The 141,247-nt window shown below is 47.7% G+C and overlaps 9 protein-coding genes and 2 non-coding genes across 11 annotated transcripts in view; 4 read left to right on the forward strand and 7 right to left on the reverse strand.

Moving 5' to 3' along the window:
* Positions 1 to 6,646: 6,646 nt before the first annotated feature.
* fem1a (fem-1 homolog a) lies at positions 6,647 to 8,660 on the reverse strand. The gene has a single exon (XM_068749109.1). The coding sequence runs from the start codon at positions 8,658 to 8,660 to the stop codon at positions 6,807 to 6,809; it is 1,854 nt and encodes a 617-aa protein (XP_068605210.1). The 3' UTR covers positions 6,647 to 6,806.
* Positions 8,661 to 10,386: 1,726 nt separating this feature from the next.
* LOC137904918 (C2 calcium-dependent domain-containing protein 4C-like) lies at positions 10,387 to 11,760 on the reverse strand. The gene is made up of 2 exons (XM_068749136.1): positions 11,014 to 11,760; positions 10,387 to 10,926 (listed from the first exon to the last, which is right to left on the reverse strand). Exons 1-2 carry the CDS (start codon positions 11,758 to 11,760, stop codon positions 10,387 to 10,389), a joined length of 1,287 nt encoding a protein of 428 aa, XP_068605237.1.
* Positions 11,761 to 26,091: 14,331 nt separating this feature from the next.
* Positions 26,092 to 27,747, reverse strand: LOC137904721 (tigger transposable element-derived protein 1-like). The gene has a single exon (XM_068748922.1). The coding sequence runs from the start codon at positions 27,745 to 27,747 to the stop codon at positions 26,092 to 26,094; it is 1,656 nt and encodes a 551-aa protein (XP_068605023.1).
* A 501-nt stretch (positions 27,748 to 28,248) lies between these two features.
* LOC137904283 (phospholipid hydroperoxide glutathione peroxidase-like) lies at positions 28,249 to 30,677 on the forward strand. Its single transcript, XM_068748445.1, has 7 exons — positions 28,249 to 28,364; positions 29,089 to 29,183; positions 29,297 to 29,441; positions 29,610 to 29,761; positions 30,125 to 30,149; positions 30,237 to 30,296; positions 30,396 to 30,677. Exons 1-7 carry the CDS (start codon positions 28,299 to 28,301, stop codon positions 30,426 to 30,428), a joined length of 576 nt encoding a protein of 191 aa, XP_068604546.1. The 5' UTR covers positions 28,249 to 28,298; the 3' UTR covers positions 30,429 to 30,677.
* A 1,886-nt stretch (positions 30,678 to 32,563) lies between these two features.
* LOC137904722 (phosphatidylinositol 4-phosphate 5-kinase type-1 alpha-like) lies at positions 32,564 to 41,945 on the forward strand. The gene is made up of 18 exons (XM_068748924.1): positions 32,564 to 32,636; positions 33,828 to 33,856; positions 33,960 to 34,049; positions 34,150 to 34,280; positions 34,357 to 34,474; positions 35,424 to 35,576; positions 35,841 to 36,140; positions 36,237 to 36,445; positions 36,516 to 36,599; positions 36,871 to 36,919; positions 37,012 to 37,096; positions 37,180 to 37,335; positions 37,423 to 37,579; positions 37,659 to 37,715; positions 37,788 to 38,193; positions 38,613 to 38,687; positions 39,514 to 39,588; positions 41,889 to 41,945. The coding sequence occupies exons 1-18, from the start codon at positions 32,564 to 32,566 to the stop codon at positions 41,943 to 41,945; spliced, it is 2,304 nt and encodes a 767-aa protein (XP_068605025.1).
* Positions 41,946 to 46,074: 4,129 nt separating this feature from the next.
* Positions 46,075 to 60,482, reverse strand: LOC137904219 (ephrin type-A receptor 4-A-like). Its single transcript, XM_068748369.1, has 19 exons — positions 60,347 to 60,482; positions 59,828 to 59,895; positions 57,842 to 58,039; positions 57,621 to 57,731; positions 56,930 to 57,284; positions 52,153 to 52,308; positions 51,335 to 51,832; positions 50,300 to 50,424; positions 50,049 to 50,208; positions 49,855 to 49,966; positions 49,151 to 49,209; positions 48,819 to 48,932; positions 48,556 to 48,741; positions 48,421 to 48,482; positions 48,115 to 48,324; positions 47,855 to 48,031; positions 47,366 to 47,553; positions 47,066 to 47,221; positions 46,075 to 46,192 (listed from the first exon to the last, which is right to left on the reverse strand). The coding sequence occupies exons 1-19, from the start codon at positions 60,480 to 60,482 to the stop codon at positions 46,075 to 46,077; spliced, it is 3,189 nt and encodes a 1,062-aa protein (XP_068604470.1).
* A 6,134-nt stretch (positions 60,483 to 66,616) lies between these two features.
* On the forward strand, positions 66,617 to 68,101 carry ccl20l (C-C motif chemokine 20-like). The gene is made up of 4 exons (XM_068749233.1): positions 66,617 to 66,692; positions 66,787 to 66,907; positions 67,423 to 67,503; positions 67,614 to 68,101. Exons 1-4 carry the CDS (start codon positions 66,620 to 66,622, stop codon positions 67,744 to 67,746), a joined length of 408 nt encoding a protein of 135 aa, XP_068605334.1. The 5' UTR covers positions 66,617 to 66,619; the 3' UTR covers positions 67,747 to 68,101.
* A 2,870-nt stretch (positions 68,102 to 70,971) lies between these two features.
* LOC137904723 (C-C motif chemokine 4-like) lies at positions 70,972 to 71,958 on the reverse strand. The gene is made up of 3 exons (XM_068748925.1): positions 71,763 to 71,958; positions 71,520 to 71,634; positions 70,972 to 71,230 (listed from the first exon to the last, which is right to left on the reverse strand). The coding sequence occupies exons 1-3, from the start codon at positions 71,827 to 71,829 to the stop codon at positions 70,972 to 70,974; spliced, it is 441 nt and encodes a 146-aa protein (XP_068605026.1). The 5' UTR covers positions 71,830 to 71,958.
* Positions 71,959 to 93,370: 21,412 nt separating this feature from the next.
* epha4b (eph receptor A4b) overlaps positions 93,371 to 141,247 on the forward strand; it is a 52,164-nt gene continuing 4,287 nt past the window's right edge. Inside the window, 13 exon segments of the mRNA XM_068748357.1 lie at positions 93,371 to 93,427; positions 97,882 to 98,082; positions 98,929 to 99,036; positions 99,450 to 99,801; positions 117,772 to 117,927; positions 119,745 to 120,119; positions 120,882 to 120,985; positions 122,390 to 122,552; positions 123,565 to 123,673; positions 132,092 to 132,159; positions 133,218 to 133,343; positions 133,511 to 133,696; positions 139,707 to 139,768. Of these exon segments, the coding sequence (XP_068604458.1) occupies positions 93,380 to 93,427; positions 97,882 to 98,082; positions 98,929 to 99,036; positions 99,450 to 99,801; positions 117,772 to 117,927; positions 119,745 to 120,119; positions 120,882 to 120,985; positions 122,390 to 122,552; positions 123,565 to 123,673; positions 132,092 to 132,159; positions 133,218 to 133,343; positions 133,511 to 133,696; positions 139,707 to 139,768 (2,058 nt within the window). The 5' untranslated portion in view covers positions 93,371 to 93,379.
* trnan-guu (transfer RNA asparagine (anticodon GUU)) lies at positions 132,592 to 132,665 on the reverse strand. Its single transcript has one exon. It is a non-coding gene; the product is annotated as a tRNA-Asn (tRNA).
* trnat-cgu (transfer RNA threonine (anticodon CGU)) lies at positions 140,518 to 140,591 on the reverse strand. The gene has a single exon. It is a non-coding gene; the product is annotated as a tRNA-Thr (tRNA).

The raw sequence follows: 141,247 nt of genomic DNA on the forward strand, positions 1-141,247 counted from the left end.
TGAAAGCTTGTTAACGTTTGCCTGTTGGCACTTAGCACAAAGTGCAGCTTGACTTATGAGAACGGGGGGTAATGATAAAAGAACGTCTCTATTAAAATGCTATTTCATTAAATATTTCACTTTTTCACTGATTATAGAAGAAAACGTAGATTATAGCCGAGGTGCATCCTGTGGTGACCCTGAATATCTTCTGAATTCCAAGGCCAACTATCCAATAGTTGACTTGATTTGTATTTGTTCGCATAGAGATATGAAAGTATAAGCATCCTCAGTGGTCTGGATCACAGATCCAATTCTGCCGTTTGAACATTGGTCGCTTCTTTACTGTCGACTACAAAGCGGTTGGTGCGCTCTTTTTCCTCCGGCCTCTGATTAGGCAGTTTGCCCCCTTGCTTAGTCAGCCATGTTGTCAGTCAGGGATGTCACTGTCAAGCCGAGCCAATGGCTGCCCCCCCCCCTGCTTCCGTGACTGGATAATGAACTGTACACATTTAGCCATTTCCAGCTCAAAGAATCAGCAGGAATGCAGAAAGAGCCGCAAAGGCAACTTTGCAAAACTTCATGTGATGAAATTAAGGATGAGTTGAGAGGAGGGTTGGCCAGAGGACAGCGAGACGGCGGCGAGGGGGGGGGGGGGGGGGGGGGGGAGTGATGCCCTCTTTTGCACGAGGGAGGAGACGAAGTGTGGGGGGGGGGGGGGGGGGAGAAGAGGCCGGCAAAGATGTCTTCAGATATGGCAGCTGTGATGAAAAGAGAGGCGAACGACTGAAGACAAGATGAAGGGATGAAGAGAAGAGAGGTTGTGAAGGAGTGCGCATTATTCATACCTGCTGACACATCAGAATCTCTGATTCATCTGGAGAAGGACATCAGTCAAGTCACAACCTCTCTCACTCACACACACACACACACACACACACATACACGACTGTAAATGGTTGAGAACGGGGTAATGACTGCTCTTCCTCCCTACAGAGGAGCTCGGCGACAGACAGAGGCGAGTTTGGACAAGGACGGAACAGAGTTCCTCTCAGGTCAAGTGTTTCATTTCAGCATAATGTTAATAACCGTTCTATAACCTATAACCCTGCTCACCTACAGCTAATGAGGAAATCACAGTCACAATGAGACTAGCAGGTGGGGTTACTAGCTTGTCCAAAGCATGTCCGTTTATAATCGGGTCGGATCTCTTCCATGATTTTCATAGCGAGCTCTGCCATCCACATCATCGTTATCCATCATCTGCTTTTCAGCAGGAAGGAAGTTGTAGATGGAAGTTGTTTTGGTTTCAGGCATTCATGAGGGATACTTGATGATGCAAACAGCCATTATTTACGGAGGACCTGATCGTTAGGTGGTGGTGATTAATTGCAGCGCAATTCCAGTTCTAAAAAAATGCGACAGTTTGCTGTCGATCGCAGATATCAGGGCCGAAATCAATGCGGCGGAATGTTTCTAACTCGTTTATCATTCATATTATTCTACGCCATTCAATAAACTCGAGGGATGTAAAGCCCATCGTTCTGCTCCACACTTACAAGAGATACAAATCGTCACAGACGTAGAACAAAGGCAGAAATGCTTCCTATAATATGTCTAGAAATAAACATAGAACCGCATGGAACCGCACCATCCACACGTCTAACATGATCCCATCCAAAGTGAGCTAAGATTTACTGGCCTTCAGACAGACGCGAGACGTTTACGCTGCCATCGGACATCCTGGCTCCTCTGCTGCTCTTCCTCTTTCCTCAAATTGAATTGATTTGACATCAGCTTAAGTGATTTGAACCACATTTGCATGAATCAAAAAGATTTATATCGTTCGAATCATATAGGTCGTTCCGACCTGCCCTGCCCGGGTTCGTTTTGCATGCCGCACGCTTTGCTTTTAACAGCCCCCGGAATAAACGAGCGGAAAAGAAGAGCTGAAGCACTCGCTATTCAGAAGAGGTTTGAAAAGGTCAATTAACATCAATGCCTCGACAACAACGAAGACGCTGCCTGCTTGTCACACAGGTGGCCGCGCTCCCCAGCAGCAGCGCTTTGCATGCCTTGATGTCCTCGAGGAGATGATGGAGCTTTATGCGTGTGCACGACGTGCAACGCAAGGGAGGCGTTAGGGCAGGGCTGGATCTGGGAGCCAGGCTTCAATCGGGCCTTTGACACGGAACCGAAGCCGCTACTGGGAGCGCACGCCATCTGGCATGCACAAATGTCGATGGATCTTGGGCTTGGTGTCTGCTTGGAAACCACTGAGGTCTATGGCTGAACTCTGGAGCTCTATTTAAAGGAGCGCACGCCATCAGAGAGATGTCAGGAGAACAGAGCCTGGATGAATACCTGAGGGGCCGGAGCAGCTTTGATCCGAGACAGGAGGCGTTCTTCGGCTTAATGTCTTTTCCCTGTCAGTAAAACAACAACAACAACAACAATAATAATAAGTGGCCTTTGTTTTACTTCCAGTGAGGGAGTGGGGGGTGATTATTTTTCCAAAACCGTGAAGGGGAAAACAATCTGCGGATGAACTAAAGCGTACAAATTCATGATTAAAACAATTAGGCGAGTGGAAATGGTCGGGAACAATAACCAGCAAACGTACGGCACCCCAGGGGGGAAATCTCCCATCTGTGAGCGAGGCAGAACACCTCCCTCAGATTCGCCACAATGAGTGCGTTTTGTTTCTCCTCTTCTCCAGTTTACAGGAACAGGCATTTGGAGGAGCGCACACGATTAAACCACGAGCACGCAGGCAATAGCCCTCGGAAAACGTGTCAGTATGAATCGACGTATCATTAAACGGCACTCTGGGCTGCGTAACAACAGACCCCGCTGTGCACGATTCTAGAAAGCTGCAGACTGGCTGGCAGGAGCAGATCTATTGTCTTGAAAACAGTCGAGTACTGAATAAAACCATCCGCTTGGTCACGTGTCTTGCATATTAACTATAATGGCATATTAATATGAGTGGAATGGTGCAGATAAAAGCCCGAGAGCCCCTTCAAAGTGGCATTTATGGCCCAATCAGAATGGATTTTTACATCTTTAGTGGGACATTGCTGAATTAAATATCAGTCAAATGAGAGTCTTTTAAAAAAGCCCTTTGGGGGGGGGGGGCGTAAAGGACGCAGAGGAGCCTGCTGCCGTTTTTATCCATCATTGCCTGCGCTTTCTTTTCTTTCACTCTAAAAAAAACACGTTTTAACGTCGCACCTGGAGGGCGCGTTTGAGCGCAGTCGGAAAGATTTACTCTAAATAAGCGTGAATGAGGAACAAAGGCTCTGCCAGTCTGCCCCGGTCTCCGGTGAGGGGGGGGGGGGGGACGCAAACTCACAGCGCTGTTGCCAACCCGGCTGGTCGACACAGCTCCGAGGTTTGATTTCAGAACGTCTCAAGTGGCGCTGATGTGAAAGACGCAAGCGGAGCTGGACACTGAAATGTCATCCCGGCAAAAGGGGAGATTTCATTAGCCCCCCCGCCCCATAAGCCGGTCTGGGTGGGACGTGGGATGCTGCTTACCTCGGTGGGGAGTGCTCCGTCTGGGAGACTCATGTGGATCCGCGGCTGGAAGCGACGGGATGGATGTAATCCAGAGAAAGGTCCGCCTTCAGCGGGGATGCCTGCGCGCATCGCCGGCGCGCCTCCGCCGCCCTGCCTGTCGTTAACGCGGCGGGTCCGGCTGCTCCTCAGCCGCGTTGTCGGGAGAGCATCGCTGTTCGGGCCTCAGATACCGCGGGTTGATGTCATTGATACCCCCTTGCCTTCCTCCTTAATGCCCTCCTCTTTCTCTGTCCTCTCCTCTCCTCTCCTCTCCCTCCCCCTCGCTCTCCGCTCCCTCTCTCTCCCTCAAGCACACACACACACCAAAGGTGCCCCCCCCCAAAAAAAATGCACATGACGTGATGCAGGCATGATCTCCAATAGCAACCGAATCCCACATCCCCTCGTATTACCCCAATCACCTACCCGGCTGATTTTTCCACCGTGCATGGTCCCCAGGGGCTAGAATGAAGATAAGCACCTTGAGACCAATTATAACAAACCTAAATTATGATATAATAGATAATTTTACTGTTAATAAATATAGCATAATAACAATAATAATAGAGTCAGATGCTATAAATTAATCTTCTACGGTGACTTAAAAAGAAGACCCTGATTTAGCAGGGTGATTCACCTCTGAGGAGTCTAACACACGCCTTTGTTATTTAGGGCAGATCTGAAGGTGTTGGAGGACGGCGTGACGCTTCAGGGCTTTATGTAAGGAGGTCTTCGACCGGCGTCTTCGCTGGACTCTCATTAGATGCTCTTCTAACAGGCCCGGCGTCAGCAACTCTGCCGGCCCGGCGTTCTGCTCATTCCCTCTCACTGGCATGTTCATCCGTGGGAAGAGTCGTTCTCCACAGCTCATCCTCTCTTTCTTGCTCTCTGACACAAAGACTGCTGGACAGGGAAATTAACCGACTGCCACCACTTCTGATGGTAATTGGAAACTACAGTTCAAGAGTCTCTCACGTGGTCTTGGGAGGGGGGGGAAGCCTAACTCCGCTTGATTTTCTTTGTTACTAGTGACCTCTAGTGGAAACTTGTTTTTTGATGTTTTTCCTTGATTTTGGAAGCGTTAAAACAAAAAGGTAATGCCGTATAACAACATTTCACACTCAAAATAAGTTGCAATTGCCACAAAGATATATTTACATAATGGGGGGGGGGGGGGGGGGGTCTACTTCCAATTGATGGCCCCCCTTTCTCTCTTTGCTTGTCCCAACTTGCAGAACAGTGGCTGTCTTGAGCCTTAAAGAGTCATTGGCCAGGATTTCACTCCTACAGACACAATAAGGTCAGATATCAAGGAGCTCTTGATCCATATCGCGTTTTATAACACGGCTCCATGGCGTTTCAGCGATTTGGCGCCTCTATGCCAACATCATACCGAAATGTTTAAATAGTATTTAGGATACGCCTCGTCATTTTAATGAAGTGATCCATTTGTTTCCTGTCACAATAATAGCCTCTGTTGTCAGTCGGTCACCCTAATCCATTTTTAGAGTTGAAGCTAGGCAAAAGAGCCCTAAAATTAGCAGGGTAAGTGCCCCGTCTCTACCGCTGCCCCGCAGCAGTGACGTTAATTGCACCCTATTTATATTTTAAGAGTGCAGGACTGGGAAAGATCACGTTTCTGTTACGACCTCATGTGAGCAGAGCAGTGGGAAGCCCGAGTTTGGTGTAAAGATCTGAATTAAGTGGGCATTGATCCTCTTTTAATAATCTGACGATATAACATTGTGCTTTTCCAGATCATTTCGTGAAGCTGCTGCAGGGATCGCAAGGCTTTGCAAACGCTGTGACCGAGAGCCAATCAGAGGACAGAAGGAGAGTTAAATTTGACTCTTCTGATACAGTTTCAAAGATAATCCACATTTAGAGAAGACACAAACAGAAGAGTCAGATTATCCCAAACAGGCTCAGTTGTGACACTGAATTTTATTCAAGTATCACCAACACACTTTTATCCTCAAGTCATCATCAGTTAAACAAGTTAGATGAGAAAGAGAAAGGCTTTTATAGTCTGAACGCAAGCTGTCTGGTCTGGATTCAGAGCATCTTGGTGTGCCTCCAACTCGCCGGCGCTTTGCACAGACAGTCCAATAAAACATTTACGATGACGCAGTGTAAACAAAAGAAGGGCCATTAAAAGTAAGACTAATATGCAGGAATGGAGCATCTGTTCCAGTTCGGGGGGGGGGGGGGGGGGGGCTGCATCTATAGGGTCACAGGGAAAATGTACTCAGAAGCAGTGTCAACACTTTAGTCTCAGACTGTCTTTTCTGAAGAAACAAACAAGAGGTAACAAGAGCAAATTGTCCTGTTTCTGCCGTTGCTACGGCGACGTAGACACTCCTACACAATCCTAAAGCTCTAGTTTGAAACAGTTCATTCTCACGCAAGCAGAAACTTTGATAAAGCCGACAAGAGAGCCGTGTTCTGGGTCTATGAAGCAGCCACGGGTTAAAGTCGAGTCATTATCGTGTAAAATGTATCAATATCAAACTGCATAGGCTATAATTGGAGTACTGCATTTTGTTACCTTGTATTTGTACATGTGTAATGACAACAAAGTTGAACCGAACCCACTGGTCTTACTTCTCATAAAAGTCATTATGTCACAGTACCAGACGTCAACAAGTCATGTCTTACCTTCAGGTTATGACTTCAATACTCATGAATACAAAATACAAAAAGACAATTCAGTTTTTCATTTTGCAACCACTTTCCAGTCCTTAACGGAGCACAAATGACAATTGGCACGAAAATTCAACACCTTCCCGTATGAATGTGACACAGCAGACGCCCGGCGTGACGCTCCAGCGGACCGAACTCGAGCGGTTCCGACTGTTCAGACGTGTAATTCCTGAATGAATAAGCGAAACGCCTTCATGCGTGTTATCTGGCTCAATAATAATAATACTTAAACTCACTGTTTAAATTCGTACGGTCATCCACCACCAAACACACCTCAGCACATCACCCCATGGGTCTCAGTTATATTGGGGGGGGGGGGGGGGGTTCTACTGCTGTTCATCCGGCTATGAGCAGCAGTAGAACCCAACAATCATTTTAAAAGTTGAAGTTAACATAGTCATCCCAGTTAAAGGTTAAAGGCCGACGCCCAGAGGCTCGGTGGTTATTGCTGTGATTTGTAGGAGCAGAGCTGAAGATGAAGATGAAGGAGGCCGTGCTGAGGTACTGGGGGGCTGATGGGATTTGTAGTGCAGCGATGCCTCAGAAGGGGGGGGCAGAAGAAGTCAGTGCAGCTCAATGAAAGCCTCCATTTCCTCAGAGACGAGTCCCCTGTAGGGCAGTCTGTGCTTCTCAATGACCCGCGCCGCCAGGCACTGAAGGCTGACGTAGCTCAGGGGGTAGAAGGCCTGGTGCCCGCCGCTCCGCTCGTCCAACAGCTCGTAGGCCGTTTTCCTCGGAGCGTTTTTAGCATCGAAATGAGCGCCGGCCTTCATGAGCAGCACCATGATCTCCGGGGAGCCGTTGTTGGCGGCGACGTGCAGCGGCGTGTTGTTCTCACAGTCGCGTGAATCCACGTCGGCGCCGCACTCCAGCAGCGTCGCCGCCACCGCCGGGGAGGGGAAGCGGCCGACGGGGTAGCGGCCCACGGACGTCGTGTCCTTGTCTACGGCCATGTGGAGCGGGGTGAAGCCGCCGCGACCTCGGGGATTCAGCTTCAGCAGACGGTACACCGTGTGCTTCTTCTGATGCTCCTGCTCGGGGGTGCACTCCAGCTTCTCCAGGAGGAAGATGAGGTGCAGGATGATGGACAGGGCTTTGGTGAACTGCGGGGCCTCTGGCACGCTGTCCCGCTGCGCCACCGCTCGCTCCACCTCTCTCACGCTCTTCGCGAGTACCGTCATCAAATCGTGGAAGGCGACGCGCGTCGACAGGGTGCCCTTGGCCCGGTCCTGAAGGACGAAAGAGAAGAGCTCGGCGAAGGAGAGGAAACTGGAGGCCGTCATGGGACTGAGGGGGTCCAGGTTGCTCTGCTGCATTTCTAACGCGTATTTCCACAGGCTGATGCAGCGTTCAAAATTGCCCGAGTCGGCGTACACAGCCCCCCTGTAGCGGATGTAATAGGAAGTGTCCGGGTGGGACGGCCCCAGGATGCGCTCGCGAACCAACAAGGCCTGCATCCTCATTTCATCCGGGTCTGTGATCAGTCCTTCCAGCTCCTCCGACGTGTTCACCTCCTGTGCACAGCCGTAAGCCCGGACGGGGGGGCCAGGCGGAGGCTTGGCCAGGGACCCAGCTTTGGCCGCCGGCTGCCTCAGCTCCATCGCCCGTCTCCAGTACCTCATCGCCCCCAGCAGGTCCCGCTTTTTGTCCACAAAAGTCGCCCCGAGGAGTTCCAGCGCGTCAACCCGCTCCTCCCTGGAGTTGCGGGGCTGGTGGGCCAGGTACTCCACGATGTTGGTGTGGCCGGTCACACTCGCGGCCAGCAGCGGGGTCATCCCGTACCCGTCTCTCTCCATGAGCGCGTTGCACTTCAGCAGCATCTTCATGATGTCCAGGCTGCCCGACTCGGCGCAGTCGTGCAGGGCCGTGTTCCCTTTCACGCTCTTGCGGTTGACGTCGGCGCCGCGATCCAGCAGGAACTTGGCGATCTCCTTGTGGCCCTTGTAACAGGAGATCATGAGGCAGGTGTGGCCGTGGCGGTTCGCCACCTCCATGTCGGCTCGGTGCTCCACCAGGTAGCGGACGATCTCCAGGTGGCCGTCGAAGCAGGCGGCCCGGAGCGGCGTCGAGTTCGTGAGCGTCGCCTTGTTGACGGAGGCGCCGTGTCTGAGGAGCGTCTTCACCACGGGGAGGTGACCGGCCGCCGACGCAGCCCACAGCGGCGGAGCCCCCTCGATGGTCTCGCCGTCGAAGTTGACCGCCCCTCCGAGTTCGACATTCGCTTTACAGTGTTCCAGGAAGTAGTCCACCACCTCTAAATGCCCGTACCGGGAGGCTATGAGCAGAGCAGTGCCCCCCTCGATCCTATCCTCCGCTAAAGCCTCGAGTTCTAAGAGAGTTTTGTGGCTCAGCAACTTCTGGATAAGTTTCAGCTTACCATCTCTGGCCGCGTTGAAAACCGCCGCGGTTACGTCCATTTTACAGCCTCTGGTCTCCCGCGATTCGTGAAAAAAATCCTGTCGGGTCTGCTTTCAGGAACCACAGAACCGGAGTCTTTCAGTTTGGACTCTGATTCGAGCGAGCATCTCTCTGCCATTTTGAGGGCGCTGCCAAGATGGCGTTTGTTTTGTTTGACGGGCCTGTGGTTACGATTCCAGCGAGGCATTGTGGGTAATATAGTCTGTAATGTCTTCTATCACACGACGGGTCTCCCGTCTCACGCATGCGCCTTCAACCACTCCTGTTGTGGTGCATTCAAGGAACATTGAACGGTAGGAATTCACATACATTACATAGTCTTGATAGCATTTGCTTGCGAAGGCAATTTTCGCTGCGCGAAGACCGTATCAGCTGTGCGTAATTACGCAAGAGCGTACCTTGGAGGGAACGTTGCTGACAGCATACATGGGGGGAAAAAAGCCAAAAGATCCTCAAGGAGCTCAGGACGGGTGACGTGCCATTCCTCTAACCGACCACTAGAGGGGGTATAAGATCCACTCCTCAGTCGTGCGCTTTAATTCCCAGTGGGACCATCCCTGCGCGTCTGCGAGATGCGTCATCGTGGACCATACTGGTGCATCTTTAACTCCCTCAACACAAATGCATTTCCATTTATAAATCCAAATACTGAACATATAAATCAAGATATGACCCACAAATATATCCAGTGCAGGAAGCGGTGCGTGCATGCCAACATTTGATGTCAGGAGGTTATTAAGCCTTTCAAATTGAATGGCAGGAGGTTATTAAGCCTCCTGCCATTCAATTTGAAACTCACAGGGGGAGCACCTGAGTGCAAAGCATGCTTCAAAATTAAACAGGGAGTTGAGCTCCAGGCAGAGACAATATTGTGTGCAGAGATTCGAGATTAAAAGGCTTACAAATGACGCCCAGCCGGTGTGCGTCTCAGAGGACCCGGCCTCTGACTTGTTTCAGGGAGCTGTGGAGGGTTAGTAATATTTTCCTCTGGCTTGCTCTGGATCCTGAGGATTTATTATAAGACAAAGCCGCAAGGTGACGAAAGCCTCGGTGAGCGTTTAGTGCTTTTATTCATCGGTTCAAAGGCATAAAATTACACATGACAACAGTCTTATTAACGTTACAATTTAGCTCTAATTCTCAAATATATAAAGTCTTTCAAAGTACGCACATGAGGGGTTTAATATACCAGAACGTGCAAAAAAACAAACCTGCTTTAATACAAAAATACAACTTCAGATTAAACAAGACAGTCGTTGCATCACACCTGATTTGATACTGAGTCACATCACTCTGCTCACCGGAGAATGAAATACGCACTAGTACAGGAGAAGTACAGTAACGAGTACAACGGCTCCACTGTTCAGTCACTGAGGAGCAGCGCTGGTGCATATGTTTGACCTGCACTGCGCTCCGAGGGATGGGCTCATATTTCTACAAATCACATAACACACCGTGCAAAATACAGCAAACATGCTTGATCAGCATTCCTGTCGGGTATTGAACATATGACGTGTAGTGAAAAGGTAAAAGGTGAAATAAAAGGCGGCCCCATGGTGCTACGTGCTTTCAACTGGAGTCTTGACAGAACTTTATTTTTGGAACTTTAATTTTCTACGCGACATTGAAAACGTTTGACAAATGTCACAACATAAGCAACGTTCTTTTTTCATGTCCTCAATGTTTAAACTCCAACGCCTTTCGACGAGCGCCCCTGTTAAAGCGTTAAAGGTCTGCCAGCAGCTCGCTGAGCAGCACCACCCGCTCACCCAGAAGCACGTCTCTCCTCAGGCTGGTCCCTTTGTTCACCACCTTTATCTTCACGGCCAGACTCTTCACCTGCGCCGGGCTCAGCGCGTCGAAGAAGAAGTCCTCGTTGAACACGGGGTTCCTGCTGTTCTTGATGATGGTGCTCCTCTGTTTCTGCTGCTTGCCCGGGTTCAGGTAAAGCGACACGCAGCAGTTGATCCCCTTGACATCCGTCTGCCTGTCGTAGATGGCCTCGGCCGCGAGCACGCGCACCCGCAGCCGGGCCGCTTCCGGGTCGTAGTGCGTGCTCATCCTCAGCGTGCCCCCCTTGTGGAGGTTGACGGTGTGCTCGCGCTGCAGCAGGTCCGACGCCGCGCCCTTCGACCTGTGGGCCCGGAACGCGGGAGACGGGGGGCAGCGCGCGCGCCGCTGCACGTTGGGGCTGTTGTCCGCCGAGCTGCAGTCGTCGGTGGACAGAGAGCTGTGGCGCGCCAGGGAGCGCTTGGCACGGGACACCTGGTGGGGGGGGGGGAGAAAGCAAAGATGGCGAACACGCGCGAAAGGAGCCACTTGGCTCTTGACCCCCGCAGAAGCGGTCCTCACCTTGGCTTGTGTCCCCTGGGCGACGGAGCGCAGGAGGGAGGCGGAGCGGGACAGGAGGGGAGAGTTAAAGGGGGACGACTCCGCCGAGGAGCAGGTGTCGCTCTCGCCCCCGCTGAAGTAGCGGTAAGGGTTGGGGCCCGCCGGGGCCAGATGAGTTCCCGCTGGGGAGCGCCTCTGGGAGTTCGGGGAGGCGAGGGGGCTGCTGGGGTCGCTGTGGAACAGGCTCTCCTTGCGTCGGGTATGAGGCGACTCCATAAGGGTGGAGAAGCCGTAGGAGGTCTGAGCCTTGGGGACATACGGCAGAGACATTGCCGTTTGGGACTGGGGGTCTGCATTCGTGTTAACGCCGCTGCTGACCCCCTCCGAGGCGCACGGCTCATCGGCGCTCTCTATCTGTATGATGTGACGGTTGGCTGACTTCTGCAGATTGCGGGCGTCTCCCCCCAGGCGTGAAAAGAGACGGGGGCTGCATGGACTCTTGCTGCTCCGAGCTCTGGGGCTCTGGCTGCAGATGGCGTGGTCGGAGGAGGAGGGTCGCAGCGCGGAGCAGAACTGAGGGTCGAGGGGGGTGGACTCCTCGGGAGGACAGCAGATCAGTTTGGGGGGGATGAAGAAGTCAGGGATTTTGTCTGGAGTTAGGACATTGGCGTAGACGGAAACGGGAATGGCCTCTGCTGTGGTTTTTGAGGGCTTGGATTGTTTCCCGCTGCTCTCCACGGAGCTGCGGAGCTTCTCCAGCAGCCACATTCCCAAAGTTTAGCGTGTCTGGGAGCAGAGGAGGAGTCACACACACACACACACTCACACACACACACACACACACACACTCACACAACTAAAACCAACAGAAAGAGAGATGTGTGCTGAAGTTTATTATTGATTGATTATTGATAAGACATAAACCCCTGAACTGGGTCACCGGAGGAAAAGACTGGCCGAACCTCTCAGTTAACCAAGCAAAGAAAAAGGGGAATAAATACAAATAGTGAAGCTGCAGGTAAGAAAGAAACATTTCTGTCACAATTCAAACACTAAAATTACATCTAAATCCTTTCTAAACTGAAACTAAAAGTAAAATCGATGTGGAAAAATAACAATAAAACGTGTATATAATCCTCGTCAACAAATTAAACCATATTTTCTTCCAATCGGTGAAGACGCTGGAATGTTATACTCTCCAATAAAAATCTACGTAACTTTTCTCCCCCCTCACAATAAAAATAAAAACGATTTATAAAAGCAAACGAGCACAAACCTGTTGGCTGCAGAGCTCCTTGGCAGCGCGCTCGGTGCGTAAAAGGTATTTTCCCGTCAGCTGAGATTCTATTGCGATCCAAAACGCGCTCGCCAGCGGTTGTCGGTGGCTAAACGAGCTCCTCTGGCTTTATAGGACGGGGTCCGCGACTCCTTCCAATGGGGGGGTCGTGAAAGCGCCACATGATGGTCACCACCCAACTCTTCTGAAAGCGGCTCCGAGGCTCCAGCAGTGCTGCGTTTGTGTGGGCTTTCATCACGTCTCATTGATTTTTAAGAGAGAGCATCACGGGAATTTCATGCAGCGACCACGTGACACCTGTTCCCTCGTGTATTGTTGCCATATACCCCCCCCTCCCGGGATACAATAGCCTTACTTGGGCTTCCTGGCAGCAAACTGCGTGATGATGCGAGTCACATTGGAGCTGTGATCAAATCCATCATCTTTATTTATTTACCAGGGGGGGCAAACACAACTTTTTCTTTTTAATTGCAATGACAGAAAGTCACTCTGAATTGCCACCAGGCCTCTTAGGACTTTCATGTAATGCAATTTTCTCCCCTTTAAGTCTATAAATCATCACAGCTCGCATCCCGCCTGCCGCTAAATCCCTCATCTTGCTTCCAGCTATTTTTCGGATGGTTTCTTCCATCCCAGTGTTTGTCGGTAAATATTCTCATGCGATATGTTTCTCACGGAGCCCTCAGATCCACAGGCTCTCCTCCGCTTGCTGTACACCGAAACCCACTTTCTGGAACATCTTCCCCCGAAGACAAGAGGAGCAAATGAGGTGTTTAGACCCCCCCCCCCCCCAATGGAAACACTCTTTGCTATAGATGTACTTTGAGCCAGAATGTGCCGCACAAAGCTGAAATGTCCATTTATAGGGTAGTCTGTTTTGGGGATGCATTGATTCAATGTAAATCCCGAACAAAGTAAAAGCAACTTGATGAATTCTCTTTGTTTTTCCTATGTCGACCAGTTTGAGTCTGGAGGAAGCCAAAGAATGCATTCAACCCACAGCGTCTTCAGCTAGGTGTAAAACACGGAGGTGGATCTGTGGCGGTATGAGCAGCCATCCCGTAGGAGTCGTTTGGACCAGTCGGTGTTCTGCTGGCTTTTAAAAATGGCCAATGAATGTGAGACCGGTTTGCAGTCGCTGGAAACCATCCCGTTACCACCCCTCCTTCATCACGAGTATTTATTGTTTTGTCCGGCGTCGGTGGCTTCACTAAAATCTGCATGCATTGCTTAAAGGCCGGGGAAGAAATAAGTTCTTCGTAAGTCCAACTAGCACTGCATGAAAACAGTGTTTATTTTCACACACACACATTTCATTTTAATCAGCCCCTTGTTGTTGTTTGGCTCCAAACGCTGACATTCTGCTATATTTGCATGCTGATTTCTCCTTGCGGTTTGAGTCTGGTGTGCTCGGCTGGAGGCGCAGAAGATCTGCATGAAAGTGAACAATCTTTCCATCGACAACAACACACTTAGCAGAGCCCAGATGGGTCTCGGAGAAGCGCTCATTTTGCATTATCGTTCCCTTTCCTCTATTTCCATTTTGTTTCTCTTTGGGTGAATACGCCCCCCCCCCCCCCCCTCGCCGTTCTTTATCTTCGTCTGATCAGGATGACTCCAAAATCCAATTTTCATCCAAATAAGCGAGGAAGAGCTGGCTTCTTCCTCAGGAGATGCAGAGGACTCAAATGCCAATATCGATCAATTCTTTCTGTGGATTGGACAGGAAAATACACAAAACATAATCCATGGAAAGGTCATCTTTATAATTGTTGCAAAGAATAAAACAAAAATGGTTTCTGGACTTTGCGATTCGTGTCCACAGACCTACATTTTCAATATTCAAGCTGTGCTGCAGTTGCTGAACGTGAATCTTCTGTTTGCATTATTAGGTTTTGCCGCTGATGAAATGCAGACGTGTGAACCCAGACGGTAAATATGTGAGAGGACATTTAGCTGTAAGTGCTCAATTATGGATTAGTGATGAACCATTATATATCAGCGGCGTGAATCACGCTGGACTGGCCGTCCGTTTCAATTCAGCTGTTTCGCCATTCCATAGAAATGCTTCAGTCCCTGAACAAGCGATGCAAATTGGATGTTATGACAGTAACAGTCAGATAGCTCGGAATAGAGGGAAGGCGGCAAAAGAATCATCAGCAGACCCACAGAGCTGCAGCATTATCATGGACGTTAGAGTCTTTCAGCTAACTTGTCATGAAAAAAGCTACAAACAATGGCAATAAAAAGAATAGCAAATGAAACAACAAATAAAATGTGTCAAGGCTGAAGAAGAGATGCTGAGTCACCGTTAGCGTCGATTTGTCAGGATGTAAAAGTCACGTCTTGAAGAACTATAGCATGGATGACCTTCTGCCAGTCGCAGCCCAGTTCCACTTCCAGAGATGGATTTCTCCAACCCAACCTGAACCTAAACCCTTGTCCTCATGTGAAACGCCTAAGTTCAGGTTATCACCTCCTGTAGGGGAACCGGACCGAACCGCTGCTGCGATCAGAGCCCTGACAAAAGCCTCTCCATCCCCCCCTGGAGCCCGTACCGAAAACTTTTAAAGTGGGCTCTAATCTAAATGGAAAAAAAAGACACTTTCCTTTCGTAAATAGACTTTTGACACACATAAAACGAAAACACGTCTGTGCACACGCGGGATAATAAGCACATTATGTGAGTGTCAGATTTAATTGGAGCAGAACCGCCGTGCTTCCGTTCATAATGAGTCCTTCCACAGGATCCAGCTCTCCATTCCTTTGTCCAATTAAGCCTGACAGCCCCTCTGGTGGATGTCTGCGTCGACACGTGCAGCCCCCCCCCCCGCACGCCGCTTCATCTGACCACAAGCGGATCCTGCAACGGAACCGCTAAAAACGTGTCGGACCCGTGGAGAAACGTAGCAGTCGTTCCTCTCTGTGCTCCGACTGGTGTCGCTGCTCAAGTTCTGTAGAAGCAGCTCTGCAGCTACTGGACTGGTTCCCAGGAACGCTGGACTCGTGATCTGGAAACACGAGTCTAATTATCTTCTTCGAGAAGACGTGAGCGAGCGGGCGGCGGCGTAAACACAACAAAGATGGAGGCAGATGGCGAGGAGCTGAAGACAGGACGGAGATGGAGTGTGAACAAAGGGAAGGGAGGACCCGCACCATCTGTAAAACAGCGAGACAATAAGAGTCGAAGGAGTGAGTCATGGTCTTCAGTCCTCTGAAAGATCAGCCGTAGATCATTTCCTTTATTCTAATCTGAAGCTTTCCGATCTGGAAGGTAAAGGAAATAATGCGAGGCGATAAAGGTCAAACGCAGAGGTCAGACTCGCTAAAATACATTTTAATAATTTCCACATGGGGGGGGGGGGTCTTGCTGCGTGAATGTTCTGTCAGAAATAACGAAAAGGCCGTAATCGTTCATGACAGATCGAACAGAGAGAGGCGTATGAGCTTTTTCATATTCCACGGATCATTTTGTACATTTTCTAGTCACTTCCTTCACATTTTGCCGTGCGGGAAGGAGGAATGCATCCTCTACCATAGTAGGTGTGGTTGGACAGTAAAGCCCATATCTGCCCTGAGTTACTACACCCTCGCTGATTTCCCTCTTCTGCCACTCACTTATCTGATCACTTGTGACTGGTTGGCATTTTGCCAAGTATGTGGCAGTCAAATCTGTCAAAGCTGCATGCATGATGATGATGATGATGATGATGATGATGATGATGATGAGTCATTCAGCAATATGCTGGTGAAGAACGGCGTCAGCCAGAGAAAAGAAGGATGGCCAAATAAACACGGCAGCCTCGGCTAATGACCAAATCAACTAGAAAAGCAGAGAGACGTCTTATTATGGGATGAAACAAGAAGAATCAGCGGAGCGTGAAAAGCTTTGCAGAGCAATAATGTAGAACTAAAGCTGCGCTCGCTTGACAGACCCTCAGCCGGCCGTCTGGCTCTGATTGCACTCGACCTTACATGAATCATCACGCGGCCATCTTTGGCGACTTCAAGCCCACGCCGTGGCCCCTGCTGCCTTGTGGAGTCTTTCAATAATAAAGTTCTGTTTTTCTTGATCACGTTGAGCCACATGGCCGCATCTTATTTCGGTTTCTAACACTACCACAAGCCAAGCAACCTCCACGGGCGCCAGCTTCAGAAGGCCTGTCCATAAAGGACGAACTAACAGAGAGGGGTTTAATCTCAAAGAAGGGTCGGAGACATTCGGGTGGAAAGTACCGTGTATAAGCCTGTATCTGCTCACGCCTGACACCTCCACCTGTCAAGAGCTCCATCCCCCCCCCCCCCCCACCCCCCCACCAGGGCTCTTATAGAACGTCAACTGTGGACGTTTACACAAAGACATGTGGGTGTGGAATTGAGATGGATTGATTAAAACAGCTCTATGTCTGACATCGCTGAGGAAGCTGCTAAAACAATTATCCCTTCAATCAAGCTGTATTTATAGCCGGAAAGTATAAGTATGCCTCCTGAGTTGGTTATGCTTCACCGCCACAGGAAAAGGCTACTTATTCACACTTCCTCTGCAGCTGTCCTCCTTTCAGACCCACCTTCAGCCGAAGCGCAAGGAGCAGCCCTTCAAGTGAGTCACGATAAAAGGTGCGAGGGCAACAGAATTATCGTCTCGCTGTGATCGCCGTAGCGACGGTCCTTCTCCTGCGTGACCCAGGTAGAGAGCAGGTTTATATGATTTCATTCTCACACGCCTCCACAGGAAAATGCATCTAACATCAAAGTGAAAGCAGGAAACATCTGTTTACACTGTAAAACAAGTGTATTTTTTAAAGTGTAATCTCTATAATCACAAAGTCTACTTCTATAATTATATAGAGGCGGGGTGCACCCCGAATGTGTCGCCAGGGCGTCGCTGATCCAGATTTTTCCCACTTACTTATAATGGAGGAATAATTTATTTAGTAAAATATGCATTCAATTCACTCACCAAAAATCACAGTCATAATAAAGGGGTCCGATATGATTTATTGTGCAAAATGTCTTCTGGATCAGATCCAGCATGAGGTCAGGAAAAAATATTACATGTTAACCTTGAAAACTTCATTTAGGGATTCAAAAAACTGTTAAAAATACACACAAACTCTGATTCACGTTTATTTTTCATGGTTGGTGTGTAAAGAAACCAAGAACAAGTTAGGACCTTTTGATGATGATCCAGATCACCATGTGGACGGCATCAATCCAATTAGGAGGAGTCTGTGCTCTCTGAGGGCTGATATAGTTTTTGATGTGTTTTTAAATAACTACAGTTTACTAAATGATAGAAGGGATTTTTAATGTCCCCCATCATTTCTCTACATTCTGCCTCGTGGTGTGAAAGAGGAGTTTTAGGACGTCAACTTCACAAAGATATAAAAGTCCAGGTATGCACAGAGAAGGACCCCCGAGGCCCTCTGGCATTTATCAAGTTAATTTCTTTTGGGATCTCTTAAAAGGTCTTCAAAAAGGACAAAGAGGGTGAGTGTGGATGTGATTTACCCAGCTCGCCGTCTCCCAGCATTCCAATATGTCAGGAACGTCTCTGTGGAGGCGCTGGGCGCGTTGGACCCTCGCGTGATCTCATCATTCTGTTGATTTCGTTCTCGTCCTGAAAGGTCCTAAAATAAAGCAACAACAACAATCAGTCGATTTCCCACAGACAGACTTAATCGAATGGGCCTGTTTTTATTATGACCTATATTTCAATGATTTTGATTTGTTGTCACGACGTGCAACAGGAAATACTCCAGTGAAACAATTTTTGATTATTTTTTTTTACTTGCAGTGGTTGTTGTTAAATCCATGAAGGAGACGTGAACATAAGAGGAGCTCCATTTCAGCCTGTGGGAAGCAGGTCCTGGCTCATTAAAGATGTATTTCAGCACGTGTTTTAACGCTTGTATACACATGAGAGTCTTGTGCAGGTGAGGAGGAACCATTAAAGAGGAAAAGCATTTCAGTTGCCTGACAGAGAGAGAGAGAGAGAGAGAGAGACGGGAAACAGCGGGGGTGCGGACCGCTCGCCGGGAAAGTGGGATGGAAGAGGAAGAAGATAGAAGAAAAGACTGATGCAGAGGAGGAGATTAAAAAGAAGCACAAGGGGCAATTAGGATGGAGGGAGACAGAAAGGAGAAGCAGTGGTAAGTCTTCCAGCAGGTGGACATTGGCCTTCTATTCTCCTCTTTGTGATATTGTTGCTGCACTCAACCCATTTGGAGGAGTCAAGGTGCGGCGCTGTGACGCATCACAAGGCTCTATAGTCTGAAATGACTCAAATCCCAGCAAGCGCATTTCCAGCTGGGGGGGGGGGGCATCCTGCTCTTTGTTTATCTGGCGTGATTCATGTCCTTTTGAAAGCTGCTGAACTCGATCCGTTCAGACCACAAAGTCTTTGTTGGGCGGCTGCGTTCGCTTGTTCTCTCAAGGAAAAGATGCAGCTTCTTGCTCCTTGAAGTCAACTCAGCTGATCGCCGGCAGCTCGTTTCATCCGGGTGAGCCAATCAGAGGAGAGCCTCAGACCTGACCGTGTCTCCTTCTCTTCAGAAGGAAGCAATGAGTCAAAGCCGACTTGCCCAGGTCACCCCGGAAGAGAAAAAACATTGTGTATCGAAGCAAAAGCTGAAAACCTAATTCTAGATTTGATTCTTCATGTATTGCATTCATTGTTAATAAAAGGCCGCAGTGCAAGTAGAGCTCCTCCAGAGGTTCTCCATTTGTTAATCAATATTTATAATATATATATATATTTACAAATACAAATATAAGATTCAAGTAACACTTTGAGATTTGGTGAAATGGTTTTGTCAACTTAGATGAAAACATCGATTCCATTCTTCCTTCCTGCACATGAAAATCCTGCCAATGCTTTCTGATCGACATTTTTCATCTGGTTTCTTTCATCAATACAAATGTCGTGTCGCTAATTCTGTTTGGATGGCGTTGAATTCCTGCTGTTCTTTTTGCCACGTGAGTTGGAGGAGACTCCGCTGCACCTCCTGGCCTCGGGCAGCCAAAAGAAGAAGCCTCAACACTTTAGTCACGAGGATCCAACGCCTCCATCTGTCCTCCATGCAAAACCCTAAAAGGTGGAGCCACACATGTTTGATATCTAATCTTGATTTTAAATGACTTCTATCCATCAGTTGATAATGATCAGATTTTTTCATTGATCTTGTAATCGATCTGTGAAAGCCGACTATGAGCCTCTATACGTATTGAATAAAAAATAAAAAATAGGTAACTATGACAACACATTTGCACATAAGTGCATGTATTTTCCCCTGATTAATGTTAAATCTGCTCCCCCTGTATAAGATGCACTCAGCGTGATCCTCTGGATCATCATCACTGAAATAAATCTTCATCGCTTAGTTTTTTCTTCTTCCAGGACATTAGAGACAAAAAGGCATTTATTTAAATTCATCTGGACTTGTTCTAATGATATCTTAATTAAATTGCACTTTATTCGGACAGAGGTGGACACGAAGAAGAAATAGCTCTCGGATCTGTGGTAATTCTAAAAACAAATATTACACTCGGGTTGAAATAAAAGCATAAACGTAACCAGGCTTTTGTTGTGAGGCGAGATTGATTTCTGTGCCATCCAATAATAACCCCCTCCTCCACTGCGAATCATCTCGCTCCATCAGTGCTTTTAAAATCCCAACTTAAACCATGTTTGTCTGCCTTCCTGTCGATCAGCTGCTGAATCCCACGCCAGAATTGATCCTGCAGACACGAGAGCCGCTTTGAGATCCTCATCAAACTGTCGTCATGAAGGCAGGTGAGCTACTCTGCAACTCAGAATAAATCCTGAATGGACCTTTGTCAAAGTTATTAAAAAAGAGAGCAGTATGTGATGTCCAGAGTGAACGGCTGCTGAGGGCCAGGAATTCAACCTGCAACAAATTGACATCCCGGTAGATTTTTTCCTGGAGCATTTTCATTCCTGCATCTACCTGTGGTTTAAAGTGACTCATCGCCTGCTGCTCAGCACCACAGCTCCTTCGCTAAACCACATGCTACATGTTTAATGAGCCGTGCCCCCCCCCCCCCCAGACGCACCAGAGCACTTTGGGTTTCAGCTGAAAAAGTTCCCCCAACAGTTTTTTCTTTTTCTTTGTTCTAACTCGAGAGATGCTGTTTCTATTTTTTTAGTTTCTCTCTGCCGTGCTGCATAGATTTATTCTACCGGACAAAAATAAAGCAACACAACATCAAAAAAAAAATCTGCGAGAGCTTCTTTCCTTTCAACAATGACGCCTCAAATAGACAATAAATAGATTCATCTTCCTTTTTGGATCATCTTTCTTTACGACTGAAGCGTTTTATTCCAGTCTTCAGAGTTACATCAACCATCTTCTATCCAGAATGTTTATTATCAGAAGGGTGGATGTGATGGATGTGCACGTGGGAATGCTGCCGACGTGCACGTCAGCCGAACATGGAAGCTTTAAGTTCACTCAAGGAAGAATGAAGGATGAGGAGGAGCTGGACTATTGAGACGCAGTCATGGGAAACAGCCTGCAGAATCTGTTGCCTTGCCAACCAAGCCCCTCGGAGTGAGAGGGTTAAATGTAAAAGACTCTCTGCCAATGCAAATATAGGTTGCCATCTGTTTCCACTACACTCCTTTTGTTACACGTTCTGAAACACTCTCGATTTGGAGTGTGCATCCCGCGTATACACGATGCACGTGTTCTTATTTCCGTCACCGATGGGAAACACATGTGGAATTTCAAAATAATAAATTAAAGTAAAATAAAAGCGATCCTTATATGACAAGGAGAACTGATCAGCTTTCAATCCGACGTGGAATCCGATCCGCCACGCAGCGCTGTCGTCTCAAAATGAAATTAAAAAGGTCTCAAAAGGCAATTTCTTTTTTTAAACTTCTGAAGAGCTGAAGTTTTGCGCTCGTTTCTGTGTGTTGCCATTAATCTCCAGCGGAGACACGAAAACAGCTGAACTTGTTGCTTAGGAACGGAACAGATAACCCGAACTTTTTCTACACGCGCATCTGATCTTATCTCCCACGGTGCTCGGAGCTCAGCGTGTGTTTGTCGTGGGGGGGTTGGGGGATGGATGGGGGGGGGAGTCAGGTTGAGCAGAGGTTGTTTCTAGGCAACTGTTGTTTTTTTCTATACTTTCTTCTTGAATATGAAACATGGATAATAAGGTTTGGGGTTCTGTCATTATAGCCTGCATGCGCTTCTTTTTCCACCAGCGACATTTCTCATCGTTTGGATGGGGGGGGGGGGGGGGGTTCACCTGCGCGCTGCTGCGCCGCCTGATGAGAAAGCTAAATGAAGAGGATGAACAACAGAATTGCGGTCCACGGTTTAGACAAAGCCTTTGTGCTGCTTTCTCAGCTTCTGTCTCCTGTTGAATGTTTTGCGATCGTTGCACTTGTTCTATTCTTATTCACTCACATCCAGCTTCTCCATCCATCCAGGCGCCTGCAGCATCCAGAAAACGATGCTCAAATATTTGACCTAATGGCTGCTGGGCCTGCTGCCCGGCTCTGACTCAGACGAGGGCAGTTAATCAAATCACAGCCAGCGAGCTGCAGGTGCACGAACAACAGCAAACAAACTTCCCCTTTATTGGCTCTTGGACTGACATCAAGCCGCCCCCACGGTTGATGGGAAGTTTAAGGGCTGGGCAGCGGTTTGTCATTTCATTTTGTGACCTTATTATAGATATATATATTTAAATTGAAGGTGTATTTGTTAATACAACAGGTGCTGACGTGTCTCACCAGCCTCACAGGCCGGGCTTGATTTATTACGCCAAGTGGGATATATTTTGCATCCGTCTGTCTGTTAGCAACATAACTCGAAAGGTTATAGATGGATCTTGGTCACATTTACAGGAAATGTTGGGAATGGTTCCAGAAAAAGACGATTAAATTTTGATGGTGATCCAGAAAAGATCCTGGATTCTGGATCATTTTTTAAATGTTTCATTAACGTTTTATTGAATTCAGCTTGGAAATGTGTTCCTTAATATCTCGGTTGATTATTGATTGATGTGTATGGGATTTGACACAATCATGTATAGCGTTGGGACTTCTATCATACCACCAAATGTCATCCGGATCAGATCCAGATTGCGGATATTATCAAGATCTTTCAATGGATGGGGGTACACATGGTTTCAGCCAACTCTGCCAAAAAAAATTTAAACTATTTTGTAAAGTATATGCATTAAATTCACTCACCAAACATCACAGCCATAAATGGGACCGATATAAACTATCTTAGAATGAGGTCAAGAAAAATATTACATTTTAACATTCAAACCCATTTATGGATTCAACAATCAGTTAAAAATACACATTATCTCTGATTCACTTTTACGTTGGTTGGTGTATAAAGACACCAAGAACCATTTAGAACCTTTTGCTGATGATCCAGATCACCATGTGGACGGTGTGAATCCAATTAGGAGGGTAACAAGCTGCTCGGAGGAGGTCTGTGCTCGCTGAGTGCTTATTTTTCTTTCAACATATTCAAGAAGGGATCGTTTGTGCTCGGAGTTAGGTTGATTAAACAAGTTTATGTCAGCTGAGTGGGGAAAAAACAATCAGCAGTTGTACAGTTGTTTTCAGATACACACACTGATGACAGACAGAGCAGCGGTAATTACAGCATCTTCTCCTGCACACACATACCCCAAAAAACAAAAAAACAACACACACACACACACCTGAATAGGAGTTTTAATTGGCCATATGTGAGGTATTTAATCAGGTGCTTTGAACTGATGTTTCAGATGGAAACCTGTTTCACATTCTGTTTCGTGGAAATCTAATTAAAACTCTCTTCCTTAGAAGACGTGACCTCCACAGCATCTGAGCACGCTCACTGTGCACGCCAGTTTGTATGTTCATGTTAAAGGGCACGCAGACGACCCACTGCTTCCACTAACAGCGAGATCACAGGCAGCGTCCCTTTAATTATCCCGGGCAGCCTTGTGCTCCAGATTCAGTGAAGAGCAGGACAGCAAGTTAGTTTGGCCAAGTCACTGCACACAGACCTGATAATGGGGGGTCACGGCATCTGAGACTGTCGCTCCAGACCTGATAATGGGGTGTCACTATCGCCTCATTGTGCATCAGGATCTAAAAAGCTATATCGATAAGAAATGAAGCATAACTTCCTCTACAAATGCACATTTATCGAGATAAATGAGATGCCATGCTGAGACATCACATCGCCCTATTCGTTCTTTTTTTATGATAAAAATAAACAGAAAGAGGCCTGACACGAATCCAATCGGACAGAAATGCGACGCTTTCCGTGTGATGCACGGCAGAAGTTTCAGCTCCAGTACGGAATCTCTTCTTGTTGTGATCATGTTTGATGATTTCTGTTAAAATCCAAAGCAGCGTATGAAATACTGTCAGTATTTTACCTTCTCTAAACACGTACGCCGCCTTAAATTGAATCTTCAATGTACTAGTGATGCAAAAAATAAAACTACCAATAAAGAAACCATGAATCTTTCTTTTCAGCTGCTAATGGGCTCATTTCCATGTCAGACTACCAAGGTCTATTCTGAAGAGATGTCTCAGACAAGAAATGAAATTCATGCTTGGCCTAAATAAAGTGCAGTAAAAAGACAAAAAGGACTTTGATGGGAAGGACAAAAAGGCAGAGCACACAGATTGTTCTGATATAAAAAAGGATACATTCTTTAAATAAAAATACCAAACTTGGATCAAAAATGTCTGCACTCTGCAAAGCAGTAATGTTTTCAGTGTTGGGTGAGGGTCAGGTGTGGTAGAAGCAAAAATATAAAGCCGAAAGCAAGCAAACAAGTAAATCCAAGGAGGTGTGTGGAGGGAGAGCCCCGAAAATGCCATCAAAGCTGGCTTATCTATAACCCCCCCCCCCACCAGCTATTTAACATGTCCCTTGGTTAAATAGCTCCCTCTATAGGACTAACAGTTAAACTACAGTTAGACACCAAGACAATAAGACCTCCGAAATCTACGTTGCGCACAAAAAAGAAATCCCACCTAAATTGAAAATAACATAAAGACGTAAAGATTCATTCTGTGCTATTTTCCACTGTGAGTCAGTGAGTGACCGGTGACTGGCTGCTCCGGCTAATGATGAGATTCACATGTTTTTACGCAGCTAATAGACGCCATTGTAATCGGAGTTCCAGGACTCTCGCGGGACCACAGAACACACATCCTTTGCTTGTTGATTTTATCTGTTTTATTTTTTGATTTTTATCTCTTGTTTTTATGTTGTTTATTTTTATACTATTGTGCACTTTGAAATTTGCTTTCAAATGTAAAGTGCGTTTAAAATAAAATGTATTATTATGATGTTGCTCAAAGTTGTCCAAGGGACTGCTCAGGGAGTTTGTGTGTTTGCTCAGACGCATGAACAATTAGAGGGAACATTGCTCTCAATCATTTGTCTTCTTAGAAAATAGAAAGATGTTCAACTTGTAAATTTAAATCGAGAGACAAATTATAAATTGCTTAGTGTTAGTGTGGAAGTCTGTTCATATGAAGCAAGAAATGAAGCTGGGAAACAAAGGCTATAGTTTGGATCATGAAACATTTGATCAGAGGCCTAACAGAACCTGTTCTGGAGGGGGTTCCCACTGGGAAGAAAAAGAGATGTTAACAAAGCTTGCATCGATAAAACATACCCTTCGTTTGTCAAGAAAATATTGGACCTGCAGCACAGAGTAATAAAACAGATGCTGATTAGACGTGCTATTCCTGAGCGATGCTAATAGGAAACCATGGTAACGAAAAGGTCATGTTTGTGACGGAGAGAAGGAAATCGTATACAGCTGCTGCTGCCTGGATCTAGAGCGCTTCACTCCCCAGTCTATCTACCTAATCTCACTATCTCTATCTCTATCTCTATCAACCTAATTTCACTCTGTCTATAAGATGTCAATTGACATGTTTGCTTGTCCTCCAATAAACAGAGTAACCAGGTTTAAATTAAAAACTCAACATCATCAGTCGTAAATAAAAAAATGATTTAATATATTTGTAACGGTCAAATTAATCATGAAGGGATTAGTCCTTTTTAATAATACATGCCTGTGACATCACCATATCTCCGATGTTTTAAAATGACAGCAGCGAAAGGATAGCATGGTAACCGTGGCAACCATACACCTGGAAAGAGTGTAGGGAAAGGTCATGCAACGTCCTTTGTGAAGTTAGCCATATTTAAGACTTTTTATATGTATCTCCAACAAAGACTTTTATTGGAGGAAGGTCTCTGCTGTATTACGTATATATGGGTCGACTTTTCAGTATCGGCAATTCATTACAGGAAATGAATACAAGAATAAAGTGCATAGCATGGAGTTTTATTTTAAATTCGATATGGGCGCCATCATTCGCCACCGGCTCCTTAAGCCGCACCGAGTAACATTCTATCTAATAAATATATTCATTCATTCATTCATTCAGTATCAGCCATCGAGCCCGCATCGATGAACGTTGCACACAGTTCTTGATCGTCTTTGAAGACGCTTTGAGCATCCATTAACGCTCCAAACGCCGTAACCTGCCGCTAGCTGGGAAGGACGTCCGGCCAAAATATTACACAAAATAATCGATCTGCAAAGAAAACAAGAACAACATAGATCTAGTTCCCACACAGTCATGGAACATATACAAACAAATAGATTACAATATATGAAAAAAAAGGTGTTTTAAAATAGGGAGTTACATAAGTTTTTGGGGGAAAACATACAAGAAAATTCAAATGTAGGAAATACAAACTAAATACGCGCAAACATTATAGCCCGCCGGCTTCACTGGTGCTCGGCTGTGCGCCTTCATCGTCAGCTGGGGCTTTCTTCACAAACACTCTGATCTTCGCCTGGATCGTTTGTTTCTTTTTCTCCTCGTAAATCTCGCGATACGGGCGGAACGCGTCGAGCACCATCCGTTCGATCCTCAGGAAGCGCTCCACGTTCGGATCCATCGCTTCGAAATGGGCGAGGAGTTTATTGAGGTGCGATAATCCTTCCGACAAGCCCTGGCCGGTGAACGTCCGCTGCGCCTCCTCATCCTCCTCCTCCTCCTCCGCGACTCGTTCGATCTCCAGCTCGATCAGCTCCTCGTTCGAATACTCCCCGCATTCCGCGTCCAGCAGCTCCGCGACGTCTCTCGCGTCGCACTCCAAGGAAAGCTCCTCCGCCAGACGCACTATTTTCCCCCGCGTCGCGTCCAGTTCTCTCTCACTTTCCGCGCGAGCGTTCAGCGCGTAACGCTTGACGCAATTCGTCCACGCGCCGTTCACGCACCGTTCCGGCACGGCCTCCCACGCGGTGGCGACGTTCTTGATGGATTTGAGTATATTATACTGCATCCAGAAGTCCCGCAGCGACAGATGCGCGTCGACGTCCGTGGCCGCCAGGGCCTGGGCGAAGGTGACGCGGAGGTAATGCGCCTTGAACGCGGCGATGGAGCCTTGGATGAGCCGCGGTGCGTTCGGGGGCATGAACACCACTTTGACGTCGCGGTGGAGGTCGGTCAGGTTCGGGGGGTGTCCCGGCGCGTCATCCAGCAGCAGCAGGACCCTGAAGGGGACCCCCCGCCCCAGACAATACTCGCGCACCGGAGGAATAAAGCAATTCACGAACCAGTCTTCGAACAGTTCCTGCGTCATCCGCGCCCGGTGGTTGGAGCGGAAGTGGACCGGCAACGTGTGCTTGTTGACGTCCCGGAGCGCCCGCGGGGTTTCCGTGTGATAAATGACGAAGGGCTTCAGCTTGAATCCCGCGACGTTCCCGCCGAGCAGCACCGCCAGCCTGTCGCGGAACGCTTTGCGCCCCGGCGCGCTCTCCGCGTCGCCGTGGATGCAAGTGCGCGCCGGCATCCGCTTCCAGAACAAGCCCGTTTCGTGCGCGCTGAAGATCTGCTCCGCCAGGTAACCCTCCTCCGCGATCACGCCGTCCAGCTCGTCCACGAAGCTTCCGAGCCGGACGTTCTGCAGCCGGAACCTTCTCTCGAACCGCTTGAACCAGCCGGTGCTCGCCACGAACTCCCGGCCGTAGCTCCGCCCGGCGCGCTCCTTCAGCGTCTGGAAGAGGCTTCTGGCTTTCGCCTGCACCGTCAGGAGGCTCACCGGTGTCCGGTTCCGGATTTGCTCTTCTATCCAAGCGTGCAGCAGCTTCTCCATCTCGTGGATCGGCCCGGTGCGCTGCTTCGTGATCACCGTGGAGTGCATGGGCGCCGAACCTTCCACGGCGTCGCGGATCCGTTCTTTATCCTTGAGGATCGTGGACACCGTGGAGTGGGACAGCCTCATCTCGCGGGCGATCACGTTGACCTTCTGTCCCCCTTCGTGCCGCTTGATCACCACCATTTTGGTGTCCAGATCGATTGCCTTTCTTTTCTTCTTGGCAGGCTGATATGTAGAAAGAGACCATTTCCTTTTGGTCGACATCGTTGCTGCACGGCCCGCAGGAGCTGCGGCGGAAACGGTCGTAAACCGCTTTCCGGTATGTCGTAACACGACACACGCAGACCAGTGCGGTCGTAAAGTGGGACAGTCGTAAATCGCATAGGTCGTAACAAGTCTACGATTTTAAAACGAAGGTCTTCAAAATGCCTAATTATTTTATTTAAAAAAAACCCACCTAATTATTTGAAATATTGTATTTGAATGTAAGTTTTTTTTTGCTGTTTTTATATTTATATATCCCCATGACCTTTTCTTTTTTTATATACTTATTTTATCTGCGTTACTGTACTAACCTCATTGAGAGTTTGCATTTTAAAATGGTGAAAGAAAATAAAACTAAACTAATAATAATAACATAAAAATAATAAACGGAGGGGCTTCCTGTATTTAAAAGGAAGTGCTTCGCCGGACCAATATGTCTGACGGACCGTTGCGTGTTTATCGGTGGGCGGTACCGACAGGTCACGTGACATGACCCGCGGCATGATTACTATCAGTGGGCGGTACCAACAGGTCACGTGACATAATCCCCTATGTTGTACTGGAGACCGGCGCTGTTGTTCTGTTTTGTCGGCAGCAGAGGAGCAGTGAGGAGTATGGTGAGTTTATTTATCTATAACGCCGTTCCTTAAAGCCTGCTTATAAAATGTTTTGGATGCGTTGCCCTCTGCGTTCAACAACCTTCATGCAGTGTAACCGTCAAATGGGTCCGATGTTGATGCGGCTACCGAAGCTAGCTGTGTGTGTGTGTGTAACAATCTGAAGCTTGACGTTAGCATCTCGACCCCTCAAAACGTTCACGGACGGGATTGGAACACATTTCTGCTCTTTAGTGTGAGGATTAAACGTGGCGGGATCTGTATTATGGTGTGTTGGCTCGCTGCGATGTGGCGTTAGCCCTAGAAGAGATAAAGATGCTAATGAAGTTGGCGATAATGCGTGAAGATAATCCGCAAAAACGATGTGAAACAGCAAATCAAGAGACGATCGAGCTCATTTAATCTCTTTGTTTTTAAACTTGGGGCAACGTCGTCATTCGTCGAGCATTAATCTTACCACTTCCTGTTTTGGTTCTAAATTGCGCATTCACGATTCATATATTCATTTGCGTGCCTTGTATAGATGGGAGCCATTTGTAGGCATGAAATAAACACGATTAACTCCCTTTTCTCACACGTACGTATTTGTTGCTCAGGTTATTATTTTTGGCCTTGATTTGACCTTTGACCACACATCTTGCTGTCTTGGACTTCAGCAGCGACGAACCCTCGATTTACGCAATCACAGACTCTTACGCAATTTCCTTCGTACATCCCTACGCAGTGCGCTCAAGCGGCAGACTGGCAGAGCGCCAAATCAATATACGCGTTTTCTGCCAAGGACATCGATGGCGAGGAGGTGCTGCTAGAGAAATACAGGTAGGACTCGTGTTCAAGGCTACAGAACCAATGATTTGTATTTAATGATCAGACGTATAACTCGTATGTTTTCCCACGTGCCACCTCTTGTTTCTTCTGCTCTCCTGTACCAGAGGCTACGTGTGCATCATTGTGAACGTGGCCTCCAAATGAGGAAGGACCAAGGTAAACTACACTCAGCTAGAGAGCTTGCACGCCTCCTATGCTGAGAAGGGTTTACGCATCCTGGGCTTCCCATGCAACCAGTTTGGAGGACAGGTAACAAGAAGGAACTGATAGAAGCCGGGCTTCTGTTTCTCTATGACCTTTGAACCGGCTCCTGATTGTTCATCTTCTTTCACCACTTGAATCTTTATTAGCCAAGTTGCAAAACGTGTATTTCTTGGCGTGTTCTATCTTTATTTTAATTTTTTCTGCACAATGCAGGAGCCGGGTACTGAAGCGGAGATCAAAGAGTTTGCCAAAGGTTACAACGCCGAGTTCGACCTCTTCAGTAAAATTGAGGTGAATGGAGACGACGCTCACCCTCTGTGGAAGTGGATGAAGGCACAGCCCAAAGGCAAAGGGACCCTGGGAAAGTGAGTCCTCGCAGTGTCTCCTGTTCAGTCAATAGAAAAAGCTTTTAATAAACTGTATAAGAGCCTTTCATTGAACATGATAGATCTGTCAGTAATAGGTAGGTGGAGCCCAAACTACAAGAATAGGGACCGTGTTGGTTTAGTAAGCGCTGGGGTTCCGGCCCTTCCTGTTCACTATCGAGTAGCTTCATTAAACGGGAGCTGATTGTGTGCTGCAGTTCGGGTAGAAACAGGATTAGATTGAGCGTTAAAATGAAAAGTGGAGATGACGGTCGTTCCCTCAGTAAGCTGAACTGACTCCGCACCGCGAAGGACAGAATCCACCGGTGGAGCCTGACGGTGTTTCGTTTGTCTCCTTCACAGTAACATCAAATGGAACTTCACAAAGGTAATGTTCTAAAAGGTTTCTGAGGTGAAGTTCTGTTTTGATTTTCTCCCTGAACTGCTCTGATGTATTCTTCTGAATCCCTGACAGTTTCTAATTAACCGCGAGGGTCTTGTGGTGAAGAGATACGGCCCGAACGAAGATCCCTCTGTAAGCCGTGCTTTCGCTTCTTAATACGTCCGCTCCGCTCCGCTCCGCACGCTAAAACTCTCTCCTAACGCCTAACGGCTGCTTCCTTGATCTCCTCAGGCTGCGGAGAAGGATCTGCTGACGTACCTGTGATGGCGTTTGACCCCCCTGACCTCTCCCATGGTCTTCATTGCGTTGATGTGTGTGTGTGTGTGAGTCTGGACCAGTGATGACCTGTCTGTAAACCCAGCCGTGGGAAGGACAGATCTGATGATCCTCAGCGTGCAGCAAACCTCCAGAACCGCCAACACATCACGCATAAGAACATGCGAGAGGACGACCACAGCTCTCAACAGTCGTTTTGTTTATTCATGTGAAAGTATTAAATTCTAATGATCTCCACTTGCCCTGCCGTCTCTTTTGTCACAGTTGTCAACAGATTTCAGTTACATTTTGTGAATGAGTGGCTCACGGACCGACTAAGTTTTAACCTTCTCGGATAAATTTGGTTGCAAATTAAAATAAATGATCTAAAGGGTTTAATTTGAGTCAGTTTTAATCACATCATATTCCATTTTTTTACTACCTCAACCAGAACTTCCCAGTAGAAGATGTCTTTATCTGACTGAGGAGTTCTGAGCTGAAAGGATGAATAAAACACTTTGGTAAAGTTGTGAAACTACAGATTCAGTAGTTCCTCATGAAACAGCCAAATTCACAACATGACGTGCTAAAGATTTATTTCATGATTCTTTAATACAAGATCTTTATGAATGAGCATTTTTCTCATAAGATTTTGGGTACATTTCACATGTTGCTGTAGCTCTAACTTAACAGGATTTAATTAGGAAAACATTGATGTAACAGATTGTAAATGACTTGGATTTACTGCTACATTTAAGGTTCTATAAAAATGAGTTTTCAAGTCTTTAATCAGGACTGTGCGATAAAGAGATCATTTTGTTGAGAAAATGCTACACAATATACACATGTTTTTGCACTCTTGGATTAAAACTCACTTAAAGTTGTTTTTAACTCAAATTCTAGGTAAATATAATAAAAACCCAGCCCTGCAACATTTTATCAGTGACACTTATGTCCAGAAAGCTGAACTTTTTTCACGTTTAAAGCATTATTTGTTTGCCTTCAGTTTTGTTTAATGTCATGACTTGTTTAGAATGTTCAGAATATAAATTGAGATAAATATTATCAGGGATTAATACGAGGACGTCAACATCATTTTTTCCATTTGTCCAGAATATGTTTTTGTATTTTGGAAAAGAAGATATGACGTTGTGCCTTTCAACATGTTTTTATTTCCCCCCAAAACGTTTTGTAGTTTCCATTGAAAGTTATTTCAATGAATAAATCTTAATTCTTTATTTAGCCCCCCCCCCCCCTCTGCTCTATACCAGTGGTCCCCAACCTTTTTTCTGCCACGGACCGGTTTCATGCCGTGAAATTCTTTCGCGGACGGGGGGGGCGTATAATTAAATTTAAAAAGAGGAATATAATCTTACCAATAAACTTTTATATTATGCACTTGCACACACAATATCTACTCACCATAAATTGTGGTCCTTCATGGTTTTTTGTTTCATAAATTCCAGGGTTCTGGTCTCAATGTGTCGAAGCAGGTTTGAACCCTTCATTGCTCGTTAACGGAGCGAATCAGCTGTTAATACCCGAGTTTTAAGTCTTAGTCCTGGTTTCTCTTCTTGGAGGTCCTCACCTCCTCTTCTTCCTCCTCTTCTTCCTCCTCAGTAGGACTTTTTTCCTCGGCAAAGAAGCTCTCCAAAGACTTTTGTTTCTCTTTATTAATTTTCGCGAGTTCACAGCTGTTTTTTTTAGCAACGTATCAAGAGGCGATTGTTACGTTGGAGAAAATCCGGTCGTTTTTCAAAATAAAACACCTTTTAGACGCTAATAATCGATACAACGGAAATTGTATACATTAGATGTTCTTTCTTTGCGGCCCGGTAACAAATGCCTCACGGACCGGTACCGGGCCGCGGCCCGGTGGTTGGGGACCCCTGCTCTATACGACCGCTGTGGCGTTCAGGTTACTCTTGAGCGGTAACATGATGCCGTAGCGGCGCGCGCAAATTCTGACGCACGAGGGACGCGCAGCATCTCTGCGTCTGAGCGCGTCTCCGCGTCCGCGTCCGACCACATCCATGGAGTCTGCAGATGGAGCGTTCAGCGGCGAAGCGGGTGAGACAGCAAGACCGTTTGGAATCGCGTAAAAACTGAATCTTGTTCTCTCCGACGATCCGTCAGAGACCGAGATGGACTGGAGGACAGTGGACACCGAGGATGAAGCGGCCGGACGCTGTCTCCAGCTTGACCTGGGGGACACCGGTGGGTAATCAATCATTCATCCATAGATTGAGTCATGATCATTTCAACCTCAGCTGCGCGCAGGGGGGCGAAGTTAGGGACGTTAAGTGCGCAGCGTCCTTCCCGTCATCATGCGTAATCTATAAAACCAGATTGAACAGGCGAAATCTGAAAATGGAGAATTGTGATTGGAGGAAGAACGAGCGGGTTGCCATGAGCGACGAACTGATTGGTTCGATAACTGTCAAAGATCGGAGCCGCCGCTGGTTCCGATCTGCAGCTGGAACAACATCAAGACGCGCACGAGGGACGCGGAGTCCGCGCAGACCCGGCGGGTTCGGGTTCGGGTTCGGGTTCAGACCGTCTGCAGGGTCTCTACCCGGAGGATTTACTGCGGCTCACTTCCTCTAAATCTGAAGAGTGCTTTACATAATCCATCATAACCCATAATCTGTCTCTGTATCAATTCCAAACATGGCTGTGTGTGCGCGCGCGCGCGCGCGTGTGTGTGTGTGTGTGCTGTCGCTATCGACACACGTGTTACATGTTGCATTGTACATGTATGAGTACATGTATTTAATTTTGGCGCCATCATCGGGTCAAAATGTGAACCTGTGCAACACTTTATGAGTCAGCATCAACTTTATATTCTCTATTTGCTTGTTAAATAGCAAATGTTAGCATGCTGATATACGCTAAACTAAATTGTGAACACGTGGAACGTTTTGGATCTAGTATTAGTTTGTAGCCTCTAAACTAGTCCCGCATGGATTAGATTACAGGACTACGCTACCCTTCTGTCCTGATCCCTCGTCGTTTTTAATACACAGACAGACCAGTGGCGTCCTTCATGTTAGGGGAGAAAAAAAGAAAAAGCTCCCTAATCCTCGCCTGTGATTGGTTGGTGATGAGATCTAGGGCTATCAACCAATGGCAGCACTCAGATTAGGAAGGAAGCCAATCCAATAGAGTCTTTACGTTCTTGGTGCAGATCTCTCCGCTCCAGGATTAGAAGTCAGGGCCTGAAGAGAATGTCAGGGTTGGGGTTGGAGCCTGAGATTACACTGTAGACACTGAACTGTTCTGCTGGTGAGTTTACCCTCAACCCTGTCCATTGGTCGTAACGTTTTTTTTTTCCAGGTGGGACTCCAGATTAAATAACGTACCGACTTGGACTCTTCTCAAATGTGTTTTCTTATCTTCTCTCCGCAGATTCAACCAAGAAGGCTCAGATAACAGAGGTGAGAGGCCGTTCCCTCCCCGACTGTCACCGGCCTTGGCTTGCTGCACGCTTTCCTTCCGTATAACCTCTGACGGGATGACGTTCTAATGTCCTCCTATCAGATGCCGTCCCCGTTCTGCGCGGGTCCCGCTCATGAGAGGAAAATCGGCCACAGGAGAGTCGCCGCCTCCGGAGAGACGACCTACAAGAAGGTGATTTCCTCCACGTCTGTTGGACTTTGCCTTTGTGTCTTAGTGTCCTCACCACCTGTCCCCCCCCCCCCCCCACGCCTGCCCTGGTCTCCACCTGCAGACCACCTCCTCTGCCTTGCAAGGGGCCATCCAGCTCGGTATCGGCTACACCGTCGGCAACCTGAGCTCCAAGGCCGAGAGGGACGTGCTGATGCAGGATTTCTACGTTGTGGAAAGCATCTTCTTCCCCAGGTGTGTTCGCATGGACGTCTCTTGTTGCTGTTCTGTTTTTCCAACTCTTTCTGCGCGTCCATCGCGTCCCCTGCAGCGAAGGCAGCAACCTCACCCCGGCCCACCACTACCCGGACTTCAGGTTTAAGACCTACGCCCCCGTGGCCTTCCGCTACTTCAGAGAGCTGTTTGGGATCCGACCAGACGACTACCTGGTTAGAGGTTTATTTACTTTTAATGTGATGCTGTGGGTGCGTTTTGATTTGTATATTTCCGCCAGTTTGTGTGACCAGACAAGAGCAATTGATCTGTAAATACAAACAGTTGCATGTGTAACCATTGAAGAGTCCAGCATGATCACACACACGTGAAAAAAGACACACACGCATGCAGCAACAATGTTCTCAGATGCTTAATCTCACTTTCTACCGGTGCCAGAAGGAGATTAGCAGAATAAAGCTTTCTTTTTTTAAACTCTAGCGCTGCAGCAGACACTCAGGGGCCGGTTGGTGTTTGTGTCTCAGGTGGATTTATGGGATTAATTAGTTAGGCTAATTAAATTAAAGCAAACAGCCCCCCCTCCCCTGCTTTTAGGAACAAATCTATTAGAACAGACTCCATTATTTAGAAAGCCTTAAAGCATCTTTGTTAGCACCGATGCTACTGCGGGGTTTAATGCTGAGCTGCGTGCAGATTAATAATAACGCGGTATATTCAGCACAACCGGGCGGAGTAAAAATAACACATCGAACTGATTGCAGGTACCGGATCCCAAATGTCAGAATGCACAATTTAATCTCCTCAAGATGTGTAATTATTCCCGCCCACACGCTTCCCTCTTTGCACTTAGCAGGGAATATACGTTTGCACTTTAAGATGAAGTTTCCTTTTAGCTGCTCATTAGCGATGCGTGTGTGTGTGTGTGTGTGGGTGTGTGTTTGTGTGTGTGTGTGTGTGAGTGGGCCGATGCATTAGTCTTCTGCCTGCTCGTTTGAAAGCTCTATTGAATCCAACACAGCCGGGCCACCTGCAGCAACCGGGAAGCGTTACATTTAGTATGGATGCTCCTATGATGCTGCACTCATTGAGTGGGGGGGGGGGATCATCCTTTAAATCAGACTCCGAGACAGAAAGAATAAGTTTAAGTCATCATCTTCTTTCTAGTATTCCTTGTGCAACGAGCCGCTGATCGAGCTGACCAATCCCGGCGCGAGCGGCTCCATCTTCTACGTGACCCGAGACGACGAGTTCATCATCAAGACTGTTCTGCACAAAGAGGCCGAGTTCCTGCAGAAGCTCCTCCCTGGATACTACATGGTGAGTAGAATCAGAGAGCTCAAAGCGTGCGGCGACACTTAGAGAGGAATCTTGATCTTCTTAGCGTACTACCCTGGCGCCGCCCCCCCCACCCCCCCGGGCCGAACAGAGGTCACGCCTCACCCACGCCTGGGTTAGTCCCATTAACAGGTTAAGCATGTGGAACGCTCACGCTGCTCGGAAGGTGCGTGGCTGCGGCGTGCCGATGCTTAACACGCGAGTCTCATCAGCGACTAATGCGCCGGGTTTCTTCATCCCATCCAGAACTTGAACCAGAACCCGCGGACGTTGCTGCCGAAGTTTTTCGGACTCTACTGCGTCCAGTGCGGGGGCAAGAACATCAGGGTCGTGGTGATGAACAACATCTTGCCCCGCTCGGTCAGCATGCACCTCAAGTTTGACCTGAAGGGCTCTACGTACAAGAGGCGCGCGTCCAAGAAGGAACGGGAGAAGGCCAAGCCCACCTTTAAAGACCTGGACTTTCTGACCGACGTCCCGGAAGGCCTCGCCCTGGACCAGGACACCTACTGCGCTCTGGTCAAAACGCTGCAGAGAGACTGTCTGGTGAGGAAGAGGGGAGCATTTTTACAAAAGAGCAAACAAATCTAACACACCTTAAAAAGCTTTAAATTATTTAGAACTGCATTTGCATCACACCAGGTTCTGGAAAGCTTTAAGATTATGGACTACAGTTTGCTGCTGGGGGTCCACAACAAGAGCCAAGCAGAGCGGGAGCGTCAGTCCCAGGGCTCGCCAGCAGGGGGTGCGGACGAGAAGAGGCGCGCCGCTCAGAGAGCCTTGTATTCCACCGCTATGGAGTCCATACAAGGAGGGTCCACGTGTGGGGGGACGCTGGACCACCGCGACACGTAGGCTACGTTCTGTAGGGGGGGTTCAGTCATCACGTTGCCATGGTAACCGTATCCCGTCTGTCTGCAGGATGGGAGGCATTCCAGCCGTGGGCGTAAAAGGAGAGCGCCTCCTACTGTTCATTGGAATCATCGACATCCTGCAGTCCTACAGGTAAATCCTACAGGTCACCTGCTGCTGTCATTGATCCGGAATTTCAGGAAACGATGTCTGTCAATATCTAGAAACACGTTAAAGATGGAAGTCCTTTAATGCAACACGAGCTTTGTCGAATAAAAAAGTCAGGAATTAATCAATCAATAAATCGATCCATTTTAGTAGCCATCAGGACTGCGTTTTAGGTTGGACTGTAGCTACTGGGTCAGGTCTTGGTTGCCAAGTAACCACTGAACGGGTGTAACTAAATACTTGTCCCGTCGGACAGGCTGATCAAGAAGCTGGAGCACTCTTGGAAGTCCCTCGTCCATGACGGGGTGAGTATCGCTCCCGTAGCTGCGAGGCAACAGCAAGACAAAGCTCACAACATTCTACTGCTATGTGTCTCCCCCCCCCCCCCCCTGCATAGGACACCGTGTCAGTCCACAGACCCGGGTTCTACGCTGACAGGTTCTACAAATTCTGCTGCACCACCGTCTTCAAGAAGAGCTGCTGTGAGTTTGTGCAGAAGCTTTGTCCTCGCTTCAGTGCCGACATGTCGGCGGGACATTAACTTGTAAACTGCCCCCCCCCCCAGCGCTGAGATCGTCTCCTTCCAAGAGAGGCCGAGGGGCTTTTTCCTTGTCCAAGTCCAGCGCGGGAACCGGCTCCACGGGGAGGCGTCCCTCCAGGAGCGACGAGAGGCAGGAGACCCTGAGAGGAGGTGGGGGCTCCCTCCTGCTGGAGGAGAACGGTAAACTCCTCACGCCAACCAATCAGCTTCATGTTCATTCATTTAATGTTTCTTTCGCTCATTTTGGTCTTGATTCATGCGTTTCAGCGAGGGAGCCTCCCTGCACCCCTCCCTCCTTTGAAGACGCCACCACGGCGTCCATCGCCACCACGCTGTCCTCCAATAACTCCTCGCCCTCCACCCCCTTCGATACGCCGGAGCACCCACGCTACCGGAGACAAATGCATTCCCCCGGTTTGGTCAGGTGAGCGTAAGGCCTCCATGGCGATATTCCGTGCCCCGCCCCCGCCCCCCCACTGATGTCGCATCCCGTGAATTTCCAGGTCGCAGAGAGTCCAGGGGGAAAGGCAGGACACCATAACGGTGGAGGTGGAGCTCAGGTACTTCCTGTCTCCGGACCAGGATGACATCATGCGTTTGCGTAACTGTGCGTTTTATCTCCCATCATGCAGCACAATTCCGACGACCACGGAGCTCACGCAGCTGACAGAAAGCACCTCCCCCAGCCGGTTGTCACCTGACCCTCAGCCCGGCATCCTCACCGCCACCAGTCCATCATCAGGACAGTCCCTCAGCACCCTCCCTCCGTCCGTTACGTCTCCCTCCTCCGCCTCACCCCTCGCCCTCGCCCCCACTCTTTTATCTCCGAGCCCACAATCCCCGGTGCTTCCTTCACCCTCGGCGTTTTCTCCCATCTGCCCCGCATCTCCTGCCGTCTCCTCTCGCCCTCTCCCGGTGGCACCTCCCTCCCGCCGGCCTCCGAGCCCCCAGGCGCCTCACGCGTCCTGCAATCAGCTGTCCGTGTCCAGCAGCCACAACTCGCTGGACGGAGAGGCGGCGGTGTCGGACATCTACTTCGTAAGTCTCCATCGGCAACGTGAGAGCCGCGCGCTCTTGTCGTCGCTCTTCTCCCACAGAGTAAAGATGTATTTTCTCTCCTGCCCCCCCCCCCCCCCAAACCGACCCTACTGGGTCTCCTGCAGTGGCCCAGTCAGGACAGCGTGATAGAGTTATGATGGTGAGGGGGGGGGGGGGCTGTGCAGCATGCACCCTGGGGCTGCTCTCGCTGTCTGAATGCTTCTCTCCACAGCGCCAGGCTGCCCGGCAGCCACAGTTCATGCTCTTGCAAACATCGGCAGGTCGTCTGTGTCGTCCTGCATGACGTCTCCTCTCAGCCCACGCCCCCCCCCCCCCTCCTCCATTTAACGCTCTTCCATTTCCCTGTGCTGGCCTTTGATGCATCTGCCTGTTCATCCTCCCGCGTTCGCCTCGGCCAGTACGCCGATGGGCGCTATTGGGTGTACTCTCCGGTTCTTGGTCGTCGTAAGCTAAACGCGAGCTCAAGTTGCAGCGTAAGTTGACCGGAGTAGTTCCAGTAGACGAGCGCCGCTGCTTATGGAGCTTCAGAAGTAATAAAACATAAAGTCAGAGTCATGACTTCTTCAGCGTTAAAGTCTGCACACACACACACACACACACAACAAAACGTTGCATGTTTGTAACCGCAGCTTCTGAAGGGCCATCGTGTGGCGCACACGGCTTCATGTTAGATGTCGAAGCAGACGTAAACGCTGCGTTCACAGCTGACCGTAGCTCGAGGTGTGTTGGTGCTTTAGTGTAGTGCTCAGGTAGCACGTAGCTAACGGGCTAGAAACCCACTCCTTATTACGTCTGCTCTTCAGTGCCTGAAAAGGAGGCTTTGAATATTAAATAGCAAGGACAGAAAAAAATGTTAGAGGGAAACACTTCAAAACACAGTCAGATATCATTTTCTGATGTGACCAGGCCTCTTCTGGATTTGGCAGGAAATCATGGTTAACCCTTTATTGCCAAACGTATCATATTTGAAAAAGCTGATGGACACAAGCCAACATATATATATATATATATGTAATATACATATATATATATATATATATATGTATATTACAAATTTGACATAAGGTTTCATTAATACCTTATTTTCCAAAAATTGAGCGTTCTATTACTTCATGGTGCGGGCTTTAAAGGGTTCAATTCTTAAAAGCCACCTCTAAGTTTTTGGAACCGCTGCTAAAACAGGGATTCGGAATCTTTAAACTCATCCGTGCAGAATGTCATCCCTAATTTACTGCATCTCTTCCCACCTCCCCCCCCCCCCCTCTCCTGCCCTCTAACGGCCGAATGTGGTACCTGCAGATCCAGGAGGAGCAGAGCTGGGTGACCTCTCCTCTGTACGGCTCCAGAAGGGCCTCGGACGCAGAGAGCGAGACGGTGAGCAAACCCTCCACTCGTGATCAATCAGTGATGGACGGGAGCATTTCTCTTTGTGCTGCTCCTCCTGTTGGAGTTTCTCCTGCTCATCCCTCCTCCTCTGCCTGTCTTCCAGTGAGTCGCGGTGGACCGGAGGCCGTCTCCATGCATTCATAATAAAGCCCCCGTGAGAATTATCGCTGGTAGCTTCACCCCGCTATAGCGACTAAAGACCTACAACTCTGAAAATGTTATGCAAAAAGCATGAAAATGCTTCAGTTCTTTGGAGATCCGACTGACTTCACACAGAAAGGAGCTTAAATCACAACAAGCTGAAGGATGTTGCCGCCGTGTGATTTCAGTCCTGCTGTTTTAAGCCAACTGAGGCGATGCAATATGAACACACACCTCGTTGGGGTCTCTTTCCTTGACTCGTGCTGCCTGAGTTTATTCATGCATTTATTTCCCACTAAAGGCACGCTAAAGCTGTGTGGCGTTTTATTTTTAGCACTTTATCAGCATCCAAATTATATAATTCGCCTGTTGCTTGAAAACACAAACAAACTTTCATCTGATGGACGGTCAAATTGGAAAAATTCATTTTCATATTCTGGGCAACATTTAAAAAGATAAACAATATTAACCTGCAGAGATGCAAAGAAGAAAAACTATGTAAAAACAAAGACGATAAACTGTGCACGTGTGTTCAAACACATGTATGTCAGTCTGTCTGCATGTGTTTGCATGCACATTGATGTGTGATAGGAAGATCTTTATCTCTGGCCCGTTTGCCAATTAAAGCCAGAAGCAAAGATTCCCTGTTGCTTTTGTTGAAGCCGTGAAAGTGTGAACCAGCTACAAGCATGCCGGCTGTGTAAGACAAGAAACGACAACACTGGATCAATCTTAAATGAACAAAGAGACAACGTGAGCTCAGGTTGAATCGCCTCATCTTGTACACCGTTCAGTCAGACGGACACGAAGGCCCTTCTTTGTACCAGGAGGACACTTCCTGTGTTGATAAAGAGCTTATCACTGCGAGTCTGCTAAAGCTAACCTGCCTGTTTGCAGGCAACAGTGTTTGTAGCTGATCACTGTGTAAAAGGAAATAAAGATTATATTGTGTAATATTGTATATTTTTAATATGCACTCTTAAAACAACCCCTCTAAAAACGTTATTTGCCTAATTTGACTACTAGATGGCGCCAGAATGCCTGAAAGTACAGTTTTGTTCTACAGTATAAATACAAAGTGTTACTGCGTTGTGAAACAAATATCGACACACACCCCAGTATGAGAGATGTCTATAGGCCTAATTCATTTCAATATATTGCAGATGAATCGTAAAATTTAGGCTCATACTTTGCGCTAACGCTGACTTTTTTACACCGATATAATTTCTTGTCTGCCGAGGCGTCATTGCTGAAAACGACACTAATGTAGACATTTAGCTACCATCTAAAGATCTTTCCTGCCCGTCTGCAGAAACAAAAACTCTCTCTGCATGAACAGAAAGAAAAGGTGTAGCCGTGACAGAAAGCAGAGAGAAGTCGCCACAATGAGACACGGCAGAGAGATCAGGGTGTGTTCGCTATACTGCATTGCTGTGTGTGTGTGTGTGTGTGTGTGTGAGAGAGAGTTATCTGCAGGCCAGAGTTGTGAATGTCACTCAGGGTGACAAGTCAGCCATGTCGGGGCCATGATGGAATGTGTGATGGACAAGGATCATCAGCTGCCTTCTCAATTGTCCTGGAATGAAATTGTCCCTTTCTCTTGGTTCCTCCCATATTTCTTTTGCCTTTCTCCTGCCCCCCCCCTCTCCCTCTCTCGCTTTCTCTCTCTCTTACACACACACACCTAATCCCCTTGCTCTTTATTGTGCCTCCTCAATCCGTTCCACCTGACATTCAGCAACAAGACGGTGGATTGATTAAGGAAAGGAATAGTTAAAGGACGATGACACTCTCATGTCACAGCAATGAGACACAATGTTCAAGTAGTTTGCAGATTCTACACAGGCGGCAAGTCTTCATGAGCAACGTCTCGCTAACAATGCAGCTAGCAAGCAAGACAAGTCAAATAGACAACTGGGTAGAACATTGAAATTCTCTAGTGGTAATAAAAATGTTTTTCAAGGGGGCCAAGATGGGCCCAGAGCCCCTCATAGTCTAGAACCGCCACTGGCAGATGGGGCGAAATGGGCCCAAAACAAATGGGATTGTTCTACAGCGGCTGAAATCTGTGATAACAACAGTGTGTTTGTGAGTGTGTGGAAGGTGAAGCCTCACCGACCCAGAATGCTTTGCTCCTCTGTCTTCAGACACTGTGGAAGTTCTCCGTTGGTCTCCTGCAGATCTTTAACTGTCAGCCCCTCTAGCACGGCAGAAATAAAGAACAATCTACCGAACATGAACAGAGCGTTGGTTGTTCTTCACAGCAGAAGCTTATCCCCCCCCCCCCCTTCTCTGAACCGAGAGAACGAGCGAGAAGAAAGCCCCGGTAGTCTCTCGGCTGTGTTGTCAGTGTCTTAGTATTTATCGACGGCCGGACGAAGAAAACAAAGACATTGATTTCTAATCCTAATCCCCTTCTACTGCTTTTCTCCTATTGATCATCCCATCCATCCTTAATGAGATGAAGGGACAGACGGATGGAGGGCTGGTGAAGGACAAAACTTTCCCTGCCGGTGTCCCTCTCTCTCTCTCTCTATCATTTTCATGAAGGTGATTGCTTTTGATCCCCGGTGACTTTGTGGAGGTTTTTTGTCAATCCCGGATGCCGGCAGATGTTTGCCTAAATATTGATACTGGATGACACGGATGAACGGATACAAACAGAGGGATCGGATCGGGTATCAGTCCAAACACAACGGTCCACTTTCTGCCTGTCTCTCGGTCACTCTCAACTGTGAGGTGGCTTTTTTTTTTGAAACAGCAAAAAATATGTTTCAGAGTGAAACGGTTGTCATGCAAAACGGCGCCCGAGTGCTTCCTCATCACAATGTGTTTCCCTGGTGACACACCTCCAGTTCACTCTCAGCTCTGATTTAGTGCCTTTCAGCAAGTTGTTTTGGTTCTTTGACCCACAACTGTTAAATCGCACTCGCATCATTTCTTCCAACCGCTGCAGACAGCTCCCATAAAGCGTTTAAAAGGAGCAGACAGAAAACTTTGAAACCCAAAAAATCAATTTGTCGATTTTTTTTTTACCAAAATCTGACAGGCAGCAGTTTAGGATTTGGGGGTTTGACTTCATTTTATGGGTCCTGGTGAATATATTCTCATTCTGCTAATCACAGTGAGTGGTCCGATCCAAAACGAACCCGAGCTGGGAGGTCAGGTAGCCGTGCTGGGCGGTCAGGTAGCCACGCCCTGCATTCCTCGGAGAGACTTTAAACTCTTGGACTTAGTTTGGGGTCAGCCACAAATGCAAACAAGAAGAAACGCCGCCCAGATTGTTCGCCCAGAACTTTTCTTGGGGAACTTTGGAGTAAATCGGACACATAAGATGATGCAGATGCAAAAAAAGCCCCCCCCATGGAGAAGTTTCTCGATAATCATGTGATAACGTCTGCAGCAGAAGTCATTAATAGCGGGCTAATGTGTGTCAGATGGTACCTGTCCAGCAGCGGCAGCTGGGGAGAGACATCCAGGACACGACTGACTGGACAGCATAATGAGCGGGACATGGCCTGCCAGCGTGGACAGCTGCTTCTCTAGCGGCACTCCATAGAGACGGGACAATTGTCTTTACAGTTCCCCGTTCTCTTTGTCTCTTCGGCAGCATCCAACTACACTCACACACACACACACACACACACACAGCTTCATCAGGGTTACCGTGGGAATGCCTGTGGCACTATGTCAGTCATTGAGGTGATGTCTTTAATCTTGAAACAAGTCCAGACTTTGTGTTTTGTGTCTCTGGGTTAGTGCGCCGTGTAGAGTCCAATCTCACAGCCATTACTTCACGGCTGACCGCGCTGCAAAGACACCCCACATGGAAGACCGGGCAGGATTAACCAGCTCTATACCCGCCCTAATCTGGGGACAAAAAACCCACAGTCACCTCCCACTGAGGTTCGGAGACAGAAAGATTCAGTTTGACCTGCCCTCCTCTAAACAACAAGTGTCTCTTAAGGTTAAAATGACTGCTGCTCACTCGAGCATCGGTGCGTGTGGACTCAGGCCTAAACGGCGTCCTTGTTCTGCTCGCCATTCGATGCTTTTATCACAGTCTGGATCGCCCACAGGCTCCACGGCAGCTCTGTGAAGGGAGGCCCTCAGAGCGTGCAGCCATGCTAGCAGCGCTGCACGACCGTCGCTATGCACGGCAGCACTTTGACCCGAACGCTTCCGTCTGCTTGCTAGCACGAAGCAACGACAACAGCAAGTTTAGAATATCTGCTAATTAGTGCACAGCCAAAGGGACAGATGAGGACAAAATTAGCGTTGCAGTTTGGCCAAACCAAAGCAAATTGTACATATTTTTGACATTATGGCATGAATGATGCAGTGGCGTAGCGGGTAGCGCTGTCGCCTCACAACAAGGAGGTTCCGGGTTCTGTGCAGAGTTTGTACGTTCTCCCCGTGTCCGTGTGGGCCCCTGGCGACTTGTCTGGGGTGTATGTTTCAGCGACACCCGTGACCCGCAAGGTGGTGAACCCTATCCGTGTGGATGGATGGACTCGTCTTCCTGTTGTCGGATCAACTGGAAACCATGAAAGTCGGTATCGGATTCCGTACCAATCCTCCGGGACTAGACCGGAACGTTACCCGCAGAACGTGGCTGTTCTGTTCTAGCACGGCGTTCATACGGCGCTTCCTGAGTGAACAGTGAGACGCATCATCACAAAGGCTGCCTGCCAGAGTCTCGTCATTAGACAGAAGCTGCCTGTCCCGCCGCCCCGGGCCAGGATGACTCTTCCTCAGTCTTCCTCTCTCCTCTCAGCGGCATCTGCCTCATTAACCACCATCAGCATGTTGTTTGCTGTGTGGTTTGGATGTTTTGGGAGTGAGGCGGGGGGTAGTGTGTGTGGAGGCAGCGCTCATTAGGCTTGAAAAACATCGACATGTTTGCCAGAATCCAGATCTTCTCTTCTCTTCCTCTCCTATGAATCAAAAGGTTCCTCTAGTCAACCCCCCCCCGGGTGTGTTTGTGTGTCTATGGCAGCGTAATGGAAGACAGATGTTTGCTGATTTGACAAGTTTCTCATCCTAATTTAGCTGACAAAAAAAGAAAAAAAGAACCCCAAGATGCCACACAGACGCTCGTGGTGACAGCTCACTCTTAATTCTCTCTCCTTTTAATTCGGGTTCTCCGCCTCCATTCCTCTGCCTCTGTGTTCCACGTCCATAAACCAACATCGTGTGCCATTACCAGCTGCATTTTGGCCGGCTGTTCTGGAATTATTTTCCTCAATTCTAATTTGTATATATATTTTTTCCTTATATGTTTCACAATCTGTGGGAACGTAAAAATCAGATTCAGTCATTTTCATGCACGGTCCTAGATCGGCATCTGATCGGTGGCACTCGACCAGAACTCACATGGCTTTTTTTTGGGGGGGAGGGGGCTTCATGTAGTCATCGTCCCGCGCAGAAACGACAACAAAATGCTGAGATCACGTCGTTCCACATCCTCCCTGTCTAAATGTCATGCAGCCACTCTCTGCTGGCATCCGTTTCAGTTTGACACATGACTCCTCCCACAAACACTCTAGAGATAGATACAGGTCACAGTAACGTTACCAAATCTGATCGGATCATTTATTACAATCCAATATGGCAGTCATTACAATATTTCCTCAGTGTTTCTATTTTACAAACTAGATAAAAAGACCATAAATAAAGAAAACTGTTCATGTAGCTAACAAGAGACGTACGAATCACACACACACGGATGACATTCTAGTCTAAATCGACAATCATTTGGAGTCAGGACGATTAAAAAGAAAACAAAAACAGAATTGATGAACACGAGTAAATTATTCGGTTCATCTAGTGTGAAACTGTTAAGAGCTCGAATCGCCGTGTTCCGTCTGGCTCCCGTCGGGTAAACGCTGCTTATTGAGAACGCTCAAAGGTAACGGACGTCTGGAGAGGGGAGCGTCCACACACACGCACGCGCGCACACACACACACACACACACACCACATTTTGTTCAAGTCAAGCCCAAAGCAGCGAACGCAAGGTTGAAAGCCATTCTGCTTACGTGCAGCTTCACAAAACTGGAGAAATAATGAAAAACTGGAGCAGGATGTGGGGGGGGGGTCTTCAGCCGCTGGCTGGACGCTCTCCATGGTAACGTCCCGATGTCAATTTTCAGAAAACCCCGCAGGATGGAAGTTCAGAAAAGTGCTGCTTTTCCACGCTCTCGCTCGCTCTCCTCTTGCCGCCGCTCCACTCCTCGTGTCCCAACTTGTGAAAAGTCCCTCTAAAGTGCATGGATGAGGTAAATGGACGTCCTTCTCAACCCAGGTTTGTGTCCCTCCTCCTCCTCCTCCTCACACCGGAACCATCGTGTGTTGCATGCGCTGCATCTGAGACAGCATTTCTCGCTGTGCACTTGCCGTTAGCATGTCCTGGTGCGACGGTGTGATTATTCCAAGTCTGTCCATTTCCCTGCAGGGTGCACAGACAAAAGGTCTTCAAACACACAACAGGGACGGGCAGGAAATGTTCTTTTTTTTAATTATTATTACCACTCATTTCACCATAACTGGCTTTTTGTCTCAGAAGATTTATGTTTTTCCACCAACACATTCAGAGTCGTGAAAAAGCGTTTTACCAGCGAGACCCCGTCAAGCAGCGGAGCTGCGACCAACGTCTCCGAGCTCTCAGTGTCGTTAAAGACGCTATAGATCAGCGGTGTCAAACTCATTTTCTCCAAGGGCCACATTAGCATTATGTTTGCCCTCCAAAGACCAAATGTAAACCGTAACACAGTAAAAAATGTAACTAAATGTACATGTAAGCCGACTACCTATGGAGCTGTCCAGTGCTGATCCTGAGCGCCATAGGTAGCCGGCAATATATGGAGCTGCCCAGTGCTGAAGTTCACCGTTTGATCAGTTCACTACTTAAGTTACAAACATTGCATATTCAATTGTATAGTTGTAAAAATATATGAATAGATTATTGCTGGTATTATAACATAAATCCTTTCAATTGATCAGGTTAAGAAAACCACAGCCACATTTGGCCCCCGGGCCTTGAGTTTGACACATGTGCTATAAATTGTCCCTTTTGTTGCTATCGAGCTGCAGTGTAAATCAGAACTATTAAAACACAGACACTACTAGAGTGCCGCCAAAAAACCCTTCTCCTAAAACGCAGCTGCAGAAGCTAATCAATGACATTTATAAGAGAATGGATGTTTTAGAGTATCGATCTCAACCCCGCGGTGGCGTCGCGTAAAACTCTTTTGTGTCGACTCGCGTTTTCTTTGTTTTGCGTTACGCTCTCTGCTCCGAGTCGGGAAGCATTTTCTCTTACTGGTGTGTGAGGGTCAGGAGGCTGTCCAGGCTGCTGTATCCCGCTGCCATCAGGGTTTCCCTGTACCTCTCCAACCCGACGGACTGCAGCCACACACACACCGACAACTCCGGTGTGTCCGAGCCCACCCCGGACTCCAGCACGGCCCCCGTGGGTCTGTGAAAGCAGACATGTCAGTCAGCGCGGTGGGAAAGACTGGAATAGGGAGCGTAAAGTCATAATTGAGCATTTCATCTTCATGATCCAGCTGAAACTATGTCGGAGTGGGTGTTGCGTCTCAGGGATGCGTGCGTGTTTTACCCGTCCCCCGCCGTGCGCCGTAGCGTCCCGGGGTTGCGGATGAGTTTATCCAGCATGCCGAGTATCTGGCTGAAGGTGGGTCTCTCCGCTCTCTCTCTCTCCCAGCAGTCCAGCATCAACTGGTGCAGAACCACGGGGCAGTCCATTGGGGCAGGCAGACGGTAGCCCTCCTCGATGGCTTTGATCACCTTAAAGGAGGACCGAGGAGGTTTGATTTTTTTTTTAACGGTTCATCACCGGGGTTCGACACACAGAGGAACTCAGAACCCAACTTGGGTTTATAATTAAAGGCTCGGAAAATGGTAGAAATAAAAGATGAAGCCTTCCCTGCATAAATACTGAGGATATGATCGGACTAGTGATTGAAATGATCCATCTCTTGAACTTACAGAACAATGACGGCGATCCAGTTCTCTGGTCTGACATTTACTTCTCAACAGGGTTGGGATTGTGCTTTTGGGTCTTTGAGGCAACATGAAAGTGACTCACATCCTGGTTGTTCATGTCCCAGTAGGGTCTCTCTCCGTAGGAAACCACCTCCCACATGACGACGCCGTAGCTCCACACGTCGCTGGCCGTGGTGAACTTCCTGTAGGCGATGGCCTCCGGAGCCGTCCATCGGATGGGGATCTTCCCCCCGGGGGAAAGGTAAGTCCCGGTGGCCTCCTGGAACGCGTTACGATTTTATTACATTAAGCGAAATGGGGACTATTTTTCGTATGCCGACGTCCGGTTTTGTTGCGTCTCACCCTGGTGGTGTAGGCGGCCTCCGGATCGTCCTCCAGCACGCGGCTCAGGCCGAAGTCGGACACCTTGCACACCAGGTTGCTGTTCACCAGGGTGTTCCGCGCCGCCAGGTCTCGATGCACGTAGCTCATGTCCGACAGGAACTTCATTCCCGAGGCGATGCCGCGCAGCATCCCGACCAGCTGGATGACCGTGAACTGGCCGTCGTGCTTCTGGAACGTTGGAATCACAAGAGGCAGAAGAGAAGGTCAACACAACTAAACATCACATTCCACTCAGGACCGGACAGGAAAATAGAAACAACGCACCCGGAGAAACGCGTCCAGCGATCCGTTCTCCATGTATTCCGTGACGATCATCGGCGGTTTACCTAAACAAGTAGATAAATATTACAACTCGACCCTGAACACTGCTCCAGACGTTAGTTCCTGTCCAAGGCTCACATCTCGTGACGACGCCCTCCAGCCTGATGATGTTGGGATGGTCGAACTGTCCCATGATGGAGGCCTCGGACAGGAAGTCCCGCCTCTGTTTGTCGGAGTATCCCGTCTTCAGGCTCTTGATGGCCACGTAGATCGCTCTCTTTCCTTGAGCGCGAAGCCGACCGCTGCACACCTCCCCAAACTCTCCTGCAGACATAGAGCGGACAGCAGGGTCAGCTCCGTGTGTGTGTGTGTGTAGGTGTGTGTGTGTGTGGCAGGCTTACCCATGCCTATAACTCTCTCAATGTGAATACTGCTGACATCAATTTCCTTGGCAAACTCATGGATGGCCTGATCAGGGTCTTCATAGGTAAACGGGTCCACATAGATTTTGACTCCTGCCAAAAAGGGGAGGCGGGAGAGGTGACAGGAAATGAGGGAGGAGAAGTGGGGGGGAGGTAAAGAAGCACGAGTTGTGTAACTGCTGCGTACATTATGTAAATGTCTTTTGTCAGGAAGCGTGTAGGTTGAGGGCAGGTGGATTCAAGAGAAGCATAAGTGCATCATCAGTGTCTCTGTTTTTGTTGTGTGTGTGTGGGGGTGGGGGGGGGGGTACCTGGATTGAGATGTTTCTCCTCCTCCGAGTCCTGCTTTGTTTTGCTGTACTTGCTCCTCCTGAGGAGACAAAAGGAGCGACTGATATTTAACAGGACAACGCGGAGCAGACACGGAGGTGAAAACATGCTTGTAACCGTTTCCTGTCACATGTTGGCGTTCTTGTTCCCATCCAGTGACCCGACAAGGGGGCGTCGTTTCTGACTTTACTTTATTCATCCAGTAGCGTCGTGAATTTATTGTTGTTGTTTTTATACTTTACTGCAAACAGAAAGTGAGGACAACGAGAGAAGAGCACGACGGGCTGCAGAAGACACGGCGAGCAGATGAAAGCCTTTTAGAGGGAGCAGAGGGGGGGTGGGGGGGGAGGAGGAGGGGCGGTGCCGCAGGTAGTGCAAGATAAAAAGTGTTTTCCATTGAACAAAGAAACTGTCAAAAAAATATTTTTGTGCATGGGCAGGTGTGTGCGTGTGTGTGATGCCTGGGGAAGCTGACACACAAACTGTGCAGCTGAAGAGACAGTAATGACAAATGAGGGACAAAGGGATTATCACTGTCGCCACTCTAATCCCCTTTAAAAGCTCCAGGTAACTCTCTCTCTCTCTCTCTCACACACACACACACACACACACACAAGCCTAAAGCTGTTCACGCCTGTATGTATGTATACTTATACTGTGTGTGTGTGTGCGTGTGTGTGTGTACCTGTGGCTGATGATGAAGGCAGCTGCAGAGACGAGCAGTAAGATTCCCACCCCGCTGATCGACAGCAGCAGGAAGGCGGAGTTTACTCCCTCGCCAATCAGAGGGAAGGGATCTAACGGGGGGACGCAAACATGAGCCGTCAGCCGCATCGCGACGATGGACTCTTACGGGCCGCCAGCCAACGATCAGAATACCTGCGTTGGTGGAGAATTCAAACGGGGCGCTGAACTCCCCGTATCCCGCCGCGGTGCGAGCGCGCACGTGGAACACGTAGACGGTGAGGGGGCTGAGGCCCGTGACGTCGACGCCCCGAGCGAAGGTCCTCATTATCCGGTACGACCTCTCCTTCTGATCCTGATTAGATGGGGGGGGTTATTCAGGGCCCCTACTGCAGATCCATCTCCGCTCCCGTTGGAACACCGGCAGCAACTCGGCCGCGCCTCACCTTTTCGTAGAATTTGACCTCGTACTCCAGGATGACCCCGTTTGGACGATCCGGTTGTTGCCACGCCAACAACAGAGTGTGCCTGGTGACGTCGGTGGCTTGGATGGAGGACACCGGAGAGGGAGCTGAGGACGAGATCAGTCAATACACAGCTCAAAAGGAAGTGACATTCCACTCATTCTTCACTCTCTCCTCCTCCATCCCTCCATCCTTCCCTCCGCTGTGCCGTTTCTCCTCTCTTGTCCCTGTTCAGATGGTACCGGTCCATATGTCAATTGCAGGTTTGCCCTGACACATGCCAGACAGCGCCTAGTGCTGCACACACGCAGCAGCTATACCCCCCCCCCGCCCCCCCAGGGGCATCAGGAACTAAGCAGGTGTGCCGTTCTCAAAATGCCACCGCGAAGACTTGAAGCGACGTGGAGATGTAACAGCTTGCAAAAAAAAAAAAAGACAACGAAAAGTGTGAAGAACGACGCACGGCGGCCGACATCTTCACAACACGCCCCTCAGACTCTGGGGGGGTCATCCAAACCCTTCTGAGCCTAGAATGACTGTCACGGTGATAGTAAGCAGCCGAGCGAAGCGGGGGGGGGGAAAGCGCCTTGAAGCCGCGTTTCAGCGCCGCAAAGCTGATCTCAGCAGAAGCCGGAGCCGGCGTCTCCGCGTGGCTGAATAATTGGGCTGCATCTATTTTATCGCGTTGTGTAAAAAATAACAAGATAAACTGTAATGGAAATGTAAAGCACATTTGTTGAAAAGCAAAACGAGTCCAGGACTCGCACGGATCCTCAGAACGCATTTTTAAGATGCATCAAAAATACACGTGGAAAACACAAATAAAAAGTGCGTACTTCACAAATATTACTGATTTCAAGCGCAGTAATCTAACGTTGGAGGTGGAGGAACACAAATGAACGAGGTGCTTGTTCATAGGACGCCTCCGCAGCGTGGACCTCCCCCTCCCTCCCTCCCCCCGGGCCCACATGCTGGGACCAGCAGCTCGCCTGGTGCTGATCCGACGCCTCCTCTCACCGGCTTGGTTGGTGGTGACCGCCACGGACACGCTCTGGGCCGCCCCCGCGCCGCTGGCCTGGGAGACCCCGTTGCGCGCGTGGACGATGAAGGTGTAGCGCGAGTGCGCGCCGAGGTCGCTCACCACCACCCTGGTGGTCTTCAGGCCGGTCTGGGCGGGAGAGAAAAGCACGTCGGAGCCGCAGGGCAGGCAGAGCTGAGAGACGGAGTCGAGTCGAGAGTAATCTCCGGGCGAAGGCCGGCCCTGGAAGGCGCCTCTCCCCGACTGGACTTCAGATCCCACGATCCCCTGGTCCGACTGCATTCCCAGGCTACGGTGCTGAGCCTCGGGCTGGGTTCTGCCGCCGGTCGGACCGCGGGTCCCGGTTTGGCAGATGAGGCACTCCAGAGTGTAGCTGGTGTCGCTTCTTCCTCCCAGACGACGGGGAGGAGCCCACTCCAAGACCACCGACGTCTCGTTCACAACAGAGATGAGCTGCTGTGGGGCAGACGGGGGCTCTGGGGAAGCAACAGGAAGACCAAGCTTACAATTCAAACCTGGGAGGGGGGGGTTCTCAGAGCCGTGGCCACGGGTCCGGAAAACAGTACATCTGGTACTGGACACACAGCCCAAGATTTCTAGTCTTTCACACATAACCCACTCAGAGTTAGACGTTGCTTCACTGCTCAATGCTTTAGCCATCAGTCCCTGATGGGATGTCGTTGGCGGCTTAGTCATCAGGAATGGGATCAAGAAACAGGGATGCATTGTTGGGAGACAATGAGAGCTCTTCTTTATTTCTATCAGAGCTTTCACTGGTGTGTGTGTGTGTCCTTACGGGTGCACGCCACAGAGGCGGGGTCGCTGTCAGCCCGGTAGAATCCGGTGTAGCAGTCGCAGACGGTCGCCCCGTCCCTGAGCGAGTGGCTGTGCGGCGGACATTTAGAACAGCCTCCGTCTGAAATCTTGGCTTTGTAAAAACCAGCGGAACATGCTGCAGAAATACAGAAACAACGAGAAAGAAAAGACGAGACTCGGAATTAAAACGGCAGCCGGATTTAGAAGAAGAAGAAAGAAACTTAAAATTAGGTGTTGAAGCAAACAAAGCAAACTAAAAAAACACTGACTGATGATCTCCCCTCCACACACACACACACACACACACACACAGCTCAAAACTCCAGAGTGTAGACAGCCCACACAAATATAATTGACATTTGAATATCTGAAAGAGGAGAAACATAGAAAGAGAGAGAGGGGGAGGAAGGAGAGAAATCTTCCCTCGCTATACCGAAGGCTGCATTGACAGAGCAACAATACAATAAATGAGGGCATAATTACACCGCCCGACGGCCGCCGCTTCCCCTTCTCTTTGGCGTCAGAAGGAAATCCGCCATTTGTTTCTGACGCAGTCGTTTTTTGAAACACCTTCTCTTTCATCATCACACCCTTTTCATCCCCCTTCCTCAAGCTCGCCATCTTTACCGATCCCCCCCCCCCCCCACAATCCTTTCACATTTCCAAGAGAGATGAAGACATCCCAGTGGGAGTGGTTGGGAATGATGTGTGTGTGTGTGTGCGTGTGTGTGCGTGTTCCAAGGTGCAGATGAGAGGGAGGAAGTCTCCTCTGTAATCTGCTCCCGACCATCCTCCCTCATCTGCATGAGCCTTCCGTGGAGTTGCTCTTTCAGACCCCCCTTCCCGCTCCGTGCACTTCCTCCTCAAGCTCGACTTGTCTGGCCTTTATGTCCCTGATAACCCCCCCCCCCCCCCCCCCATTCCTCTCCAAGCGCCGGAACGCTCTGCAGCGGCGTTTATAGCTCGGTATCGATAAGTCATTCCAAACCTGCAAATCCATAAACACCTTTGGAGCAGTTAACCTGGCGAATTATGTATTCCAACGCAAGATAAAGTAGAGCCTCATCGCGCCGCCTGCTGTCCTGCACACATTCCTGCGCTTTTAATCATCGGTGGAAGGTGGACGAGAAAGAGAGAGAGAATTACAAGGAGGGGCTCAGAGGAAGGTTTTCAACTATCCAGGACGGCTTTGTCTCCATCCCAACAGAGCCCACGCCAAAGCAGACAGCAGAGTGGAGGAGGGGGGGGGGGGCAAGTAGCCGGAGCCATAAACGGATCCCAACAGCCTCTCCAGCCTCCATTGTCGCTGTTGTTTGTAGGCTTTTGTATCATTTATAGCACTAGCTTCAACGAGGCGGGGGGACCTGCAGCAAGAGCTCATGAGGGTGTTATTAACCCGACATTAACCCGACACTACTGACGGGGGGGGGGGGCGCGAGTCCAACAGATGCAGACAAACACCGAGCGGCTCAGGTGTACGCCGGCCAATCAGCTGTTTGATAGGAGGCGATGAAGCGGGGAGGATGCTGAGGGCCGACTGGGAGGGAGGAGAGGGCCGAGGAGAGATAAGGAGGCGAGGACAACGGCTGAAGAGGAGCGAGAAGGAGCCGAAGGTGCCCTCTGATATTATCAGCACCTTCCACATTAGCATACGCTTTCTTCCGTTAGCTAAAATGCAAATGCGGATCCCGGTGAATCGGACCGAGAGCCTCGTTGGCAGGATGTTTGTGTTTGTGTGTTCTCCTTGACCCCGTGTTATCTGTCATCATCTCTTGTTCCTTCCCAGCAGAGGAAGTTACACCCCCCCCCCCCCCGACCTGACCGCAACCCTGACACCTGTCTGTGTGATGGACGGAGGGAGGGACAGATTGATGGACGGATTGACAGAGTGCCACAGGAGAAGGCGGGACGCCATTAATCACGGGGGGGGGGGGTCATGCCCTGTTAATTAAAACCCAGGGAAATGCTGGAGATGTTATTCTTCACTTCTTCCTACTGTATGCCCCCCCCCCCCCCTGCTGGGAGGATGGCCACACCCACATGTGCAATGAAATCTCTTATCTGATCGGATCGTTGGGTCTCTCATCATTTCAACCCTCAGGAATGCGATCAATGGAAGCGCAGCTTTAAATCTGTCTGATTATAAACACTCAAAGAGAAATGTGTGTGTGTGTGTGTGTGCCTAAACATTAACATGTGAAAGGAGCTCCACAACAATGACCACCCTCCTCCCCGCCCCGCCGCCATCACCATCAACAGAAGCACCGCCCCCCTCCATCCCTAACTGTGGATCAGGGAGGAGAGGTGCAGAAAAGAAGGGAAGAAGAGAGAGAGAGAGCGAGAGAAGCTGGTGCCAGTGAGCTGCAGACAAACTGGTGGAGTTGGCAAACCTCCTCTACATTATGGAGACACAAACACGCGTGCGCGCACACACCCCCACACACACACATGCGCGCGCACACCCACACACACACACACATCACCAATTGTGATGGAGGAATGCAAACCATTCTCCCCACCTGGGTTGATCTCCTTTGTAATATCACTTGTGTCATTCCTGCTTTGTCACCTGTGGGACACACACACACACACCTCCTTCTGTTTGCTTCACTCCACTCCTCCAGGCATTCTCAGCAATCCAACATTTCCACGGTCCAGAACCGCAATGCCTAATTAGAGGGACTGAAAGCAGCGATTACGCACTCGTTCTCTCATCTGCTCGCTCTCTCTCTCTTCCTGTCATCTCTCTTTCAGTCCGGCTGTCTTCTTCTTTTCGCTCTTTTCATCACGCCTGAAGCGCTTTCTGCCGTTGACAACATTCTGCAGGTGTGTTGGAACGAGGCGCGAGCATGAAATCTCCCTGAACGCCGGGGATGGGAGGAAAACACAGACGCTCCAGCCCTCCCAGGAGGAGGAGAATCACTCCCGCAGACGAAAAAAAAAAGGGAGGCCGGAGGAGAGACAGTGAAACAAAAAAGCAGAAGGCTCCTCTTTCACTCTGCCTCTCCGCCTGTTCACTTTTCAGATTCTTTCTGTTGCGTCTCCTCTTTCTGGGTCTCGCCTCCTCTCCCTCGTTTCCGATCCTCCCAGACGGATCACAGCTGTCAAACTTTTGACGTCTTCATCTTCTCGGTCGCGACCCCGCGCCCTATCCTACACCCCCCCCCCCCCCTCTCTCTGTGTGTTTGGCTGTCACTCAGAGTTTTTGACTTCTTCATCGGGTTCAGTCGTGACCTCGGTCTTAACCGCGGGTTTACAAAAGAGGGGGAAGCTCCCCTCTCTTCTGCTTCTCCACTCGCGCCCTTTGCACCCCAACGGAGAACCCCCAGTGGGGGGAGGGGGGGGGGGCGGCATTGAGGCATTGACGCCTCCTGCCGTCGGCGGTCTCCTTTCACTCCCTCTCTCCCTCCATTCAACACCTAATCCCTTCTTCCTCTCCATCCTCCCCAGTCTGACTGAAAATGAACTCAGAGTCTGTAAAACAATAAATATACTTCTTGCTTTTCCTTTTCAAAAATATGACATACTTGTTTTTTGTTTGTTCTCCTGGTATGTTCTCTTTGATTTCCATGTTCGAAATAAACAAGCAAACCAGTATTCCGGCTGCACTCAGTTCTGCTGAAGGAGCGACGGAGGATCCGCTGACAGACAGGCCATCCAAATCTCCTCTCAGACCCATCTTACCCGCCTCCAGCCTCCAGCCTCCAGCCTCGTCGAATTTCAAACCGAAAATGGGAGAAGCGGTAAGGCGCCCCATCCAATACTGCAGGGTCAGAGTTTTTGATGAGCAGCGTTCGCCATTCATCCGGACTTTGATGGATTTCCACCGGAGGCAGCTGAGTCGAGCCGACGGACTCGGAGGGACGGCGGGAGCAGAGAGACGGACGGGCACCTCACATCTGCTGAAGTTCAGCTGAGTCAAGCGTCGCCCCTAAATCTAGTTGAGGAGGAACATCTTTCAGGCCTCGGGGACCACCCTGCAACCGCCTCCTCTTTTCAGGAGAGCAAACGGGCCGAGCAGAGTGGATGTTTTAGGGAACATTCGTCACATGGGGGGGGGGGATTGGTGCCACCGCTCCCGTTATTGGGAAAAGGAAAGAAGAAGAAGTCGTTTTTATCCCCCGTTTGTCGCCAACTGGCACCGACTGCATCCCTCTCTTTATGGCCATCGCCCCCCCCCCCCCATCTTTTCTCTTTGAATTATGGGTCTGTTTGTTATACAATTAGCCGGCCGGGATCGGCTTCTCTATTGGTCTCCGTCCATCTGTGTGAACCTGTTGTGTGTCTGCTGTATAAGTGAATGAATAGGGGGGGGGGTGAAGCCATGCTGTAAAAACGACTCCATCGGTCCCCTCCCCCCCGTTCACCACACTCTCTCAGGCAAACATGCAAACCCAGCGCTCCTCGCGACACGGAAACGTCATCCACGCCACATGTTCGATGCCGCGGCGTGCGAACAGCTTGCATATTTGTACCGCTAAAGGCCAGTCCAGATTTGAAAAGCGATGGGAGGATATCGCCGTGGTTTGTCGCCACGTCAGCACACCGGGGACGCGAGAACCTGCGACGCCTCGCTGATGCTGCACAACTCAAACGATGACTGTTGTGAGCGTTGAGTGTATTTAAAAGACGGCCAATAAATCAAACGATCAGCAGGAGAATGTTTGACATTTCGGTCAGAACACACGAAAGCACACTGTAAAAAATGGCATCCCAGCGAATGATGCCGTATTTCGGCGGGGCCCAGCATCACGTACCGTTGCACGTTCCACTCTTCTCCTGGTATCCTGGGTGACAGCGGCATCCACCAATAGGAACCAGCCACTCCCCGTCGGCGCCGCAGTACATCTTAGGCTCTTCTCTCTCTTCCGATTGGTCGACGCAAGACCCCCGGACCTCCACTAAGGAAGACGTGTCGGCCCCGGTGACCGTGTCGGGAAAGGTTGCCAGGTTGTGGACGGTCAGCGGGCAGGTTTTGTAGAGCACTCTGACAGAAACCAACGCGATGCAGGCGCCGACGTCCTGAAAGGCCAGGTAGAAGCCCTTCCTGGTCGTGACCTTCACGTCGCGTATCTCCGTGTTCAGCTTCATGATGCGGTCGCCGACGTCCACCTGGACGGAGAGACGTGAACGAAGAGTGTACCCGGAGAATTCTATTAACTTCTTACATCTTAACCGGAGGTCGCTATTGAACCGCGGCTGATCGTTTCAGCGTATTGACTCTCATCCCAATGACTTCAATCGATTGCAATGTAAGCAGCAACGCTCGCATCAGAAGTGATTTTAGTAAAGACTAAGCAAAAAAACAAGAAAACAGCCTGCCAACAATCGTGGGAAGACAGAATGAGCATCCAAGAAAAAAGAAAAATTACAGCTAAGTGCCGCAGGAGGATTTATTTTCCAGATAAGGAGGGGGAGGAGAGAAAAGGCAGAGTCGCTGAGCGTTACCTGAGTGAAGCTCTCGTCTGCCGCCACGGTGTCCACCTTAACGAAGCTGCTCTCCCTGATGTAGCTCTCTCGGTCCTCGTTTGACTCGTGGTAGTACAGATTGAACGTCTCCTACGCGACGGGGACAGACAGAACAAAGAAATCTTCATCTTGTTTTGCCATTGTAATGGATCAGAGGGGCTGGAGCTGGAATGAGCAGCCGCTGTAAGTTACGTTGGTACCTTGCAGGTTCCGGTGACCCCCGGCAGGCTGTTACAGTCCCTCAGGGTGAACTTGACTTCAACGTAGACCCGTTGAGCGCCGGACCGGGGGATCCAGTCCGTCCTCAGCCAGTTGTTCTGATTGGGTTCCAAGACATTGCACACCTGGTACGTTCTGATGGGGATGTTCTTCTCGTCCATTATGCTCACCTCTTCCCACTGCACAACACAGACATGCAGTTCTATTAGTACAGTTGATGGTATTTACTCAGATGCTTAACAACATGTTTGGCACTACCTTGTGTCACACCTCCTGCAAAAAATATGCGCAAAATGTTCAGACTGTGGAAGGTTGAATCTAAAACGTTTGCCGATTGTCAATGTCGAGACGTTTCAAGGATCTGACATTTCTGCCGAGTGCTTGGAAGCGCCAACGTGTAAAAACAGCCGCTAACAGCAGATGCAAAGGTGTAACTTTGAGAAAACGTGAATAAGGTGTTTGCTGTGATGACGACAGGAGGGTTCAAGTCTCACACCGCAGCCAAATAAGCGATAGCCTGCGGGAGTTTTAGCAGACTGTGGAGAACTCATCTGGTTGTTGGTTTTTCCCCACTTGAAGAAGTTTCTCTCCGCAGAAAGACAGAAACATTAAAAACAAACATTGGCGACGCTGGGATGCCTCTTCTCTAATTCATTGCTTACATTCATTCGTGCATCAATAATCTACGGCTGACAGCCGTTCAGATTTGTAGCGACTCCGAGGTTTTAACAGCCGCATTTCCACACAAGTGAGGCGGGTTGAACCTTCGGCGCGTCATCCATCTCAATAGCTGCGACTTGCTTGCCTTGTATCGTGACCCTTCGTGTGACCGCCGAGCCTCCCAACTCCAAATTGGCTTTTCATTGCCGCTGAATAATAATCTGTGAGAGCGGTATACACACTAAATGCGGCGTGTCGAAAGAGAGAAAAGGGAAGGGAGAGTCAGAGATCGCGTCGGTGTGTGTGCGTTGGGTGCTGCGTTTGTGAGTCTGAGCCCGATCAATACGTCACAAGGTCTTGATCTTGTTATATATTCCAAATAAATAGTTTAATGTCTGATGAGAAACAAGGAAAATACAATCCTGAACTTGACGTAATTATTTTGTGTTTTGTGCCGATTTATTATTTATTATTTATTATTCATCTGTCATTTCAAAGGTTATTTTAATATCTGACAGAAACCTCAAATGTCTAAACACTGAAAGAATCATTATGCTTCCCATAATCATAAACCTCTGCTTTTGACCTAAAATCGGAACTTCAGCGTGAATCTGGTGTGTGTGTGTGTGTGTGTGTGGCGCACAATAAGATTGTATGCAGTCCATGTGTTTTCTTGCAGAGGGTGTGTGTGTGAGTGTGAGTCAGCCGATACAAATTACAGCCGTTCGAGAAAAAAACATGGCGACCTTGTATAGAGATGGTTATTCTGTGTGTGTGTGTGTGTGTGTGAGATGGGGGCGATAATCAGAAGCCCAGTGCGTGCGGACCAGGACCCCGTCAATCAACCAACATATGACAGAATGAAAAAGAAATGAAGTTTAGTCATCAGAAACTTTTAGAGAGAGAGAGAGAAACGACATGTACACGGAAGATCAAACCGTACCAAACCGAGAGATCAAACCGAGAGGTTTGGATATAAAATAGATTTTTCCAGGATTCAATCTGGCAACTGAACAGTAAAGATCCCTTAAAAATGACACCCACCACCAAGCTGGCTGGTGCCGCCATGTGCGCCAAACACGCCGCCAGCAATCTCCTATTAGCACTTCGGCTTGCTGAACAACAGCACATTTCAGAATCTGTGGGATGGTTCTTTACAGCTTCCAGACCAACTGTGTGTTCGTGTGTGTGTGTGTGTGTGTGTGTGTGTGTGCGTGAGTGAGATGGAGTGTATTCCAAAGAGAGAACACGTTGTAAACAGTGTTTCTGAAGACAAAAAAAAAAAAGATTGAAGAGCTCCCACTCACCCCTCCCTCTGCAGGACTGGCTGCCCATTTCAGCTCTCCTGGCACTGTCCTGGTATCCAGCAGGGTCACTGCACGCACGCACACACACACGCAAACATGGGGGTGGTTTAAGAGCAAATCAATTTAATTAAATTCTGTAAAAAAAACTTTAATGCGGTTCTCGTTTTTCCACGTCAGAATAAATAAATAAATAAATAGGTAGCAGGACATTTCATTCGATCCGCGCCCCATCTTCACGACGCAATATCATGTATGGATAAAAAGAGAAACGGAAAGTTTTAACGTTTTCAAATGAAGCCGGATTCTGTTCTGTGGAAACAGCCAACAAACAAAATGCCTCTCGGAAGATCCGTTAAACTCCAGGTCGGCGCAACTCCCGAGAAAGCGCCAGAAAACGCAGCGAAATTCCCCCACAAATGCAACTTTCATCCGTATTCGACCTCCTCCTCGGGAGCGCACGGGGCGCACGGAGCGGCTCCCGCGGCCCCGACGCCTCCCCCTGCGTGCGTATACTCTCACCTTCGTTGGGAGGATAGCTCCTCGTCCTCGAGCTGGAAAGCAGAGAAAGTATCCATATCAGCGTGGAGAAGGCTCGCCGGGGATCTGCAGCCATGTGTGCCGCGTTCGCTCTGCGCGCTGCCCGGCGCGGCTCCATCCCGGTGGGAAAAGAAGTGCGCGAGTGAAGAGGAGGCGAGTCGGACGGAGCGGCGGACGCCGGGGCGGTCTCTAACGCTCAGATGCTAATTCTAATGACATGAGGCGGACGGCGGCCGGTCTCCGGGGTCCGTCCACCGTAAATACACGATCCGCGCGCCGCTGGGTGTCATTTGGGTCATTTATCTGAGCCGAAAGGGGTGGAAAGGGATGGCTACTGAATAACAGCTAAACTCTGCTCCTCACCGAAACGCATTTAAATAAAATAATAATCTAAATGTTCCCGATTTGATCCAACGACACGTGATAAAGTCCATCCAAGCAGAAAGCGCAACTCCCTGGAGCTGCACGTCAGAACTGACATTTCCGAGTGATGACCCTGAAGGGTTCCGGCGTGCGTGGGGTCGTGCACGTCACACGTTCACGTGGGTTTAAAAATAAATAAATCTGTACATCTTCTTAGGCGAATATTAAATCAGGACCGAGTCCCAATCTCCAGATAAGGTGCTGAAAAGCTTGGATCTGTCGTTGCGGTTAGAGTAGAGAATGACTACAGCGCCACCTGTTGGCAGAAGGAGAAGGGACCCAATGCACGCTCAAGGATTTACATTTTAAGACTCTTGTTTATTTTAGGACTGATAAAATAAACTCACACTCACACACCGATTGCCAACAGTTTTATCGTTTTAATTTAGAAATCCAGTACAAACATTAGAAAGAAATAGGAGCAGGTTCCGGTAAAGACAACAGGGCCGTGGCCTCGCGCAGGAGCAAACAAAGAGCAGGCTCAGGACCCGTCCTCCTACGCTCTCCTCGTCTCAAAGACTCAGGCGAGGCGCAGCTCAAGAAAGTAAGCACTTGTATTTTATATTGATCCGCTTCTTGCCGCTTTGCATTTTTAGCACAAAAAGTTCCATTTTCGGCCCCTCCTACCGAGGAGAGAGGAGCATGTTCTCATGTGAGTCTCCATCCGGAGCCGGTCTCCATCTCGCTTTGTGTCCTCGCAGTTGCTAAGTCGAAACCATCCCGGTCCCCCGTAAGGCACCATAATGGACCCAGGAAGAGCATCTGGCTCTTTGGAAAGCCGAAAACGATTTCCTCGCTCTGACCTGCCACTCTTCCCCGACCCACCATAATACCGTTTTCACGTTTCATTCTCTCCGACGCCACAACAGAGCGCGCAATCACAAAGACCCAATTAGCGAAGAAGGGGGGACAGCCACTTTCGCCTGGGGACCGATGGGCCAATCGCATCGGGCGGCGGGCGGCGAGGGCCTATGGGGCAGCGGCGCAGTTGGGTGGAACATGGCAGTGGAGGGGAGGTGACACAATGGCACGGACGGAGAGCCGTCCGTTGTTTCTGGTCATTTGTGTCACCAAAGTTTTGATTGATGACCGTCGGGATGTTTTTCCCACTCTCCCTTGAGACCCCGAGCTTTGTGGAGGGGGTTTCCTCAGCGGGCCCTCAGCTTCAAACCCCATTAAGTTTGGTCTTTCGGCCCACAAACACACATCTACACACAGAAACGCTGTTTGTTCCATAGGGGGGGGGTCGCAGATGGCTGCTGCCCACACATCTGTAGCGCTAAACACTAGATATAGGCCCTGGTTCCGTCTGCGTTTGCACGGACGCACCATGCGAGTCCGTCGCCATGCACAAACTGTACCTTCAAGGATCTAAGAACGACGACGAGAACGGGAAACGGGAGAAAGTAGATCGGAAGTAGCCAAATGTAAATGTGTGCATGTCTGCGAGAGTCGAGAGAGAAAAGCCCGAGGGACGGTAGGTGCGTGGGCGGCAGAGAGAAATGAACAAAGGAACCCGAGAAGAGGGATGAGGAGCAGCGCACTGCCAGCGAGGATTTGATTGGGTGGGTGGGTGGCGTTGGTGAGGAGAGAGAGAGAGGGGAGGTGTTGGGGAAAAAAGGAGCTTCCCTCAAAGCCTTCCTGGAGCGAGCAAAGCTTTCGTTTGGCTTGTGGTCTTGCACGGTGCTTGTATGGAACTGGGAGATGCAACCATTACCGCTCACACCACCGCGATGGCGCTCTCTGGTTCCAGCACCGATAATAAGTCACACGGTGTGTGTGGTGCGTGTGGCGGTTTAACTCCTCCGGTTGACAAAGCGCCATTAGCATGTCGTCTCTGTGTGGATGGCGTGCCATGTTTAAGCACACGTGTGTTCTGTATAAACAAAGGAAGACGCCGGCAGAAGGTTTCACCACACGTGTGTGTGTGTGCGTGTGTGTGTGTGTGTGTGTGGGTGCTGAGCATCATCTGCTCAGTTCGATGTTTGAGGAAATCTCAATCAGCATCAACACACTGCAAACGTGTGTGTGTCTGGGGCGCGTTTTGTGTGTGGCCAACTCATGTGTGACTGCATAAACATGGTGTCAGAGCGACGCGACGTTCTCGCCGTCCATCTGCTCTGCTGGCATTTACGTCGCTACGGGTAACAATGGAGGAGAGACGGGACAAGGGAGACACGCAGACCCGTGAAGAGGCTCTGCCGGAGCAGAACCAACGCCCTCGGGTCACCTGACGAGCGCTCTGATGTGCTCGTCGACACTTCTGAGCAGAGGATGCGTGTCTGCAGTGAGGCCTCCTCGTCGTCGTGGTTATGGGTTCTCCCCGTGTGCGTTCGAGAGACACCACACGCCTCATCTCTGCAGATAACAGACCACCCTAAAAATACCCCTCTCTCTCTCTCTCTCTCTCTACTTCTCCCATCGGTTCCTCCTCACCTCTGCTAGCTCCCTGTATCCTCCAGAGTCCCCCCCAGCCAGGAGGAGGCTCTGCCAAGCCGCAATGCCTCCGGGCTCCTCCTGGTGCCACAGAGGTCCGTTGCTTCTATATTATACCCTCGTCTTTTGTCTCCTTCCACTCACTCAGAGGCCGCATCGACTCGAACGGCGACTGCTAAGTCTTGAGTTTTCCACCCCCACCCGTGGCTACTACAGTCACCCACACTCTGGACAAACAGGGCAGATGGGATGTAGGAGGAGATGGAGAGGACAGAATGAGCCAAGCTCAAATACTTATAGATCAAGTACAAGTCTGCAACAGAAACTCGATAAGATACTGAGCAGTGCATGGAATCCGTGCCTCGTTGCGTTTGGCAGACTGGAACACGCATTATGATGAACCAGGCTGCGTTTCTTCTGCTTCAGGAAACGTTTCATCTCCTCGCTGCAAAAAACTCTCCTAGTTTAGTGGCAACGAGAGGAAGGAGAGGAGAAGACGTTTCTCGCCAATTTAAAATGTTTTTATTTGACGTTCGGGGTTAGGAAGCCGTCTTTTCTTTATTCTTTGTGTGTGCGCCTGTGTGTGTGCCTGTGTGTGTGCCTGTGTGTGTGTGCCTGTGTGTGTGTGCCTGAGTGTGCGCCCTTGCCTTTCTTTTGTGGCAAACCCACGCAGGTGACCAGAGGGGTCCTTGTGTGGGTGGATAACTCAATGGTGACCCCCTTTCCCCTCCCCTTCCATCTTTTCTTGCCCTCCTTCCACCAGTGTGAGACACACAAAAAAGGGAGGAGAAGAAGAAGAAGTGCGTTTCACGCCCGCCGCCCTCCAGCAAACACACTCAAACGGTTTACCAAAATAAGAGCGCAGTAAGAAAATGTTTAAGGCTGCATGTTTGCTTTCATGAAGCGCAGGTTGGTGTAAAGAGGAGAAACAAAGCACGAGTAAGGACGGAGCTTCCTGTGAAGTAATGCAGAGAAAAGTAGAGGATTAATGGATTCATTACTGAACAGAACAAGGGATTAGCCGTTAGAGCTGCACCGATCAATACCGGTTCATGAACAATGGATCAGTTTTGTGTGCTGCGAGAGGAGTCACTCCCGGTGAGGAGCTGAAGGAGAATTATCATCCAACTGTGCATTTCCATTCAGATCGGCGCTTCAAATGAATGCTAATGAGGCTCGGCGCCTGCCGGATCCGTTACAAGCTAGCCAATCAGGTTGATGGGGTGCTAATTTATCAACGCTGTGTTTACAGCTCGTTACAGTGCCTGTGAGGCTGAGTGGCTGACATTCATTCACTCTGTAATTTCCCACATATGGCTTCTCAGATGTAATTATCCGCTACTTTTCAGAGCCTCGTGAACTAAATTCAACTCAGAGTATTTCCTTGGCGACTCGTGACCTCGCAATTATTCTTAGACATTTTTTAGAAACGATTCAAGCCTGCTTTTTTTTTTTTTTTTTTGCATTCATTCACTTGTATGTCTATGGCTTTTTCCGACTAACTAATGTCATAAAGAACATGTCACACACCGTTGGTGTTTTTTTGTGTTCTTCACGTGTCTCTATGGGTTCCACCCGGGTCCTCCCGCCACTAAAAACAAGCAGGAAAGGGGAATTGTGGCTCTACATCACCAGTAGTTGTTCGTCTTTAAGTGGCCCTCTGATGATTGGGGGCGTGGACAGAGTGTGTGCCCCGCCTCTCACTCAATGTCAGATGGAATAAACTGTGTGTGTGTGTGTGTGTGTGTGTTTATGGATGAAGATGATAAGTGACTCTGTTCCATGGAGGATTATCAGGGATTAGGCTGTCACGCAGACGACTGTCCCGTTTATCACGTTACGTTTCATCAGCAGCTCCAGCAGGTCACACAATCACGCCATTCATCAGAGGATCAGATGGATGAGAAGCCGGGATACAAACCGCCCCTCAGCTTCATCACATCTTCATATCATGGACTTGAGAGAATTTGCCATGGATGAAAATGTTTAGGAGACTTCCCCAAATACTGGTTTCATTATTTTTCATTCTATAGATAGTGAAAGAAAGAAAAAATACAACACTTGCATTTCACAGACGTCAAGAAATGTCTTGTCTTGATATGAATTCAGGTTTTGTAAGGCATCCGCCTCATATCCGTTTACCATGTTGACTTAGCATTTGCATGAACAACACCGCCCCCCATTGGCCACACACTGCTGCAGCACACCAACAGAGCTAGCATGGGCTAGTAAGCGGTGCTAAATGGAGATATACTTGGGCCTGACTGACAAATGGGAGGAAAGGGGATATTTCAAAGAGGGTGTTTATTTACTCCCTGGCAAAAATATTAAGATGAACAAACACTTGTATGCGAATGAGGTAAATGATAAACATGAGTTAGCGCACAGCATTCATTCCTGAACTTTGCTTTCACAGAACTCTAACAGGCAGGAGGGGTCGATCCTTCTAGCGCTTCACTTATGGCTTGTATTATGGAAAACGTACACAAGCCAGAGAGCGTCTTCAAAGTCGACATCTATCGAGGTCAACCGAGCGAGATCTGGAGTCGTCAGCTTTCTGCAGACTAAATAGGTCGTTTTAACGAGGAGGTGGTTTTTTGAGAAGCCACTCGTATTGCATCGGGTCGCACCACAGAAACCTCTTTTGCTGATTATGTAAAACACCCAAAGACACGCTTGTGAGTTTACAACAATGAATAAATACAGTGACTTCTGTCAACACCAGGAAGTATATGAAGGAACGGAAAGGCAATAAGACAAATTCAATATACCGGTAAACGTAATTATGCATGCATATGCACCCAGAGCTAAATGCAGAGCAATGTCGGGTAACTTTGGGTGCATAAATGAACTGAATAATGTGTGCCGATTACAATCAGCTGTGCTGCTGATAAACTTCAGAGAAAGATTATAAACACAAAACGCTTGTTACACAGCACTGCGAAGAGGAGCCCTGGCTATTCTATTGTTTGTTTGCATATATATTATATTAAACTCTGCCACATCCCAAGGACACACATTTAGAAATGAAATCCAAAAAACCTTCCAAAGTTCAGGACGTCTGCTCTACCAGAGAACCTGAAGGAGAATCTCGTTGAAGCTAAAGGACAGCAGGGACATGAAGACATCGACCCGCGAACAGTTTGGTGTGAGAAGCATCGATGCACCAAATGATTCTCTCACATGTCAACAGGAAGAAATCTGCTCGTCACATCCATTGCAGCGGACGCTATATTAAACGCCAACCCCTGCAAACCGTGGCTGTTGTGATGCAACGGTGGTTTTCCTGTCCTCAATTTAGGAGCCACAGGTTAAAAAAAATAAGGCGGCACCATAAGTATCTATAAAAACGTGTGCAGATGCTGCAGATGTTTAAATCTGCTCTACATCGCCAACATGACTCCCAGAGGTTTGATGACAGCGACCTTTCTCCTCTGCTTCATGCTGTGCCTCCTCCGTCCAGCTGCTCGTACGTTCCTCTTTTTTATTCGACTGCTCTTCAATCCGACTAAAATATTCTGCAGTATATTAATGCATTAATGTGTGATTGTGTGTGTGCGCAGTGGGTTTCCAGATTAGGAAAGCCTGTTGCACAAGCTACACAAAGAGGCCAGTGCCCTCCCACCTTGTAAAGGGCTACAGGGAACAGACCACCATGGAACACTGTCGCATCGAGGCGATCATGTAAGCGCTTGTAACTGTGACTCTGTTCAGATGCTAATGATGTTTCAGTATTATACCGTGATCAGAGAGTCTCATGGAGATGAAACATTTCTGTTCATTGTGCTTATTCACAAATATCTGTGCGTTTAGAATGACACTTTCTTTGGATGCAATCCCTCTACTCTGATACTCCAATGTTTTTCTCAATAGAAGAGTATCAAACCGCAAATGAATTTTGCCATACGATATTTTAGATGTTTCATAATAAAAATCCAATGCAATAAATCTATACATTTAATATAAACATACATTTAGATAGTATTTTATTAATTCTTTTGTAAGAGTATATTTTCTTACCTTAGAAGAATTTTCAACTCTGGACCATTTCATGAAAAAGTGCTGCACAAAAATGAATTTCAAATAAACACTGAATATCAAAGTATCATTTAAAATAAATCCACCTACACGACACTCATGCACTGAACTACACCACAAAGTTCTCTTTGCATGCCTGACAATGCGCCTCGCTATTCTAGTTTCTACACAGTCAGGAAGGATTTGCAAATATGTGCGTCTCGCAAGGATGAATGGGTGAGGAGACTCCTGGGATCACTGAGGTATGAGGCTCTTTTAAATTCCTACCAGACCCAGTTTAGACGTGAAGCTCTTTCTTAGTTTCCTTCCAATCTGATGGCAAAACAAGGGACTGAAATATCCTCTCTTTCAGTTCAAAACTGAAGAAGATGTCCAGCTCTGCTGCCGGTGGAACCCAGAAGAGAGAAATCCTGACCCCATTTAATGATGGAGGTGGAGTTTTCACCGTGGAGACCCTCCAAAACAGCACCGACGGTTTTTACTAGCACAAAACCAGCAAAAATGAGATTCAGTGATTTCGTTTCCAATCTTAGGGGACGTCTGAGAGGAATTTAACCCCATCATGCGAGGATATTATCTGTATTATCGCCAAAGCTTTACTTATTACCGTCTGATGCAGCCTCAGCCATTACAAGCATTAAGGTGAACCTGAGAATAGGAGCTGAGATTATAGATGTAGATTATATGGTAAACATAAAAAATATACTGTTTTTCAATTCTGCTTTCATTATTTGTCTTATTCCCTGCTATTAATCTACTGATTAAATACATTGATTTCTTAATGCTCCAAATGTGCTTTCCACATTTAGTTCATCAAAGGTGGTGTAAGTATGCTGGAATAAATACATGAAAGTAATTAAAAAGAAGTTTTTCAATTTAAAATTAGAATTTATTCTTTCATGGAAGTTGTAATAATGTGATTCTGGAAGATCACGCAAATACACGATTTGATACAGAGTCAGTCTCTAATGCTATTACCTGGTCAGTCAATGTGACCCCCCCCCAAAACACACTCCTCCTATCCGGATTCCTCATTCAGAATGTCCACTAGATGGCGCAACTGATCTGTTAAAAATAAACTGCACCAATGTTCCTCCTAATTCTTCGTGTGTCTGAGCAAACACCCAAACTCCCTGAGCAGACCATCGAACAAATGTGAGTCATAACAATACATTTTATGTTGAACGCACTTTATATTCGAAAGCAAACCTCACAATGCACAAGAGTATAAAAAAACATTAAAAACAAGAGATAAACTCAACAAACAAAACATAAAATTAACAAGCAAAGGAGGTACAACATTTGTTTTTCTAAACAAGTATACAGAAAAGGAAAGGCGTCAACTGTGGATGATGAGTATATATTTTGTTATTTATATATTGTAGCGAGCTCAAGGATCGCTACAATATGATAGTATTTTATGGTTTATTGATGCAAGTATTTATGTTGAATATTTTGCTATAAACTGAATAATATGGTAGACATTTTTTTAAATAAGTATTCCACTTCTTCCTACTCCTTTTTTGAACTATGTGCTGCATTTTGTTATGTCTTTTGTTTTTTTTATCAGTATTTCTTTCCTTTGTATCTACAAATACTTACATATTTTTATACATGTTCGAAAACAAAATTCATTCATTCATTCATTCATTCATGTGGAACTCCTCCGCCTCCAAAATACAGTATACAACCAAATCTGTTTCGTTTTTGTGCGCTGCGGAGATTTTCGCTGCGCCAAGACCGCATCAGCAGTTCGCAATTGTGCACGCGTAACCGGTTACACACGCGCGCACCTTAGAGGGAACGGAGGTAAAGGCTAATTCTAACATAAGCAAGAAATAAAGACCAATTACCGTCTTCCACTTGGACCACACGAGGAACGAGGTTACTTCCACGTTGTCCGTCCAAGTACATAATCCTGCCTCTGACCCGCGACCCAATCACGTGACATAATTAGCGAGAATAATTGTTCACGTGGCGATTTACGCATTCCGGAAATACAACTTGATCTGGTCTTATTTCCGTTGAATCAATATTAATTGTAAAACAAGTTTCTTTATTGCATATTAATTATGTTAAATAGTCCTGAATTCAAGACAAAAAAAAAAATACCTGTTTAAAAAATAGTGATTAAAAGCCAAATTATAAAGTCAGAAAAATGGTGTCAACTAAGAAAGGGCATTTTCTCCTACTGCTAACCTGTAAAGCAGTTTCTTCAATTCTGACTAGTGGGGAGTTTCTGCTAATTAATCTCCCCAGAGGTCCCAAACACATTGACATGTCTTTAGGTCACATGTCAACAGTTGAGTCATGATAAGGTGTTATTAACAATAGCAGACACTAACCAAAAGCAGGAAGGAACAAAGAAGCATTCATTAAGAACAAAGCCACTGCTGGAAGCCATCTCCTTTGTCAAAGAAAGCCCGAGGCCACTTATTCAGTGTGAGGACAAACAGAACACACCGTGAGGGCCGGGCGGTGACTCTCCTCCAGAGAAATGGTTACAACGTGGCATTTCTGACGGAACGTAATGCTCATTTCTACTGATTGTAACAGTAAAGATCTTGATATGGCAAGGCCTGTAATGTGATTTGACATTTCAGCCAACGCGTTTCCACCGTTTGCTGAAACCAACAAACGAAAGAAACTGTGGTTTGCTTCGTGTGAGTGGGAGAGAAAGTGCAGCTCTGCGTAAGAGAACTACAGATGGGGAACTTTGAGGGGAAAAATTATCTTGAATGCGATGGAGTCCCCCCCCCCACTCACCCACCCCCCACCGACTTTCGTGATTCACCATTGCTGTACTTGTATGACTGAATTGTTGAACACATGAATGTTAAAGTAGATTTTAACTTCATGAAGTGTAACTGCTGGTATTAATGTCCTCCATGTGTGACATACATCTATGGATCTATCATAAAGGGCGTTTAGGCTTGTGCTGTGATGTTTAGAGTCACTGTGGGGTATTTACTGTGCCATTCTGTTATGCAGCCTCCTCAATGCAAGCACATTATTACATTGTTTCTGTAACTGGTGCTTGAAATTTTAGGCAGCTCTGTCTTGAGCAGCGTTTCCCACCATCTTCAACCACAAATGATTGATTTGAACTCATATTCACAGATGGGACGATGATGATGATGAAGAATATATTTATTAGATAGAATATTAGACCGGTAAAAGTACATTAAAAAACACCCTGTCTAAGAGGAGCGTTTCAAAAAAGGCCCTTGCGGTCTTGTTTCCGTTGAAAGTCCTTCGTACATATTTCATTGACATCAAAAATAAATTACTCCATTGATGCAAAATAACAATAAATTATAAAGACACACAGTATGTACAATGTAGGTGGACAAAAAAAAAGGGGGGGGTTGACGAACTAAACTTCTCACTTTCACACTTTCCTATAACTGGTTAACCACACACACGTCTGCAGTGCACACTCATGTGGTGGTAAACTCTCGTTCCTGCACATCTACATGCAAGACCGAGTCGAGAGCACGCCCTGACTTCATCTGTCCAGCATGCCCTCAGATCTCCTTGCATCCTGCAGCAACTTCTATTGATTGAAATGATTCTGTTCTGTTCAAGAATAGATTTTATTGACAACCTTAATATATTTTTTGCTCTATTTGAGAAATTCTTGATCAATACAAAGTTTAATATGTTTCATCATCATCAATGAAAGTGATACAGAAGCGCCTGCTTGTCTTTCAGTTGATGCGTCCTCTCAGCCTCTTCCTCCCGCGTAACGTCTTCCTCTGCCTCCATCTTTTCCTGCCTCCCCTCTGCAGCGTCTTCTTTGCCGTGGTGTACGCTGGTGTCGTGCTGTTGCTCGTCATCCCTTCTTCATTTCGTACTCTCTCTTGGGATGCTTTCATGTCTCGCTCCTTGTCCACCTTCAGCATGGCTTCTCTCACCCACTGCAAGGCCGGGTCTGAGCAAAGCGTCTTCCCCCGTTTTGTGAGGAACCTGCAAAGGATCGGATTGAAATTCTGTTGTGACATTTTTATATTCTCATCCATGTCCACATTTTTTTTTTTTGGTTAGGTGGAATCTGAAGAAGAAGATAATGTGGTTTGAAAATAACAAAGCTTATGGAAATGTGGCATTTTAAGTGGCTGGATCTCTTGTTTTTACAAAAAAAAAAACTTATATTTGTGCTTCAAAAATATATTTGATGTGAGAGTATTTCTGGATATTTGCTCTACATTGCAGTACGATTGGGTTCTGTACGATGTGAAACTGCATGGCCACTTACCTGACAGCTCTGGTTGTACAGACGCCTTCAGACTGAATGGTGTAATTCACAATAAGTCTCTGTTTTACTTTGGTGGTGGACATTCCAACGCAACAGTTTACTGCTGGTCTGGAACCTAAACAAGATTACAACAATTAACATTGGAGCATTCTTCATTTTACATTTACCCTACCAAACACTCCAACAAAACCTTAGTAGTAGTAGTAGTAGTAGTAGTAGTAGTGGCGATTCTACGATACTCACTTGCATGGGCCATCCATCTGATGAAGCATAAAAGAGTGGCGAGCACCAGGATGAATCTCATCTTCATTAAACCCTGACTTGGTCCTTTAATATTGTGAACCTTAAACCACCTGAGTGACTGAGAGATTATGATTGGCTGCTTTCATCAGTGGCGATCGGAGCGCTGAGACAAGTCGTGGCTCACAGCAGGAGCGAGAAGTTTTCTGTCTGTCTGACTGCTAAAGGTTTGAATCCGACTGTTATAAAAGAGAGCCCCTCTTCCTCTCACCCCCGTCAAACCCTAACCCACCATGGAGAATAGGCAGTGCGGCTGCAAGGTGGGGGGGTTGGAAAGATTGAGTACATCTTTGTGGTGGCTAGCAGCATTCATCACGGTCCTGCCCACCACACAGGTCTGGTGCAACTGCAGCGTCACACACACACACACACACACACACATCTATGACGTGTCGTGTGCTCGACATTTCCTTTCCACGCTGAAAGCCACGGCTGTGGCAGTATGACCAGTATGACCAGTATGACCAGTATGATGTCATCGGCAGGTTGTAGGTGTAGCAGTCCAGCAGGTAGATTGGTAGATGGGGCCAGCGACAGATTTTCCGTGCCATTGCCAACCCATGGATTAGGATTATCCTCCTGATGCGCTTCAGAAACTGACCTGAGCTGGTATCTAGGTGAGCAGAGCCCCACCCACAGCCCATATAAGGGAACTAATGTTAGGGAACGGGAGGAACACGTGGAGAACGCTAGGATGTAATGATTCACGGGGGAGCTGTGGTCATTACTGCAGCTGAGGAGCTGCACTCGGATTACTCATAGCATGTGTTGTTAGGCTTTTGAGATGAAATGAAGAGAATTGTCAACATTTAATAAGGAACTATTAAATGTACTATTTCCAGACAACGCAACCTGCTCCTGCACATTTGCAAATAAACACTGAAATCCGTGGAATGTAGATTTGATCTGGTGTGAGCTGATAACCATAATCAGACACTGTGGGTTCAAACAATTTGCATAATTTCACCATCGGCTTTATGGTGTATTAATGGGGATGATAATTTAACTCGTGATATGATATATGCGGACCAAATGAATAATTAGAATGACAATAAAGTACATGCCAAAGATTTGCTTGCGGAAATGTAAATGCGTTTCACAATTTGCATCTGGATAAATATCTCCCCGCCTGCAGTTTATCTCTAGAGAGAACGGGCTGAATAATGCAAAAGTTTAAAAAGCAGTTTTAGAAGAAAGATGCACAAATGTATCCGGAAGAAATCTCAGGGGGTTTGTCCCCGGGAGCTAATTCAGAATGATCCATCATGCAGGCAAACTGTTGGTAAATGAATCTCAAGTTCAGTCTTAATACAACGAAAGAGACGGAGGGATTTAAAGAGAGACGGAAAGCAAGCGAACAAAAGGGAGACATAGGGACAGAAGAGGACAATAGCAGCAGCACAGGTGCAAATCAGGAGAAACCGGAGACACGTGTCCGCGCCATGTGTCGTTATACCTGCTCCTGATTGGCCGTCTACCAGCTGTCAGAAAGGAAAACAAATGTTAGCATCATGCCCTTGGCTCCATCGGTCAACAACTGCAAATCCCAATGCACACAAACAACCGTCGTCCAAAGTGTCCAGCCATTCAAATCCGTGCAAAACTGGCCGCTGTGTCCTTCCCTTTTGTGTATGCACAAAAGACACACACACACACAGACCCACACAGGCATGCAAACACACATTTAAGAAGGACACATGTGGTGACCTTCCTCCAACGATGCGTTTGGCAATCATGCAAACACACGCACGCACTCATCATTTTCGTCCCCGTGGCAACTTGTTTGTCAGAGAAATGCCGGATTATTCCTTCCCCTCATATTCATTCGTTTGTGTCCCAGCAGCAGCCTGGGCTGTCGGTCCTCCGGCAGCACGGCGGTGAGGAATGGCTCTCCTGACACAAAGCCAGAAAGTGGAACGCTGCATTGCAGGAAATTACAATCGATCCCGACTCATATTCTCATCTGGATATCGAACGTGAATGGGAATGAGAAAAACCGACGGGGAGTCCTTCATCGTGGACATGAAGGCGTGGATAAGAACAAATTTAGACATGGATGCATGGAGAGAGAGAGAGAGACTGTGCCCGGCTGAGGATAAGGATGAGGATGAGGATGAAGATGAAGGTACGTGAGTGGGACATTGTGAGGTCAATCAGCATCTCATCAGAGTTCTGTATCTGCTCTCTGTTAAATAAAGAACCCACACTGATCAAGGTTTCATTTTATCTTCATTTTTGAAGATAAAGCTACGCTCGTCTTTTTTCGGACAGATCAGACAAGCCCGATTCAGTCCCCTCCATCTCCTTTCTGTCTGCATGCGCGTCCCGATAAGTTCAGCCGCCAGAAAACTTCTCCAAAGGCCAGACACGCGGTAACAAAGAGCTGCGTCTCCGCCGGGCAGCCGTCTGGAGGTGGACCCCTGGAAAGAGCAGAGGACGTCGGGTCATCCTTGGGGCTGCAGGAGTGTTGGGATGAGCAGAGCGGCTCTTGATATGTAGCAGCGGAGCCACGCACGGGGATCGATACGCCGACCTTTCACAGAGTGATTGCGTGTTGTGCTGCTCGGCCCCGGCGCCAGAACCCACCAGAGGTCCATCAAGCATCAAGCGTTGTTATTCTCGGCTTCAGCTGCAAAGGTAAGGCGAGTTCGCCTCTTCGGTCTTGCTCTTTTATTTCACCTCAGGCCTTTTGTTGTTGTTTTTTATTATTTGCTACTTTCATTTCATCTCAGCACACACACACACACACATACACACACACACACCAGAACACACACCGCATGGAAACATAAAAAGGCCTAAATGAGGCCTGCGAGATGTTGAACCTTAACAATCGGGGGCCCCCCGACTCGTCCCCCCCCGGGGGCCGCCACAGATGGATCTCCTGTATTTCAGTTCGATATCTGGGGATGAACAGGAATCCCACTTGAGAGTTGAGAAATGTCATTTGCTTTCCAATTAATATTTCAATTAACCAAGTCCTTCCCGATTCATTCTGGGACCGTTGGGGTTGAAATGACACTGACCTCCTGCCCCCCCCCCCCCCCCCCTGGGTGTCAATCTCTAAGCTGCTGACCCGTCCACATGCAGCTTCAATTGTGGATCAACCGTCCATTTAGGGAAAGCGTCAATAATCGACTCCAACCCGGCCGGCTGTGTTGCCGTAGCCATTAGCATAGTGAGTGTGGCTGAGCCGCCCGGCGCCTCCAGCTCACGGTCCAGCGGGCGGCAGCGAGTAGCGTCTAATCAATAAGCACTTTAATTGCAGCGTCTCTCTGGGCCTGCGCTTCTTCACGGCTGGGAGACGCGTAACGCCACGGCTCGCCCCAAAAATGATCATTTCAGACAAAGTGGGTTTTCACCGCCTCGGCAGCCCATCTCGACTTTTAGGCCGGCGCTGTTACAGACAACAAATTGTCCACTTCTCTCATCCGGTTTGGCCAAATTGTGTGTTTTTGTCTTCTTTCATGTGTTGTGCTGTGTCGAGTTTCTTGCGTCGCGGAATGCGTTCCGACTGATTGGGCTTTCCTCCTTGTCCTCAATGATCTGAAGCGACGCTCTTTCATGTCGCTGGCGGCGGCCTGCAGAAACACAACGCAAGCATTCAACATTAAATCAGCAGCTAACTGATGATGCATCACGTCTCATCTTCAGCTTGTAGTTCCCTTTCCTCTTTCATCACGTAGAAAAGTCTATTAATGCAAATCACTTCTATTATCAAATTCTGATGACAAGGATCAAATCAGCGTGGCGTTATTTATCTCCATCAACAGAGGCTTCAGGCAGCGGCTCTGCTTGATTTGGATGGGCCTTAGCAACACGTTGCTGCCTGTCAGGGTAATCTATTTCAGAGATCATTGATACATTCTGGGTGCTGCACATCTTTATTTGTCGCTGTCGCTGCTATCACATTACATACAGTGGGGAAAAAAGAACAATGTAATAAAATGCACTCCTATAAATGGTAAAATAGCAAAAAAGGTTTCTCAGAAATTATTCCCAGTGTTGTCTCCATAGCAACAACCTCATGGCGCAGCATCCCGTGAATCCCCGCTGGTCTTAAATACAAATCAGTGGAATCTGCTTGTTTTTTTCAGGTTGATTTGTGAACACCCACACCGGGGGGGCCCACTAGATGGCGCACTTCCCCTGCAGTGGGTGAATGTCAGACTCTGGGAGAGTCATCCAAATGTATCCCAAAAGTCTACTATAGAGTGTCAGAAATACAAGCAGTGCAACCCCCCCTGGCTGCAGCTGGCATTATTCTGCAACAGTGTCGGTCGACCTTGACCGGCTTCCGCTCCCCTTCCCGCACCGCTTTGTCAGGGCGACAGACATTTGGCTTGGTATCGTGCGCTGGACGTGCGTCGCTGTCTGTGTTCTTTGTGCGTCTCTCTTTGATGGGCTCCCGAGGAGGCTGGAGGATCAAAGAGCAACGCGTTCCTTTCAGATCACAAAGCGCATCCATGACTCACCTGCAGTGAGGTTCTCCCCTCGCTCTTCATCTCGCTGCACTCGTCTGCTTTCATCGTCCGGCCGCTTCACATCTCTCGCTTCAGGATTTGAGCAGGAAGGCACACGTCCCGCGATTGCTCTTTTCATCGCCGCCATGGCAGCGTTTTGTTTTTTGTCTTTCTGCCCCCCCGCGTCAGCCGTCTTTCCTCCCATGACAACCCAGCATTTGCTCCTCAGTGGGGTTAATCAGGGTCATATCAAAGCCTTACTGCCTAAACATGTGTGTGTGTGTGTGTGTGAGCGTGTGTGTTGTAACAGGGTCCCCCCTGTTTGACCCAGATTAGTCTAAGTTCCTGACCTCTGGGTGGAGAGAGGCCCATGTTTGGAAACACAGGCCTCTCGAGCCCAGCGGGAGAGCTCCATCGGGGGGCCTCTATTACCAGGCGAGTCCCTGGATGCGCTGGGCCTGTCCGGGGGCCTACAGGTCTAGCCTCTGATCGTCCCACCGGCATTTAAATATTCATATATTTTAAATGAGCAGCTGGTGGCAAACACACACACACACACACACACACACACAAAGACATTGATCTGCTCACCGTGAGTCAATCTGGCCTCTATAGCCATTCAAGTGTATCGGTTTGATCTGATGCTTCATGATTGGCGAGATTCCTCCCGAGGTGTGTGAGAGGTATTGATTGTTGAGTGACACGTCATTATGCAAGAGATAGCAAGCAGCTGCTCAGCTTTCAAGCCTTAAGTTTGTCTGATCGGGGTGCGGTGGCCTCGATCTAAGAGGTACAAGCACACTTTTAACCATCTCCAAAGTCGAATCATTTGACGACGCCCTACAGTCGTCGTGCAAACGGGCGACACTCGTATGACATGGCCGCCCGTCTCACACAAACGACAACCTCCCGCTGCGTTTCAGTTCAGGGACGTGCTTTGAAGACCTGCTTTTTTTTGTCGCCAACTCTTTGAAATATCTTTTTTTTTTCAAGGTTCATTCCAAAGTTGTGACAGATTTTTGTTTCACGAAGGCCTCTCAGCAGCCGCGGTGGGAACGTGAATTCATTCATAATAGATCGTCGCTACTAGTATTAACACCTCCTCGATTTCATCTATGACGGATCGTCTATACTCGATGTTGCTAGGCGACATATTGATGCAGCATGTCAACTCAGACAGACATCAGAGGACAATGTTCTGAAACCACCATCACTCAGGGGAACGTCTCGGTGCCTGCGATTCCATTTCATCTGACCACACAGGGCAGGCTTTCACACACGCACACACACACACACACACACTTCCAGATGGCGGAGGTGCTGTGGCTATGAGAAGCTTTACGACAGGTAATGTGATCAAGGCGCAGACAGAATGATGTGACTGTATAATCAGGAGGGAGGGAGGATTAGAGAGGCAAAAAAGGAGGGCAAACATGACCTGAAAAAAAGGATTGAAAAGCAGCGGCGGACAAGAGGAGGGTGAAGGAAACACGGGAACGCGTGCAGCAGGAAGGAGGGATGATCAGACAGAGGAAGACGGAAAGGAGGAGGCGGTCTGTCTATCAACCGGATTACGAACCAACCATTTGACAGGGAACCGCTTGGACCTGCAACCCGGTGGATCCCATTCGCTCCTGCGTGCACGCTCGCGCCTGCAGCTGCACTCAGCGGCCGTTTCCACGCAGCAGCATGGAGATAAATGCGTCTCACTGGCATCCAGTCTGGTGTTAAGTGCACGTTTTGGGTGTACCAGCCTCCATGTCTGTGTGTATGTGTGTGTAAGTAAGTGAATGGCTAATGAGCGAGTGATGGACGGGCGGTGATGCACATTTACTCCGTCTCAGAAGGGCCTGAAGCGCTTGCTCGTGGAGCCCCGCCCGGCTCACACGTATAGAACTGTGTGAATCCCCTCCCGCTGATTGTTTACCATTAATCTCCTCCCTGTCCTTCATGTTAATGTTTACTTCCTATATACCTCTCTCTCTCTCTCTCTCTCTGCACCCTCTCTCCTCCTCTATCTGTCTCCCTCACCCTCGCTGTCTGTCTCCTAGTAATGGAACTAATTTGTTTAGCACATAAAGAGTGTCTGTCCATTAGCGCTGTCCAAGAGAGACGGGTGACAAATCACACCGCCTCGTGTATCTGCTCTGTGTGCATAATGGTGTTAGTGCACAGGTGTGTGTGTGTGTGTGTGTGTGTGTGTGTGTGTGACGGATGCTTATTTACAGTGAAGGAAATATTTGGGGATCAAATTTCAATCGAACTTGTAAAAATAAAAATGAGACAAAATGTTCACACCTGCCTGAAATTGAGCTGCTTTTGACCCGTCTTAAAGTCAAATGATTTTCCACTCGTCCCACTGGACTGATTGTCACAGTCGACTCTGGAGACACTCGGGGAATCTCGGATCTCTAAACGCAGCTTGGATCCAACCTTTCTCATCCCTTATTATCCAATGATCATTCATCTGTTTCACTGTGGGCATCCAGATAGTGGAAATGGTGAACCATCGCACTGATCTAATGTCATAAAACATTCATTTTCACCTCCATAAAGTCCGACACGCCACGGAAATGACTTTAATGAGTGAATTTAGCTTTATTGAATTGAAACATTAAATAAACGAATCGCATACGGAACCGTTTCGACACAGTTTTGGTTCATTTCTATGAGACGGAGTTGCTTTTTCCACACCCGACATATTGATTCGTCACAATAAAAGCACCTTTGTCTTATTTTAGAGAAGACAAAGGTGCACAGTTTAGAATGCTGGAACTGGAGCTACACTAAATGGAATTCAGCCGTTGTTTTGCTATCGGATAGAATTTCCCATCAGGTGTCTCTCCCAGCAGACTTGGAGACCCGTCGACATGCAGCTCCGTGAGATGGAAAACGGTGCAGCCTGAATCCTTAATCATATTCCCCCCAATCCCAGCCAGCGTATCAATCCTGAGCAGGCGGGACATGATTGAGCTCCGAGCCGGCCATCGCTTCCTCCTCTCTCTGCCAACACGCTGTCAGTGTGTGTGCAAGCTCCGATTCATCATGCTGCCTGCATCCATCGTCCCGGACGTCGCTCCATCCTTCTGCTTTAACACCTTTTATCTCACAATACGTGTGACGCTCCTGTTATTTGGCTGCGCGTGTTTGTCTTCATTACATTCAAGGCATTTTACTTTTCAGTGGAAAAATAGATGTACAAATGGATTGTGCTGCTGCTCGGATTGCTGCCCCCCCTCCCGCTGTGAATCTGTTTGCTTTCTCATCATTGGCTAATAGGTCAGCTAGGCAGGAATGTGATACAGGCAGCCAAGGTCATTTCTCATTGATTGCTAAATCGTTCCTCTGTTTGGGCTGAGACGCCGGCTGAGACGCCGGCTGAGATACCGGCTGCTCTCGTCCTTACGGTAGATGTCCCTCCTCTGAGTCCTGCTGCAAGTTGGACAACATTCAAATTGCTTCAAGTCAGCAGTTTAACCAAAGTAACGTTAAACATGAGAAGATGTTACGGACGTGTAGAACAGCGCAAGCATCCTCTCTCAGAGTTTTTACGTCTATTGGTCCCAAAAAACGTTGTTCTTATTCTTGGACGTCCAAAATGTAGCAAACGTTCAGCAGCTCTGGTATTCCTGGGGATGCTGGAGGGGCGGTCCGTCTCCCCATGCCTAAGACACGAGGACATCTGGGGGCAGGGTGGGCTTTGTACATCAGCCCTTTCCCACACTCCTTTCCCCTTTTGTTGCGTGGCAGCACCAGGTCTGTGACATGACGAATCACTCTGGCTGCTTAACTGAGTCGGAGGCAGCAGGAAAGTCAGAGTGGAATGAGGTGTGTGTGTGTGGGTGTGTGGATGTGCGTGTGGGTGTGTGGGTGTGTGTGTGTGTGTGTGTGTGTGTGTGCATGTGTGTGTGTGTGTGTGCTTCCACCACCGTTCCGGAGCAGAGAAGTTGTGCTCTTAATGCTTTCATTTCTAGACGGGTATGCTTCCACAGCGGATGAGCCACACACACTCGCAGCCGAACACACACTTGCCCGCGTGCTCATTTTCACACTAATGCCTCAGTTCAAATGCCAGCACCAAGCTGTTACCCATAAAGCCTTGGGGCTGTCACAATAGAAACATTACCTGCATGAGTGAGTGGCTCTGAATAGGGTTAAGGGTGTGTGTGTGTGCAGAGAGAGCGGCGGCGTTGGGGGGGGGGGGGGATTCCTGACCAGGCAGACGACCCTGTCATCACATCTGCCCCCCGTCAAACAGGCGAGCGCCGCCGCCGACACATGGACGCAATGCACACTTATTTCAGGTCTCATCTCTATATTCTTTGATGGAAACTGTGGATCAGGGCGGGATGGGGTGGGGGGCTCCTCTAGCTGACCCAAATGAATTAAGTCAGCAGCTGACCTCTCCTGGCTAAGCAGGGTGAAGGGTGAGGATCCGGAGGTCCGAAAGGAGGAGGTGGAAAGGAATGAAAGAAATCCATGTGAAAAGGAGGGAAATAGATTGTTTGAATGGAGTGAATGTCACTAAATGGCCCGTCACGGTGTGCGTTGTGTGTGTGTGTGTGCGTGTGTGTGCAGCCTTGAACATCATCATATCTGTGGGATTCATCCCCCGGCGAGGCCGTCAGGATGCAGGGAGGGGAAGTAACGAGGGTTTAAGATGCCGGGTCACGCCGTCACTGATGGAATGCACGACAGCGGCCTTTTGTCACCAGATGGACGGATGGATGCTGAATCATGGCAGAAGAAGAAAAGGAAGGGAGGAGAAGAGAGGAAAGGGGAGGAAGGAGTGGAAGTAGAAAAAAAACAACCAACCCTAGCATATTTCTTCCTTCTTCCCATCCCCGATGAGGAAATTAGGTCATCCTAGTGAAGGCATCGCAGGGAGCAAATCATCATCATCATTATTGGCTCCTTAACCAATCTGAGGAGGCAGATGCATTTGCAAACACACACACACACACACACACACGCAAGAAATAAAACATAAAGCCGTCACACACTTCCATGGCGAGGCACGAGCGGGGCAGAAGCAGAATCTGTGGATAAATCAGCGTACCTTTGACAGTTTTACGGCCCTTTCAGGGGCCTCATTTTGGACAGAAGCGTGATAGAAGGACATTGCTTGTGGTAAATATAATTGTGGTCGTGATCCTGCCATCAATCACTGATGCTGTTGCATTACATTTGCCGTGGAACGGTTCCATCGGCGTCAGGTGACCGCTGGGATTCCTTTTAAATGTTCCGACAAGCGCTCCCGGGAATTTACGGCAAAGATCGACGGGAAATTAAATGACTTTAAACCAATTCAGATTCAAAACACCACAGTGAATAAAAAAATTAGCAATGACTGAATGGGTTTGACACAAATACGAGACTCGCAAAAGACACACGCGTGCAGCTAAGCGATGGAACACGGCCCCGCGGTTTCGCCATGCATGCGGGGCGATGTTCCTCCTCGCTCGTGTCACATGACAAGGCTGAGCACGTGATTCGTTCACGGTGAAGCACACGCAAACGTCACCCGCAGGAAAACACATCAACAACGAGGCAAAGACAGAGCTACGCATTGCCTGAGCTGACACTAATGGAGTCAGCTCCACGTGCTCAGACTGCTCATCAAAGTATATGGGGGGGGGGGGGGGGGGGGGGGTCTAGCTGCCCTATGCACCGGGGCGGGTTGAGGTTATATTACAAATCTGGGGGCCATTGGAGGTGGGGTTTCATTATAGAACAAAGAAGGTGTGCAGAAAAGACAAGGACACACCTTCTGATCGTTGCTGGTGATCACACTTTAAAGGCTGGATTCAGGTCAGTTTGCTGCATCTGAGGCAAATATGAAGACAGCAAATATTGTCTTGTTGTGAATCACAGTGACGCAGCCTCTGGGTAGAATTACACTCGACATGCACAACGCTGAAATAGATTCTGAAAGCACATATTGAAATGTTCACAAATACGTCTCAGATCTCTTCTGCTCTCCTGTGGAAAATGGAATAATCTAAAGGGACTATAATAATCTCAATTCATTGTGGTTTATTACGGAATGTATCTGCAATCTAAATTAAGGGGGGTCGGGGAGAGTTTCTTGTACTTTGTTTTTCATAATTCTCCTGGATTTCTCTTCTATTTCAGCCTATTTAAGTTGCTGTTTAATTGAACTGCTCTTTTAAACGATGACTGAGACTCGTCTTCTCTGCGCTATAATCATATTTCTATCATGTGCTGGGAGCCCTCGACCCTGAGTGCGTCGTGCGTGTGTGCGCGCTATGTGACACTTGCGGCGGATGAAGACGCGTGACGCGTCACTGTGAGACGCTGTCTCTTCATTCTAACATTAACTATAGTCTCCCCTCAAACCTGCCGGCCGTCTTCCAGATGTTGGTTTCCCGTGAGTCACTTCACATCAAGCCTTTTAAGACTAAACTGACACCACCTGTTCGTTTGGAGACTTTCTGGGAGACGTCTCCAAACGTCTCCCAGAACCAGGCGTTCTGATTGACAGGACCTGGCTGAGCTGTGGACCCTCCTTCCCGACCCAACGTCTCCTCCTCTCTCACTCTCCTCCCTCTCTCTCTCCTCTCTCTCTCTCCTCTCAATCGCAGCGCTGCGGTCATCGCCTCGACACCGCCGACAGGGATGCAGCGAGGGCGCAGCGCAGCCCGATAATGGCACCACCACCACCACGCGCCCCGTGGATCTATCCATCCTCTTTCCTCCTGTCCTCCCTGCTTCTTTTCCACGCGTCGTCGCCGTGCCGAGCCTTGCGGAACTACCCGGAGAATGAAGGTGGGTGTCCCCGGCCGTGTCAACCTGGAGCGGAGTGCGGGATCTTTAGAGATTACTCCTTGCGCGCCGTGTTGGCGGATAAGGAGCCTGCGCTCCGCGGCTCCGCGCGCCTCCGTTCGCTGGGGAAGAGGAGCGGAGACTCCCGCTAAGAGCTCCATGAATCATGCATTTACAAAAAGAAAAACATGTTTATTTACTTTTTCTGGCGCACTGACATTAAATGCGTGTGAGATGGCAACCTTGGCGCGCTCTGCGCAGAGAGGACTGATGCCATTTTCTGCGTCGCCAAACTATTTGTCTCACATTAAAGTGGTCTAACTTAGAGAAATGTCTCCGGAACGGTGTCAATATCCCTCTTAATTATTGCCATCTTTATTATAAGACACTGATAAATGCTTCCTCTGCTGCGGTTTGCGTCCCCGCGGTCTCTGTCTGTCACTGCGCGCCGCCGCGGAGCCTCGCTCGGCTTTATTGGGTTAACATTGATGCTCGGCCTGAAATGAGCCGATGAGCCATTTACTTCCTAAAGTCCCGGCTGCTAGTCTGATGGAGGAAGTTTCACCCAATGGAGAAAGGAACAAGTCATACTTTACTGCAAGTTCGAGTCAGAGCTGAAGCGTCAGAGTGTCAGTGATGGAGCATGTGATCAGTCAGTCCTCAAAGCTCCTGTTGGATCTCCTGTTCCTCCCCTGTGAGGTCCACACACACAAAGAGGAAGCTCCACACACACACTTCATGGTTCTGATGGGAACCCTTGTCCTGGGTTGACTTAAAGGTACGGAACTTGTACCTACATCCCCCTGAATGTATGTCACAGCCCAGAGGAGTTTCACGCAGAACAAATGGCTCCTGAGGATAGACGGAGGAGCAGGAGCTGGAAGGAGGCGCGCTCCAACAGCAGGAGACAATGCATGTGAGGGAGATGAAATATTCATTGAAATGAGCATGAATGATGAAACCAACTGGAAGCTGGAGGAAACGTCTGTTGGTTTAGGTAAATGCACCGGCATGCAGCATCTGGGGTTTGCTGCACGTGTGTGGTGTGTGTGTGTGTTTTTATACACGGGTCTTGTTCCACTTGAGTGGGGTCATCTGTCACTACTAATACACACAGTTTTGAATAACCTGTCATGCAGTGATTGCGCATTGTGCATTTTTGCATGAGCACCGTTTGCCCGTTCCCTGAATTGTGTCCCTGAATGTTTTTTTTTTTTTACCATCCTTTCTCTTTTACCTGTTTTCCCCCGCTCTGACCTCACACTTAGCTCAAAGAATGCTCCTCTTCCCATCCTTGTGTTTGTCTAGTTTACATACTCTCCACCCACGCCGCTCCTTAGTCACGTTATTCCAGGAAAATCCTTCCTCTGACTGCATCTATAGTGGGAAATGCAAAGGCGGCACTGCTCTCAAGGCTCAATTAAGGGATCGGCCCCTTTGATGGAGTTAGCAGAGGCACTGTTAGCTGTCAACATTTGGTGTAGATACTAGACTAGAGCTACTGATCTGCTTTAAAAAATTTAAACCAGACAGCTCAGAGGGTGGGAGAATATGACGCTTCCAGTAGAACTGGAGGCTGGGAAACATCAGATGTGTCAAAAAAAAAAAAGGCTCATGCCTAAATTGTTGTGATGAAGATCATCTGTCAAATAGTGCGAAGAAGAGGAGTGGAGGAGACTCTCTCTCTCCACCAGCAGAGGGAGCCCGACACACCCGTCTGTCTGAACCCGAGGGCATTCTGATGTAACAGCAGGGTGGACGCTCCAAGGTTTTGTCTCCGCTGTCTCTGCAGTGGAATGACATGTGTTACCCCCTTTTGTGTGTGTGTGTGTGTGTTGTTTTGCATGGATTCCTCCTTTTCTTTCTTGCATCCTACATGAGGAGTCATTGTTCTTGGAAAAGGTGCAGATTATCACTCCTTTCTATGCATTCAGACTCTGCATTTACCTCTTTGATCATATGAAAAACCTACAACAGACGCATGACTGACGATGAACGCGTCCGTGTACTTTACAGACGGTTGTGAGGGATGACAACACAGTTGGACATACAGATTATAGCAGATTATTCTTCCAGATTTAGTCAAACATTATTTTTCCTCAGGTTTATGGAGAGAATTAGGCCCACCAACCTACATAAATCCATATCATTTCCTGAATTTCTTTCTTTTCTGCTGATTTACCCTCGTCTCTGAAGCGGCTTTAATTCAGCAACAACTGCTTTTAATGCTAATGCTGAGAGTAGCCAGCATTGTGCGGCTGCCAGTGGGTTGTGTGCCGCTAATTTAGCAGGGTTTTGAGAGTTGTTGGAGATTAAAGAGCTAATTATCCGAGCTTCGACAGCGACCATCTCTTCTCTGCTCACTGTGGACATTAAACTAACGACTGGGTCATGCTGATGGAATAAAACAGGCCCTGCCTGAATTTAATCATCAGGCTAACAACTGAGGGCAGCATATGCTAGATCAGACATGGGCAAACCCAGGCCCGGGGGCCATATGCGGCCCGTTGGTCTTTTTAATCCGGCCCGCCAAACTTGTCCAAATGATATCATTAAATAAAATTGTATTATAATTAAACGTCATTCATTTGACCTTTTCCCCGTAATGCTGCCTGTAAAAGGCCAAATCCTTTAATGCAATAGCTTTCATGTGTCATTTATATTAGCTCACAGAAATACTCCATCCATCTGTTCTTGGTTCGGCCCCTCTGTCAAGTTTTAGAACCTATTGTGGCCCGCGAGTCAAAAAGTTTGCCCACCCCTGTGCTAGATCGTCACAGCAGGTTGAACTTTTCGTCACGCCAGAACATTCAGAACACCAGAACGTCCAGAACATTTTGAGTTATCTTGCTAACGGACGGACCGCGATGACATAACCCCCGCCTCGGCAGAGGTAATTATAACAAAACAAAAATTCAAGCTCATAATTTAGTTGAAAGATTGAATGATCTTTATTGCCGGTTGATTATTGGGGCCACGATGGTGCTACCTGTTTAAAAAGGTTTCTACAAGCATTGAAAGAACACTTCACATGTTATTTTTGCAAGAACACAAATTTTCTTTTTAAATCTAAAAACCTTCTACGTTTACATTCATTTGCTACTGATGCAGATTAATCAGCAAAAACGGATCATTTGTTTATTCTCACCTTAATCATTTAAAATGAATGAATCCGCTCCAGATGTTACCCAAAAGCCACATGGAGTGCAGACGTATGATAGAGTGGGCAGAGAGGATTAAAGCATCGGGACACGGCTGTGACTTACGCTGTACTCTCGAGCTTTACTGTAATCTGTAACTGGTCTCGGAGCTCCGGCGTACTTGAAGGCTTTTATTGGATTGGCCTCGGGATGCTCGGGGGGCTGAAGAGCTGTATTGCTTTGTAAGGTTAACACGAGGGCGAGCAGTTAGTGCAGAGGCAAGCATATGTAAAGCCTGGCCTCCTCGTAAGTCCTGATCATTCACACGGGATCCTGCCCGTGGTATAATGTTGGGTCAAAGGTCTCCTCTGGTTTAATAGCTTCAATCCATATTGGTAGCTTGTAGTTATCGGCAGAGCTATACCTCATTAAGTGTGTGTCTGCGTGTGTGTCTGCGAGTGTGTAAGTTCCGGAGATTGCTGTAGCAACCGTGACCTTGGACAGAAGAGGACATGGATCCCTGTTCAGCGGCGACGGCGTGCATCCTCCATTTTTTTCTTTTCCACCTTCTCCCCTCCACCCAATATCCAAACCCCCTTTTTCATATCTGCTCCTCTTCGTTTTCCATCAGCATCTCTCCAGGGTTGTTTTCCCCCATTCTCCTTCTTGTTCTCCTCTCCCTCTGTCTCTTTTTCTGACTTCCAGTTGCGAAAACAGGAGCTGCTATTTTTCCTGCAGTGAGCCGGAGGTTTTTTATTTATCTCTGTTTAATGCAGACTCACACGCCAGCATACATGCATGCACACACATTCCCCACATACACCCATCCTATTATTATACCTATGGCTTGCGGCTGTTTGGCGGTCCAGAGAATAGTGCGATGCGTTCCTGGGGCTGGCTGAGAGATGGGGTTATAAATACAGCTCGGCGACAGAATGATTTTGCTGTGAGGGCTTCACCTCATGGATTCATTGTGCGAGCGTGCGTAGCGTACGTCCGTGTGCACAGCTGAATTAAAGGACGCGTCGTGAGTGTGAATCTGTGAGGCGAGACAAGCGTGATTAAAGAACAAAAAGAACCATGTGATACAGCGGCGTAGATCTGAAACAAACTGAATAACAGCTCCTCTGTGGTCCGTGATGCAGAGGTCTGCAGAGCACCAGTAGCGGCCTTTGTGTTGTGTTTAATGTCTGTCATGGGTTGCTAACCACAGTTTTGCCAAGTGAAAAGCACATTATTTTTGGTCTATAGCAGTTAAAGGTTGAAAGCGCCGTAATTTGTGTTGAACAAAACAGTTGTGCATGAGCTGTGTTGCAGAGGTCAGCGTTTTTCTTGCGTCTCAAACTTGCAGCAGTAGCCTGTAGCGGCTAGTTTAGCTCCATTTAGACACTAGATTGACTGGAAATTAGAGGGAAGACTCATAGCAGAGCCCCAGCTCTACTGGGTGAGAAGCTGACGGACATGCAGGTTGGAGCCCCTCTCGTGTCATGGATTACTGATTACCTGACTGGCAGCCCGCTGTTTATACGGCGTACAGAGTGATCAGTATTACTGAGGCACCTCAGGGAACTGTTCTCGCTCCCTTTCCTCTTCACCCTTTACACCACAGACTTCCGCTATCGGTCAGAGTCCTGCCATCATCAGGAGTTCTCTGATGACTCAGCCATAGTTGCACGTGTCAGTACGGGGGGGAGGAGTCTGAGTACAGGGCTGTGTTTAATGACTTTGACACATGTGTGAGTTGAATCACCTGCAGCTCAACGTGGCAAAGACAAAGGAACTGGTGGTGGACCTAAGGAGGACAAAGCTTCCAGTGACCCCTGTTTCCATCCAGGGGGGGACAACGTGGACTCAGTGGCAGATTATGAATATCTGGGAGTCTGCATTGACAATAAACCGGACTGGGCTCGGAACACTGAAGCCCTTTTTAAGAGCCGCCTCTATTTCCCGAGGAGGCTCAGGAAGTCACTTATTTTATGAAGTAAATCTTATATATATTAATATTCACACTGAATTTGCCTTTCATATAACGCTGTAAATAAACACGCACAGCGGCCATTTATTCCTTATATGAAGCGCAAATGCAAACAGTGCAGATTTACAACACAAGTCAGCATCAGCACAAGTTGATTATTGATTTTATTTTTTAAATGATTACATTATGTCAGTGGTCACCATCGAGGGGAACGTATATACATACGCATGCCTGAAGCAGCCGGAGCAGAACTGTTCCGTTGGCTTGAATGATTTCTTCGAGCCAGAGTTCATTAATGTCAGAGGAGCCGTTCCCTCCTCGTGGGATGTGGGAGAGCTGGAGGGAATCCGTGCTATAAGTGGGCCGACCTGAACTTCTGCTCAAATCACTGATCACTGGTCCTTGACTGCTGTCTGTCCACCACCCTAGAAACACACGTTCCCCCCTTCCTCATCCACTTGTGTCTCGGTAGCAGCCAACTGCTCTAGTATTAAATACATGTGATCAAACTCCCCAGTTCTTGGAGGACCATCAGGAGTACGGACAAACCGTACTTTAACCATTAAGGGCTTCTCGGGCCTCCTCGCTGTTCTTTTGGCCTCGTCTGCACCACCATCCAAGGGGGATCCGGTACGCCGTGCATTTCCCCCAAATAGAAAAAGATCAAGATGCAGGCTGCAGGAATCCTCCATGAAATCTGATGTAGCCTGGCAGCTTTTTCTTCTCATGTGGAACGTCTGACTGGATTTGTTGTGCGCTTGCTTGTTTTTGTCTCTTATCTGTTTCCCCTTTTAGCGAGTCTGTGTTTCTGCTGTGTACGTAGAAAAACTCGAAAAGCCCAGACCTTTCTGACCTTTATTTGGGCTTAATGGAATGTCATCATTTGTAAATCTCTTTCTGATTTGATGTTATTGTTTGTTCGGAGGTCTCAGCTCGTGTGACAAATGCATTAACCAATATTCCAAATGAACAGGCCCGTGTTTATGAGTGTGTGTGTGTGTTTATTGCACTTTGCCCTTGATGCTGTTGGAGGAAGCTTATTAAAAAAAAACAAGTGTCTGGATCTGACTGGGCGTCACACTTCAGCACTAGCAGCCATTCAACCAGCATGCGCACACGCACGCACGCACGCACGCACGCACACGCACGCACGCACACACACAGAGCCTTTTCAAGCAACAAACTAGGGCAGCGCTGCTGTCAGAGTCTGTCAGGATGGCATTTCTTGTGTTCTGCTCATCCTGGCAGCACGCATGAAACGGTCACAGGGGGCGGGGACAATGCGGGGAAAAGGCGGGGATCCACTACTACATGAACATGAATATTTGCACCAACATGCAGTAGCTTTAATTTAGACCATCTGCCCTCAGGCTTCGTATTTGATCAGCTGTGGAGGCGTTCAATAAAAAAGTTGCTGATCTTCATCCCATTCGCTACACACTCGGCTGCAAACCTCTCCGGTACATGCTGAAGGTCCAAGCTTGGTAAAGCCAGCGGGACAACATCGTCCATGAAAAGCAGAGACAAAATCCTTTGGTCCCCACACCTATATAGATATATTTATTTATCCCCCCCCCTATAGTTTGATTCCTGCAGACTGTAGTTATCTTTAACACATCTTCCTAGAGTAGGAAAACGTGTATTTGTTTAGGTGCGAGGTGATATTAAAAAAAAGGTTTTTACGTTATGCAATTAAAAGTGAAGGACCTGAGGCTCATATATGTAGGAGCGTATTGGGTATCAGTAAAACCCTTCAGCTCCAAGCTGAACTAGTTGTGTAGTTGTGTGTGTGTGTGTGTGTGTGCTACATATGTCTGCCTGGTGGTCTCTCTGCGGCACCGGTTCCGTCCTCAGATGTGTGTGTGAGTCCCCTTTGTGTGTTAGCGACCATGTCTTTGAGGATCTCGGCCTCTTTGTGCGCCGGTCGGGTTGTTGGCAGCTCTGTTTGAGAGCTTGGCAGGTGGAGCGCAGCTCCTCGCAGCCCAGCTGGGGGGGGGGGGGGGGGGGAAGACAGACGGGCACCTCTGAGATGGGAGATGGGAACAAGAGGGAAATGAAAATGGACAGAGAGAAGAAGAGAGAAGACAGAGACAGATTGGGTTTCTTGTAATGGTTTCAGCGTTTTGTGCAGATTGAGCAAATTCCCAGCCTCCTCTTCCTCCTCCTCCTCATCTTTCACCCTCAGAGTGTAAGCCTCACAGTTTGGTGCTGAAAATCAACAAGACTGCGTGTCTCCCTGCACTCATACAGCTAATTAGATCACATGTTCACATTTATATTATGTGTGTGAGAAGTGTGTGTTTGTGCTGAACGAACCGATTTCGTGTTTGTGTGTGTGTGTGTGGCTGGAGTGAGTGATGAGTTTGGTGTTTTCATTCTGCGACAATGCAGGCCTGGTTTAGATTTCACACACATTTTAGCCAAATCCCCCCGGTGAAGCAGGAGAGAAAGAGAGAGAGAGAAAGAAGAGAGGGGGAGGACGAATGGATAAAAAGAGGTGTGGCATAAGAAGAAATCTATGTTTTAATGGTTATACTGGATTCACACTCAAACACACACACACATTCAGTTTATGCTTATTGCCCATGTCAGCAGACAGGAAGCAACCACTAATACATAATTGATGAGGCGTGAGTCGCGTTGATGTGTAGGTTTATCCGTAGGTGTGTATCAATTGTTTTCTATTAAGCCACCCCGAGAAAAAAAAAAAATGCAACTCCCCTTGTCAGGGTCAGGGTTATATCACATTAAGGAAAATAAAAAAATATTTATTATTTATTATTTAAAGATTTAAAGTTAATCAATTTGCCTTAAATTCAAGACAATGAAATCCTTATGTAAACTCTAAAAAGTAAAATTCAACAATTGAGTCATTTCATACTGAAAAATAAACTTCAATTACATAAATATATAACAATAAATTGATCAGCACCATTACCACAGGAGCACAACATATAAAACATTTCAACCGATGCAGCAAAGAATAAAATAAAATAAATGGTGCTGATTTGATTGCTCAGTGTAAAAAAAAACAACTTCCACCATAGCAGAGGCGCTAAGTCTCCCTGTGAGAACTAATAATTACAGTTAATGACACACTCCATGTAGACGTGAATCCACAGCCACTGACTGCAGCCGATGCATAATTACATTTAATCTAATACGGCAATGAAAGCGTTGCCGTGCGTGTTCCGTGGGGTCGCATGCATCCCCCTGGGATTTCGCTGTTCAAAGAATAAATGAACATCTGAGAAATCAATTTATTCTGAGGAGATACAACTGCTGTGAAAAGTGAAAAACTGAGGGAGCGGCTTCATCAAAAACTAACCAGAGGAAAGAGGGACCAGGACAGGTTGGAGGTGAAGTCTTGGAGCGGACCGGCGGCAATAGTTGGGGCATGTGCTGCCAGCTAACAGTTCAGATCTGCAGCAAATTAAACACTTCAACTATCAAATTCTTTACTTGCCAGAATATTCAGCAGAATAGGAACTAATTAAAAAGGAATAAAGCGAGGCCATTTTTTCTTCTTCTAGAAAGATGCACTTTATATGCAATTTATGTATTGTATTAGTAAAATTCACAAAAATAAAACATCATTATTTCTTTTTTACGCTTACGGTACTTCAAGGTAGCTTTTTAAGAAAAGGAAAGTTCTGCATTAAATAAGACACAGCAGCGTCTTTAATACGCTGACGTTGCAGACGGATTGATCGTTTGGCCTGGAGAGAGGAAGAGGAGGGGGAAGAAGCCTGATGGCAAGCGAAGCGACTGAATCTAGAAAAGCAGCGTGGCGTCAGACGGAAGGCGCTGCATGGAAGCCTGCGATGCGATGCGTGTGGCTGTTAGGCGGCGGCTGCATTGTGAAGCCGGCGCTCGGATGACTGTAATAAATGTAGAAATCACTTATTATTATACGCAATGTCCTATTTATGGACACCACTCAAAGGCTCCTGAACTGAAGACAGCAGTTTAAATGGTCTTTAGTCTCTATAGAATAAACCCGTGCCGGCGGCTGACTCTGACCTTTTACTGCTCGGCGCCTTACCTCCGTTCTCTCTCTCTCTCTCACTCGCTCCCCCTCTCCTTCTGCTTCATTATCCCACGTTTTCTCTCTGGAGCCCCGTCCGCTCACAGATATATATGCGACGTCGCATTAGCATGCCGCTAATACGCCACGCTGTCGTCGCCGCTGCGTCGAGGATTCGGCTGGGATTCGTTAAGAGATGATGAACGGCGTGATAGGAACAGGGGGGGGGGGGGGGAATAGAGTTTTAACGTTTCTTTTCTAACACCAGAAGGCAGTGTGGACACACAGTGCTGCAAACAGGCAATACAAAACTATATATCTGTGTATTCCGGGTAGTTTTCCAGGATTGTCAAGAAGAGAGAAAGTAAAGATTGAGAGGGGAGATGTGTTTGATTGAATGAGAGGCGGAACGGCCCCTCTAATTTCCTGCTTCCACCCCTTCCTGCTAATGAACATTAAAAACGATGGATGTAGGACAACTTCAATGAGAGAGACGGTCCAGCTGCGGATAAAAGCTCAGCAGGTTTACGGAGCCCAGTCTCCAGAAACTGCAGCTCATGTTGTCGCCAGCTGGACTCGGGACTTGCTTCCACCTGGGAAGAATTGCTATAGGCAGGGGCGGAGTTTTATCAAAGGGGTTGACAACTTTCATGAAAGCTTAAATTTTGGAGCAGACTCAGATTAAACGATGGATTCACTTCCGTCTTGGGAACCTTGGGCATGGACAGAAGGATGTCCTTCCCTAACCCTAACCCTAATCCATTCATCTGGGCAGCAGAAATCCCACGGATGGGGTCGGCTCCGGTTGAGAACCGACGCTCCGGAGAAGCTTCCGAAACGTTTTGTCCATGCCACAATTGAAGCGCTGCCTTTAAGACTTAACGGTTTGATTGGTCGACGCGCAAAAGAGAGTGTTTGGTTGGCGTGTCGGTGAAGAGGCCGTAAGAGCTGCATCGCAACCCCAGCGATCCTAGAGAGGACGTTCTTAGGTTTACCTCGGGTGAGTAAGGATTCCTATGGCGGGCGAGCTCCAGGGTGCATTCGGGCGCACCGCTGTGCCGCGTAGGGAATCATTTGAGGTAGGGATGCAGGAAGGAACTCTGTGAGCTTGTGTCTTAACATATTTGCTCTCTCTCCTCTGTGTTCCTGCAGTTACGTTGCTGGACTCCATGTCAGCGTTGGCCGACCTGGGATGGGAGGCTCATCCTAATGAGGGGGTGAGTTCATGCAGCACAAACACACACACACCGAAAGAATGAGTCTGGTCACTACTAGCGGGTTGTGTTGGTGTTTTATTTTCGGGTACTGAGCAGGGGACTTGGAGCTTGCACTGGAGTGTGTGTGTGTGTGTGTTTTAGGGAACGCTGAGTGCTCCCGGCTAAATCGGGATCCTGCTGGAAGAATTAACAAATTATTTCCGCTGTGCTGCAAAAGCTGTGCTGGAGCCTCCATTTATTACAGGTTAGGATTCTTTGCGATGGAGCCAAGGGACCGGGCGGATGGGGTGGGGTGGGGGCTGTGGACATGCTGATGTGATTTGCATGGGTAGGGGGTTGCATAAATATCCTTTCGCAGGTATGGAGGCGCAGGGGAGTCTGGGGGATACAGCCACGGGGCATCGGAAAATGACATGAGACGTGAGAGGAGAGGAAGTTGGTGAGCGAGCAGGAACGGCGAAGCACATTCAATAAAGAAATAAGGGCGGGATCTGCGTGTCACTCCGGCGCCGGAGCTGCTGAACGGCTGTGAATGAATTCTGCCCCCCCCCCCGAGTCACACTTTGTCCGCGCTATTCAGCGGATGCAGGATGCCACATGCAGTTTCATGGTTATGTGCTGCAGCGATGCAGCTGAAGCGGGCGGAGCTAAGCGAGGGTTGTTTTCTCACATAAGAAAGGGTATCAAGATCACCCCCCCATCTGCAGCTTCTATTAAACATATTCTTCTGTTTCTAGCTTGCCTTCACCCACCAAGAATATATGCTTTATTTTTAGTCAAATAAATGTGTGTTTTATCTTCCTGTAACGTTAACATTGTAAAATTCTGGTCGAGTCTTGAACTGAAGAGGCGCCGCTTCCGTGAGAATCTCCTCCAACGGCGGCCTAATTAACGCGGCGCCAACGATTCCCTTCGAGTTTCTCGACTTTATCAGCGTTAATCAGACCAAAGAAATGATTCCAGTGTGAAACCTGGTTGTTGTTGTTTTTCTGTTGGTCCCAGAAAGAAGTGCGGAAGTCTAAACTGTGTGGGATGAAAAGCTTTCCAACCATGAAATAAAAACAGTAAAATAATGTGATCATTGATCGATTGCACAGTTTATTTTTGCTTTCTGAATAGATGCATCCTGTTTTATAGTCATATAAAATGCAGATGCATTAAATTTTCTGGCGGTGAGGGATCTGTGGAGTGGATTCTTCACAGCCCGGCAAAAGGACGCTGCGTTTGAAGGAGTCTCCTAATTGGGACAGGCCTATAAATAGCGGCGTAGAAAACACCGGCGGCTTTGGCAGCAGTTCTGATTGGTTAATCTGTATAAAACCGCAGAAGAAGAAGAATGTTTCGTATCAGTGGGATTATCCAGTCGACCTTTGACCTTTGAGCCGCTGGACTGGACTCTGAGAGCAGCGGTTCCCACCAATCGGAGACCACTGTCCATCTGAATTAGTCCTAAACCTCACTTGAACCCCCCCCCAGGGGTCAAACTTAATCCGAGTTTTTCTGGGCCGGACGTGCCTGAGACGGCATGGAGCGACCCACTTCTGTCACCGAGCGGGGGGTGTTCCGAGTCAGGGACACAAAACAGATTCGTCTTAATGATGTTTGAAAATGGAAGGTCCCCCCCCCCCCACCAGAGGCCCTCTACCCTCCTCCTCCTCCATCCCTGCTTCCCCCGCTGGCCGAGCCGGAGCTTGTTCCAGAGTTCGGAGGCCAATCCCGTCCTCGTAGGCGTGTCCATCAGGTGATTGCAGAAAGAGGGATATTGTGCTAAGCTGGTGATCCGACGTCTCTGCTTCACTTCAAAGTGATCAAGCGGGCTCCGTGCTGATTGGCTGAGGTGATGGATCGATTGTGGAGGAGGGTCTCTCTCTCTCTCTCTCTCTCTCAATGATAATTAGCATTCCATCTGAACTAACAGAGGGAACTCTTTTCCCGTGTGTGTGTGTGTTGGGGAGTGTGCAAGGCTATCCAAACACCCCCCCCCCCCCCCAGCCCAGGTCTGCGGTAGAGTTCCTCTCCCTGGCGGCCGGTGTGTGTAGCAGATATGGAAAGGGAGCAGGTTGTTTTCACGCCCGTACACACACACCTGTGCTTTACAACGGGCAGAAGCGACGGTTTGCAGACTCGCCAACTGGGAGGACGAGTCTCTCAGCAGGAAATGGCAGTAATCCAGCCACTCCAAACAAAGACATCACAAAGCCCTCTTTATCCCTCCATGGCTATTCCCATAAATGCTTTAATCACCATTCCCTCGGGATTGGGCCGTGTGTGTGTGTGTGTGTGTGTGTGTGTTTGTGTGTGTCTGTGTGTGTGTTTGTGTGGGTGTGAGCCACCGTCCTGTGATGTCCGACTGGTCTCAGCTCTACACAGATGGGTCTATTTAGCTGCCAGGCGCCTCTAATTTACCGTCATTTATTCCTCTCCTCCTCCTCTTCCTCCCCCAGTCGTGTGTTTTTAATCGAATCAAGAGACAGAGTCGATATTTGTGTGTCACACCGAAACATCGCCTATATGTAAACCTGTCAGCTGATGTAAACAGTGTAAACAAGCATCTACCTCCCACCTCTCTCCCATTCCCTCTCTTCTGCTTCCCCTTCTCTCCCTCTCTCCCTCCCCCTTCTGTATCCCTTTTGTTTTCTTCTGAGTCTTTCTTTTTCTTCTGTGCCTCTCTCTCTCCCTCTCTTTCTTTAGATGGCGTATTGAGCTGGTTTTGTTTGAGTTCCACTTCATACACAGCAGACGTTTCTGAGTGGATTAAAAGCATATGAGTGTGCGTGTGTGTATGTGTGTGTGTGTGTGCTGATGTGAGAATGTGTGCTTTTTATGTGGACCTGCTTTAGCGCTTAAAACCTGGAGGTGAAAGGCATCAAGCTTTCGTCGGGCCGTTTGGCAGCCGCATCCGATCAGACTCACGGATCCGACCTCAGCTCGGTTCCGTGAACGCTCCATCCTGCTGCTTCTTATCGGTCCTCCTCACTTGTCTTTCTCCTCATCCCTCGGTTCCTCCGCCGTTTGAATTTCGGGACATATGGCTACCTGAGATCCGGCGCTTTGAGGTCTGGCACGGCCGTGCTGGTCCTCTCATCTCTCGCCACAAAGTCGACTCATCCAGTTGGCGCCCAAGAAAATCCAATTTGCTTCGCAGCAAATGGATCAGACGTTTTGAAAAGCTGAAACCGCGCCGGTTTATCTTCCCGTTCTTTACGGACTAGGAATAGTGTTTCTCTTTCTCTTTCTGCTTGCATGTGCGTGTTCGCCTCCTACATGTCTGTGCGTGAACAGAAATGTTTTCCGACTCGTGCGAGAAGTGTTCTCAATTACCGCCTCGGTCAGAAGTGGAAACAGATGGCAGCAGATGAGGGGAGACAAAGTAGCTCTGTCCGACCTGCTGCGTCGCTTTCTTTGCTTGTTTTGGACTTTTTTGAACGCTCTCGCGAAAAAATACACGGAGAGAGAAAACACGCTGCTTCTGTGCCAACACGCGGGCGTAGAGGTCGAGACGTCCTTCTGGGGCGCAGTCACCCAGGTGGGGAGGCAGAACATGCAGCTCTGTGTTGGGTCTACACGAAACATTTCATTGGCACTGACCGAGTTCTCCTTTGTTCACCGCATCGCTGTAAAATCACGCTGTCCAGCCGGCCTCCCGCCGTCGTGTTCTCTGGCCACGTGTCCAGACTTTCAGCCTGCCTCCGATTTCGCCGGCGTTTGTTTGTCTGTCTGTTGGGAAGATAACTCAAAAACGCTATGGGCGGATCTTTATGACATTTTCAGGAAATGTCGGGAACGTTACCGTGAGGAACAAATTGTGATGATGATCCACAAGAGATCCTGGATTCTGGATTACATTACAGTCAATGGAACTTCAGGATTTGTTCCTCAATATCTCAGTTGATTATTGACTGATGTTTATGGAATTTGACACAGTCATGTAGGGTGGGGGTCTCTATCTCACCACCGGATTACATCCAGATCGGATCCGGATTGCGGATTCTGTTGCAATCCAGATTTCCCCATTTACTTATAAAGGAGCATTAAAAAAAACAAAAACTTGTAAAATATGCATTTATAAAGGGGTCCGATATGAACTATCATGAAACATGTCTTCTGGATCTGATCCAGAAAGAGGTCAGGAAAAAAAAAATACATTTTAACATTAAAACCCATTTATGGATTCAGAAATCTGTTACAAATACACCTAAACTCTGATTCACTTTAACTTTTCATGGTTGGTGTATAAAGATACCAAAAACAATCTAGAACCTTTTGAGGATGATCCAGATCACCATGTGGACGGTGTGAATCCACTTCGGAGGGGAATGAGCTGCTTGGTGGAGGTCTGTGCTTTCTGAGGGCTTTTTCTATTTTGCTATTTCCTTCCTGTACAATCAATTATAGGAAAGTGTAAGTCCTCGTGAAATGTCACGCCTCCTCCTCCTCCGCTTTCCCATCCTCAGTGGGAGGAGATCAGCGTGATGGATGAGAGGAACACCCCGATGAGGACCTACCAGGTGTGTAACGTCATGGAGGCCAACCAGAACAACTGGCTGAGGACGCGGCACGTCAGCCGCGAGGGCGCGCAGCGCGTCTACATCGAAATCAAGTTCACGCTGAGGGACTGCAACAGCCTGCCGGGGGTCCCTGGTACCTGCAAAGAGGTCTGCATCACACACACACACCAATGTCTCGTTTACGCCGACCCTCTGCGCCAGTCGTAGATTCCACGTTTGCCAAAGTAAATGGATAAAAAAAAAAAACGGGAGGCGAGGCGAGCGCACAAAATCCTTTACTTTTAGTCGGCTTAGCTAATCAAATAAATGACGGCTCAGCTTTCATCCATTCTGCCTGATGGAATTATGTTGCGTTATTCACTTTTCCTGCTTCCCTTTACTTCAGCAGAGATTCTAGACACAAAATATTACAGCGTGAGAAGTGAGCGAGGCGGCGACTGACCTCCAGGGATGACTCTTAGGCAACGTTCAACACAAATAAAAGCGTCATAGTTTCACACATAGTTTCATATCAATGTAAGGCCCGTCAGCTCGTTCTACCGTTGCTGCTTGGTATCCTCACTCGGCAGGGCGACAAAAGAACACGTCGGAGACCTCTTTCCCTGATTTTATTTCTCGTTCTTTTTTCCTTTCCCCCAACATGAGATGGAAATCCATTGTGATGGCTGATGAATAGGTTGTTCGACAAGTATGACATGAGAGAATAGCTGCAGAATTAAACAGGCGATGCTCTGGAGGTTTCTTTTGTGGCAGCTCGTATATTTTAACATCTGATATATATATATATATATATATTTTTTACTGTCTCTCATTCTCTCATTTCAGCCTGAATCGCTGCCGGGCTGTATAAATTTCTCGTTACTCGGTCTGCCCTCTGCACCCTTTTAATTCTCATTACTTCCCTGGAGATAATACCGTTTGCTATTGCGCTAAGCTGAGCTTTCATGGCGCTGAGTACGAGTGTGAAAAGTGACGGAGACTTTGTTCCTGCAGACGTTTAACATGTTCTATTACGAATCCAACAACGCCAACTTGTGGTTCATCAAGGAAAGCCAGTACATTAAGATCGATACCATTGCTGCGGATGAGAGCTTCACACAGGTATGAACACACACACACACACACACACTCATGCAGCACAAAGACCCTCACATGCACGATATGGAAACACACACCGTGACACCCAAATGTTTAAAAAAAAATAACGGTTTCCAAACGATCTGTTCACCATCTTAAAGAAAAGGCAACCAGTTCTTAGAACCAGAATTTATTTTCTCTTCAAAGAGGAGCTTTGGCCTCTGCCTTCATTCTTTAAAGGATTTATATTGATCTTAACCTGCTCTAATGTTCCTACTGCTAGAAAATCAATCTGGGATTATATATGGGCTTGTATTCAGACATTATTCTTTTCGATTGGAGAATTATGGTTGGATTTCCGGCAAGGCGGTTCCACCAGAATGGATTCCTGACTGAACTGATAAAGTGAAATGAGGGACGTAAAATGTCCCCCACAGGTGGACGTCGGCGACCGTGTGATGAAGCTGAACACGGAGGTGCGCGACATCAGCAACCTGAGTAAGAAGGGTTTCTACCTGGCCTTCCAGGACCTGGGGGCCTGCATCGCTCTGGTCTCAGTCAGGGTGTTCTACAAAAAGTGTCCCCTCACGGTGCTCAACTTGGCCCAGTTCCCCGACACGATAACGGGCGGCGACACGGCGCTGGTGGAGGTCCGCGGCATTTGTGTCAACGCCTCTGAGGAGTTTGAGGCTCCGAAGATGTATTGCAGTGCAGACGGAGGCTGGCTGGTCCCCATCGGGCGCTGCGTGTGCAAGCCGGGCTTTGAGGAGAGCAAGAACGTCTGCCAGCGTAAGTGTTACACACCTGGATTGTGTCGTGTGTCGTTTGTGTGCGTGTGTGTTCATCCATTTAGGATGGAATTATGGATGTCACAGTGGACCCGAGGTGTGTTGGGATTCCTTTGTGTATCCGTGTCATCACGTGTCCCAGCCCGTCCAGGACGGCTCTATCAGCGAAAGGAGCTGGAGTTGCTTTGGGACATCTATTCCCCCCCCCCCCACCCCACCCTGTTTTTTACTATGGCTGCCCGGAATACCTTGTTTTCCATCCCGAGTAAGGAAGATGGTTGTGAATGCACACGAGAAAATGTCTGCTGATGTGCGTTGGCATTCGGGAGCAGATTATGTTATTGTGAAACGCTGCAGATGGAGGCGTGCACGCGTGTTTCACTGTGCAAGCTGTATCAGACTTCCACGTCATCTATCCCCACAGGCTGACTGCTTCCCCCCCGAAGACAACACGGAATGGTAGATATTCATAAACGCAAACTTGGAAATCGATGCACATAGTGCAGTTTCAGTTTGTTGTGGGGGAAGCGACAGCCAAGAAGCCCAGAAAACTTGGCAGCTGGGCCTTAGAGACAAGTGAGTAAGAGCAGAAGCTGGCGATATGCACAGATTGCCGTAGAACACTGGCTGCATCTCAATCACGACACGCCAACTGTTGAGTATGTCTGTCCTGTAAAACAACATTTCTCATCCTTCTTTTAGTCGCCGCCCTTTTTACGGAAAAGTACACAAAAACCTTGAGTCTCCTTGGTATGAGATGCATTATAAATGGGAAACTCTGCATAGCCCTGACGGAAAGCACAGGCAGGGACTGCTTATTGAGAGGACTGGGTAAAAGTGACTTAATGTAAACTAGATGAATCCGTTCCTACTGCTTCTCCAGTGACGTCTCATCCTGTCTTAAAATATTAGTTTTTAACGTGTGACCTTGTCTGACCTCTGCTGCGTCCCACTTGGCTTGTGATTTGCCATCGGGTGTTTGTCTGGGCCACTGCGTGGTTTTCGTGTGTTCACATTGCGATGTGGAATGAGACAAATTTGATTATGTGAGATCCTACCTCAGACCGACACGGCGTCTGACCTCCGGGATGACGTCATCGGTCTGCCCCCCCTCCCCGGAGTATTATCAGATAAAGCGATGTAAGCATGTTTAACCATCTGGCTTTAGCTCTGCAACAGCGCATTTGTGTGTAGGTGTGTCAGCACTATGTCTTGTGTTTGAGGTAATGATGGACGTTTATTGACAATCTGGGGTCAGGGGTCAGCAAATGTGTGTGTCCTTCGTCTAATGAACTCTGGTCAATACAGATGTGTGTGTGTGTGTGTGTGCGTGAAGGTCCAGTATCTGCAGGGCAGGAGGGAATGTTTTTTACGCTTCATTTCAAAGCGTGTTATCTTGAGCAGTAATAATTCTGGAAACAATCAGCTCACATTTTCCAAAAGCTTCTAATTCCTTTCTGATGAATTGAATCTTCTCTGCCTGCAGGCTTGCCTGGACCACCTACTCGGTATTAACAAACACATTTTGGGCGAGCCTGGGGAAGGATTTGCATAGCGATGAAATGTTCTCCTCACAAAGCCGGCCCGACAGATCCGTACTTGTTTGTTGTCATGTGAAATAATGCCAAATTCATAGCCTGGAAAGCAGCCTTCTCCTTTTGAAAGGGCGCCGGTGCTGTTTAGCATGTGTGTGCCTCCGCGCCTGTGCGGTTCCCTTCTTTTGTTCACGTTTCACTTAGCCGGCTAACGCAAGTGATTTTAACAAAGACACGAGAGGACACAGAAACTCACGTTGCGCTTTAACGTGAGCGAACGAGCGCCGGGCTTTTCAAGAGTTCGCTCCTAATGAAGGACTCCTGCAGCTGACATGGTCCGCAGGGCCCCCGCGGGGAAAACGCACTCGGCTAATGCATTTAAATCACCCTCTCTTATTTGTTGTCATGTAAAAAAGATGAAGGGGTGAGGCGGGGGAGAGAGAGAGGACTGGAGGGGCATTTGTAATTATCGTAATGCAGGTGAGCAGGTTCTGTTTAGCGCCATTTTCCTGCTCCTGTCATCGCTGCTCTGTTCCCTGAGAATCTCCTTGTACTCTTTCTGCCTCCGTGTCACTTGCCTCCTCTTCCTCCGTCTCCTCTTCTCCCTCTCTGTCTCTTGCTTTGTACCCCTGTCTCCCTCTCGGGGTGAGGCGCTAATGGAATCATTACTCGCCTCTCTGTGTTAGACAAACACCAGACACCTCCAATTACTGCCTTTTTTCCCGATCTCCCTTCCCTCGTCTCTGCTATTTTCCAGCCCTGCTCTGGTGTGTGCTTCTATAATGGGACTGTTTCCACCCCCCACTTTGCTACTCACCCATCCTTTCTGCTATCGTCTTCCTTCTACACCTCGCCATTTTTCTCCCCGCCTCCCTCCTCTTCGTCCTCGCAGGCCTCATCTCCTCTGTCTGCACTCGTTAAACATTTATAGATCATGGTTTTGTCTTCCTATTTTCTCTTTCCCAGCCTCTACTTTCATTTTATTCCCTAAATATTTGTTTTTTTTAGATATTTATGTTTGTGTCGTTTATTTTATTTTGTAACCAGTTATCATGTACAAAAATAACTGCCCAGCTAACTATAGAGCACGAATAATAAATCACTTACTATATTAAAAGTAGGCGTGAACTCGATGAGAAAGCAAATCTCTGCATTTGAAGTGGGCGGGTCTAAACTGAAGTGTAGAAAGATGTGTGCTGTGGAAAATCTGAAACAACCAATTAGAGAGCAGTCTGATGATGATGATGAATATATTTACAGTCACACAGTAGCATGTATTACAGTACAAGTACAGTCAAACATCCTGTCTAAGAGGAGCATTTAAAAAAAAATTACACCACACCTGTTTGCCAAAGGTTGAAGGAATCCATCTGGCCGACGCCCTCAACCAGGAAGTAGATGCATTCACAGAGAGCTGAACCCACTACAAGTTGGAGACAATTTTGACAATGAGACTATCAGGTATTTTATATGAGTAAAACAAAAAATCATGTAGTTTTATATGAATTATTTTATATTAAAGTATTTCAGTCTCCTCCAGATATTGGTGGCTGGGCGGCGCCCCACCACTCCTTCTCTTCTGGTTGGTGGATTTACTTCCGTGGACCCCAGGAAGTTAAACGAGAAGCTGTTTGGAGGAGCGTGTTCTGGCCTGTTGCTAAATCTTGCATGAGGCAGATCTGAATAAACCAACATCATCGCGGTGACATCATCACCCTCAGTGCGATGAGAAAACAAGGGACGACCTATTGTGCTGTGAAGCAGAATGAAATGCGCCCATCTCTTCTCTCAGAGGCCCGAATGCTGACATGCGTCACCGAAAAAGCTCTTATGTGTGAAATCTATTTCCCCACCGTCCGGGCTTTAGCGGCGTTGGCGGCGGTATGAGCTAGTCTATGTAGAAGGAGAAAACACTGCCGCTCAATCACAAGAAATCCCACTCGTCCGCTCCGTGTCCCCTCCAGCGGTGACATCACAACGACTCACCCGCTCTCCCGCCGTCTTCTCCCTGCTTCTCTCTTGTCTGTGCAGTGACCTTCATCGCCTGTTCTCTGTTGTCTCTTCCTCTACCTCCTCCATTACTGCCCCGTCTTCCCTTCTTCCCTCTCCCTTCGTCTCACAGCTGGTGGTGAATTGTCATCTGCAGCTTCACCTGCCTTAAGCCCCATGGGTGTACGCTTAAAGGGCAGGTGTGTGAGTGTGTGTGTGTGTGTGTGTGTGTGTGTGTGTGTGTGTGTGAGACAGCCCCAGTTACTGTCTTGCTGACTGAGAGGTGGAGGAGACATCTTTCATCCTGACACATCGTCTCTCTCCCTATGGCCTCCTCTAAAATAGGTCACATGACCCACACGTGTCTCCGTTGGCTTTACCTGTGCCTTGCTATTCTCCCCCTCCCCTCTTTATTCATAACCAGTTTGCCTCTGGCGCTGAAGTAAGTATGCGAGAGGACACGACTCACTCATGTATTGATTCCATTTAATTCTCCTTAAGTTGGAGCTGAACCAGAGTGGGAATCACGGAGGAAGGAGGCCAACGGGCATCCGATCCGTCTTCGTGGCTTGAAAAAATATTTAGAAGAAATGCATCACTTGATTCTTCCAAGAGTTAGTTCAGAAGATCGATGAATCAATATCCCGGTGGAGCATTCGAGGAACGTAGTTTGACATTTTGACTAATGCTCTTTGTTAGAGAAATTAATTTTCACAGTCATTAATTTTATGGTACCTATTGTAGCTAATTAGATAATGAAGAGCTGCTATAAGAGGAGCAGGGTGGGAAAGAGGAATCAGCGCAGTCTTTAAATGTACTTTTATTACCTCCAGCAAGGAGGTGATGCTTTTGATAGCAGGATAACAGAAAAACTCCCAGATGGATCTTGATGAAAACAAATCTGAAGATGAAGATGTTCTGACTTAGATCCCCTTAACTTTTGAGAGCGATCTGGATACCTGTCTAGATACAAAAAAAATCAGTTTACTTATAATGGAGGCTTTAAAAAAAAATCATATCTTGTAAAGTATACATTCAATTCACTCAACAAAAATCACAGTCGTAGATAGAGGTGCACTATAATGAAAAATGTATTCTGGATCTGATCCATTAACATTAAAACCCATTTATGGATTTGAAAACCTTTCACCAACTTTTCATGGTTGGTGTGTAAAGATACCAAGAACCATTATAACCTTTGGAGGATGATCCAGATCACCGTGTGTAAATCCAATTAGGAGGGGAATGAGCCGCTTGGCGGAGGTCTGCGCTCTCTGGGTCCTTTTCCAGTTGCTGTTATTGATTAAGGTGTAAAATAAATGAATAAATGAGGATGCAATGGTTATGGGAGACAAGAATAGCAATATTTCCCGGCTAGTTGCGGTGACTTGGCAAACCTTGACCTACCTTATCATGCAAAAGGGTTGCAAGGTTTGGGAAAACATCGAAACGCCTCCCTCATGCAAGAATAACCCCCATTTGACCGCAGCGGTGAGCTCATAGCTTCAAAGTCCTGTTGCAGTATTATTCTTAGAAGAAGAAAATACTGCATTTGATATTTATGGCAAACATTTCTCAACCTGTGAGGCGGAGTTTGGCTTTGTGTCTGCCTGGCGGACAAAGCAGCGATCAAAGGCCTGCTGTTCCGTCCGTCAGACCTGGCGCCGACCACGGAGCAGCGGGAAAGGAGCTGTTGGGAATATCTGCTCAAAAGCTAACATTCTGCCACAAATAAAGTCAAAGTTAAGTGTTGTCGGAGCTCTTCAGTGCACTTAGGCGCGCACACACATTCGCACAATAGACTTTACCGTTTCATATCTCACGAGAGAGTCGCAGCTTCTGTTCGGAATGAAACGTTTCAGCTTGGAACAGCTGTAGGAAAGGGCTAATCTTCACCCTGTGAAAGAGAGCGAGCTCATTAACAGAGGGCTGTGTGTGTGTGTGTGTGTGTGTGTGATCGATGCGGACAGTCAAATGAAGGAGGCATTTTTATGTTGATCACACACAGGCGTTTGAAGGTCAAGGGCTCCCTGCTGCATGTAGTACGTTCGCACAAACCTCCTCCTTCTTTACTCGTCTCTTTGTGGCAGCTCAGGGAGCTGGAGAGCTTAAAGGTGTGGGTAGGAAAGGAGTAGGCGGCTAACAGAAGCATTTAGACAGCGAGAGCTGTGTCTGTGTTTGTGTGTAGCCAGTTGTTCTTAAAAGACAAACGGGTACATGAGCCAAGGAAAGGTCGCACACCTGTCCTTCCAAATGTCTGTCCCTTTTCATTCATCTGGATAGTGAACGCCTACCTGTGTGGTGGCAAAAAATAGGTCAGCAGAAAGGTCAACTTACATGGATGGCGTCTCGCCTCAAGAGGCAAGTTTTCATAGATGGTGTGTTCTTGATGCGTAGCTTCCAGACAGCAGAGCCGACGTCCTGATGCACGCAGCACGGGGTCGAACACCGTGTCACGGTTTCATGATAAAAGCGTCCAGCTGCAAACTCTGCACAAACTATTAGACTCTTCTTTTTTCTGTTTCAATAAATGACTGAAAGATACTCTATGCGTCCGCGCTGGCCCAGATAATGTGCAGCTCAACGCAGCGGATTGCTAAAAAAAATAAAAAGCCACGTTAGCACTAAGAGGTGGCTTTTCCACCAGAACCAGGAGCCTTCAAAGTACCTCGCGGTAGAACAGGACCCCGTGCGGCTCGGTTTAGTCCGGTGCAGCAGTGGGTTGAGCTGTGCGAACAAACCCATAGAGAAAAGAGGAAAAGCAGGCCAAGGACTGAGAAAGCGTTAGCACAACTCCTCCAGTCCTAAAATAGCACTATTCCCCACAGGCAGAGGCAGAGTGGGGTGTAGAAGGGAGAGTCGGCCTCCTGCGGGAACAGTCGCCATTAACTGGCAGCGCTTCATTCGCTGTTGAGTTCCAGTTAGGCGTAAACATGTGTGCACTCAGGGGAGCCTTCGTAATTTCCACGTGTCTGGCGTCGAATCGGTGTTGAGTTTGTCCCATTTTAGATCTAAAGGTGTCCATGAAAGGAGACCAGAGGAGGGATGTCGGCAGTCAGTCGGTCGGCTGGACAGGAAACGCAGCAACAGGAAGTCAGCCATTGACCCCTTCCCCCCCTCCCCTCCCTCCCGCTCCCTGTTCAGCTCGCGGATGGCTTCCAGATGTACGCGCGGGCCTGATTGGTTCAGCGCTATTGCTCAGCTCCAAACATGGGACACACTGATGTAGCTCCGTTCGAGCTCCGATTCTTTGCTGCGGTACGGTTGTGCTATTGTTCCATGGGCAGAACCAGTCCCGACAGATGGCCAGAACAAAGAACAGTTGGCACAGAAACGGAAGAAATCGCTGTTCCCCTCTCCTTTCTCTCTCGGTCTCTTTCTCTCCTTTACCCAAGCAACACAGCCGGCGCTGCAAATGGACGGGCGAGGTCGTTTCTGATTGGACACTTGTGTCCTTTCGGTCTGATTGACAGCTGCCTGTCATCGTTCACTGCATGCGGTTCTCCTTTCCCACAACATTGGCGTGCCCCGCCTCCAAACAAAGCCACGAACGCCGCAGGAAATGATCTTTTATCGGAGAAAAACATGGAACAATCCGCTAAAGAACGCAGCTACTCCTAAAACCGTGACTGGGAACAAGTTTATTCCTGGTAGAAGCAGCTCAAGGGGATTCTCATTCCGTTCTTCTTTCTGTGCAGGACGTTTCTGGAATCATACTGTAGCAGCAGTTCTGGACGGGGGATGGGGAGACCTACTGTTTAAATTATTTTTTATATATATCCTCCTGAGACCCAGCTCGTTGAAATGCGTCCGCTACGAGGACGCATTTCAACGAGCTGGGTCTCAGGAGGATATATATTTTTTACCTATCAAAACAACACAAGATGACAAAAATAATAAAAACAATTGATTAGCCATATTCTTTGTGGAATGTTTATTTCTATGGTTTTTCAAGAGGTTGTATAAAATAAAAGAGAATTCTGAACAAGTCAAATACGCAGTTCTTTAAATGCACAACATTTATACTGAGGGACACTTAATTACACAAAATATATCAGACAGCTGGTATTGGTATTCAGGACAGGAACCTAGAAGGACAGATGGTGGTGGGACTTTGCCTAAAGGCTGGAAATGGCAGTAGTTAAACACATTCAGAAGAGACTAGAACATAGGGTAACAAATAGTGTAGCCAACCAACACAGGCCTGGTGGTGAAGAAGATGAAGAGGACTAAGGCAGATGTAAGGGATTTTCTAAACCCCTCTTCCGGTTCTTGTTCTCCATCGTGGGTGCGTAGTCAATGAGGAGAATGAAGGTGGGGCGCTCGCCCCAGCCAATCTTATCTGTGTTGCGTGACGTCACTAATGAGACATTCAATGGAAATCAGTCATATCAATACCAAACTAAATGTAATGTTTTCCTATTGTGATGTCGGCATGTAATCACATTATGGAATCCCATCTAATATGGAAATTCCTTACACAGAGCAGAGGGACAAAGTGGTGGAGGCTGAAAATGAAGAGTGTTGTGTGAGACAGGCTCTGGGTGGGAAAGAGGCTTCCAGAATACTGGAACAACTGCTAAAGGTGATCAGAGAGACATGTAGCAGCGTACTGGGGGGGGGGGGGGGGGGTGTCTTCTGTCCACGGGAGAACTCTAGATTCTGTCGTTGTTCTTCTATTCCAGTCTTCTGGAAGCCTTTCCCACCCAGAGCCTGTCTCACAACACTCTTCATTTTCAGCCTCCACCACTTCGCCCTGCCTTAGTCCTCTTCATCTTCTTCACCATCAGGCCTGTGTTGGTTGGCTACACTATTTGTCACCCCCCCCCCCCCCCCCTATTGTTCTAGTCTCTTCTGAAAATAAGCGTTTTACTACTGCCATTTCCATTCTTGCCGACAATCCGTAATTCACAATATTGGTATTTACTTTAAACTAATGTCCGCAGTGTGTTTGTGTGCGGGAACGGTCGTTTGTCTCTGTTGCTCCGCCGTATGCCGGAGATGCAGCCGAGATGAACTCCGCCTCTCGCCCTCAGCAAAGCTGACTGCAACTTCCCCGACCCTGCTAAAGCCGAAAAAAGCCTTGGGAAATGAATATGCTATTGAAGAGTTATTCATTTAAGAATGTATGTCACTCACTTTATCTCCCTTGTAATCATATCACATCCAAATTGTGATTAACACAGTGCTTACCGTATTCCCGTTCTTGTCGTCTAAACCGTGGTCGGGTGTGTGGGGGGGGGGGGGGGGGGCAGGACAGCTCCGCCTTCTCCCAGGGCTTGAAGGCTGCTTTCCCATCGGCTTGAGTCCCCTTCACTAACTCCACGCTGGTCAAACAGTGTGCAACAATGCTAAAATAACACACATCCGGTCTGCTAGTCCAGCGTGTTATTTTAGCATTGTTGCACACTGTTTGACCAGCGTGGAGTCAATGAAGGGAGACTCAATGCCAGAGGGAAAGCAGCCTCAACCCCTGGGAGAAGGCGGAGCTGTCCTGCCCCCCACCCCCACCCCCCACCCGACCACGCTTTAGATGACAAGAACGGGAATACGGTAAGCACTGCGTTAATCAAAATTTGGACGTGATGTGATACAAGAGAGATCTGTGAATAAAGTCAGTGACATACATTCTTAAATAACTCTTCAATAGCATATTCATCTCCAAAGGCTTTTTCGGCTTTAGCAGGGTCGGGGAAGTGGCAGGTGTCTGTCATCTTTGCTGTGGGCGAGAGGCAGAGTTCCTCTCGGCTACAGAGACAAACGACCGTTCAGGCACACAAACACACTGCCGACATTAGTTTAACGTAAATACCAAAAGTTAATATGAAACATAATGACCATGGACTGCTGCAGAAATAACACGAAGACGCGCCGATGCTGGAAACCAAACACAAGAACCAAATCTAGAGTCCTCCCATTGATTTCATCTCCATTTCTCCGTTTCTTCCTTCACTTTGCTGTCTTTGCTGATGCTGTGGGGTTCAGACTGGCTTGTTAATGGGGGGACAAGCCGAAAGAGGAAGAAGAGGTTCCTGTAGTTTTACGAGAGGATTACAATTATTTTAACGCTTACAGCAGCATTTTTTTGGGGGGGGGGGGGTTAGGTGACCACTGATGATCCTCGCAAGTTTCAGATCAGTTTCAGGATCCTTCATCTTCAGTGCCAGTAAAACAGCAGTTTTGCCGCCAAACTGTTTAATCAGGTCCTTCACAATGTTCTTGCATTTCTTTGCTGCTGTTTCCGGTGAGATGCTTACAGTACCATCAATTTCTTTCCAGATATTTTCAAACAGCCGCTCCGTAATGTCATCTACGTCTTGGAGAGTCTTTGTATAATCTATGCAATATTGTGGAGACATGTCCATTTTGTTAACTATCTTCCAAAGTACCTTTTCAGTGATGATGTTAACAAGTATTTGGTCTCTCTTTGCTTTTTTCAGTACATCAACGAGCTCTGTATCCGTGGGTAGTCCATCTGTGGGGTTTGTGATCAAGCTCTTCAATCGTTCATTTTCCATTAACAAAGACTCCATGATTTCATCTCCTGTAATTTTACCGTTGCATTGTGTTTCAAAAAAACAGTGCAGAATGTACCAGAAATACCACCCATCCCGCAGCTTTTGTGGTGGTACGACAGACCTGTCCGAGGACTGGCCCTTTGCCAGTACATCTTCGGTGCCCTGCTGTTTGTTGATCAGGTGTCTAAATCTTTTAGTAAAAGTACGTTTCCTATCACTTATCTTATGAGGTGTTCTTTGCCCCTCCTGGTTTTCATAATCGGTACCCAGGTCTTCTATTATGTCATCCAATGACCTGGCTGTTTTTCTGTTTAATTTAGACAGCTGATACTTGATGCGAAAGATGCATGCTTTAGACAAGGACCTTGCGAAAAGTCTTTCGATCTTTCCATTGAAGGCTTTCAGGATGTCGTTATACGTCTTCTTCTTTAGACGTACATTTGTGGACCTTTGCTGACAGATCTCCATAGCGATCTCATCTGAAATACTCTCAATGTCCTTGGATATTTCAGCTTTCAGCTTCTTACCAGAAGTGTCTGACATGTTGCTCAGTGCGGAGGAAATAATTTTGTTCACTTCTGAACTGAACCTGGACTGCAGTGATTTGGAGACCACCGTGGGAGAATCCATTTCGAAGACTTCGTCAGTGTTCTTATCTGCTTCACATGGCAATTTACTTTTTTGAGATGTACAACTAGACTTTGCCAAGCAGTCCTTCAGCATCTGGCATACATGGTTAACAATGCTATTAAACTTGCTAGGACGAATCTGTGACTCGTCTGTGGACAGGGCAGAGTTGACTTTATCCGCAATCTCTGTGTTTAACATATCCTTTACACGATCAGCGCTACTGCTCTGCAATTTGTCCTGAAGGCTCAGGGCTTTACCAAAACTGTCAGGAATAATCTCACCCATAATTTCCTGAACAGAGTCCTGAGACACGGCTGATTGTGTCCGAAGAGTTTTTATTATTGCGTCGGAAACAATGGTGATTATGGCCAAAATCAGCTCTGTGAGCTTTGTCTTGGTATTATCAGCAGGGTTTCCTGATTTTAGCTGCTGCAACTCTTTAGCAGTTAATCCTTTACAAAATGATTCAATGAGTGGCTGAACATCTTTGTGCCCAATCTCCAGGGTCTGTGGGTCTGGTGGTGTTCCACACCCTTTAAGACAACAAAGCATCTTCGTATTAAAATTGGAAATTGTAAAGTTTGCGCAATTTATAGGTTTGAATACATGAAACATCAAAAGATATGAACACCCTTTGATCTGTATCCTTTGATGTTTCTGTCTACAATTATAATAATTCATAGACAAGAACATCAAAGGATAACAAAACTGCCAGACACAAGTAGAAACAATAACCCCTGAACTGAATGGTACAAATCACTTGTTAAAAACATTTGTTCACTTTAATTATGAAGACAAATCATGTCCATCAACCGAGAAATTGAAGAAATATTGAATTTGAAGCTCCATTGACTGCAATGTTACCGAACATTTCAAACTAATCCAAAATCCAGGATCTCTTCTGGATCATCACCATAATTTAATCATCTGTTCCTGGTAACATTCCCAATATTTCCTCAATAACTCGGTTGATTATTGACTTAATAAATAAATAAAAAATACACATCGACTCAGATTCACTTTTACTTTTCATGGTTGGTGGATAAATATACCAAGAACAATGTAGAACCTTTTTGGAATGATCCAGGTCACCATGTGGACGGTGTAAATCTATGAGGGGAATGAGCCCGCTCGGAGGAAGGCTGTGCTCTCTGAATGCTTTTGTACTTATTATTATATTTAATACCTATATTTAATGCTTGTCTTATAGTTTTTAGCCATATAACGCAGAACGTGAAAACCGACCTGTCACACGGTCGTTGTCTCCCATTGGCTGCACGAGGGCATCCGACTTACTGGATGTGTAAATGGTAAATGGACTGCACTTATATAGTGCTTTTCCACATTTTGCAATGCCCAACGCTCTTTATAATTTCAAGGCAGTTTTCCTGAGCAGATCTGACCATGGATCTAATTGGCTTGGCGATATTCATCCGTCAGATGAAAAGGTCCTGCGGTCCTGCATGCTGCAGGTTTGTTTGTGAGGTAATTCTGCATCTGTCAGGTGGGAGGGGGGGCGCTTGGGGACACACGTGTACACACACACAGACACACATAAATGCATGCATGCACAGATAGGTGCAGGGTGTGCACGCTCATAGAGCAGAGATGTAGAAATCTCAAGGTTACCCCTAGCTTCATTTTTCTCGACACCACTGACTGAAGTTTCAATGAATGAGTAAAATAAGAAGCCTGGATTTTACGTTGTCACCTTGTGAAGTTTGTCAAGTGCACCCGAAACTGAAAATAATGCCTGTGAGGAAAGGAGGCGGAGTCACGACACACACACTTCTCGCGGTCACGGGGGCCAGCCTTTGTGATCACGTATACTGCCGTGGTGTATGTGTGTGTGAGGAGGCGCAGGGTGTATGTTTGTGATGTGTTTACGATCTGTGAGTTTTATGGGACATGTTCACATTTTGTCGTGTGTAGTTATTTGTGTGGGTACGTGTGTGCGTGTGTTTGTTTAAGAGGACTCTTTTTCTCGCTTTCATCTGGACAGCAGAACATATAAGCAGAATAATTATTGATGTTATTCAGACAGTGAACTAAACTCCCATCTGATTCCTATAGGTCTGACATGCTCTCTCTCTCTCTGTCTCCCTGTTGCTCTCTCCTGTCTCTTGCCCATGAGTCCATTCCTGCAGACACACACATACACCTGGAATCTATTTAATCTGTTTTTAGACTGCAGGATAATCATATCATTTTAAAATTTGAGCGCCATCAGCTTGGGTTACCACTGGAAAAGTGTGCATAGATGGGTGCTTTAATTGCGCTTAAAATTGGCTTTTTTTTTTTTAAGTGTGTGTGTGGGTGTGAGTGTGTGTGTCTGTCAGTGACAGAGTAAATATTTGTGCAGGAGTTCTGGAGAAGGTCAGGGTCAACCTATAACAGACAGCCCACTGGGAAATAAGACACACACACACATAAAAGCAGACTCGCACACAAACAAATCGAGAGGATAAATCCGAGATAGCCAGACGAGAACGGAGACATGAGAGAAAGACAAAATGAACAGAGGCAGGAGAGCAGACAGAGTGATAGATGGAGGCACGGAACGACAGAATGAGGAAGAGGAAGATCGTCATCCCGTGGTTCCCCTTGGCCGCTCTGAGTAATTGGCTGATGTCCAAAAGGACAGAGGGCGGATCAGAAAATAGTCCACTTTTGTGTTTCATGCGCTGGACATCACAAATCACGTCCGATCTGTGGGTGCAGGAGCTATGGAGAAGATTTGGTTTCAAAGTGTGACAGACGGACATGCAAGAAGGAAGCATTGGGAATGTTGGAGACGTTATCTTTGATGTTGTGATGCATTCACGTGCGCAGCCTGCAACAGGAAGTGTGAGCACTAAACGCCGGAGCTCTGCTGCTGCATTGTAAATCACACCGTTTAACGTCGGGGAACGCACAAACCCGAGGGAGTCACGGAGAAGGGAATGAGCTTCCGTCCCGCACAATTCAGACTAAAGGTGGAAAGAGGGGGGACAGGATGACGAAGAGGTGATCTTCATCACGCTGTTCCCTTTGGCCACTCTAAGGAACTGGATAGTTTATATCCTGTGTGTGTGTGTTTGTGTGTGTGTGTGTGTGTGTGTGTGGACTGAGGTCAGTCATTCGTCACGAGTGGATTCGTCCGCCTTATTTTTTGCATTTATGAAGATTGCAGCTTTTTTCAGATGTGTCACAGAATCCTGATGTTAGTACAAGTATTTCACTTCACTAAAATCAGCCGCTTCCATATTGAAATGCCTAACGCTTTTGTCACTTTCTTGTGTTTAGGCTTTGTGCAGTCATGTAAATATGTAGGTTGGAGCTAGCATTTAAAAGCGTAGCTAATAATGCTGACGGAGTCGCCGTTTAATAAAGTCACATTCCATATTCTCCTGTAACTTCGTAAGGATGTCTTGTATTTTATCATATCAGGTGGAGAGTTAGCAATTTAAGTCATACTTAATTTAGCATCCAGATGTGTTGATTCAACATACGCATGTTGTTTATGTACACATGAGCACAAACACGCACAGCCACACGCATAAAACATGAAACCCCGGGGGCCGTAGACAACGTCTGATTCAATCTCGTCAGATTTCTCCACTGAGGCTTGATGTATCAATTTTTAAGTAGCTGGCCTCAACTAATGCCTGGGTAGTCTAAACACACACACACACACACACACACACAGAAGCTGTTCTGTGCTCCAGGAGCGGTGCCACTCGAGGGCTACTAGAAGGGCTCCAACTTGAAAGCCTGTTGCCATGGTGACCTTTGTGGAGCTCGCCTCCCCTGGGCCAGCAATCCTTACACAACTCTTCTCTCAGAAGAACGCCCACACACACACACACACTTTTCTCATCTTCCTGCCCTTCATGGGGAATCTGGCGGGGAGCCAGTGTTTGACTGGAAGCGGGTGCGACACAGAAAGCAGGAGAACAGAGCAATTAACGGTTCAAACTGGCGAGAACGTTTGAGAGCGAAGTGGAGGAGAGGAGACGGATCCCCGCCAGACGGAGGAAGCGTTTGACGCAGAAAAGTGCAGCTGAAGTGATTCTGTGTACCTACAATGCTGCCTGGTTAAATGTAATTAGAGTCTAATGACTGACTGTGTGTGTGTGTGTGTGTGTGTGTGTGTGTGTGTGTGTGGCCCTGACCAGAATGTTTTTGATGAACTCTTCCGGTCCAGTCGGCCGAGTCTGTCCTTCACACTAGCAGCTCCTGAACTTTATTTCCATAAACTGTAATGATATGTAGAATTAATGCGCATAAAATGAAATCACTTGCTTTCTTGTCTCACGGCTCATTTTGTTTTGTGCGTTTTGGTTATATTTTCTCTGTAGTGGACTGATTTGGATTGTTTTTATCCCTCCCGCTGGATGAATGCTCTTCGTTGAACATGTTTCTTTGTTAAAGGAGGGATGACGTTGACGTTGGTTGTGTTTCCTCCTTTAGCATCACACATTTATTAAAGACCCGGGTATCCGTCCTCCAGGATTCGTCCTTGTTGTGTTTTAGAACATACAAATCTGCTCCGTATCTACATGCGCCTTTACCTCATTCAAGAAGACAATTGAGGACACAGTTTCAGTTCTTTATAAGATTGTTAGCTATGTTACAAGGAAAAGCAAACTACCATGTTATGTCGTTGTTTATTCCAAAAAACACTTTTTAAATCAAATAATTGATTAAAGAAGGTAGACGCGAGCCTAAAAACGTGTGGAATTCAGATAAACCCGGAGTCAGTCGGCACATGGAATGTTTCTCCAATCAGTGTGTGGTGGCTGAGGGTGTGTCCTGAGTAGCAGTATATCATATCTATAAGAGCTATTGATTGGCATAAATACACAAAGTCTCTCTGGTGACTGAATTAATATTTAATAAGATATCGGATCTGAGGCCACTCTTTGTCTTTAGAAGAATCACACAAACTCACACACACACACCCTGATATTCTGCACAGTGTTGTGACTTTTACTTTGAAGGATAAACCTGTACAATATAGTTTTTGGGACTAAACTTTTGCGTTCTTCCGTCTTGTCCTTTTTTCATATCTGTGGTAAATCATTAATCATAAGGGAGCCAAGTCAAGTAACACATTTCCCAAGGGGCACTGGGACTAGCTGGAGAGAAAAGAAAGATGCAAGAAAACTGTGAGCGAGGGGAAAAGGGGGTGTGTGTGGGGGGGGGGGGGGTAGAGAAAGAAGGAGTGTTTTAGAACAAGGTGGAAAAGCAGAGCAGAAAACAGCAGATCAGCAGAAGGCGGCTCTACTCAAAGCCGCCAAGCCGCCATTCTTCCACAAAGTATTTGGTGAGATAGTTGTTGGGATGCCGGATCGGGCACGGGAGACCCTCTCTGGCCCCCCCAGCGCCCGGTCCTTTGTGAATGTGTGGCTGTCCAGCACCCGGATTCGGATGAAATGTCCTTGGAGAAAAGCTGCTTTTCCTCCATGCTCCTGCAGCAACAGGAACAAACACACACAAACACACACACACACACGCACACACACACAGGCACCCATTACCTTGGTAGCTGACAGGAAGGAGGAGAGAGAGCCGAAACCCTTTGAGAATTTTCACTACCTTTTCCTTTCTTTCTTTCTTTCTCTTTCTCACATACACACACACACACACACACACACAAAGTTCCCTCTCAGGTCTTTTGGGGATTGTGCTAGTGCACTTTGCTCCCCTATGATGAATGATTTGCCTAAAAATACTGTCTGTACACCAGCAAGCGCATCGTCCAGGTGGAAGAACTTACCTCCAAAGTGAGAAATCACTACTCTTAGGCCACTTTTCTATTCCTCTATCCGGAAGTTAGCCACAGCACGGAACACGTGTGTACCTGTAAATGTGTGTGCATGCGTGTGTGTGTGTGTGTGTGTGATCATTTACAACCTCGCTGGACCTCGAGATGTGCAGCTGGATTAAATTGGTGACCTTCACCACCAGTGCAAGTAATCAGCAAGCAAACACACACACACACACACACTGTCTCACACACACACTGTCACACACACAGATGCCTCAGACTTAAAACCTCACACACAAACACGACATGCAGCCGGTACCTGGCAGATTCTGTTGCGTCACCTGCACGCAGGGCCTATATTGACTTGCACTGTGTGGGATTTTGTGCACCATAATTCTCTGTACCTCTGCGATGACGGGAATACCAGACCTATGAATGTGTAAATAAAGACGCGCAGGCTAATCTATATGCAGTTTACCAAAGGGAAAGTCAGGAATTCCATTTTGCTTGCCGAGGATGCAAAATGGGAAATCATTCCGGTCCCTGATCTATGTGGGCGAGCTGCTCCCATTGAGCGACTCCCCGGTTCTCACTTTTACGGCCCCGCATAATGACTCATTTGTCAGCCGCAGTAACAGCCATAGCGACAGTTGTGTTGTGTTGTAGTGATCGTTGCTGTGACTGTGTATTTGCTGACGCTTATATAACAGAAATGACAGTTGATGTGCAGCGCACCGTGCTATCGCGCTGCACAGCCCCGCGGTCATACAGGCCTTCAGCCTGATGTAAAAGGATCTCACATAGACCTAATGTCACAATATATTACTTCAAATCTTTGTTTACAAGTCCCCCCCGCCACGGTGCTGCACGGCACGTTGTGTGACCTATCAGTATCTATCTGCACCTCCGCGTCAGCGTAGCGCCTGCAGTCATTTTTCTTTTTTTTTGTTGTTGCATTTTCTGTCTTTTCTGAAAGTCTTTACTCGAGTTGGGTTTAATTCCGGCATGAGTTGATGCATGAATGTGGTTCATCTATTTATTCATTCCTGTTGCGATACCATCGGACCCGATCAGACGGGCCCGCAAACAAGGAATAACTTTCATTAAGTGGATCAAACGGAAGCAAATCCTCCTGAGCCGTCCGTTGAAATCCTTAAAGTGAAAGGAAAGGCACGTACGGGGAAATCTGCTGTTGTGTGCATGCACGAGATCAAAGTTAAAATCAGGCGGTTTGGGAAATGACTTCCTGAATTTTCCTTCTTCCAGTTCAGGTTTGCTTCTCTGGAGGTTTGACTGCATCCTGATTTATTATCTGACTGCACGCATTTGTTGGCTCGATCACAGCTGCTTTTCAGCACCGATGTTGAGCTCCCAGTTACGTCAGAAATATTTATAGTAATGCACAGACTCTATGAAAGACATAATAGACTCGACAAATACCGGCACAATGCATGGAGGGGAATAGTCTGAAGATGTTGGAGCCTTTAGATTTTACACGCTTTCCTGCTTCTAAGCCGGTTTCCCTGTGCCGCCCCCCCCCCCCCCAGCATGCAGACCTGGTACCTACAAGGCTTCAGCCACGGATGCCTACTGCACCAAATGTCCTCCTCACAGCTCGTCACCGCTGGAACAAGCCGTGGAATGCTTCTGCGAGAGAGGCTTCTACCGCGCCGAGACCGATCCACGCTCCATGTCCTGCACACGTGAGTGAAAACACACGTGCCTTACAAGCAGCAAATGCAGGCATACGATGTAAAGCTACATTTCACACAAAAGGGTTTATTCAGTGCAGCCAAAGAATTGAATTTGTCATGAAACGGCATAGAATCAGAAAGAAGAAAAGAAAACTGCCATGATTACATGCTAATTTAGATTGCAACTAAATCCTGGAAGAATTGAAGTCTTATATCTATTCTTTTTTTCCCGTCTAATCCCTCTCTGCATTTTTCCTCTTTACACAACACTCCAGATAAAATCCACAGATGTCCATGGCTGCGCACAGATATCTCAGATGAGTCACTTCTAAGAGTGACAGTGGCAAAAAAATAAATAGATGGAGGTTCTTACTATTTGTCTGCTTCTGCAAACACAGACAGCGCTGGCGGGGGGGTTGGACCACATCCTCACCGACGGAGTAGGATAGAGAGGATGAGGAGGGAAGAGAGGGGGCAGAAAGAGATGGATTGAGACAGACAGGAGGAAGGAGAGAAAAAGCAAACTGAAAGAACGCATCCAGCGCGCGTGTACTGACGGACCCACACCTATTACCGTGTTATGGTAGATCACACTCATTAACCGACGTAGCAGGTGAGGTGTGTGGGAGCACACGCTCACGTGGCGAGGCGAGGATCACGGTGGGGGGGAAGCTGGAAAGAGACATGGAGAATGACACTTAAGATAAAGGCAGCGGATCGAGCAGCAGCGGGGGTAGTGGACAATCTGAGGCATATAATCTAAATGGCATAAAAGGCCAATCAGGAAGAATGATGCTAGACAGTCAAGTGTGGCCATCAGAATAGAGGGGGTGGGGTGGAATTAGATGGATCAGTCAGCGGTGGGGGGGCGGAATTAGATGGATCAGTCAGCACATCCTTTCAGGAGATTTATGAGTGACAACCTCAATTACGCCCTGCATGGCCCCCGTCCCCCCTCTCTGACATTCCCCTCCAACCCTCATACAATTCAAAGGCTAATCAGGAAAGTCCAAGGCTCCGGCGGCCCCTCGGGGGGCCCACCGCTCAGCCAGGGCCTGATGAGATTGTCAAGCCAAACGGGAATCTACTGCCACATTTCCATACTGTTGAGATACCCGCGAAACCGAAACCTTTGGTTTCCACAGAAACGGCCCTGAACAAAACGGTCCATCACGATCCCTACATTTAATACAAGAACTGTTCATTTCCAAGCCCTTGAGCTGCTGCTTAGCTCGTCTGATGCTCACTCTGATGATCTCTTTGCCTTTAAAACACTATTTAAATACACTGATTGTAGATCTTTGAATTCGTAATTCGACATAAAGCAGACCTAAATTCAAAGGTAGGAGGAAGAGGATTTGTGTTTCTCCTTTGCTGGATGGAATTACTGACACACACATGAATTGTTTTTAGCTGAAGTTCACGGCAGTAATATCCGAGCTAAATGATTGAATGTACCTGAATTATGAGAAAACTGCCCCGGGCGGCAGCGATAGATCAGCGGCCGCTCCCACCATGGAGTCCGTCCATTCAATCCTCCTCCCTGCATGCGGATTCTCCTCAAAGATGGATTTAAACTTGGGAAGTCTTATATTCTCCTTCCCACCACATCTACAATCAGCAAGCCCTTTTAATCACTGTCTGCTCTGCAGCGATTCGTTAATCAAGCCAAGTGTCCAACCGCCCCGTGGTCGGAGTCAGTTCATTCATTTTTAATTTAATCAATGTGAATCCTGTTCGCTATAAAAAGTGAAACGCGGTCGGTGATGAGCGTGAAGACGATGCTCATTCAGACTCCTCAGAAATAAGCCTCTGCCTCCCCTCAGGTCCTCCATCCGCTCCAGAGAACCCCATCTCCACGGCGAACGAGACCTGCGTCACCTTGGAATGGTCGCCGCCACGGGACACGGGAGGTCGGGGAGACGCCACCTACAGCCTCCACTGCAGGAAGTGCTCCGGAGACGGGAAGAAGTGCACGCCGTGCGGCAGCGGCGTCCATTTTGTGCCCAGGCAGTTCGGACTGCTGTCTACGAGCGTCTCGGTCACTGACCTGCAGCCTGACTCCAACTACAGCTTCAGCGTTGAGAGCCAAAACGGGGTGTCAGACTTAAGCCCCACCCCCAGAGGGACGGCAGTCGTCAATGTCACGACATCGCAGACAGGTGGGAGCAAAATAAATCCCTAAAAAAAATATCTCGGCTGTTGACGCAGTCGAGCTTTTCTGTGTCGCGGGGCTAGGATTTCAACTGCAGAGCTAACTTTATTTAAAAAAAGGATTTCACTTATTCATCTGCCTGAACTCGGAATTTGTAGGAACTTTTTGCAGCTTTCCTCCAGATTGCGCCGCGCTTAAAATTAGCATCAGGCTTTTACATGACAACTGTAAAGTTACTCCGCCGCGCCACGGAAACGACGCCTCTGCCTCCAGACACACAATCATCCCTGCATCTTTCACAGTGTGGGATGAGATGATGACAGGATGGCGCTGAATAATCAGCCTTGTGCTATGGGTGTGTGTGTGTGTGTGTGTGTGTGTGTGTGTGTGTCGCAACAGGAAGGGTGAGGCGTGGGAGGTTGTTAACCTCAATCGGATCTCCGCATGTCACACACACTTGTGTCAAACTATCGACTGCACCTCGTCCCATGTGAATTTACACATGCTAGAACAGGCAAACACACGCTTTCTATCCACACAAGGGAAGTCACACATGCACACACACACCTACACACACATTGTCACATGTACCAGAACACTGATCGAACACCTTGTATGCTCCCTTGCTACGTTGCAGAACACACTTCAAATATGATTCTTCTCGTTATGGCGCAGTAGGTGAAACCATCTGCACGCGTATCCCTCCACCCGCGCCGCCTCCTCCCCGCCTCCCTCACGCCGTTTGAACTCAACTCCTCTCTGTTGCTCCTGCTTCCTCCTCGCTCTTTGTTTGCTGCAGTGAACGTAGTGCTGAAGGAGAGGCGGAGCAAGGACAGCGTGACTTTGGCCTGGAAGGGCCCAGAGAGACCCGACGGAGCCATAGTGGAATATGAGGTCATCTACTATGAGAAGGTGAGAGAGGCGCGCACACGCACACACACACACATACACACACTTTTAAAGGGCCGCAGCATCAGTGGAGATCGGTTTACATTTGTTCTTTGTTTTTGGTGATAATTCAATGCTTTTGGAAGTGCTTGCTTTTATATTGAGAGTCGGGTGATGAGATCAGTCGCCACTCTCATATCTCATGTCAATATGACGCTCCTGCTAGCAGCTAATTCGCTTAACTTGAAAATGTAAATCCTATTAGAAAACCAGGAAGTTTCACTGGTGTTAGCAGTGACACGAAACATCCCATAATACGACATTTTAATGTTTTAAGAATGGCCAAAGAACATTTATTTCAGCTGAATTCATTCATTTTTGTTTGCCAAGGATTTAGGAGACCATAATATGTCCGGAACCTTTATTGTAAATCATTCAGAAAATGACCTAAAATTAGCCACCTGGTGTAGCCTGTCTTGCGATACCACCTCGCACCACTAGAGGCAGTAGTCATTTAATGCCATAATCTGGGGCAAGGATAAAAGGCTGTAGCTGTATATACAGTTTACAGTCTGCAGAAGGGTGTTAAAATAGTCTTCACATTTTCTGCATTCCAACAAAATAAACGTACTTTAGTAAAAAGTGCAAAACGCTTCCCAGATGGCAAAGCAGCCGTGTGCCTTGCATCTTCTCGTGCTGCCTTCAGTGACATGTTGTCCGTTCTTGTAGGACACGAGTTTAGCCTCAGGGCACGTCTGCAGAGACGTGTTCATCAAAAACACCTCTTGACTTCTTCCAATCTCTCCGTCTCCAACACCGTATCCTTCACGTCTCCCCTCCCGCTCACACCAGGCCAATTAACCACACATCTGTCGAGCTAACCTCGTAAAATACGGACAAGGTGATGAAATTATGTGTGTGCGCGTGTGTTGTGTGTGTGTGTGTGTCTGTGTGCATGTTGGCAGGCATTAGCAGTAAAATACTGTTAATCCATGCTTGAGTGTCTTCCATTAGGAGTATCAGGCTCTCTGCAGGGAATCAGCTTACTGACAGACACACTTATTCTCCTCCTCCACACATGTTTGCAGCTACACACACACACACACACACACACGCATGCACGCACCTACAAGGTACTCTGAGGTATGAAGCGAAGCAGGACTTGAGTAATCACATATTGGGCCCCAAGTGTAAAGCGGATCAGATTTTAGACTTGTTCATGTATAAATGCGTGCAAATGAAAAGTCAGCGAGGCGTTCGAGGCTCCAGGAGACTTTCAATTAATATCTTGAGGTTTGTCGTAGTTTCAGACGCTCTCCGGCTCTTTATGTAACAAAGTTAATTTGAGTCTCTCTTTACCTGCTGTACGTTTATTTCGTGGAAGTCAGCGTTGAATCCTTCCCTCCTGCTCTTTTGCTTCCGCTTCAGAACCAGCGGGAGCAGAACTACACCGTCCTGAAGACTCGCTCCAACATGATGACGGTGGACGGGCTGAAGCCGGGGACCACCTACGTGTTCAGGGTCCGGGCTCGAACCGACGGAGGCTACGGGAGCTACGGTGGGGAGATCGAACTGGAAACCAGTCATGAAGGTAAAATAATTCATTAGAAATACTTTGCGACTCTTAATGATGAGGGGATTTCTTTTTTCACGATATTTCATCAACTGTGTTCTGTTGAGGGTACCCCGTAGCCGGAGGTTGCAGCACTGTCACAATTTGCATTTATTTAGTTTCCACGGTTACAAGTTACCTTGCACGCCCGTCCCATCCAACAGAGACGCGCCTTTTGATCTTTTTGTCCTTTTATTCATTATTTTCATTTGAAAAAACAAGAATTACAACAAATACAAACAAATTAAAGAACTTCTTTCTGTCTTTCTTTGACACGCACACATCTACACACGCACACGCACACACACACACACACACACACTTTAACCATGTTGAAAATGCATCCATCCACTAAATGCTTTTCATACTGCTGAGTCAGTGCTTCATCAACAAATCCATCCTCCTGGCATATTGAGCGGATGTCCAAATCAATAGCAGATTCTCACATAGCACACACACACACACACACACACACACATGGTCATCATTAGCCAAGTCATGCATTCTAACGTCAAAAGGTTGACCATAGACATCAGGTAAGAAAAAGACAAACAGGACAGGACAAATGAATCAATGGCAGGTTTTTATTCCTGTCCTGCAACTAAACATCACGTCGTGTGATGTGTGGGCGGACGAACGGACGGATGGACAGATAGACAGATAACAATCGATGCAATGCCACAGAAAGTTCTTGCCGGTCGCCTCGTTTATGCGTGAAGTTAACAGATCCGATCGGACAGCGCCGCCTGAACGGGAATGGTCCCCACGTCCACTCTCGTATCCTGGGAGGTGGCGCCGAGAGGAAGAGCGCTTTTCACCAAGGACCTCACTTACTATTCCATCCATCACTCTCTCTTGTTCCTTCACCTTCCCTCTTTTATCTCCTTTTCCGCCGCTGCCACATCTTATTCTCTCTCTAACATCAGGAGCTTCTTTCCATCCTTTACACTTACGTTGACTAATCCACTGCGTCTCCTTGTCTCCCATCTAGATGTCTTTGCTATCGGGGACCCGAACCAGTCAACCATTCTGGTCGTGTCCATCGCCGGGGGGATCGTCCTCCTCGTCTTCCTGGTGACGTGCTTCGTCGTCAGTGGAAGGTACGGCCATGATCTCTGCGAGATGCGGGACACGTAGCATGCACGTGTGCGCTCGCGAACACAAAAGGGATCGCATGAGAGTGGGAGTGGGAGCGTGCAGAGTCCCACACCAAACGAAAGCCTGCCTTGTTCTATTTGAGCGCGAAGAGCGCGGTCTCTCTGTGATCGCTCTCTTTGAAGGTTAGCCTGACGCTAACGCTCCGTCTCAGAGAAGGCCAGAGCAGAGGAGGAAGAGAGGAGAATAAAGGGAAGCCCATTGGATAGGAGCGAGAAGATGAAAGGCTCTGAGTTAGGATGCGGTGGAGAGAAAGGGACGGCAGGTCTGTGATTTACTACGCCTGTGGCTAAATGTTTAGCCTCTATGATTAACCACATGTTAAGAGCTACACACGCGCACATACTAAAACATTAGTATTGATTCAGGTGATTGCTTATCAGGCTGAGTGCTCTATTCACTATTGACTAGGAGCGTTGTAATCAGCAGAGACCTGCCTAGTGCACGCACACACACACACACACACGCACACACGCGTTAATGGGAACACATCAACATTATTTTAATCAGAGGGGGATTATGAGGTTGTGTCTGTAAGAAGCAAAACAAGCGTTAAACTGCGAACACACACGATGACACAAAAACACTCTCGACTAATCAGGTTTCACAGGCTGAGGAGGTGTTAACTAGATTTTACAGAAGGGTCGACGCTCTACCATCCATTTCAGGTCTCTCTCTCTCTCTCTCTTTTTGCTCTCCTTCCTTCTCTCAATCTATCTTCCATTTAGAGGTGGGAGGAAGTACGGTTGATTACTGCTTTCTGTCAAACATAATGTGTGCATCGTTGAAATGTACTAGTCCATGTGTGGAGCGTTTGTAACCGGGGTGAGGGGGGGGGGGGGGGGGGGTGAGAAAGCGGGGGAGGAAATGCACAGATGTGACGTAAAGGAGAGACACAAGCGGGGACAGAATTGAGAGCATAATACGACGGAAAGGCAGCGATGATGACAGACTGCAGCGACGAGGGGAGAGGAAGTCAATCTGAAATGTTGTTTACACCACAGAGGAGACGGTGAGAAAGATAGCGAGGAAGAGGAGGAGGCCACTTGAGAGGGATTCAGAGAAAATGACATTGATGGAGGGAGGAGAGAGCATGAGGTGCAACGAGAAGATGGGAGACTTGCAAGGAGGATAAGTGCCTTAGAGGAGGAGGAGGATGGTAAGGAGGAAGGGCAGGGGAAGATGATGGGTGGGAGGTCGGCTTCATACTTCAGGTTTTTGGAAGAATTGGGGGAAATCTGGAGATAAGGATTGGTCTCTCTCTCCTCTCCTCCCATCGTCTTATCAGTCAATCCGCCGCTCCCTGCTCTCTTCTGATTGGCTCTTTGTTTTTTTCTCCACGTTTGGCTCCCCAGTTTTCATTTCCTGTTTGTTCTTACATTTGGATCCCCCCCCCCCCCCCCGCCTCCAGAAAGCACGAGGAATCCGATGTTTTCTCAGCTCTATTTGCCGTGCACAGTAATTACACTGGAATTGAAATTGACACTGAGAGTCAGCCGCGGTTGAAATGATTTCCCGCCAGACGTTTGTAATTGGCCTTTTTTCTCCCTGAATGCCAGCTGCTTAAAAAAATCACCGCAATAATCAGTAGGCTGGCGAGAGCGTCTTCCTTCTTGTTTTACACCGAGTTCGTCTTCCCAATCCTCCGGTCCTGAACACGGCGAAAGGTTTTTGCTAATTACTGAGCTGTAAAAGCAGCCAATTCGGCCTCGCCGTTTCACACACACACCGCCGCCGCCGCCGGCGGAGGACTGAGCAGCTACGCCTCGTAAACGAGCTGATTTGCAGGCCAGCCTGTTCTGTCCTGTTCTCATTTAATAAAGTGTTGTTATGCTGTTGTTACCGCAGGAGGGAAAACACGGAAAAACGTCCAACGCTCCTCAAACGCAGCAAATCACAACAGTGATTGCTGTGTGAGTGAGTGTGAGTGTGTGTGTGCCGTTGTTGGTGTTGGAGACTGTGTGTGTGTGTGTGTGTGTGTGTGTGCCGTTGTCCTCTTGAGGATGGCTTGGCAGACTGGCAGGTAGCAGAAATGGGACTCTGCGAGCAACTGGCGTAACTATGGATCCAACAGATGGCCTTTCACTCAAAAAGCATCCTCCCGTTCGGCCCTGAGTTTCTCACTAACCGTTACAGCCTCTGCTTCCCAGCATCTGTGTGTGTGTGTGTGTGTGTGTGTGTGTGTGTGTGTGTGCGTCTAATGATTCTCCAGCTCGTCCCGTTCTTCCTGCAGGCTTTGATTATGTGCCAGATTCCCGTGTGGTTTTTCCAAGCTCTTCTTTCTCATGTGGTATTTTTGGTGACCAATCAGCGTAAAGTCGCTCCATCGACATGATGCCTGTTTTGCTGTTATTTTTTATTTTCAAGCCGTCTCATCTGCCGGAGGTGTTCGGCATCGAGTCGAGGGCGAAGCGATCTGTGGAGAATCATGAAATAATGAAAAGCAATCAGTTGGATCCGTGGTGCGACATAAGATGTAGTTAGGTGTGAGGGGGAGGAGAGAGCTTTGTCATCTTTTAGAGGAGATGTCTTATAGTAGCCATCTTCATTATAGTCATTATACTTTCACCCACAGCAGAAAGAAGAAGAAAGGATTCCTGCAAACGCCTTTATGGAACAAAAGAGCCTTTTCTGAGGATTGAATAACGGAGTTCAAGGCCGAGCCAGAGAACAAGCGAGCCGCCATTGTTGTCTCAGTCTCACGGATAGGAAGCGGCAGCAGCTCCTCCTTTTAAACGCGGTAACACATCCTGCTGGCGTGCGACTCGGTGCACGCCAGCTCTTCTACCCTCCGCTGCATCTGCCGCACAGCCCAGGGCCATTCTTAAAAACTGAATGACTCAAAAGAGGAGAGGAGGGATGGGTAGAAAGGAGAGGGTGCAACGCCGAGGGCGGAGCGAGAGTGACGGTGTTTAAGGCCTCGCGAGAAACAGAGTGCGTGTGTGTGCGTGTGTGCGTGTGTGCCGCGTGGGCATGGATGAGGCGTGTGTAACATCGTTCAACAGTTTCACATGTGTTGCGTGGACGCAAATCTGTTGAGAATCTTTTTTTATTTTTATTGTAAATGAATTGGCTGCAGGGCGTCGCCGATTACAGCTTTGTCTGCAGAAAAGTGTCGAGAGTGGCTTCCAAACGGGGCAATAAGAGCAGCCAGCCGCCCCAGGAGCAAAACGGTTTCACACCGGCTCCGTGCGAAGGAGCAGATGTTGCAGTCGGATTTATCAAACCTCCCATCATCATCAGGCAAATTCTACACGCGTTTTGGTTCCGGTTTTTATGTTTATGGGGCTTTTGAATAGATTTGTTGGATCCGCACACACGTGCAGGTTACCGACCTCATCGGGTTGTTTAAAGTGCGGCAACATCAGGAGAATGAGCTCCACACTGATCTGTCAGCAGAGAGGAAGATTCACTCCCTTTGATGATAAGGATTCGGTCCTCCTCTTCCCTTTACGTCCTCCCTCCTTTGGCCTTTTCAACAGGCTGTTTGCAGCTGTACATAACTCACTTATCACAAACCGAAAACATTTAAGCAGGACTTTCCTCTCCTTCCTTTCCTTTCCTCCTCTCCTCTCCTCTCTCCCATTTCCTTTCCTTTCCTTTCCTTTCCTTTCCTCGACTCTCCTCTCTCTTTAATGAGCAGATGCTGAATTAAATGTTTCCAAACAGGGCGTTAATGAAATATTGACAGATTTATTAGCCATAACTCTTTAGCGGATCGTTTCCCCTCCTAATAATTATCCAGGATGAGTAAATCTTTTTCCTCTGTGGTGGGCGGGTCCTGAACTGGATCCAGACGAGGCCTGGCACCGTTAGAACGAGAGACTTTCCCTCGTTCGATACATCAGCCAGACCTTTTGTCTGCGTTTTGACTCTTAATCAATTATCCTTGATCAGCTTCTAATTAGTCTCACAGGCTAAGCAGTGAATGCATTTTGTTTTTCAGCGCAGTGAATGAATGAGGCTTAATTTTACTGTGAAATAATGATAGTGAATTTAATCCATTGATTTTACTCCCAGTAATTATTTTTAATTTAATAGCTTGATATGAAATGGAATTGCAAATTATCACGAGTAATGGCAAGAAAAGATACCCACAGCAGTGTGTGTGTGTGTGTGTGTGTGTGTGTGTGTGTGTGTGTGTGTGTGTGCTGGAACGGTGACTAATGGTTTACTGATTTAATTTATCTAGTCATTTTGATTAGCAGTGGGAAAGCAATGTGAAGAGACAGGAAGTGAGAGGAGAGGACGGATTCCTCTCCTCTTCCTGGTCTCACACTGCATCAGTTCCCTCCTATAAAAGGTGAACATTGCTATAGAATCATCTGGGACCTCCCATGTAGCTCCTGCACACGCCTCGTTAGCTCTTTTAGCATGTCAGGCTAGCATCAGTCCAAGGTTATTCCCTCACGCTTAAAGGTGTGCGTCGCATTTAGCTTCAGGCACATTTAAACTGAGGACTTGGTCCATCCTCGGCACCACGGAGGAAGTTCATCCCGTTTCCTCCGTGCCCTTGAACCACACGTTCTCCTCTGACTTTATTCTCTTCCTGTCTTCTTTTCGTACTCTGATATCAGACACTGTTTTGGCAGAAGAGAGAGAATAGCAGCGAGAATACAGCAGCATTTACCTCAACCCATTCGTACGACATTTAAACTACAGCCAGGCCTCGTCTTCCTCATCACCCCCCCCTCTCTCGCTCTTCCTCGGCAAACGTCCTGCAGCCACATGTTTACCGGCTCGGCTTCTCATCCATCTTAATCCTCCACCCGCGAAGCCGACGTTCAACATCGCCATCCCTCCTTCCCGAGTGTCTTCATCCTCTTTATCTTCACCTCCTGTATTTACAGCACACAGCGCCGCCCGATAAACCCGTGTGTGTTCCGTCTGCGTACGTAAACGGGCCCCATCCGTCAAAGCCTGCATGAGCCAGCATCGATACGACCACAGGAGGGCAGTGAAGAGTCGGTGGTTGCGACGATGACGCATACGGTGGTGAACGGAGGCGCGTAACGGCGTACTTCTGTGGTGATGTTTGAACCAGTAGGAACCTTGGGGAGCTTCTTCTTCTTTGTTAGTATTTGCTCCGGCTCCTCTGTATCCATTAGCTCTTTGAAAAAACGTGCCCAGATACGTATGAAGACGTGCATCTTTAGTGGGCTTTTATCTCCATCCTTGAAATCAGTGTTCAACACCACAATCCCTTCTTCCCTTGACATGTCTGATCTTTTTTATCTTCACCTCCTGTAGTTCCATCGCACCGCCCTGACTCTCTCTCTCTCTCTTTCGATAACCTTCAGGTTTCTCCTCCTATGTCTAACTCCCTTACTCCCATCGCTCCCCAGATTCGGATTGCTTGTTATTTGGTATGCAGACTCGGACCCCCATTGTGTGTTCTGGCCTGTCAGCACTCTTTTTCCATCTCCCTCTTCTCTCCTTGTTCTCCCCCCTCTTTCCAGCTACCAGCATCCATTCTTTCCATCAAAATATGGCATGAAGTAAAAGAGAGTAGAGGCGGACATGGCCTGTTGGAGGGGGATAAACGGATGGGAACAAGAGGAAAAGAAAGTGGATAAGGGTTATTGGACAAGGGAATGTTTTCACATGAAGGAAGAATTAAGAACCGATATAACTCCCCCGAGAGATAAAAGGCAGCGAGTAAGAGGGAGGAAAGACGGAGTGGGGGAGGGAGGGAGACGGGTAATGTATGCACGGAGTTCGAGGAAGACGGAGCCTTTGTAGAAGAATGACAAATGGGTCTCGAGTGACGGAGTATTATATTAAAAAGTAAATTGATATGCAAATGCTTGGTGTGTGGCTTTGGAGGACAGGGACAGCCTGTTGTCCTCACTGAAGTGGAACAGAGAGAAAGGTGAGAGCCCGGGTGCGATGGTAATATCGCAGTCCATTAAAGTGTGTGTTTTTGCATGGTTGGTGGCGGCAGTGTGTGTGTGGTATGAAACAGTACCGCAGAGTGCAATTGGATGTCAGCTAAGTGGAACAATGAGTCCATCCATGGTGACAGATAGCGGTAACTTCTGCAGGAGGACGGCCGTCCATCGCGGCGAGACGTGCTTCTGCTGGGAAGTTTCCGAACGTTCGTAGCGCAAACGAGGAGCCTCCAAGCAGTCTGATCGGTGACAACAGCCATGTTTACTTCTGCAGAACGGTAAAGGATGAATACAATTGTTATTTCCCAACCCTGGAAGTGCGACTTCCCTGCGCAGTTCAGCCAGTCTGGAGAAGAATCGGGCCGATTGCACTCCTGGATCATGTTCAGCATCTGGAATACTTTCCAACATCTCCAAGTTGGCGGTGATCATTTTAATTCACTGCAACGCCATCATTCATTTTTAGGATACACAGCTGCTCCTCCAAAGATCACGTGAATCCTGTAGCGTGTGATGAAGCAGGATCTTAGACTCCTGCATGTTTGAGATTGGACAGAAGATGAAACCCGAGTCCACAATCGGGCAGGACTTCAAAGCTCCTGTAGTGTGTAGGATTCTAATACCAGACAGGCGTGGGATTAAAAAAAAACACACACACACACTTTAAGATTAAATGTGAACTCATGTGAAAACATATTGTGAACTTTTTCCAATAAGTAGCGCCAGACACACACACACGTGCGTTTGCTGTCTTAACACAATCATTGAAATGTTAATTTTGCAGCAACAATTTTGCTTTAATGCTTATTGAACATCTGATATAGACAACATTTGACACACAAAACATGTGTCAAAAATAAAAGAGTGTAAGTTTTGGTTGATACCAAATGTAGATAAAGGGTAAAGAAGTCATTCCATGATGTTCAGAGGCTTTTATAAACGAACGCTGTAGAATAAAATACAGGTTTGTAATGAAATGAATCCACAGCCAGGGAGGCTCTGACAGCATGTTTAAGACTGCAGCGCTAATGATTCATGACGCCTCTAACTGAGGAGGAGAAATGAGTGGATTGGTAATTACTATGGAAATGTGTTCATTTCCCATCAGATGCACACACACACACGGAGCCATGAACCCATGGTGACACACACTTATACAGAGAAGCATCCAGCAGTAATGGGAAAGAAGCTCCAACACTGGTTTTGGTGTGTGCGTGTGTGTGTGTGTGTGGACGGACCCCCATGGGGTTACTAGAGTTGGAACAGAGGTGTGGCTCGTGCCCCCGTTCCCCATATGTTGTGAACACATGCCCCGAAGCGCCAGTCAAAGGGTTAATGATCGCCCCCTTGGTGTTCCACTGGCTGGAGCCCAGCTGATAACCAGGTGGGGTCTCCCCCCCCCATCCTCTCCACAGGAACATTATGCACCCTCCTCTTGATCCCAAATAGCAGCAACCGGTCCCTACCCTTCTGTTTGTGGATCTGTGCATTCCCCTGACGGCATCTTGATGTCTGGGTGATCCGGTGCGTTCAGCTGCGTAAAATCAACCCAAGCATTAACAGGAAATGACTGAAGTTTACCGAGCCCACCTCCCTAAAGCGCACCTCGGCTGCTGTTATACACTTAATAGTCTTCTATCGTTCTATTCCTGCCTTTTCTCCCATCCTCTCTTTCTCCTCTACCTTTCTATAATGGCGCTTTCATAGGTTTCAGGGTTCTGTTTTTTGCTACCTTTTGATCCGGTTGTTCTATTCGTGAGGATTTATTGTATAGAATTCAGTCTCAGCAAGCATAACGGATGTTAAACATCAGACACACACACACACACGTGACCCTCCCAGCAGCTCACAAACACACACCAGCAGCACGCACTTCCGTGACGTCTGTTAAACAGAATACGTTTAACACTTCCTCACAGCTGGACGGCGGCATTGAATTAATCAATTTATCAATAATCTTGATCCGGTCTCTATTGTTGGGCCGAACCATGCAGCGAGGTGTGTGCTCGAGGGGGCGGGACCAGAGCGCAGATGTGTGTTTGTCTGTTTGACCCATTGACGCCTGAGGGGTTCATAAAGGGAGGAGAGCTTTGTGCATACATCTGCCTCTATGGACACACACACACACATTTTTATTTTTATTCGGGCATAACAGCTTAAGGCGAAGTGTGGAATTGACAGGTAGAGGCTTAGAGGAAGGGCGATGTTTTCTCCCTCCAGGCTTGTCTGCAGGAATAGGTGGAAATGCCTCGTTGTTCGTTCACACTGCTTTTGGCTTTACACGGGCTTTTCCTGGAAATATCACAGGTTTAATTTATCAAAGTCCTGTGAGCCGGTGCATGCACACACACAGGAGTGTGTTATCCAGTCCATAAAGCTATGCTGCAGTCTGTACAGAGCAAAAACACTCTGTGCAGAGTTTATCCCTCTCTATGCAGAGGATCATATTCAAACGGTGCATTTCTTCTTCAGGCACTGTGGATACATCAAAGCTAAGCAGGACCCCGACGAGGAGAAGTTGCAGTTCCAACACGGGCGAGGTAAACACACAAACGCGTGTCGATCAGTTGTAAATAGCATGTAGAGAAAGAAACAACAAGGAACATACAGGAGTGATAATGATAACAAGTTCCTCGCTGAATCCTAAATATGTTGAAGTCTTTGAGAGATCAGAAAGAGCAGAATTATTTAGCCTCTTAGTAATAATAAAAGCCTCTCTGAGCCACTCGGAGAGAGAACAATGACCTCGCTTGACATTGAACTCAAAGTTGAATAGCGCACTTGTACTTTTGGTTCACTGTCACAAAGAGCTGAGTGTCATCGGCGTAGGAAGATCTCACAGCGAGATAGACAGAGCCGTCTTTCTCATACATACTGGATTAACGTGGATTATTTATTAATCTTGAACACATATTGGTCACATGATGGTACAGACAATTTATATGAAATTATAAAATTCGGAGAACTTCCGTCGTCCCTGGGTGGGCTCGAACCACCAACCTCTCGGCTAACAGCCGAGCGCGCTAACCAATTGCGCCACAGAGACAACACAACCACCACCGTCACGCTAGAGGTTTTTGGATAAGTCCGTTTCAGATTGACAGCTATAGAGCTGGAAGAGACTCCTAACAAGCTGATAAGTTTGTTTATTCGGGCACAGCAGTTGTGACCTTCACATTTTTCATAAGAACTGAATCAGAGCCAGAGGAGCAGCATAACTCCCGAATAACCGCATGAACAATATTGTTTTTCACTTTCCTGAACAGATGCTTGCTGGCAGAGTTCACCTCCTTCTGGGTGCCTGTTGGAATGAGTCATTTTAACACCGCCGCTAACAAACTAGCTATGTGTTTAATTATGTAATCATTTGGAATGTCACTCAAACGGGACGACGGCGCTCCCGCTCCCATCTCACCCCGTATTCACAGCGTTAAAATGGACGGTCGTAATTTACAACGAGGTCCGGGAGGAAGGAGTGATCAATAACCTATTAGCACAACTTAATTTTCAAAATAAATGTCATACCCTTACAAACCTGGCCGTACTTCAGCACATTAAGTATTTATATCTTGTATTTATCTTTCCGATTTACTTGCAGTTAAGCTTCCTGGCAGCCGAACCTACATCCATCCTCACACCTACGAAGACCCCAACCAGGCTGTCAGGGACTTTGCCAAAGAGATCGATGCTTCCAACATTCGTATAGAGAGAGTCATTGGAGCGGGTGAGTACTGCAGAATGTGTTGATGACTCAAAAACTGTCAATCAAAATGATTGAAGTCGTTCAAAGAGTGAATTAATGAAACGCCTTGATGTAAGTCAGTATCAACGCGAGAAAGCAGGAAGCAGCTGAAATGCACAGAAGCGTGAAAGTCTCTTGTCTCTGTGCAGGAGAGTTTGGGGAGGTGTGCAGCGGCAGGCTTCGCGTTCAAGGAAAGAGAGAGATCTACGTGGCCATCAAGAGCCTGAAGGCGGGATACTCTGACAAACAGAGGAGGGACTTCCTGTCCGAGGCCTCCATCATGGGACAGTTCGACCATCCCAACATCATCAGGCTGGAGGGCGTCGTCACGAGATGTGAGTATCTGGCGCCGCATTTCCTCTGTGATGTGCCTGCCTGAGACAGAGCAGGTCTGTCAGTGATGGAAACAGGAGTTGACGCCGGATGGGGTAAAAGCTCCATTACCACGGTAACCCATCAACGGCACATGGGTATCTGGCTGTTAGCAGCGACGACCTGGCTCTCAATTGGCCACTTGTTTGCTTCACATGACTGTGACAGGTAATTAGAGCAGGTGTGTGTTCAAACACAGGCCTGATTGGTTTACACCGGGCCTCACCCTCAATCACATCTCACGTTTCTGCGCTCTCTCCCATTCAATCTCCATCTTCTTTCCTAATTCCTGTGATTTTCCTCACAATAAAGTTACATTACTTTCAAAATAAATTAAAAATAATTTAGTGGGGCTATAGCGCTCCTGTAATCTGATTACATTTGTTTCCTCACTGGAATCGGTTAAGAAATGGAACAGAGTACGTACATTGTTGATCGATATATGTTTTAAATCAATTAGATTCTAAATGACATTTCATCGACTGTCATCAATAATGAATGTGGTTTTCATGCAGTTTCATTGTCTCTTGTTCTGCATGTCTGTTTGCGATTGACAGACAAGCAAAGACTGCACCCCCCCCCCCCACCCCCCCAATAACGCTCTGTCACACACACACACTACAATAAAAGAGCCAATGCATATGCATAGGCTTTTATCATGAATATTAATAATTCATAAAGTTAATTGGATGTATTTTTTAGCCACATGAATATTCAGCAGCTTGCATGCTAAGGACGAGACCCCGCTGCATTTCTTATACATTCTTTTTGCTCTGTCATTCATCCCGTCTTCTTCCTCCTCATTGTCTTCATAAAGCCTGACGTTAGCGCTGGTTAGCCAGACAGAGACGTGTAATTAAATCACTTTCTCTTTACTCACAAATCCTTTAAAAAAAAAGAAAACCTTGTAGCGGAGGATAAAGAAAGAGCTAGCACTTCTTCATTAGGCCCATATATTACGTTGAATGAGTGTGAGTGGAGGTAAAGAGGACAGGTCACATCCAGGTGAGCTTATTAAAACAGGCATGAATAGGGACTGAAAAAAGACATTTAACTATTGAAATAAGAAATTATCTCCAGAAATAAGGTAATTCATGTATTATAGATGAATCCAAGTCTGCCTGTAGTGACTGGAGGATCAGGATGTCTCTCTTTGGATCATATTAGTTGAGCTGCTTCTTTTTAGTTTTCCAGAGAAAGATCATTTGAAGGTTTTATATCTTCTCACAGCATAGAACGGAGAATGCGTTGCTCTTTTTAGTGTGATATGTTGTAGTAAGGTTTAGTTTCCTGCGCTCCGTGACTACAGGAGAATTTATTTGTGTTGTTTGTGTCATCTGCTTCTCCTCGTGTTTCTTTGTGTCTCTCTTCTCACCTGTCTTCACGGCACATTGAGGAGCTGATAGAGCCCCTCAGAAACAAATCTCACCAGCGGAGCAGTAATTTCACAGGTCACAGCCCAGGGTTTTTTACGAGTGAGGGGGGGTGTGAGAGTTGAGGCGGGGTCAATAATTCCTTCTGGCCTTTTTCTTGAGCACCAGCTGGTCCCTTCACACCGGCCTCAGTCTAATCATGCGGGCTGACCCTGAATGCAGGGCTCAGGTGTAGGTGCACGTGCGGTCGGTGGGTTGGCGTTGTACTTGGGAGTAATTGCTGTCGTCACAGGCGAGTTGCGGCAGAGGAAGTCCAGGTGTGTGGCAGGAGTGGAGCCGGAGAAGCGGTTGTGGTAATATTTCCAGTATCGGTAGCCGTCAGTCTCTGCAGAGCTTAAAGCGGTTCGACCGCCGCGTCCAGAACACGCAGGTAGCAAAAAGTGGACAATCCTGCGACATCAGGCGGTCCGGAGCCCTTTGTTGCCTACGCCGCTGTAACGCTACTCCATTGCTGCTGTGAGGCAGACTCCACGGCTCTTCCTCATCCTCTCTGAACTCCCGCTGATGATTATTAGTGTTTATTTTGACTTCAAAACTTTCATTTTTCTGTTTGTTTGTTTGGTTTTCTACAATTTCCTGCTTTGTTCATACTTCACGTGGGAGTATATGTGTGTGTGTGTGTGTGTGTGTGTGCGCGCTCAGCCGTGAACCACACTAACAACCTTTTCAGCTGTCTGTCACCTGATTGTCAGCTATTGTCATTGTAATTAGGGCGCCGCACGCACAGAGAGAAAGAAGACGATCATTCTTTTCTCTATCTTCCTCTCCACACACCAGGCAAGTGCAGCAATCTGCCCCCTCCTCATCCTCCAGCTCCTTATCTCCCCGTCCGCTCTCCCATCTGCATTTTATGCATCCCTCTTTTATGTGTTTTACAATCACCGCAACAATCGGCTCATTTGGAAAACCCTCAATTACGGCGCTCCGTCTCATCTTCCCGCCCAATTCCTGCACAACAGCTCCCGCTACAAAGCCGGGAATGTCGCACATCTTTCCCGCTCGTCTGTTGTTTGAATAAACTAGTGCTTAGTTTTAACTGTGTCTCTTTGTGCGCTGAACCAAACGTGTTGCCATGTTTCCTGTCGGAGCGTTGGAATTATTCATGTTTGGAGCGTGTGTGCAGATCTGGAGATGGAAGCGGGGGATGCAAATGAGAAAAACGAGAAACGGTGAGGGGGGAGAAAAGGTGAAGACGACTCGGAAGGGTGGGAAGTGTGGAGGGATGAGACTCGATAGGAGTGTGAAGAAATGAGAGAAGATGGGGTTTGGGAATAATCGAGGGCAATGGGAGAGAGGGGAGGGGAGATGTGTAAAGAGATTTGAGGAGGAGCGGGACGGCGAGGGGACAAACGAGGGGAAATGAGAGGAGACGTGGAAGCGAAGGAGAGGCGAGGAGATAACGTTATTGAGTTTCTGTCTCTGTTTCTGCGCGCGTGAAGCTCCGCTGACCGGAGATCTTAAAAGCATCGTCTCACTTAGTTCAGATCCTTAACAGTAATCAATACAGCAGTTATTTCATTTTCTCATTTGTAGCTGGATCGCCTCGTTCAATAACGCAGTGATACACACACGCACACACAGATATAGATAATATAATTGTCCACATGTATTCAGACTCTATCACTTTAATTTACACTCGCACCAACATACACAGTAACATCCTCCTGTAATGTAATATACCACATAGTCTGTATGTAAGACACACACACACACACACCTACACACACACACACACACCTACACATGCACACACACACACACCTACATGACTATGGCCTGAGGAAAGCAGGACACACTTTCACTGAATGAACAGCTGTGAGAAAAAGAGCAAACTGATGAAATCAGTCCATCCCATGAAACACTCCACCTGCAGAACACACACGTGCACACACACACACACACAATGGGATGGGATTTAGCTCCGGTTGATTCTGACGGCGATGAAAAGCACTAAATTCCAATGAATATGAATGTGATTAGTTAATTATGTGCTTTTAGGAGGAAATTGAGGAGTGCTCATTGACGTTTGGCAAAGAGGAACGCCACAAAGAGCTGGAGAGGCCGGTGTGTGTGTGTGTGTGTGTGTGTGTTTGAGAAGTCACAAGACATGAAAAGGATGAATTCAAAAGTTGAGTGTCTTTGTGCTGTCGTTCATTTTAGCCCTGTGTCAACAGCCGATCTCAGGGTTTTTTTAATAATATTTTATCACAATATCATTTTTTGGTTTTTTAAAGCTTCCTAAAAAGCCAAATGTTTTAATCATATTTCAGTCGAGAGAACCGTCAGTGTTTTAAAAAAAAAACCTTGAGCAGAGCCGAGACTCGAGGCGGCTGGGCCGTCCTCTGCTTCGACCGTAAGGCTGAGGGAAACAGAGCGAGGGAAAGATCGGAGGAGAGATGGAGAGACGGAGGGAGATGAAGGACAAGGAGGAGCTGAAGGATGTGTTGTGGTGAAGCTTTTAGGCTTTAACGACAATTTAGTCTCGCAATAATTTTAATATTCGGCAATGGACCGTGTTCAATGGTTTTTCATTAGTAAAATTAAGTGTGTTTGTCTGTGTCTGTGTGTGTGTGTGTCTGTGTTCCAACACACACGCACAAAAACACCTTGTGTATCAGTTTTATTGGTACCTCCTGTTTATCTGTTCAGTTTCAGGTTTAATTCTGTATGACAGGTGTCCAGATGATGCCCGATGATAGCAGTGTGTGTGTGTGTGTGTGCGTGTAGGTGTGGGTGTGTGTGTGTGTGTGCGTGTAGGTGTGGGTGTGTGTGTGTGTGTGGCTCCGCTCAGAGGCAGCGGCTGGAATGAATCAATCCAATCAACTGGGTTTGTTTCTGTCGTGAAAAAAAGCTTACACCTGCAAGCAGCACCAGGCGACCATCATCGTGCATCGTCCATCCCTTCCTACTGGCTCTACCCCAAAATCATCCCTCTCTGACACACGCACGCACGCACAGACACCCACACACACACACGCACACACGGTAGAGATGAATGAGAGCAGCAGACCAGCACCCCCAGCAGAAGAAAATCCAATTCTCTTTCACTTTTATCCCTGAGACTAATGTTACTGTCAAAGACGACACCACCACCAGAGACCAGGCCACCGTGTGTGTGTGTGTGTGTGTGTGTGTGTGTTTGCTGCAGTGAGATAGTGAATTCATTTAAGGTGATGTATTGCTGTCTTTACCTACAATCTCACTGCGGGCCTCGGCGGCGTTGTTCCTGCCTTTCCACGTCAAGGTTTCGACCCCTCCTGTTCCTCCTCCTCTCCGTCCCTCATCTCCTCTTCTTTTGCCATCTTTCTTTTCCCCCTATCTCTAAAGTATTTGTATCTCTTTTTTTTTAGCTTTGCTCCCTTCAATCGTTCACATTTATCTTCCGTTCTCTGCACCTGTTTAACTTTTTCATTCAGTGCAATTTGAATTTAGTTTTGTCAGGACAATATTTTTAAGAAGAAAGAACTATAAATCCCACAGATGGGGACATTCACATTGTTAAAAGTCTTAACAGAGGCAGTGAGTGATAGATGCAGAGAAATAATGAGCTACTTTCAGAAACAGACGGACAATAGATCATCTATATTATAGTTTATAAGAATTAAGGACCTTTCTTCTTAGAAATAAAATGAAACTTTTGTCTCTCGTTACGAAAACATCCTCTCTTTGTTTCCACTCCTTCATCGCTCCCCCTTCGTGGTGTCTTTATCTCTCCCCCAGGTTTTTTCCCAGCTTCGCTGAGGTCTGATTGGGGAAATGTGACCTATTCATCACATCTGACACAGTCTGTGTGTTTACAAGCCACACACACACACACAAAACAATCATTTGTGCTGCTCTGCACATTTGTGATTGTCGACGTTTATCCGGAGAGGGCGGTGCCGTGGGAGAAGCCTGTAAAGCGGGGGTACTTTGTTAATCATTTGTTAGCCCAACCAGATGCCAGGAGCCCACAGTGCAGGGGCCCACGGTGCAGGAGCCCACAGTGCAGGGGCCCACAGTGCAGGGGCCCACGGTGCAGGGGCCCACAGTGCAGGGGCCCACGGTGCAGGAGCCCACAGTGCAGGGGCCCACGGTGCAGGAGCCCACAGTGCAGGAGCCCACAGTGCAGGGGCCCACAATGCAGGGGCCCACGATGCAGGGGCCCACGGTGCAGGGGCCCATCAATCAGCAACACCTTCATCACGCAAGTGTGCGCACACTCGTGCAGGTGCATGGCAGCCCAACCCCACCCTGCGCTCCTCCTGAGGCTGATTAGTATTCATGAGATCGCATATGACCTCCTTACACACACGCACACACACACGGATTCTGGTGGATTGGTCCATTCTAATTATCTCCCGGCGTTTATGGAGAGGGCTGATTAGAAGCTGTCATGGTGAATGATGACGACGTGCCGCGTTGTCCCCTGGAGAGAAACCGAGGCCGGCCGGTCACAGCTGTGGACTCCGCTCCTGTTCTGTCCCCCTCTCTTTTATAGTCGTTCTCTGTCTTTCTCGTGATTCCGCGCCATCAACATCCGCCTTTTGTGCCTCCACAGGTAAACCGGTGATGATCATAACGGAGTTCATGGAGAACGGATCTCTGGACACTTTCCTCAAGGTGAGTCACGACTCGGCAGCAGCATCCACGCTTCCATTAAGGACGAACGAATTTCCAGCTTTCCTCTTAAGTTCCTTCCCCAAACTGTTTACGTTAATTTGACCATGAAGGACTGACGTTAACAAGAGTCCTTTAAATTCAGCTGCTCCGAGCTTCTAACCCATTTTCAGATGTACCGGTAGTCACAAGATTAAAAGGAAAAGAAGCCAATTTCACACAATCTAAAACTAATAAAACATTGTCTTGTATAATTTAGCACATAAAATATATAACTAGAAAAGCACTCAGCGAGCGCAGACCTCCTCCAAGCAGCTCATTCCCCTCCTAACTGGATTTACACCATCCACATGGTGATCTGGATCATCACCAAAAGGTTCTAAATTGTTCATGGCATCTTTATACACCAACCATAAAAAGTAAAAGTGAATCAGAGTTTATTTTCTTTTTTACTGAATTTTGAAGCCCTAGATGGGGTTTTCACTGTTAAAATCTAATATTTTTTCCCGACCTCATTCTGGACCCGATCCAGATTAAATTCGGTGCCAAATTGCATAAACATCGGTCAATAATCAACCAAGATCACTCCAGAAGCTTTTGAGTTATCTTGCGAACAGACAGACGCTGGTGATTACATAAGCCCCGCCCAGCCTCGCCGGAGGAAAACAAACATTAGACGCGAACAGTGACGATGCGCTTCCACGAGGAGGCGGTTGAACGGTCCCTTCTGACTGAGCTACTGCCGCCCCAAAGGGCGCCGCTGGGATTTGAACCCAGGATCTCCTGTTTACGAGACAGGCGCTTTAACCAGCTAAGCCACAGCACCTGTCATGTTAGGGAGCTCTGAGAGCTCTGGTTGTCAAACTTTGAAGCTCCATTGACCGTAATGTTGAAGAAAATGTGATCCAGAATCCAGGATCTCTTCTGGATCATCGCCAAAATGTAATGATCTGCTCCTGGTCATATTCCCAACAGTTCCTGGAAAATTGGATCAAGATCCATCTCTAACTGTTTGAGTTGTGTTGCTAACAGGCAGATAAACAGGCAAAAAAACAAACCAACGGCAATTAAAACATAGATATTCAATATGCAGCGCAGCGATAAAGGTAGAGAAACATGCAGGAGAGCAAAAACATATTTGGAGTCCATTAAAGTAAGAATCTATGTTTTATTGCAATTAAATCAAGCAAACACGAAGGGAAACATAAACGTGCTATTCACCGCTCCCGTTCAGATGAGCGGCGTTTGTTTAGCCGGCGAGCTCTCGACTGGGTTTTCCATGCACCCGGGTGAATGTCTTATTTCAGTTCTGGAGTGCCTCGCATTCAAAGTCCCCCCTAATTCCTATTCAGAGATGTTTGTCAGCCAGTCAAAATCACTGCAGCTCCTCATTAAGCTGTGATGATTGGCTCGTCGCTAAAGAGACGCCAGTCCTGTCAGGAACACTGAGGCAAACGGGATGAAATCTGGCAGATAAAAATG

This window comes from Brachionichthys hirsutus, chromosome 15, assembly GCF_040956055.1.
Source record: "Brachionichthys hirsutus isolate HB-005 chromosome 15, CSIRO-AGI_Bhir_v1, whole genome shotgun sequence".
NCBI classification, from domain to species: domain Eukaryota; kingdom Metazoa; phylum Chordata; class Actinopteri; order Lophiiformes; family Brachionichthyidae; genus Brachionichthys; species Brachionichthys hirsutus.

Excerpts from the sequence above, each read along its gene's own strand:
- fem1a (XM_068749109.1), bottom strand. The coding sequence starts at position 8,660 with ATGGACGTAACCGCGGCGGTTTTCAACGCGGCCAGAGATGGTAAGCTG.
- LOC137904918 (XM_068749136.1), bottom strand. The coding sequence starts at position 11,760 with ATGTGGCTGCTGGAGAAGCTCCGCAGCTCCGTGGAGAGCAGCGGGAAA. Across the intron at positions 10,927-11,013 it reads CCCAGGGGACACAAGCCAAG|GTGTCCCGTGCCAAGCGCTC; the intron begins GTGAGGACCGCT and ends CCCCCCCACCAG.
- LOC137904721 (XM_068748922.1), bottom strand. The coding sequence starts at position 27,747 with ATGTCGACCAAAAGGAAATGGTCTCTTTCTACATATCAGCCTGCCAAG.
- LOC137904722 (XM_068748924.1), top strand. The coding sequence starts at position 32,564 with ATGGACTGGAGGACAGTGGACACCGAGGATGAAGCGGCCGGACGCTGT. Across the intron at positions 37,336-37,422 it reads CCTCCTGCTGGAGGAGAACG|CGAGGGAGCCTCCCTGCACC; the intron begins GTAAACTCCTCA and ends CATGCGTTTCAG. Across the intron at positions 37,716-37,787 it reads ACGGTGGAGGTGGAGCTCAG|CACAATTCCGACGACCACGG; the intron begins GTACTTCCTGTC and ends CCCATCATGCAG.
- LOC137904219 (XM_068748369.1), bottom strand. The coding sequence starts at position 60,482 with ATGGAGCCGCGCCGGGCAGCGCGCAGAGCGAACGCGGCACACATGGCT. Across the intron at positions 57,732-57,841 it reads GGGTCACCGGAACCTGCAAG|GAGACGTTCAATCTGTACTA; the intron begins GTACCAACGTAA and ends CCCGTCGCGTAG. Across the intron at positions 52,309-56,929 it reads GAAGAGTGGAACGTGCAACG|CATGTTCCGCTGGTTTTTAC; the intron begins GTACGTGATGCT and ends GTATTTCTGCAG.
- ccl20l (XM_068749233.1), top strand. The coding sequence starts at position 66,620 with ATGACTCCCAGAGGTTTGATGACAGCGACCTTTCTCCTCTGCTTCATG. Across the intron at positions 66,908-67,422 it reads TGTCGCATCGAGGCGATCAT|TTTCTACACAGTCAGGAAGG; the intron begins GTAAGCGCTTGT and ends TCGCTATTCTAG. Across the intron at positions 67,504-67,613 it reads AGACTCCTGGGATCACTGAG|TTCAAAACTGAAGAAGATGT; the intron begins GTATGAGGCTCT and ends CCTCTCTTTCAG.
- LOC137904723 (XM_068748925.1), bottom strand. The coding sequence starts at position 71,829 with ATGAAGATGAGATTCATCCTGGTGCTCGCCACTCTTTTATGCTTCATC. Across the intron at positions 71,635-71,762 it reads CAGATGGATGGCCCATGCAA|GTTCCAGACCAGCAGTAAAC; the intron begins GTGAGTATCGTA and ends AATCTTGTTTAG. Across the intron at positions 71,231-71,519 it reads TGTACAACCAGAGCTGTCAG|GTTCCTCACAAAACGGGGGA; the intron begins GTAAGTGGCCAT and ends GATCCTTTGCAG.